The sequence below is a fragment of the Camelus dromedarius genome, chromosome 8 (assembly GCF_036321535.1).
Source record: "Camelus dromedarius isolate mCamDro1 chromosome 8, mCamDro1.pat, whole genome shotgun sequence".
NCBI lineage: Eukaryota > Metazoa > Chordata > Mammalia > Artiodactyla > Camelidae > Camelus > Camelus dromedarius.
In genome coordinates, this window is record NC_087443.1 from 9454086 (window position 1) to 9598264 (window position 144179).

Sequence of the window (144179 nt, forward strand, 5' to 3'; positions counted from 1 at the left end):
TGTTTCTTCCTTTTTGCTTCTCTTTTCTCTTTCGCTTCTTAAGTCTCCCATGCATTGGAAAGCCAACAGGATAGATGGTCTCCAGGGTCTCTCAGATGCGCAGTCTTAGGGCAGGCTCTGGGCTCTGAACCCATCCGTGGCTGGTAGGAACTGGGGCTGGGGTGTAGGGGTGAGGTCTGTGGGACTTCACCATGACCAGCTGACTGACATTAGTTGCAAGCTTGCCTTCGGTGCTGTGGTTTCAGAGTCCTTTTCATCCTCACCTTGGAGGTATTAGTTTTTTCACTGTACAGATGAGGAAAGCATGTCTCAGGTAACTTGTCCAGGGTTCATAGACAATAAATGTGTAGCAGAACTGGGATTTGTCTAGACCTCAAAACTTGTCATTATTCTTTTTTTCCCTAAACTACTGTATACTTTCCTCTGTTGTGGCAAGTTACCTGGAAACGTGCTTCTTCCAGCCTGGGTTCCTGAAGGTACTGGCACCAAAGTATAAAGTGATGATTGTCATGGCAAATGTGGGCCTGTTGTGGAGATGGAAGAAGGAGGAAGTAGAAACTTGGAAGGGGTGAGTAAGGTAGGGTCAAAGCAGCTTTATTTTTATCAGAAACGTGTTTATCAGTGTTGATCCTTCTGACTCCTGCTATGTACCTCCACCTGTTTCTTGATTTTCATTCATTTAGGAATGATACTGAGCATGTTTTTGACCTGTGTGCTAAGCAGTAGGATCGAAGTGGTTTTTCCTTTTTGGTGTTTACAGTCTCACAGAAAAGTAATCACATTTACTGAAAATGATGAGGTGCAGAGCGCTACCCTTTATACCCATAAAAAGTGGAGCAAAGCTTTGAGGAGTAGTCCAGGAGGGTTTCCTAGAGGAAGTGCTGTCTAAGCTGGGACCTGGAGAATGACTTAGAGCTAGCTGAGTGAAAGAGAGGGAAGGGTGTTAAAGTGTTTCAGGCACTACTTGTGGCAAATAGGTTGTAGAAATTGGGGAGTTTGTGCTTAACATCCAGGAATATTTCTCTTGGTGTTGCACAGACAGAAGGAGCAGTTAAAGCTTCAGTTATGGCTCTAAAACTAGATCGTAGGAACTAAAAGATGGTAGAAAGGTAGGAACTAAAAACTAGATCAAGGCAGCTACTCCCCACCCTCTGTACATTTACAAAATCTTGTACCCTGCATCTCTGCATAGCTGGTTTATTTTATTTGTTTCTTCTCTTTTCATTTTTACCACATCCCCATGCACTTGGCAGAAGAGAGCTGACCTTAGCTTCCCAGAAATATGTGCCTTCAGAGCACTCCGACTCCTGGGGGAGAGAATGTGATCCAGCTTAGACTAATGTCCACACTGGTCCGGGCAGCTGAGGCCCAGGTGGAGTCATCTGATAAGGCTGAACCTCTCTAAGGTGGTGCAGTGAGGTGGGGGTGGTCATGAGATGTGTCCCGCTGACCTCTGACACTTACCAGGGTAGCTCTTGGTGCTGCTTCCCCTGCTCTTGTGCTGGGCTGAGGCCTGCTGATGGGGGCCGGGGGGTGGGGAGAAGAGGGGAGGGGAAAGTAATTTAGGCAGGAGAGGGGCTTTGGGCTGCCTTTAGGGTGCTTCTGATTTCCTATCTCTGGTAGTATGGGGGTGGCAGCCAAACTGGGTGGCGTTCTTTACAGTGTATTTAATATTTGATACATATCTAATGTGTGAGTTATGCAGCCTAACCGTAAACACCCAGGAACCCACCACCCACTGACTGACTTCACACCAGATTGTCGGAAGCCCATGTTCTGATCTCTGGCTGCGAGTCTGTACAGTAGAGCGGGGAAGAGTGTGCGCTCTGGACACCTGTATGTGACCTGAGCTTGTTTTTCTCTCCTGTAGTGAGGGGGTAGCGATACCCATCTCAGGGTTGGGAGGATTGAATGAAACACATAGGTGAGCGCTGAGCCCTTGGCCTCGGGTTAGTGCTCTAGTTGTTACTCCCTGGAAGTGAACGGGCCTGGTGAGACCAGTGTCCTCCCTCCCCTCAGTCTCTTGGACATCGTCCTGGAGTGTGAAGCAGAGTCTGTGGAAGTGAGACTGTCAGACTTGGGTCACAAGGTTGTGTGGTCTAGGGCAACATCCTTTCCTGGTGGGATTTATCACTTAGAGAATCTTCTCTGCCTGGCCCTGGTCCATGTTCCCACCCACCCTAAGGAGTGCTGCAGGTGGTGTAGGAGACAGACTGATAAGGAAATAGATTACTGTGTCAGTTGGTGAAAACACTGATAGGAGATAATTCTGGACAGAACCGCTAACTCCACCTGGACTTCCCAGTTTCTAATTAATTCAGCAAGTGGTGTCAGAATACACTAGGACACGTACTAGTTGTTCATCTACTTCAGTGAATAAAACACCTAGTCCCCAGGCAGCTCATGGACGGTGGATGCCTGGCTTAGAGTGAGCCCATTCCATAGGTGGTTGTTTGGTTTTGCTTATGTTTTCCTCTGCTGTGCAAAAGCTTGTAAGTTTAATTAGGTCCCATTTGTTTGTTTTTGCTTTTATTTCTATTTCTTGATGAGACTGCACTAGGAGAACTTTGCTGAGATATATGTGAGATAATGTTTTGCCTATGTTACTTCTAGGAAGTTTATTGTGTCTTGTCTTACGTTCAAGTCTTTAATTGATTTTGAGTTTATTTTTGTATATGGTGTGAGGGAGTATTCTCACTTCATTGATTTACATGCTGCTGTTCAGTTTCCCCAACACCATTTGCTGAAGCAACTGGCTTTATTCCATTGTATGTTCTTACCTCCTTTGTCAAAGATAATTGACCAAAAGTTTGTGGGTTCATTTCTGGGCTCTCCATTCTGTTCCATTGGTCAGTAGGTCTGTTTTTGTACCCATGCCATGCTGTTTTGATGACTGTAGCTCTGTAGTATTGTCTGAAGTCTGGGAGGGTTATTCTCCAGCCTCATTCTTTTTCTTCAGTACTGCTATGGCAATTCTGGGTCTTTGTGATTCCATACAAATTTTACTATGATTTGTTCTTGTTCTGTGAAATATGCCCTGGGTAATTTGATTGAGGTTGCATTAAATCTGTATGTTACCTCAGGCAGTATGACCACTTTAACAATATTGATTCTTCCAATCCAGGAGCATAGGATATCTTTCCATTTTTTAAAGTATTCTTTAATTTCCTTAATCAATGTTTTCTAGTTCTCCATGTATAAGTCTCTCACCTCCTTGGCTAGATTGATTCCTAGGTATTTTATTACTTTGGGTGCTGTTTAAAAAGGGACTGTTTCTTTACTTTCTTTTCCTGTTGATTCATTGTTAGTGTATATAAGTGCAACTGATTTTTGTACATTAATCTTGCATCCTGCTACCTTGCTGAGTTATTTGATTAGTTCTGGTAGTTTTGTGTGGATCTTTTAGGTTTTTCTATATATAGTACCATGTCATCTGCATATAGTGACACTTTTACCTCTTGTTTTCCAATTTGGATCCCTTTTATTTCTTTTTCCTTGCTTGATTGCTGTGGCTAGGACTTCCAAGACTATGTTGAATAGGAGTGGTGAGAGTGGGCAACCTTGATAGTCCCAGATTTTAGTGGGAAAGTTTTTAGTTTTTTACCATTGAGTACTAAGCTGACTGTAGGTTTGTCATAAATAGTTTTTATTATTTTCATATCTGTTCCCTCTATACCACCTTGGTGAGAGTTTTTATCATAAATTGGTGTTGAATTTTATCACATGCTTTTCCTGCATCTATTGAGTTGATCATGTGGTTTTTGTCCTTTCTGTTGTTGATGTGGTGTATTATATTGATGGATTTGCTTATGTTGAACCATCCTTGTGTTCCTGGGAAGAGTCCAACTTGATCATAGTGTATGATCTTTTTTAAGGGCTGTTGGATTCTGTTCGCTAATATTTTCTTGAGGATTTTTGCATCTATGTTCATTGATACTGGTCTGTGATTTTCTTTGTCTTTGCCTGGTTTTGGTATCAGGCTGATGGTGACTTCATAGAATGAGTTTGGGAATACTCCCTCTTTTTCAGTCTTCTGGAAGAGTTTGAGAAGGACTGATATGAGTTCTTCTTTGTATGTTTGGTAGAATTCCCCAGTGAAGCCATCAGGTCTGGACTTTGTTTGTAGGGAGGTTTTTCTTATTGCTTATTTGATTTTATTACTAGTGATCGGTTTGTTCACGTAGTCAATTTCTCTCTATTTTTTTTAACTTTTTTTTATTGATTTATAATCATTTTACAATGTTGTATCAAATTCCAGTGTAGAGAACAGATTTTCAGTTATACATGAACATATATATATATTGATTGTCACATTTTTTTCTCTGTGAGCTACCATAAGATCTTGTATATATTTCCCTGTGCTATACAGTATAATCTTTTTCTTGATTCAGTCTTGGTGGACTGTATATTTCCATAAACTTGTCCATTTCTTCTAGGTTATACATTTGTTTCTATATAGTTGTTCAGAGTATCGTCGTATGATATTTTATATTTGTATGGTATTGGTGATCCTGGATTTTTGTTTGTAGGAAGTTTCAAAATTTACTGATTCAGCAAATCCCCTTACTAGTTATCAGTCTGCTTTGGAGCTCTCTGGGCTTCCTATAACTGAGTGTTTCCTTTCCCAGGTTAGGAAAAGTTTTCAAACCTCATTTCTTCAAATATGTTTTCTGCCCCTTTTCTCTTCTCCTTCTGGAGCTCCTATAATGAGAGTGTTATTCTGCTTGAAGTTGTACCATTAATCTTGTAAGCTGCCTTCACTTTTTTTCCTTCCTTTCCCTTTTTGCTTCTATGTTTTAGGGAGTTCCCTTCACCTATCCTTGAGTTCACTGATTCTTTCTTGTCCTTCATCTAGTGTATTTTTAAGTTCAATTATTGTATTCTTTAGTTCTGTGACTTCTGTTTGGAACTTTCTTATATTTTTTAACTGTTGAAGTTCTCACTGTGTTCATCCATTTTTCTTCTGAGTTCAGTGGGCTTTTTTGTGAGTGTACTTTGAATTCTTCATCAGGCAAAGTACTTATCTTCATTTCATTAAGGTTTTCTCATGGGGTTTTATCTTGTTCTCTGATTTGGAACATTGTCCATAGTCTGCTGTTTCTTCATTACACTTGACTCTCTGTGTTGGCTTCTATGCATTAAGTGAAACAGCCACCTCTCCCAGTCTTGAAGAGTTGTGTGGGAGATGAACTTTGTCAGTTAACCCTGCCTACGCTTGGTTGTCAATGAAACTGTGATTATCCAAGCAGCTTTTTTTATTTTACCAGCTCCCAGCAGTTGAGGGTGTGCCAAGTCCAGTCAGTATCCCAAAGGGGAGGCTCTCAGTCAGCACCAAGATTCAGGCTGATTGGAATCCAAACCCCCCAGTAAGAACTTTTAAAGAATACAAATATACTGAGTCTCGGGACTGTAATTGTAGGCCCTGCTGGCCCCCAGAGCCAGGAAGTCTGGTGTCCCCTGGAGAACAGTCACAAATTACAGGGCTTCAAATAGGTGTACAAGCTCCTTTCTGGGAAATGTCAGTGAGCTGTAGCAAGGCAGACTGAGAGTGTAATGATGGCATCCCCAGCCTACCTTCCCTGAGAGCACCTCGGTAGCCTCCTGATGTGTGCCAAACCTGAAGCCTGCCTCCAAGTCCAAAACTCTAAAGCTAGGAAGAAGGCCTTTTTTCACATAAAGGCTGGGGGTGTGTCTCAGTCTAATGTGCAGGGCCCTGAAAGTGGTAGGCTGCGAAGAAGTGTGTCTCCAGTCCCTTGGGACCCAGACATGCAATCAGTCCTGCTCCAAGACCAGGTGATCAAGGAGCAACCCCTGAGTGGAAGCCATGAAAACTGGGTCATCAGTGTGTAGACATTCCCCACTTGCAGATACTGGCACTCTGGAGCCCGTCAGAGGGAGAGAGCGAAGATGGCTGGAGTGAGCCAGTGGGAGAGTGCAAAGACGGCACCTTCTGAATAAAGGGGAGCAGAAGAACAAAAAAAGAAGAATAAATACAGCAAGACAGAGGGAGAGCGGGGAAGATGGCACCTGCTGGCTGGAGCATGCAGTTGGCACCCAAAGGGAAGGGAAGAAAAAATAGATGGGACCTGCCGGTTTTATTAAGGCAGAGGGAGAGCAAGAAGATGGCACCACCACCAGCCTCAGTCCCTGTGGAGTAGCCCAGCAGCCCCTGCCCCTCAGACCAATGCTTCAAAGTTAGGAAATGAGTCTCTTTCAGACAAAGTCTGGGTGCTTTGCAAAGGGCTGCTTCTGCACTTGGCCCTGGGACCACGAGCACAGGCCCTTTAAGAGGGGTTCCTGAATTCATCACAGCCCAGCGGGTCTCACAGGCATGTGCCCTGAGCATCTTCCAAGTTGGATGCTTTGAGGGTTTCTCTCAGTTGTCAGTCTTAAAAGTTTGAGTCCCCAGTGCGGGGGTACAAACCGTTCACACCTCAGGGAGAAGTTCCATGTTTTGAGCTCCCTCCTGAGTGTGTGCACACCAGGGGTGGGGTTTCTGGTGAAACTGTGTCTCAGCCTTTCCCAGCTGCTTTGTTGTGGTTTCCCTCTTGTTTGCCTGATGTGAAGGGGTTGCTCCACCATTTGTTAGGCTTTTCCAGAGGAAATTGTTCCACATGTAGCTGTAGATTTGGTGTGTTTGTGGGAGGAGGTGAGTTCAGGATGTTTCCATGGCGCCACCTTGAACTGAAACCTATTGTATGTGTTTTAAACTTTGGTTTCCAATTGCTCAGGTCACTGCTAGTATATGGAAATATGATTAATGCTGTGTATTCATGTTTATGTATGGATCTCATATTGTGGGATCTTGCTAAAGCCATTTATTATAATTTATTATAATTTATTATGAGTTTTCTTATCGATTCCTTGGAGTTTTCTCCACAGACAATGATGTCATCTGTAAATAATGACGATTAGATTTCTTCTTTTCTAGTTGGTATGACTTTATTTCCTCTCTTGCTGCACTGCACTGACTAGAACCTGTAGTGCTAAGTTGCAAACTGACAGAAGAGAGCAGACATCCTAACATTGTTTTCGAACTCAGGAAAAGCACTTATTCTTTCACCATTATGATGTGGGATGTGGGTGTTTTGCGGATGTTCTTTGTTAGGTTGAGGTAGTGCCCTTCTGCTCCTGTTTCTGAGCATTTTTTATGTAAGTGGGTGTTAAATTTTGTTTAATGCTTTTTCTGTATTAATTGATGTGACTGCATGGGTTCTCTTCTTTAGACTCTTCATAGGGTAGGTTACAGTGTTGATTTTTGACTATTGAACCAGGCTTGCATTCCTGGAATAAATTCCACTTGGTGATCATCTATTCATGTGGATTCTTATGGTAGGTGTTCTTGTGGATTTCTTGCTGTAGGCTAAATTATGGTTCCCCAAAGGGGTCCATGTCTAATCACTTCTATGACAATGTGTGAATGTTAACTTGTATGGCAGAAGGGAGTTTGCAGAAGGAACTAAGTTAAAAATCTTGAGATGAGGTTATCAAATTTTCTGGGCTTACTTGATATAAAAGGAGGTACACAGGAACTGAGTCAGAGAGACCATGAGGTGATAAAAGTAGAGACTAATGTGATGCACTTTGACGATGAAAGAAGGGACCAACTGCAAGGCAGGCAGGCATCCTCTGGAAGCCAGAAAGGGAAAGGGAACAGATTCTCCTGTAAGGCCTCAAAAGGAATTAGCCCTGCTGACACCTTGACTGATGTCAGACTACTGACCTGCAAAACATTACTGTAATAAATTTGAGATATTTTAAGCTACTAAATAGTAATTTGTAATTTAATGATACTTTGTAATTTGCAATATTTTATAATAATTTGTCATAACAGCCAGAGAAAATGAACACACTTATATTTTGTTGAGAATTTGTCTGGGTGTGTATCCATATTCCTGGGTGTATTTGTCAGAAATTTCCTTTTTTGAGCTGTCATTGTCAGCTTTTGGTGTTATGTTATGCTGGCCTCATAAAATAAGTTGGGACATAATCACTTTGCTTTTACCTACTGAAACAGATTTTGTGGAATTCATATTATTCTCTATAAACGTTTGTGGTTTTCAAGGAATTTACCCATTTCATGTTTCTTTTCCCTGTGTGTGTGATTTTTTTTTAAAGTGTAGTCAGTTTACAATGTTGTGTCAATTTCTGGTGTGCAGTGTAATGCTTTAGTCATAAATGAACATACATATATTTGCTTTCATATTCTATTTCATTAAAGGTTACTGCAAGATGTTGAATATAGTTCCCTGTGCTTTACAGTATAAACCTGTTGTTTATCTATTTTATATATTGTAGTTAGTATCTGCAAATCTCAAACTCCCAATTTATCCATTCTCACTCCCTTCCCCTCTGGTAACCATAAGTTTGTTTTCTCTGTCTGTGAGTCTGTTTCTGTTTTGTAAATAAGTCCATTTGTGTCTTCTCCTTTAGATTCCACATTTAAGTGATATCATGTGGCATTTATATTTCACTTTCTGGCTAACGTCACTTAGAATGACCATCTTCAAGTCTATCCATGTTGTTGCAAATGGCATTATTTTATTCTTGTTTATGGCTTGAGTCGTATTCCATTGTGTAAATATACCACAACTTATTTATCCAGTCATCTGTCGTTAGACATGTAGGTTGTTTCTATGTCTTGGCTATTGTAAATAGTGCTGCTGTGAACATTGGGGTGCATGTATCTTTTCCATTTAGAGTTTTCTCTGGATATATGCACAAGAAGGGAATTGCTGGATCATTGGGTAAGTCTTTTTAGTTGTTTGAGGAATCTCCGTACTGTTGTCCATAATGGCTGCACCAAACTGCATTCCCACCAACAGTGTAGGGGGGGTCCCTTATAGGAGGAACTGTTTCATACGCAAATACAAATCTGTGTTGACACCAGTCCACACACAGGTCCAGCCGTGGGTGGGAAGGGAACAAATAGTAATTGTGGGGTGCCTTTGCAGACTCGTTAGCCCCTAAGGCCACTGCAAGATGGGTCATTCTCCCTCAAGTGAACAAGATACTCCCGCACAGAAATCCCACAAATCCCACAGCAGCGCTGAATGTTGTTCCCCTTTTACACACCTTTAACAGACACCCCATGAACTTCCTCTCAGCCCTTTCCCCTTGTGTCCTTGGGATTAAGAGGGAACTGTCTCCACCACTCCCCACATTGCAATAATCCCAGGAGGCTAGAAGAGGCTCCCTCTACAATGGTGCAGAGAGGCAGAAAGCCCTATCTTTCAGGCCAGGTCTTCCCCTCTGGTCAGGACACCCAGACAGGAAACCCTGGCCTGTCATCTGGCCCCCTCAGGAAAGCTGACTGAAGCTCCCCAAAGACAAGGGCTGCCTCCAGGCTCCATTGTAGAGAACTGGTTCGTTTCCAGAGGGCTGAAAGGCATGAAAACAGCTCTCCATCCCTAGTCTGCTCAGGGATGCAGATGATGGGATGCCCCACAGGCCCGTGGCCAATCAGGCTGGAGGGAAAAGGACAATGCAGGGGTCCCTGGGGAAAGTGAGAGCCTCAGGCTCCCAGGAGCAGCCTGAGGACCCCGTGTCAATGCGGAGGAAGGTCTAGTCAGCCCCCTGTGGATCCGTAGCTCCTGGGACCTCCTCAGCCTCCTTCTCAGGACCCCTCTCTGTAGAGCAGTGCAGACACAAATAAGACTACAGTGGTCTGAGATCATTTCCAAACAAAAGTGTCATTATTCACATTTTACATACATCACCCCAAGGTGCTGCTCCCACCCAGACCCACCTCACCCCGCCTCTAACTCCCCACCACCCCACCCTGGCCCTGATGGTCCCCCCTCCTTCCCTGCCCTTCCTCCCTGCCTCCCACATCAGCTGGGGTCAGCACTGAATTCGGAGTGCTAAGTTCCCCGGGGGACCCCCTGGGGCCTGGCAGTGGATGGCTGGCCTGTTGTTCCCTACTGGCTGCAGTGCCTCTTTGTCCTCCTCCTCCTCCTCCTCCCTGCGACAAACAGGTCACACCTTGTCTGTTTTGCCTGTGAGGGGCGAACCAGCCCCAGAGTTAAGGCTGGCCTCCCAGAGACCCTGAGGTCAGGCTTGGGCAGGGAGAGCTTCCCAGCAGGTACTGGGCCTCCACTAGAGGTCGCTTCCTTGACTTGGCAGCTGGTGGAGGTGCTGGGCTGAGACCATTTCTCTGAGGGGAGGGGGCCTGGGGGGCCCCCCGACCTCCAGGGCAGACAAATCTCAAGGGCCCTGGGGCAGAGCTCTGGGACATCGCCCAGGGCCACAGGCTGGACTGAGAGGTTGGGGAGCCTCCCCTTCTCACTGGGCCCATCCCCTGGCCCTGGGGCCTCCCTAAGAGGAGACGTCTCTCTGAGAACTGAGGCATCCCTGGGTCCCAGGCTCCGTGCAGTGCGCTTTTGACCCCGGGGAGGAGAGGGGCTGTCCAGCCTGGAATGGAGGGAACCCTGATGTCCTGGAGAGAATAAAGCATTTGGTGCTGAACAGGCCACTGTCTGCTCGGTAGTGCCTTAGAAGTTCCTCAACATCAACATCTGGTGGGCTGTCTTTATCACTGACCCCTAGCTGGGTGCCTTGGTCACACGTCTGGGCATCTTGGCCAACATCAGACTCACGAGGACTTAAGTCCAAATGGGATGCACTGTGACTGGTGGGTGCCCACACACCCAACTTCTCCTTCAGGTCCAGGAGTCCTTTCTGCACCAGCTGGTAGGAGGGAGGTGGACAGTGACTGGCCCCACATACATGGTGAGGGGGCAAGGAGGGCTGGGCAGGGGGGTGATAGCATTGGGGAGCAAGAGGGGGGATGTCGCCAGGACTCCAGTCAAAGTACAGACACTAGAGCACTCCTGCTGTCCTCCTGGGCCTTATTCCCAGCTGTGTGTCCTTCCTGTCCCTCTTGGCCCCCATCCTCTCCTTCCTGTGGTCCTGCATTGCACCCAGTCCCTAGCAGGCCCTCCACAAGGCCAGGCCTTCCAGGCAGGGGAGGGATGAACAGAGCCATGTGGGCCTCCTGTTCTGCGGTCCCATCCCTCCCCCGGCTGACCTGGGTACTTGCCTCCCTTGGTTACCTGGGTGTCTCTTGCCTTCCCTCTTCTACCTGGGGTCCATCCCTCCCTTGTCTCTCTGAGTGTCCCTGCCTCCTCTGGCTCACCTCTTCAAGGGTGAGTCCTTCCTCCTGTTCCAACTCCTCAGCTAGGACCAGGAGGTCCAGCTATGGCCCTGGGGAAAGCAAGTCTGCCAGGAATCGAGGGTGAATGACTGCCTCTCCCTAAGAAGGAAGGAAGAGGCTGTGAGTATCCTTGGCCTGGGGTAATTTGTGAGCCATGAATACCAGCAAGGAAAGTGAAAAAGAGACCCACCCCATTGTCCTCCATTAGGTAGCATGTTTTAAACCACCAAGGCAGTCAGCTGCATGTGCGCGTGCATGCGCACGCATACACACAACCCCCTCAGGGACAAGGTTCAGAACTTAAGTCCCAAAGACCCAGCAGAACCCCAGTCCTGGGTGCTGAGAGTGCCAGTCCTTGGAATCTTGCAGCCCCCAGGCTCCAGGCCCAGCCCACCTTGGTGATGCAGGCTTCCTGGGAACACAGCTTGTCAGAGTAGCTCAGGAGATCTGGGTCCATACAGGTCCCGTTCTCTTCCTGCTTCAGTTCATTTCTGTCCTCTTGGAATTCTGCATCTAACCCCCCAGTGGCTCAGTGGACAGGCCCCGCCAGCTCCTCCATGGTGTCCACATGCTCTTTCACAGCCTCAGGGGGCATCTCCTTAGGTGCCCTGGTCTCCCAGGGACACTGGGATGTGTGTAGCTTCCTGGGCACACACACTGGGGCAGAGCAGGAGGAGGAAATAAAGGTGAGGGGCCCCTGCGTCCAGCTCCTGACCACACAGCACACATGTTGGTTTGGACAGTGTTTGTATGACACGGACGTGAGTGTGGTTGGAGTCAAGACTGCCTGCATCTTCACCCACAGTGATGGGGAATGAGGAGGGAGAGGCAAGGGGGAGCTTCTAAGAGAGTCACATGTGAGGAAGTGTGGAACTTCCAATTTTCCAAGTATCTCCCCATCCAGCTCACTTCTCAGGCACACTTTACAGGGTGTCCTTAGTCAGGGAGGTGAGAATTTCGTAACTGACTGTCCTTAGGGAGGTGGGAATTTTGTAACTGACCAAATCAATACCCCAGGGTGACAAAGGGCAGCTGAGTCCCCCTTGATGGATGTTGAGGTGACCCCCTTGAAGGAAAAGGACTGATGTGGGGACAATGGCCATCCCTTAGCCCTTGTTACCTTTGTGTTCAGCTCCAGTGGGCATATGGGTACCTGGCTGAGGGCCCAATTTTCGGGTTGGGGGCCCCCAAGTTTCCGGCTTTAGTGGGGCTGGAAGAGGCAGGCCCTGTACCCCCTTCATCCACTGCACCTGCTGAATCTGCATCTCCTTCCTTGCCTCAAACTCCATGAACCTGAGGGATGAGGGAGGCACAGGCCATGCTGAGAAAAAGGCCTGGGCTCTGCAGCCCACCAAGGGAGCAGAGATGGAGGCATCAGAAGAGGTTGTGCTGGGGACAGTCGAGGCCTGTGAGGTACTGTCCCCAGCAAGGGGCTGCTCCTGGGGCAGATACCAGATCTGGGGACACCCCTGCCTCCCAGTGCTGGGTGGTGTTCAATAGCATAGACCCAGGTTGCTGAATTGAAACAGGCCTGCATGGAGGGCCTAGAGAGGAGACCAGGAAGGATTCATGTGGACTGTACTGAGAGCACTACCTGCATGTGACGTCATGTGACTGTGACTTCTGGGAGAACGGAAGCCCTGGAGGGCAGGGTTGTTGTCTGCTGGATGGCATTAAATGATGGTTGTTCCTAGGAAAGCACCTGTCCCTAGTGGACCTTCCTATTTGAGGAATGAATGAGCCCAACCAGCCCCAGCACACAGATCTGAGTGGACCTGGGACCCCACTTCTCCCTCCCAGGGGTCCCTGCTCCCACTCTCCTAGGACAGGGACAGCTATTGGACCACAAGTCCCTTTTGAGATGGGAAAACAGTTCCACCCAAGGCCAAAGTCCCAGTGATCCAGGAGGCAGAGGCCTCCTCATGGGCAGGAGGACAATGACCAATTAGCCCAAACACATCCCTTCCAGCTGACCTTTCCAGGGGCCAGGGCCCCCCAGAAAGCACTTTGCATGAAGGGCCCACTCTGTTCATACCCTCCTAGGGCCTGATCCTCTCTTGACCCCAATGTGCAGAGGGGCAAACTGAGGCTCTGAGAGGTAGAGTGACAATCCCACATGTGACTGCTAGTAAGTAGCTGAGTCACCAATGTCCCATGAGGACAGAGTGCTCACCTTTGGAACAGAAGGTCCAGCACCTGCTGGGCAGTGGTGAAAGCTCTATAGTTGCCCAGGAATGTGTGCAGGTAGGAGGGGTTGCTGCCAAGGACAGGAGGCACCAGGATCATCACCAGCTTCTCCAGCCTGTGTCGCTGGAGGCTCCACACCCTGTAGGTCTCATCCCTGCTCCCTGATGGTCCATCTCCCCCCCTGGGGTGGAAAGAGGAGAGACATGAGTCAGAGGCAGCACCAGGGACCCCCAGGGGGTTTGGGCTGGAGCTCAGACCAAATGCTCAAGCCACAAGGTCTTGTGCCAGAGGTGGAAGAAGGGAGCCCTGAGCAGATTCACAGTTCTCGGCATCACCAGTATGAGGGGTGGAGGGCAATGATTAAATGCATTAGTGTCTCAGATCATTGTGTCAGCACAGCAGTGACAGCACCTCCCTGCACCTCATCCCTGTGACTGCTGCCACAACATCCCATTCTAGAGATGAGAACACAGAGGCTGATCCCTGGGTGGGAGGGATCAGGGTCCTCAGGCCAACGTGGACACGTGGGGATGGAGGAGAAACAGGACAGTCTGTAGAAAAATGCATAAACTTCCTTGACTTAACATGAACTGAGATTCTGTCAAAGTCTCTTGAGATTCTGACTCGTATGAGGGCACTGACTTTGCATCTGGCCAAGGCAGGGCCTGGGTTGTGAGGTTGGGTGGGAGAGATGGGGAATCAGATTCCTTTGCCAGCAGGTCTTTTAGAGGGAGCCCGGGGAGGAGCGGGGCAGTTCTGGGACCCGGGGCTTCCTCGGTGTGGAGTATCCTCACTCGCACTCACCCTGAGCCTGTCCTGGGCTCTGCTGGTGTCGTGGGGCACCTGCCCTTCCTGCAGGAAGATGGAGTGGGGGACTCCATGGACCAGGTCCTGTCCCATCTCCTGTGTGGAGTCCTGCAAACACAGTGCCGAGCAGCCAGGCAGAAACCTCAGAGCCCTGTCTGCTTGTCCTGACTGGTTCTCAGACCCATGAGGCATCTCCAGTCCCGACACAGACATCACTCTCTGCACAAACCTCAATCAGGGACAGAAAAGCTGACAACCTGAGGGCCTTGGATTCTCATTGGCACAGATTAGAGGCCTCTCAGGAGTCTTCTTTAACCCTGATGGCCCTGTCCTCGGGTGTGGCCATGACAGGACCATGAGGTTACCATGTGTTCAATGACTCATTCCTGCCCAGAGGTGCCACCTCCCCTCAAGTCCCCCTTCCCCCACATGGAGACGAGGGGAAGTGGGCCTGCCCAGGGAGGGCTCCCAGAGGAGGCTGGGCCAGGACTGGCCTGTGCCAGGGCACCCTGTGTTACCTTAGGTGATCTCCTCATAATAGACCAGAAATGTAGGGGTTGAGGATTCAGCCAATGCCTACGGCCTCTCAGAAACCTCTCACTCCAGGGTTTCCTGGAGGAGAAGCCCCGGGAGTTTGTGAAACAGAAGAGAACATGTTTCTCTGTGAATTGTCTCCAGCCACGTGAGCTGGCTCTGGCACTGTCACTAGAATGTGGGTACTTGATAACCAGGTTCCATTTCTGTTGGGGTCTGTGGTCAAGGAAGTGATGTCACTTCCTGGGGTCCACTTCCTTGAACCCCCTCCTTAGACAACACCCCCCCACACAGCCCTCTGCTCACCCCCTTCTCCATGCAAACCCACCTTTTCCACAGTTACAGCAGCCCTGCCCTCTCCATGGCTCCCGGGGAGGCTCTGTGTGCAGCTGTGAGGAGACGACCTGGCTTCCAGACTCAGCAACTCATTCTTACCTGTCCTCCATCTTGGATTTATACTGGTGTTTCTCCAGGACGGTCCCCCATCTGCACAGTGGGGCTGATTCTAGCTCATACTTCTAGGGATGTTCTCAGGCGCATGTGGGGTAAGACCTGAAAAGTGTGGGAGTGTGTGATTTGTAGGTGATGCTTCCAAACCCATGACTTTTTGTCTTATTACCACCCTCACATCTGTTCCTCTCCTGATCCCGCCCCACAGCCCTATGTAATGTCACTGTGCACGTGTGTCTGTGTGTGTGTGTTTTTGTGTGTGTGCTTGTGCACATGTGCAAGCCAGTGCTCACTCTCTGTGTGGCCAGCAGAAAACTCCCCCCACGTGGGAGGGTTGGGCAAGAGCTTCCTGAGGTCTGAGGGTTTCTAATTTCCACAGCAAACCTGATGAAAGGGGCTCAAGCCTTGGCCAGCAGGTCAGAGCCCCGTGACCCCAGGCCATGCAGGCAGCAGGGGCTGGAGCTGGGGTCACAGACTCACACAGTCTGGTTCCACTGTCCACACTCAGAACCACAGTGCTGGGGGCAGGGGGACTGTCCCCTTCATGGGCACACAGCCTGGCAGGGTCATCTTCTCTGGACACACAGTGGTCCAGGGACAGACGGGCAGTTGAGTGGTTGCTGTCACCAGAGAGATCTGACAGTCTCATTGGGTGCTGCCTCTATGTTCCTGTCCTCACATGCCTCTCCCCAGGTTCCAGCCCCAGTATAAACCGACACCTTCCCCAGGAACAACAGGATTTTTATCCGCTGGAGTAAGAAGACCCTCAGTCTCAGTGGAAATTCCCTGGTAATCAGCTTCTCCCAGTGATTTCATGAGGAAAGTGTATCAGATTTGATCTAATCTCAGAAGTGTCTAAGGTTCAGTTAGCCCCAAACTGCCTTCTGGAAATCTCCTCCCACCCATTCCCCTGTCCGTGCTGCAGCTTCATCTCCCCACATGCTTAAACCAGAACCTGGGGCTCTGTCTGCTCCCTCTTTCTTCCTCACCCCCACATGAAGCCAGCTCCTCCCCTGTCCCTGGGTCCCAACTCCAAGTGCATTCATCACCTCTCTGTATCTCTGTCCCCTCCCTGTCCAGGCCACCAGTGACACTATCCTGGATTCATGCTCTTTGCTTCCCTTTCTCACTCCCTCTGACCCAAGGGAGGGATGGTTAAAAGACAGATCTGTTCCTGTCACTCTGCTAACACACAGGGAACCTCTCAGAGGCACTTTGGGGAAAAGCCCCAATCCTCAGCCAGACCTGAAGGCCCTCCTCCTGCCAGCAGCCCACCTGGCCTTGCTCCCCTCAGTCCAGCCACTCTGGCCTCTGTTCTTCCGAGAACCATCACCTGCCCCACCTTCAAAAGCCCTAAGCTGGGAGCACATCGAGCACTTTACCTGGATGACTCCTCCTTCAGGTTTAGCTCAAATGCCGGATGTTGGTCTGCCCTGGGCCCTCAGTTCCTCCCTCAGGGCTCTTTTCATCAACCAGGGAGTCGTTATTGTAGTCTGCTGAGCCCCAGGGTTGGTTTGGGGAAATTTCAGGAACCATGGATCCTGGGCAATCTCCCGTCCAGAGCCCTGTGACTCCTCCTGCCACTAGCTTGCAGTTGAGTCCAGAGGGCTCTGTGGCCCCCTGTCAACCTTGGAGAAAAGGCCCTGCAGCCCTCCAGAGCCCCTGCTCCCTGCTCATTTTCCAAGGGGAATTAAAGGGAGGAGCAAGCCAGAGCGGTGGGCGGGGCTTTCAGATCCTGACCTGCTCATCACAAGCCCAGCTCTTTAGTTTCCTAGGTTGGTCTTCCAGGGCTCAGGGTTCCTAGTCACCTGGGTGCAGTCCTCCCTTCTTTTGTTTTACGATGTGGCTGGTACAACTTGCCTGGCACTCTCCCAGGCACTGGGAATACTGCAGTGAATGAAACCTACAGAGCCTGCCTGCTTGGAGCTTACAGTCTAGTGTGGGGAGAGTGATCATTAATATGTTTACATCTCTGTTGGATCTGACCCCTGCCCCCTCCCTCCAGCTGCTCCCCCATCTCTCCTTCCCTTTAAAGCAGACACTGTCAGAGGCTTGTCTAGACTCTGCTCTGACTGCTCTGATGGAATTATCTGTCTGTGAGAAGAGCATTCTGAGTGGAGTAAACCGCAAGCCACAGGGGTGTTCAAGGGATTCAGATAGTCCAGGGTGCTGGGGTGGGTGGCAGGGCAGCAGGGATGAGGCCTGGGAGGGAACCCTAGAGAGAGGTGTGCTTCTGCTCTGCATGAGGTGGAGGCAGGAGGGCTCTTGGCCCAGGAGTGACAGGATAGACACCCAGTAACTGAGTCCCTGTGGCTGCTGTGGCTGAGAACAGACTGCAGGGGACAAGAGAGGAGTCCCGGGTCCAGGCAGGGGTGATTGTGTTGTCAGGAGACCAGGGTGGTGCTGGTGGATGGGTGAGAAGAGGTTGGATTCCAGGTCTCAGCTGTAGCTAGAGAGGTTAGTGTTTGCTGTTGGATTGGATGTGGGGTTTGAGGGAAACTCACAAGTTTCACCACATCAGAAAAGCTGGAACTGTCTGGGATGGGGGAAGGCTATTGGAGAAGCAGGCTTGGGGATGGAGAAAGGAGCTCACCTGTGGACAAGTCCAGTTAGAGCTGAACACAGGAACTCTAGTGCTGATGCCGGTTAGATGCTGATGATAAAGGAGAGGAATTCAAAGGAAGCCTGGGCTGGAAACCAAGGTTTGTGGGTCAGGGAGAGACAGCACTTAGAGCCTTGGAACTAGGTGAGATCATTCCAAGACCAAATGTGAAAAGGAAAGAGCAAAACGTGTGTGTGTTGCGGTGGTGGGGAGTGGAGTAGACTGAGCAGGAGAAGCCACAGAGTTAAGAATCAGGAGGCTGTGGAGCAGGGAGAGTAGGGCCAGGTGAAGGGACTGTTTCATGGAGAAGGGGATGTCAGCTGTACCAAATGCTGATGGGGAAAAATGAGAACTGAGGGGTGACCACTGGATTTAGCAACATGGAGGCCACAAATGACCTTGACAGGGTGATTGGGTGAATGGTGGGTGTGAGGCTTGGAGTAGATTCTAGAAAGAAGAGGCAGAGCATTTGGAGGGGAGTCTGGACAAGCCTCTGACAGTGTCTGCTTTAAAGGGAAGCAGGGATAGGGCAGCAGCTGATGGAGATACGAGGGTCCAGGTCCCATAGAGAGGTGAACACACTCATGCAGGAGAGGAGGGAGTTACTGGAGTGATGTCCTCGGGTGGAGAGCTTGATTTTCCAGGAGCAGGTGCATCTCCTGCACAGAAACAGAGAACAGACTGTGCATACGTGCATCTGGGTGGGGAGCTGCAAGGCTTCTTCTGATCTAATCGTGTATGTTCCAGACATGTCTATTCATCAAGCAAGTCTGTGAGGCCAACCCAGATTTAAGGGAAGGGAAATTAGAGTCCACCCTCCAGTGAGAGGACCAGCAAGCAATTTGTAGTCGTTTTTCATCTCCTGCTTGTCCAGTTTTTCCTTACTGATTTACAGAATTTCCTTATAGAATCTTTGTGAATCTAATGTCAGTTGCATGGTTTGGAATGACCTCTCCCAGCGTGGCTTCCTCTCACTTCCTTTATGTCTTTTCCCCCTTAGTGACTAGTGCTTTTTGAGTCTTGTTGAAGAAGGTTTTCTCTCCCTCAAGGTCATGAAACTATTCTCTTAAAAGCTTTCTAGTTTTTTAAGCCTCTGGGTCTGTGGCAGCCACGTTAGCCCCGCCAGGGGAGCGGAGAGCGAGGGGAGGGGGAGACGGAGGAGGGTCCGAGGAGCAGCTGCGGTCACCGCCGAGCCGCCACCGCAGGCCAAGGGCAGTCGGACTCCCGGGGCGGGAGGAGCCCGATCCCCCGAAGTGGTGGGGCGCTCCTTTCCTTACCCTTTCGGAGCTGCTTCTGCTCCCTCTTCGGAGCCAAACTTCATCGCGGGCGCGCGGTCCTGGCGGCGGGTAGCTGGCCTGGTGCAGCTCGGAGGCCTGGGGTGGGGACCGGGGGTGCGGGCTGGGGGAGCCGAGGAGGCGGCGGGGGCTGGCCGTGCCCGGGGCATGGAGGGCGGCGACCGGGCACGGGTTCGGGTCACGGTGTTCTTCGGGGGCCCTGGGGGCTCGGCTTGCGGGAAGGGGGCGCTGCGATGGCGCATCGGGGAGCTGGGCTGGCGGGCAGGGTGTTGGGGTTGGGGGTCCTGTGGTTTCGGTCCGGGGCTCAGTCAGCGGTGGAGTCTGAGGGAGGGACCCTGCACCTCGGGATGTGCCCGGGCCGGGGTGGGGGCGGGGTGGGGAAGGGAACTCCACCTTCCCAGCCTCCACGGGCTGTTGGGATAAGGGCCCTGGGCCTGGGACGCCACCCTAGGTCCTGTCTGCCATGAGGATGGGGCCAGTGGACTTTCCTTCCAGGTTCCCTCCTTCCTTCTTAAGGACGAATTGTTAGTGTCTTTTTTAATGCCTGGCCTATGTGAGTTTGGCACTGGCGCTTGTGTAACTCCCAGCAACTTTAAATCTTAGAGGATCCAAACTATTAGTACTGATGGTGCGATGCGCCAGGAAGGTTTGCACATTTAAAATCCGTATCTTGCACCTGTATTTTCTTGAACAGTGCAAGTGACTGAAAGCGGCTTGCAAGGTCCTGAGAGTTTTGGATTCCTGGCGGTGAGTATTAGACCCTAGTAAAAATAAGGGCTAGGACGACTGGCTTACTGGCCCTTATCAAGTGACCCAGGGGCTCTGACTACTTGGAGAATGCTGTTCATAGGGATTATTTATTCAGATAATTTTGTGGCGGCTAAACTTGATTTTTAGAGCATTTTTCAGCGGAGTGATTTTTATCCCTCGCTATGAAATTGCCCAAGTGAGATTCCAGTGTTGCAGCTTCGGTCCGTGTTTTGTCTGGGGAGACTGGGAACGGAGATTTTCAAAGTTAAGTTCCCACAGCCCCCTTCTGAATCCGGTCACCTTGGAAGCTTTGGCTGTCGGGTGTAGCTGTTTCCTTTGTTTCCTGTTCCCTCTGGGAGGGAGCACAGCATTGCCTCCTACTTTGTATCTTCCAGACTTCTGTGGCCCCCCCCCCCCCCCCCCCCCAGTTTGTGAGCAATGAATGAAGAGAGGCTGGCCTGCTGGTATGCAGAGGTTGGCAAAAGGAAATCCAGGAGTGGTTTTAGTGAAATGAGAGCTTTGTGCCATGAATAGCGGTGGCTCAGACCAGACAGCAACTTGAAGAGACTGCTGTCCTTTGTTGAAGCCTGGGCTGATGTTTTTCAGATTGCTGGGTTATAAACTATTTTGTCTGGAATTTAGGAAGCCATTTCATTATTGCTATTTGGTGTACGTTCAGTACCTTTCAGTATCACTGATGTTAACTTGTCTTTGTCCTAAGAAATATTACTCACAGCTTGAAATGTTATTTACCTAATGCTGCTGCTTGGTTATCTGCTGAATTCATGATGCAAACTTATTCAAACTTCTACTTTGGAGGCTTTTCTTCCTGGTCTGAACTAAGGCAGCTGCTGCATTTATTTTACTTTTACATTTAAACCCACAAAAATCTCTGGATTAAAAAAAAAAAAGTGCCTTTAAGGTTTGAGAATCTCCTTTCACAAAATTTGATTACTTTGCACCCAATATTCATTACTTTGACCTCATCTTTGTTGTGAAGGCCACATACAAAGCACTAAAGTAATTGCAACACTAACTTGAAAAACTTGGGAAAGACAATTCTATAGGATTAAAGGAATGCTGAGGTTATTCAAGTCTGAAGTCCTTGAAGAGGAAATAAAAAACTGCACTAGGAAGTTTAGTGCAGCCTGTAACTAGAGTCCTTGTGGGGCTCTGGGCTTGAGATTCCCTAGAGGCTAGAAGAGTCACTTAAAATAGCCTTCTGGAAAAACCAATTTTTAAAAATAAGGTGGCAAAAACCAACCAAACAAAAAAACCCCAACATTTAGCAGTGTTCAGGTGTCAGTAAGCAAGGTTTTCTTTCTTTTGAAGTGTTATTTGACCACTTCCTTTACTAAGATAATTGTGTAGAAAAATGTAGACTCCAATATTAAAATTTAAACTGAATTGAGCTTCCTACTGTTACTAGTGATGACTGGAATAAAAATTAGCCATATAAAAAAACTTCCTAGTTTTTTAAAATTCTAAAAGCTTTCTAGCTTCTTTCCTGTTTAGGTCTTTAATCTGCCTGGAATTTACTTTGGTGTGTGGTGTGAAGAGTAGTCTCTTTCCCATGTGAATATTGAAGTACCATTTATTAAGAAGAATGCTGTTTCCCTACTGTCCTGCTGAGGCATTTCTGCCAGATATCAAATGTTGGTGTATGTAAGAGTCCTTTCTGAGCTCTCTGTTCTGTTCCATTCTGTCTTTCTATCCTTAGATCAACAGCATGCTGTCTGAATGTCTATTGCATTATAATAGGTGTTACTGTCTAGTAGACTAGATTTTCCCATCTCGTTCTTTAAGAGTGTCTTGGCCATCTTGGCACTACACTCCCTACAAGTTTTAGAATGTTTTGACATCTTCTACCAAAATCTCTGTTGGGATTTTGACTGGGATTGACATCTATGCTATACTTGCTTTTGCAGTGTTTATTCATCACATATCTTTCCATCTACTTAGGTGTTCTTTGATTCTTGCCAGAAAAGGCTAATGTAAGGTTTTTTTCCTGCACACTTTCAATCCATATAGTCCATACATTGTTCATAGTTTTTGACACCAGTGTAAATGCTATTTCTTTTTCTCTTTCAATCCATTACAATGCAATGAATATCACTGATTGATTTTCCAGTGTTAAACTGCTTTTGTTCCTAGAATAGACTGGTTTGCTCATAATGTATTATCCTCCTTATATATATTGTTGTATTTGGTTGGCCGCTGTTATGTTTACAGTTTTGGCATTTACTTCCTTTAAGGCCATTGGCCTGTAATTTTTATTTCTCTGTCTTTGCAAAGTTTTAGTATTAAGGCTATGCTGGCTTTGTGACAAGCTGGGGTTTGCTTCCTCTTTTTCTGCTCTCCTAGGAGTTCCTGTACTAGTGACAGTATTTCTTCCGTAAATGTTTGGTAGACTTCACCAGTGAAGCCACTGGAACTGGAAGATGTATATTCTTCAGTAAATTATAGGACTCTTTAGATTTTACATTTCTTTTGGTATAAATTTTGGTAATCGTAATTTTGAAAGAAATATATCCATTTCATCTGAATTTTTAAATACTATCCATAGTATTTTGTCATTATTTTCCATATATATAGGATCCTTAATTAATTTCTCTTTTTAAAATCTTGGTTGTTTTTTCTTTACTTCCTCTCTTTCTCTGTTTTTGATCACTCTTGCCAGCCAGGGATTTTCAACGTTACTAGTCATTTCAAAGAACCTTGATTTTTCTTTTGTTTCGTTTTGATCTCTCCATTGTATATATTGCATTATTTTATATGTTATTAATTTCCGCTCATATTATTTTCTTTATTCTATGTTTTTGGGTAATTTTACTTTTCTTTTTCTAATGTCTAAAATGGATGCTTTCTCATTAGTTTGCTGCATTTCTTACTTCAAAACTAGAAATCTACTTAGAAGCACAAACTTTGACAGGTAACATTGAAATTTTCTTTATTGACAGATAGTTGATTTATAATGTTTCAGATATGTAGCAAAGTGACTCAGTTATACATATATAAACATATATTTTAGATTATCTTTCATTATAGGTTATTACAAATTATTGAATATAGTTCCCCATGCTGTACAGTAGGTTCCTATTATTTATCTATTTTATATATAGTAATGTGTATCTGTTAATCCCAAATTCCAGATTCATCCCTCCTCACTCCCTTTTCCACTTTCGTGACTTTAATTTTGTCTTCTATGTCTGTGAGTCCATTTCTGTTTTGTAAATACATTCACTTGTGTCACTTTTTTAGATTCCACATGTAAGTGATATCATATAATATTACCTTTCCTCTGTCTGGCTTACTTCACATAGGATAATCATCTCTAGGTCCATCCATGTAGCTTCAAATGGCATTAATTCATACAGTATTCCACACCTATATACCACATCTTCTTTATACATTCATCTGTCGATGGACATTTAGGTTGCTTACATGTCTTGACTGTTGTAAACAATACTGCTGTGTGTGTCTTTTTGAGTGAGAGTTTTCTATAGATATGTGCCGAGCAGTGGGATTCCTCGATCATATTGTAACTCTATTTTTAGTTTTTAAAAGAAGCTCCATACTGTTCTCCATAGTGGCTGCACCAATTTTATTTGCGGAATTTTTGTTATCCTTATGTTCTAAAGAGTCACTGATTTCCATTTGGTATTTCCTTTTTGTCCACTTCATTGTTTAAGAATGTATTTCTCCATTTTCAAATACACAGGGATTTTCTCATTATCTTTTCATCATGTCTTGCCATTATTGATTACATTGTTGTAAATCATGTTTACTACTATTTCAATTAAGCATGGTGTTTTTTTTAAATGTTTCTAATAGGCCTGAAAAGAATGTGTATTCTGTTCTCATTGGGTGCAAGTTAAAGGTGTGTCATTAGGTCAAATGTGTTAATAGGTATGTTGATCAAATGTCTGTTTCTTCACTGAATTTAACTGCTTTTGATTGCTTTTTCTATTTATTCCTGAGAGACTTGTGTTAAATCCTTCCAATGATATTTTGGTTTTTGCATATCTGTAGTTTTGAGTTTTATATATTTTGAGATTCCTTTCTTAAGTACATATCAACCTTAAATTGTTACATCTCCTTGGTAAGTTGAACTTTGTATTACCATGTAATAACCCTCTTAATCTCTAGTAATTCTTTTTTACTTTAAAATCTATTTTGTCTGATACTAACATAGCCACACTAGCTCTTTTTGGGTTAGTGTTCACACAGCATATTTCTTTTATTCCTTTTACTTACAGTCTTTCTGTATCTTTATGTTCTAGATGTGACCTTTGTAAAGATACAGTTGAAATATTTAAAAGTCCAATTTACAACTATTTGCCATTTAACTAAAGCATTTAATTATCTTACATTTGATATAGTTATTAATGTATTCATGTTAAAAATAACATCTTATTTTGTTCTTTCTATTCATCATCCTCTTTTATCTTTCTTTTTCTTTCCTTTCCTTTCTTGCTTCCTTAGATTTGTTTATATCTATCACTCCATTTTCCCCACTGAATTTTCCTCCCTGCCCCTCTTTGTGTGTGTCTGTTGTTTTCCCCTAAATTACAACCTGCATTCTTGATTTACCAATTCTACAGTTAACCAACATTTTTACTATTTTCCTGGACAACACATCTGCTGCCTTGTATTTTCATTCTTTTACTTTTACTTTACTCCACAGACATCACTGTTGTAGACAGTGCTCATTTATATCTACCAACCTATTAAATGCCCTTTCCTTTCCATTCCTTCTTGTGTCTCAGTCCTTCCTCGTGGGATCACTTTCCTTTTGCATGAAATACTTCCTTTAGCATTTCCTTTAGTGCAAACCTGCTTCTCAGTAAACTCTTTGAGTTTTGTTTGCCTGAAAATCATTATTTCACCCTCTTCCTCAAAAGCTATTTTTCCCCTAGTCTGGAATTCTAGGTCAGAAATGTTCTTTAGTACATCAGAGTTTCATACGACTATTTTCTGCCCTGTGTGTATGTGCACACAGTTGAGAAGTCCACTGTCAGTCTAAGGAGTCTGTTATTTTCTCAACCTGCTTTAAAGAATTTTCTCTGTCTTAGTTTTCTGTTGTTGCTCTACATTATATCAACATGTGGGCTTTTTACTGACTATGTGACTGACCAGGTGTTCCAAGTGCATAGTGATGGGTTTTTGCAGTTGAGAGGCCTGGGGGATAGGATGAGACACAGAGATGCATAGAGTTTGTAGGAATTTAGACTGGGATTTCCACATCTTTGAGCCTCAGTTGTTGGTTCTATGAAAGAGGTTTGGTGATATTTACTTGGAATTTATGTATTTATTTTGTATACCTGGAGCGTCCACTAGGTGCCAGATCCTGACCTGGGGAGTGTGAACACAAAAGATGAGCCTCTGCTTCTGAGACTCTTCCAGCAAGTTGGGTTCCAGTAGGCTTGTTAACAGACATGTGCAGAGGGGAGCGTTACAGCCAAAGGCAGTACCGGATGGTGGGTTCTATGTGCCATCCGGGGTGTGGGTCACAAAGACTTCCTGGTTGGTGGGGCTTGAATTTATCTTAGAGGTTGAGTAAATTTTCACTGGACAAATCAGGAGAGAAGCCATTTGTAGGAGAGAGAAGAGCATGAGCCAGGGCTGAAAGGTGGGAAAGAGCATGGCTCTTTAGTGGTACTGAATTGTTCGGATGGGAGAGGGGAAGCCTTTGGGAAGGGTGCTGATTGGCTTAGTTTGGATGAGTGGCCATCCCAAGACCAATCGTGTGTAGCCTACGCCAGGCTCTTGCAAGACCTCCGTTACTGCTGCAGCCCTGAGTGCTGGTGTAGTTCCCAGGGGAGGAGGTGTTACTGGGTGCCAGTCCTGGAGGTGTTCATTGCAGCTTGAGCGGTCTGACCTTTGTTTAGCAGAGGAGCCAGTATAGGATTCATTTAATTAATTTTAATTAAATTTTTAATTGTGATAAAATACACATAACATAAAATTTGTCATTTTAACCATTTTTAAGCTAATGATTCAACGACACTTAAGTATACTCACGCTGATGTTCACCATCCATCTCCAGAGCTGTAAAGGCAAGTTTCTATTTGACTTATTTGTGGTAAATGGTATAAGTTACTCAGCATGATTTTTTTTTTTACTGTTTATCAATTCTTCCACCTTATTTAGTTACACACCCTCTGCACCAGTTTGTGAGTGGATTTGGATATTTTCTATTACAAGTTATATGGTAGAATTCTGTCTTTCAGTCTTCTTATGAAATTATATAAAAGAAAAAGAACAGATCTTGAATCAACAGCTAATTTATTATTTTTGTCAATCTCTGAGGGGATTCCCAGGGAATATAGTGATGTCCTAGACTAAGAACTTACTGTGTTGCTTATGAATACAGAGGGGATCTAACTACTCATGGAAGAAATACGGAAGGCCACCTATGCCCTTAAAGGTACAAAACTTGGTATTTATCTGGCATGTATAATTTTCGTAGCTTGATTAGTTAGTAATAAAATACACACTGGTTCAGTGAGTAATGTTGCTGTCACTTTCAACCTTAGTTGTCAAATTACTTAATCTAATAATACATAGTGTGTTCACATGAAGAGATATAGCAAGGTAACTGGAGTCCTTTTATCTATATTCTAACTGGTCTTCCAGGAGGCCATCAGCATAAGTTTTAATCCAAAATATCTGTGTTACCTAAACATATTAGATACTGAAGTACTATTTAGATGATTCTGTTAGATGTTGCATATTTATATACATTAAATAGCATTTTATAAGATTAAATGTAACAAAGTTAAACAAAATTAATTTTTGAATAAATTTTGAGTAAAATAGACATTACAGAATTATACATTGACCCAGAACTTTTATAAACTTCCTTAACTGAAACTCTGTACCTATTAAACCACCACCCCTCATTTTCCCTCCCCTCCCAACCCTAGCTCTTTACAGCCTGCATTCTACCTTCCATCTCTATGAACCTGACTACTCTAGGGACCTCATACACATGGAATCATAGAGTGTTTATCTTTTTTGACCTAATTGTCCTCAAAGACTTAGGTCCTCAAGATTCATCCATGTTGTGGCACGTCAGAATTTCCTTCCATTATGAGGTCAGATTGTACATATATACCACATTTTGTTTGTCAGTTCATCTTTTTGACGGATGGTTGGGTAGCTTCTGCCTTTTAGCTATTGTGAATGTTGTGAACATGGGTGTACTAATATTTCTTCAACATCCTGCTTTCAGTTATATTGGGAATATACTCAGAAGTGGAATTGCTAGATCATATGTAATTTTTAGTCTGTATATTGCTAGTTTTTTTTATTGTGATAGAATTGACAAATAGCATTATATTAGTTTCAGGTGTACATCATCATGATTCAATATCTGTATACATTGTGAGATGATCACAATAATAAGTCTAGTTAACATTCACCACCATAGGTAGTTACACAATTTATTTTTTCATGTGTGGTGATACTATTTTTAGTTCCTTGAGGAATTGATATGCTGTTTTCTATAGCGGCTGCACCATTGTATATTCCTACCAACAGTACACAAAGTTTCCAGTTTTTTCACATATTTGCCAACACTTGTTTAAAAAAATTTTTTCTGTTTATATGCTTTTTGGCTATTTGTGTATCTTTTTTGGAGAAATATCTTTTAAAATCCTTCACTCATTTGTTTTAATTGAATGTTAGTTGATTTACAGTGTTTGTTCTGGTGTACAGCATAGTGATTCAATTATACATACATATAAATATATATTCTTTTTCATTATAGGTTGTTTCAAGATATTGAATACAGTTCCCTGTCCTCTACAGTGGAAATTTTTTGTTTATTTTATATATAGTTGTTTGTATCTACTAATCCCAAATTCCTAAATTATCCCTCCGCTCCATCCCCTTGGGTAACTCTACATTGGTTTTCCATGTCTATGAGTCTCTTTCTGTTTTGTAAATAAGTTCGTTTGTTTTAATTTTAAAGATCCCACATATAAGTGGAACCTTATGATATGTATCTTTCTCTGCTTGACTTACTAAGTATGATTACCTCTAGATCCATCCATGTTGCTGCAAATTTCAACACTTCATTCTTGTTTCATGGCTGAGTAGTATTCCATTGTATATACGTACCACACCTTTATCCATTCATCTTTTGATGGAAATTTGAGTTGCTTTCATATATTGGTTATTGTAAATAGTGCTAGTGTGAACATTGGGGTGCATGTGTCATTTTGAATTAGAGTTTTCTCTGGGGGTGCGTGTGTCTTTTTGAATTAGAGTTTTCTCTGGATATATGCCCAGGAGTGGTATTGCTGGAACATATTCTTCATCCATTTCTAATTCACTGATTTTTTTGTGTTGTTTAGTTGCAGTAAAGACTTTAAGCAGAATATTCTCATTTGACCTATGGTTTGGAGAGGACTGAGCTTGAAACTTTTGCAGTAACCAGGGCAAGAGTAGAGGAGGACCAGAGCTGTCTGCAGCTAAGAGGATGCACACTGCACATACAGGTGTTCTACACAAAGGCCCACTTGGCTGTCCTTCTCTGGATCTTGGGTTGCCTTGGACAAGGAAGATCTAGGTCATTCCCTTAAAGTCTGGGCTCTGCCAAGATCCTCACCTTGTTAACTTCCATGGAAGGCTCAAAGTAGTCCCAGGCCCATGTGAAATCCAGAGTTTTGGTCCTTCCAAGTGACCCAGGCAGAGAATGGTTCATAATCAGGGCTATAGGATGTCTGCTCTTCTGCAGCAGTGGCTGGGGGGTGAGGTGGGCTCTACAAATCACAGAAAGTGACACCATGTTGGGACACATAAAAGAAGACTCTCCTATTCCTATTTTTGACAAGCAGATAGTTCAAAGGGTTGTAGAGTCAGACTGCCTGGGTTCAAATCCTACTTGGTCACTTCCTGGGTGGGCAACTTACATAAACTTCTAGTACCTCAGTTTCCTCCTCTGTCAAATGAGAATAATTAGCATGTTTCCCCTATTAAGAATTAAGAATAAATGAGTTAATAATGTATGTAAGGTGTTAAAGCCATGCCTAGTTCATAGAAAATTATGACCAGTATTGTCATTTTCACTGAGATCAGGGCCTACCCAGCTTCTGATCTAACTACTGCCCAGCTTCCCGCAGCAATCCCCACCCAGGTCAAGATGCCTGTATCACCCAACCAGGTCCTGTCTCCTGGGTTCTCATGCCCGTCATAACAGGGCCTGATCCCAGGCTGCCAGCATAGGGCAGCATTGCACCATGCTGTCCCTGCTCAGAGCAGTAGGTCCAGCCTGGGAAGTCTGGGTCTGTGCCCCTGGCAGGATCCCCTCTGGCCATGCTGGGCATGGGTGGCTGGAGACTGTTGTCTCTGCCAGCACAGCTCCTGGCATCCTCCTTCAGGAGGCTCCCAACCCTGTGGGGCTCCTGTAGCTCTTTCACTGCCCTTTGTGCAGCCTGGAGGCACTAGAAAATGGCCTTGACTTGGTGCACAATCTCCTCATCTGTAAAATGGGAACAACTGTGCTGTGTTGCAGGGCTTGGCTTAGGGTTGTAGGGTGGGGGCAGGAGATGTTTTAACAACTTCCACCATGGCCTTCTTTAGGGAGTCGGCTGGGCTGGGAGGTGATGTCATCTGGTGGGGTTTGGGGGGAGTGTTAGGGGAGTGGGGAAATGGGGTGTGGGGGGTTGTGTTTCTGGACATGTAACCTGCTGAAGTAGAGTGTGGCCGTGAGGATGTGCACAGGGGTCTCTGCTCCAGGCTGTGGCTGGCTGTGTGGTCCTGAAGACAGGGCTGATCTGGGCATGAGCGCACCTCATTCTTGAAGAGGCTCAGTGCCTTTTCCTCTGTTTCCTGGAATGGCCCTCCCTTTCTCCTTCATCATCTTCTAACCCTGCTTGGGCTTCTCAGAAGTTCTTAAAACAGCCTTCTAGGTAGCTCAGGGCCTTACATCAACTTCCCCTGGCCCATGCCAGCCCCCAGCAGCAGTCATAGCCCCATCTGGGGCTACCCAAATTCCTGCCATTAGGGCCTGAACCTCACACCATAAGTATCTGTCCAACCATGGCCCTTAGCAGGGGACCAGGGAAGTGGTCCAGCTTCCAGTAAAGAAGAGTCCCAGCTCAGTGGTTCTAGTCCTGGAATCTCAGGGGCTTCAGGGGTCTAGCCCTTGGCTTCCTCCCCTACAATTCTTCGAGGGCCCTGAACACTGGCCAACCCCACTTTAACCATCTGTGGTCACACACCTCCAATAGACCGTGGCAGATGCAGGTCCCCCCTTTAGAAGCTTAGGACCTGAAAAGCCCTGCCAAAGAGCCACAGACTGGCAAAAGAACACTCTGTGACTCCAGTGATCAGGAAACACACATTAAAACAACTTTGAGACATAATTGTTCACTTACCAAAATGAAAAACTTTAGAAATTAATAATGCCTAATGTTGGTGGAGACACAGAGAAAGTAACAGTCATGGTTTTCTCTTGGAAATATTAATTGGTTCTAAAAAACTGCTTTCAAAGACAATTTTGGAAATATGTATTAAAATATTTAAATTATGCATAACTTTCTAATCATTTATCATAAAAATAATTGCATAAGACCCAAAATGAACATATGAGTACTTTTATAGTAGCTTAAAAAATCTACCAGCAAGTGATTGGTTAAATATATAATTACGTGTGCATAGGAGAGAACTGTCATCAGGGGGGGAAAAAAAGATTTCAGAAAATAAATTCACAGCCAGGAAAGGGCTTACATTACAATGTTCATTTATTTACTAATTAATTCATTAATTTAACTAACATTTATTGAACACTGAGATGTGTCAGGCGTTGTTCTGGATACAGGAAGTAAAATCATAAATGAGATATACCCTATCTTTCTTTTCATGAGTCTTATCCCTCTATGGGGAGACAGATAATAAAAAAATAAAAAATATTAATTTCATGTATGATCCTGTTGTCTGCTTGTATGTCAAAATTATAACTGAATAGAGAAAATGACAGGAAGAGAAACATCATAAGGTAAACAGTCATTTCATATTGATGGTTAACAGTTAGCATTTGTGTTACTAATAACTGAAAACTTTAGTGCAGGAGCTGAACCAGTAGAGGGTTGAACTGTGTCATGTGTCATGTGTCCAGGGCTGAAAATGCTGACTGCTGTCATCTGGCAGCACTGCCATCTGGGGTGAGGCTGTCAGTCTCATGCTTGTCTTCTCAAGGTCACATCACAGCTTCTTCTGGATCTGCTGTCCACATTCCAGGTCTGAAGGAAGAATGGGGGAGGCGGAAGAGAAAAGTCTTTCTCCTGGGGTCTTTATCTTTTTATCATCCGGGATCAGAGCTTCAGCCAATGTAGTTGTTCAGAGAGGGCCACGTGGCAGCTTTTAGCTGCAGGAGGGTGGGGGACAACGTGGAGGTGGTGTCAGAAGCGATCATCATTGTCTTCTCCACATTTTGTGGTATTTTCTAAATCAATCAAGGCATTAAAAAGAGGTTTTATGTAGAGGAAACCAAGAGCTTTCTACATTTTAAGAAATAGGGCTGGGGTGGTGTACTGCATTCTCTCAAGGCCTGGCAGGTTGACAGAATCTGGCAGACAGAAGAAAAGTCACAGAGCCCTGGGTGACACTGATGTGCCTCTTTTGTGGAGAGCAGTACATAGGCTTCAATGGTGGCAGTGGTGGTGGAAAGTCTCAGCCGAGCAGTAGCCCCGCCTCTTAGGTTATGACCCCGAATCCTCTTCAGGTGGAGCTAAACCTCCTGAGATTTGCCCCGTTTTCTTCTGAGAATGTGTCCTCTGATCAGGGGAGAGAATCCCTTCTGCCCTTTTGAGAATAATAGCATTTCTTTACATTCTGTATGGCTGGCCCTCTCAGGCGAGCAGTAGCCCAGTCTGTGACAGGTGATCCCCAATAATCCTAATCATGTGGAGCCAGATCTTGAGAGAGGCCCCAGTTTTCTCATGAGACTAAGTCTCCAGATCATGGGAGATAACTCCCTTTGGCACTCTTAGAATGAAAGCTTTTCTTTACTGTCTGTATTCCTTACCTACCCAGGCGAGGAGTAGCCCAGCCTCTCTCAGGTGATCACCAAGAATCCTCTTCAGGTGGGGCCAAGTCTCATGAGAGTTGCCACTTTTTACACGGATTCTTGCTGCTCCTATATGGGAAAGTGACGTCCCTTATTGGAAATGAGGCCTGTCCTTTATTTGGAGGGAAGAACAGACTCCATCTTCAGATGGTGCCCTTTTTCACTCCCAAGACCTAATCCTATCCTCTATAAGGATGAGTTTTGCACTTAGAGGAGCATGAATCCAGCTTCCCTTGGCTCAGTAAGTACATATCTTCTCACAGAAGCCTCAGCAACTTCATGAGGTTTGCCCCTTTGCTTACTAGGCCCAGTCCCCTGTTCAGGGGGGAGTAATCCCTTGGCCCTCCAGAGAATAAAAGCTTTTCTTTACTGTCTGTATATCTTCCCTTCTTGTGCGAGCTGAAGCCCAGCCTCTCTCAGGTGGTCATCCTGAAACCTCTTAAGGTTAAGCCATGTCTTGTGAGATTTTCCCCTTGCTGAATTCAGGCCTCTCCTTTGGCGTAAAATCATTCCCCTTATTGGAAATCAGGTCAGTTCTTTTTCTGAAGGGATGAAAGGGCTCCGTCACCAGATGGTGTTACTCATAGCTCCGGAGACAACACCTATCTTTGTAAGGATGCATTTTCTTCTCACATGATCATGAATCCAGTCCGACTCATCTCAGTGAGCACATATCCTCTCACAGAAGCCCCAGCTGTCTCAGGAGAGCTGCCCCTTTTCTCGAGAGCCTGAGTCCCCTATTCAAGCAAGAGGAATCCCTTTGGCTCTCCTGAGTGTTAAAGCTTTCCTTTCCTGTCTGTATGCCTTCACTTCTCAGGCCAGCTGTAGCCCAGTTTCTCTCAGGTGATCACCCTGAATCCTCTTTAGTTGGAGTCAAATCTTGCAAGATTTGCACCTTTTCTCACAAGACTAAGTCCCTGGTTCAGGGGAGAAAAATTCCTATGGCATCCCTGAGAATAAAAGCTGTTCTTTACTGTCTGTGTGGCATCCCTTCTCAGGCCAGCAGTAGTGCAGGCTCCCACAGGTGATCACCCCTCATCCTAATCAGGTGGTGTGAAATCTCACATGATTTGCCCCTTTTCTCACAAGTCTAATTCCTGTTCAGGGGAGAAGAGTCCCTTTGGCACTCCTGAGAAACAAACATATGGATCAATGGAACAGAATAGAGAGCCCAGAAATGAACCCACAAACTTTTGGTCAAATAATGTTTGACAAAGGAGGCAAGAACATTTAGTGGAATTAAGACAGTCTCTTCAGCAAATGGTTTTGGGAAAACTGGACAGCAGCATGTAAATCAATGAAGTGAGAATACTCCCTCACACCATTCACAAAAATAAACTCAAAATAGATTAAAGACTTAAAGATAAGACAAGACACAATAAACCTCCTAGAAGAAAACTTAGGCAAAGCATTATCTCACATTTATCTCAGCAATGTTCTCCTAGGGCACTCTACCCAAGCAAAAGAAATAAAAGCAAAAATAAACAAATGGGACCTAATTAAACTTACAAACTTTTGCACAGCAAAGGAAACCGTAAGCAAAACAAAATGATAACCAGAATGGGAGAAAATATTTGCAAAAGATGAAAATGAAAAGGGCTTGATCTCCAGAATATATAAAAAGCTCATATGATTTAATAAGAAAAAAAACAAACAACCCAATTCAAAAATGGACAGGAGACCCAAACAAGCAATTCTCCATTGAAGACATATGAATGATCAATAGGCACATGAAAAAATGCTCAATATCAATACTTACCAGAGAAATGCAAATGAAAACTTCCATGAGGTATTATCTCACACTAGTCAGAATGGCCTTCTTTAAATAGTCCACAAAAGATAAATGCTGGAGAAAGTCTGGAGAAAAGAGTACGCTCCTACACTGTTGGTGGGAATGCAGTTTGGTGCAGCCACTGTGGGAAAAAAGTATGGGGATTCCTGAAAAGATTAAAAATAGACTTACCATATGACCCAGCAATCCCACTCCTGGGCATATATTTCGAAGGAATCCTAGTTCAAAGAGACATCTGCAACCCAATGTCCATAGATGCACTATTTACAATAGCCAAGACATGGAAACAACCTAAATGTCCATCTACAGATGACTGGATAAAGAAACCATGGTATATTTAAATAATGGAATACTATTCAGTTATAAAAAATGATGACATAATGCCATTTGTGGCAACATGGATGTCTCTGGAGAATGTCATTCTAAGTGAAGTAAGCCAGACAGAGAAAGAAAAATACCATATGATATCACTCATATATGGAATCTAAAAAAAAAAAATAAAAGACAAATATAAAACAGAAAAAGACTCACAGACATAGATACAAACTTGTGGTTGCCATGGGGGAGGGGTGTGGGAGAGATAGACTGGGAGTTTGAGATGTGCAGATACTGAGAGGTATATATAAAATAGATAAACAAGCTTATACTGTGTAGCACAGGGAAATATATTCAAGATCTTCTAGTAGCTCTTGGTGAAAAAGAATATGAAAATGGATATATGTATATTAATGTATAACTGAAATATTATGCTGTACACCAGAAATTGACACAACGTTGTAAACTGACTATAACTCAATAAAAAGAAAAAAATTAAAATCCTCTTTCTTTTGTTTTTTGTTTTTGTTTTTGTTTTTGCTTTCCCCTTCCAAGTTCTGCTAATTAAGCCAAGTCCGTTATCTCAGGTGATGGGGGCTGTGTATAAATTTCAAGGACATGATAAGAGCTATAACTTCAATTTTTCTCCTTAGGAATACTTTTATTCTCTCAGGGTCAGCATTTTGAAAAGATGTCTTACCATGTCAGCTTTCTCAACAGTTTTGGGATGTCAAAAGAACTCATCCTGGCATTTCAGAGTTGAGTTTTTGCCAGCATTGGCTTCATTCCAATCAAACAAGAAGTCAGCCCGAGATCCAGCAAGTGGCTGCCTCTCCAGGAGCTGTTCAGCTTTTGAGCTATAGTTTCCTGTCATTAACTTGTTGTCCTAAATCAGCTATGATCTGAACAACCTTCTGAGGGTCAAGTGATGGATCGAAAGTATGCTGCTTCTGAATCTCGCTCCCCAAGGTTTCACTCGGGCCTGTTGGACTCTCTCATCTGTCTCCCTCTGGCAGGAACTGGTGGGGGTATTTGGAGGACGAGGTGATCTACCTTATGTCTGGCAGAATTGACATAATTGCTATAGCAGAATCCTCTGCAGAACCACTAACCGTTAAGTGGATGAACCCTCAGACATTCCAGTAGGTTCTCAGTTGGCTGAGAACGCCTTGTGGCTGGAAAAAGCAAATGTCCCGTTTCTTCAGAGATGAGCAGTCTCAGTCTCTCATGTCACTAGCAAACAGTTTGTTCAGACCAAATGTACATAATCTTTCCAGTTTAAGCCTAATACTGAAAAAGGACAGCCAACCCACTTCCAAATTTCCCCCTAGGTCCCTGCATAGGAAGTATACCAGTACCCTCTTAGGTCTCCAAGTCCCAACAAAAACAACTCCAGTATAACTCAGGACATTATTTAAAGCAATGACATCTTGATATCAGGAGAACTCACCAAAGCACCTAGAAAGACAAAGAAGCAGGTGAGGTTAGAAAGACCTGTGCTGTTACCATGCTCCAGTTTGGGGTAGGCTCCAGCTGTCCTCTGGTGGTGTTTCTACACTATCTGAAGAATAATACTTTTCTCTCTGAATAAGGACACAGAATTCTTGAAAACACACCATCTGCAGTCAAAGAAAGGAATCATTTCTCCTGCAGGCATCTCCCCTGTACCCAGGACTGGGGAGACAATGCTAGCCTTCCCAAGGCCAGATTGAGCTGGCTAACACACTCTCTCTCTCCACCTTCCTCTCACTGTCAACCCTGGCAGTTTCCTTGCTGGTCTTTTTGTCTTGATCTCTGAGTCTCTCTTTGTCTCTTTTGCTCCCTGTCAGTCTCTGTCTTTGTCACAGTGTCTCTCTGTTTTTCTCTCTCTCCTCTTTCTCTCACTTGCTCTCTTTTGTTCTTCTTGCCTCACCTTTGCTGTTGTCAATGCCTGATGAACATGTCCCTGCCTCTCTTAGGTCCCCACAGGCAGGGCTCTTTCTAAAACACAATCACTGGCAAGTGCCTCTGTTGAAAATTCACTAAACCCAGATGACAGTAATTAAAATCCCATGCTGCCTGGGAAAGACTCATTGACTGGGAGTGACCTCTTGGTGAATGCAGGCCACAGCCACTTCTAGGTCAGGAGACTCTTCTGTTCTCCATCCCCATCTTTCAATCGCAGGCCGTTGTCTTCAACAGTGAGATGATGTGCTGGCTTCCTCACTACTAGAGACAAAGGGCAGTGCATTTTTTTTTCTTTTTTAAAGTCATTTCTGAGTGTTTTGTGTGGAAAGTTTGGTACCTCAAGAAAAAATTTTAATAGAGAAAGACAACCAATCTCTGTCTTACAAAGCATTGTAAATTAGAGATCCCTAGTTTTAACAACCTGCTATTATAATTTGAAGTCTGCTAACTGGGCATATTTATACCAACAAAATAGTACATATAAATCAAGAGGACAAATGGCAAAGTATTCTCAAAAGAAAATATGCATTTTCTGGAGCCAATCTGAGATTCACCTGTAATTAGTTATTCAAAATTGCAACAGTGCACAGCAGAATGTCATGAAATAAGCATTTCTCCTGCTTCCGTAAGCTTCCCTTCCTCATGCATAATTTACCACAGGACCCCTCAAAGCAAAAAGCTACAAAGCATTTTAATAATTAGAATTTTCAAATATTTGAATGTCTATGATAACTGCTCAAAATGAATTTTTAAACATTGATTGAACTTACAGCAACCCTGCTTCACCAAAAAACGGCCTGTTGCTGGAAAAGAGTACCACCAACAGGAAACACACACACACACACACACACACACACACACACACACACACACACACACAGTTCAAGAGGCCCTCCAGATGCAAAAATATCAAAAGCTGCCAATGTCTTTCTAATTTTGGTTAGATGTTAGTATGTCACCACCAATTTCCCTCCAGGGGGCGCTCTGAGAGTCAGTTAATTGTCATTTCAGTCAATAAAGAGGGAAAATGCTCAAAGGTAACCTGGAGCCTTTGGAGCTGATCCTACTCCTTAAGTCTTTTGAGAAGTTCTCTCTGAATACAGGCCCCAGGCAGCCGCAGACCAGGGCCAGGTCCCGCCGCACGTCCACCGCAGGTGCGCTCAAGGACAGTCCCGCTGCCCAGGATGCCCCCGGGGCACCCTGGAGGGAGAGCTGTGAGCGCGTGGGGCGCCCTCCACTCAATGTCTGACTTTGTGGCCCCAGCCCGGGGTCCTTACCCTGCCGATGATGGAAGGGCTGTGACTGGTAGCGGCCCCGGAACCAAGAATCCGGGTAGGATCACGGCCTGGTAGCTGGAGAGTCGGGCCCCTTGCTGGTGCGCAGGCAGGTGGGGAGAAGCGACAGGCAGAGCTGCCCTTACAAGTCTCAGAGCTTCTCCCTCGCAGGAAGGCTCACATAGTTGGTGACCCACTCAGTCTTCATCTTCCCTTGTCAGGACCCAGGGCCTCACAGGAACCCACACAGTTCAGCGGCTGATCCCCTTCTCTGCAGCCCTCACACCTGCCTCTGCTCCCGCCTGCGCACTGGCAACTGGGAGCCTGAGGCGGCTCCCAGCCTCAGAACTGCTGCAGGGATAGCCATGTTTTTCATTTACTGAAAGTATTTCACTTGGGATCAAATATAAAGGAAATACGTGGTAAGATTTCTTGTCCAAAACATAGTTTAATGACTATAGAGTCTGTCTTAGTAAGATTTCCTTAGTGATCATTATTTGGACCCTGTCAACTGACCTGAGTCAAACAGCACATATCAAAATTGTTCAGTAGTATATTTTCCTTGCATAAATTATCAGTGAATAATACATTTGACCATGTGGAGTTTTATTGGGTGTGAAGTACTTTTACTAATAATCACCCTGATGGCCCACATATCCCTAGGCTGAAAGTGTCGGTGTCAAATAGGTCCACTTTTGATGATACAGATTTTTTTGGACAGGTCTCAATTTTGATCCAGCGATTTGGACATACTGCTTCCCCCAAAGTTTCCATCCTTCACCTCTGCCCACCTCATCAGGGAACAAAAGAGAATCTTCTCTGAGCTGCTTCCAAGGAACAGGCACATGAAAGCCCCACTGTGGTTCCAGCCGCCTGCCTGGGAAATGAAAGCATCTTTGCCTCTAGAAAATCCTGGTTAGAAACTGCATCTCTAATTCCCCTGGGAATGAAGAAACACCAAGCAGAGGGCCTCTATGGTGGGTAACTGAAACCCAACTCATTTGAAAATCACTCCATCTCCTCCCCTTCTTCTTGGTGTTTAGTGTAGGCAAACAGCCCTGGTCATCACCACATGGCTTTCATTTTTTACTTAAGAGAAAAATGGTCTAAATGAGGACAGAATTTTCCCAAGTCAGTGATTGACTTCCTAAGGCCTCTTGTCACTGAAAGTGGCCAGATGAACGTCAGGCAGATTAGAAGTGAGCAAAAGGATCGTGTGAACTGTGTGGACTTGGGGGAGGCTGTTTAGATAGAGTAGATACATCTGAGTTGGTCGTTTGGCCCTTCATCTTTCCTCCTTCCTGCCTCAGAGATGAAGGCATGGTGGCGGATCAAGTCCCGTGCTCCAGCAGCCATTTCAGACCAAGAGACAGCCTTGAGGATGGACACCAGCTAAAAATGCTGAAAGGGGCAGAAAGAGATAATGTCTGGCTACAGTGATGTGCTATTGACAGTATGAAATCTACACTCGTAGTTCTTTTCCATGAGAAAGGAAAAAAACTCCCAATTGCCCCTGGTATTCTCAGTTTTCCGCTCTATTAGGGAAATATTGGCATCCAGTTAGAGTGGTCTCCTCCTGTGAAGTCAGACAACCTGAGCTGCCCTGACCTGACTCTGTGGATATCCCCTCCCCTATCCTTCTCCCTATTTCTGAGCTACACAACATCTCAAACGTCCACAGCCTCCAAGTGGAAAAGGGATGTTTGGGGATCTGTACTGAAGGAGTTTTCTGGAGGCAGATTTGGTTTTGCAAAGAGACTCTGATGTGATGATTCATTGTCACTTCCTACAAACCAACACAGAGCCTGTGCTCCTAAGACTCAGGGTAGAGCCTCAGCCTAAGAAGCCCTTCCCCTAGGCCCTGGGATCTCTGCTTCATCTGCTCCCAGTTTAATCAGGGGCTTCTGTGTTTCCTCCTCCAGGAAGAGCTTGGAATTTCCTTTTTGTGAGGACCTATGTTCTCTGCATGGGGGGCTCCATCTCTGGGCGAGAGGAGGGACGTTGCTGACCATTGTCTTACTCAGACCACGGGATCCCCTGAAGTTACTTTGATGGACATGTTGGCCCACCTTCCATCCCATTTGTGGTTTGGAGCAAAAGGCAGAGTTCCTTCCCCTGCAGAAGCTGAATGGCAGGGATGCCCTCCTTGAAGGGGCTGGACCAGGGATGGGGCAGAGTCACTGCTAGGGAAGCCTGAGGGGTGGGAGGGCCTGTGCTCAGCTCCCAACCACCTGGCCTGAAGCTCTGACCTTCCTGCAGTTTCCTTGAGCACCTGATATGTTTTGTTACAACTCTTTCTGCTCATATGAGCTCAAGTGGGAGCCGCTGCTGCAGCTAGGAAATTCCGCTGGGAGGAACACATCCAAGGCCTTGTCTTTAATTTGGTGACCAGCCTTATTTTTAATATTTAAAATTTGTATTTAAAGCAAAAAACCATGATAATCAGGTTCCTCATATATTGCTCAGTCAGACACAACAGGCCACAACAATATGTTATCACCAATAAGAATAATCAGGGATTGTAAATTCGTAAACACATCAGGAACATTGGTTGTCCCAGCACTGAAGGTGAGGGAAATCAGGAGAGACTGATACTTACAGCTCTTTCTTTGATAAGAATGTTCTGGAATAGATATTAAATGGGGTTATATAACATTGTGAATATGCTTAATGCCATGTACAAGTAGAATTTAAAATATTAAAAGATACAAAGTTTAAGGTAAATTTGTATCACAGGATAATTTAGTGTATATAAGGTAAAAACAAATTTATTTTTTAAAAAAGAAGGAATTACAGGGAAGGGGAAGGACGTCTCCAGTGCTGCTGCTGGCACCCGGGGCAGCTCAGCCCCCGGCCCTGAAGGCACTGCGCGTGCTGGAGCTCCTTGCTGATCGGGTAGCAGCTCTAGGTGTATCCGGGGAGGACCTGGCTCTAGCACCTGAGTAACCAGGAGAACTGGGTGTGTCGTGGTCTCTGATCTAGAACTGGATAACCCTGTGGGGTCACAGCTGGGCCAAAGCACAGTGGCGCCCCAGGGCCGGTGGGGGAGCTCTTGCTGAGGTTGGCTGAGGCTCTGGATGTGAGGCCGGGCAGGCGGCTGGCTGAGGTGGTAGAGGAAGTGCTCCAGCAGCTTTTCCTGATGTGTCGGGCTCTGAGATGGAGGACAGCTGTTGCCTGAACCTCCTCTAGAATTGGCACCTGTGCAGGTGCTTTTCCTGGCTTTGAACTTAAATGAGAGCTGGGGCGGGAGGAGGCTCTGGCTCTGGATTTGGAGTTGGTATATCCCTTCATCTGGCCCTTAAACTTGAGCAAGGGCTGTGGCTTGAGCTTGTTCTGGCTCTGGAGCTGTCCTGGGCAGGAGAGGTGCAGCAGGCTTTACGTCTCCAGGTGTTTCCAGAGCTTGCTCTGAGCTGGTGCTGTGGCTCCGAGAAGGGAAACTCTCATCAATAATTGGACTGCTTTCTCACTTGTATCCCAAAAGTCAGGAAAGTTCTCACTACCAATCAGTGAAGTCTCAGACCAGGGTCCCACTCCCAGGAAGACTTCCCAGACTGAAATCCAGGGGAAAAGTAATCTGAGCCTCCACATCGCTCCTGGGCCAGTTCCAGCCTGGGGAGGCTCTGCCCTGTGTGGTCCAAAGCCTTCCCCTCTCCACTCACCACATCACTCACCCTGCATCCTCCTCACCATCACCCTCTGTCTCTGGGAGCTTCAGCTGTGCCAGGAGAAGGTGGGCCTGGTGCTCCAGATCTGAGCCAGGCATGCTGAGCTCTAGGTAAGCTAGTACCATCTTCAGGCAGGGAAATTCTGGAGGCTGGTGGAAATCCTCTGGGTGCTGGAGCAGCCAGGTGCCCAGGATGGAGGACATGGCCCTGGGGGTAGTAGTGGGGAAGCAGAGTGACAGACCTGGCCTTGCCTTCCATGCTGTGCTTTCATGGCAGCCCTGCAGGGACATGGCCACTCTGCCCTTGGCTCCTGCCCATCCAGAGGCCAGTTCTGCTCCATGTCCCATCTCACTTGGCAGTCTGGGCAGAGGTGGGCTTAGACACAGAAGAGGGGCTTCTACAATCCTTCTGAAGGGACAGCCTTTGGTCAATGGTATGACTATCTCTCTACCTTTTCGAGGATGCCTGTCACACTGCTCTGTCCATCTCCCAGCCCCTCCCCACTGGACGGCACCTCTGTGAGGACAGGCAGGCTGTCTGCTCTGGGCACTGCCGTCTCGGGAACACAGGAGCTGCTCTATGAGTGTCCGATCCAGGAGGGAACAGACAGGTTGTGTCTGCCACCCAGGCTTCCTGTGGGCCTCCTCACACCCCAGAATTTAGCTCCTGCACCTGCCTGCTGCCTAATCTTCCAGGGACCCTGCCTGGGTCCCCTCATGCCCCTGCCACTCACCTCCCACAGGGTGGGCTCAGCTGTCCCCTGAGGCTCACTGGGTCCCCTGAACACCAGCTGAGTCCTCACCATTGGGGCTCCACCAGATGGTTGGCAGGATGCTCTCCACCCCTTGTGTTCTGGGTCCCAGGAAGGGGGTGGGGGCAGGGCTGGGATGGAGGGGGGATGGCTGTGGGTTCACTTAGGGGCTGACTCTGACCTCTGACGTCTCAGATGCCCCTCACAGCACTACAGCCCCATCCACAGCTCTCTGGGTCTTTCTTCTTTGCTAGGAGAAGCCCTAAGACTTCTGCTCTCAAGCCAGAATCAGAGAATGTGTGGGATCCATGGTTCTGCCTGCCCTGCCCATCCTCACAGTCCAAAGCTCCACATTGTTTTGGGGAAGGGAGACCCTCCCTCTTCATTCAGATAAACTCACTGTTTCAGCTGGTGCAGGGGTCCACCATCCTCATCACTATAAGGTAGGACACATCCATATCTAGATGAGGCCAGAAAGACATCACAAGGACTGTACTGAGAACAATACCCAGATGTGATGTCTAGTGTGACATGTGACTCCTGGGAGAACGGAAGCCCTGGAGGCAGGGCTCTTGTGTACTTGATCCATTAAATGATGGTTGTTCCTAGAAAAATTCCTGTTCCTAGTGGACCTTGCTATTTTTTTGAGGAATTAATGACCCCAAACTAGCCACATCACACACGCCTGAGTGGGTCTGGGACCCCACTTCTTCCTCCCAGGGATCCCTGCTCTCACTCTCCTAGCTAATGGACTCACAAGTCATCTTTGAAATGGGAAAGCATTTCAACCCTAAGCCAAAGTCCCAGTGACACAGGAGGCAGAGGCTTCCTCATGGGGAGCAGAAAATGACCAATGAGCACAAACACAGCCCCTCCAGCTGACCTGTCCAGGGGCCCGGTCCCCCAAAAGCACGTTCCATTAAGGACCCCCTCTATTCCTACTCTCCTAGGGCCTGATCCTCTCTTGACCCCAATGTACATAGGGGCAAACAGGCTCAGATTGGTAGAGTGACATTACCCCATTTCACTGCTTGTAGGTGCTTGAATCACCAATGTCCCATGGTCATTGCTCACCCAATTTTCCCAATGCTCACCTTTGGAACAGTAGGTCCAGAACCTCCTGGGTTGTGGCCAAAGCTCTATAGGTGCCCAGGAACATGTGCAGGTAGAAGAGGTCACCGCCCAGGACAGCAGGCACCAGGTTTGCCACAAGCTTTTCCAGCCTGTCTCTGTGGCTGCTCCATGCCGTACAGGGCAAATTCCTGCTCCTGGATGACGGATCTTCCTTCTCGTGTGGAGAAGATGAGAGACATGAGTCAGGGCAGCTCCATGGACCTTCAGAGGGGGTGGGGTTGCAGCTCAGACTGAATTCCCAAGCTACAGGAACTTATAGCAAGAGGTGGGAGAGGAGAGCCCTCAGCAGAATAAAGGTTCTCAGCATCAACAGGCCACGTGCCATTGGGTGATGATTAAATTCATCAGTTTCTCAGATTATGTCAGCACAGTAGTGACAGCACCTCCCTGCATGAACTACATCATCCCTGTGACCACTATGAAAGCATCCCATTCTAGAGACGAGAACACAGAGGCAGATCCTGGGGTGGGAGGGATCAGGATTCTCAGCCCAACATGGGCATGAGAGGATGAAGTAAAAACAGGAAATTCTGTAGAGAAATGTAGCAACAACGTTGACTTAATATGAACTGAAATTCTATTAGAGTGTCTTCCTGAGATTGCTACTAATATTTGGACATTGACATCGCATCTTGCTAAGGCAGGGCCTGGGCTGTGAGGGCGGGTGAGAGAGACGGGGAATCAGATTTCTTTGCCAAAAGGTATCTAAGAGGGAGCCCAGGGGAGGAGCGGGGCAGCTCTGCTCCCTCACACTCACCCTGACCCCGTCCTGGGCTTTGTTGGTGTCGTTGGGCACCTGCCCCTCCTGCATGGAGATGGAGCAGGGGACTCCATGGACCAGGTCCTGTCCCATCTCCTCTGTGGAGTCCTGCAAACACAGTGCCCAGCAGCCAGGCAGAAACCTGAGAGCCCTGTCTGGCTCTCTCGGCTGGTTTTCAGACCCACAGGGCATCTCCACTCCAGACACACACACACACCACTCTCTGCACAGACCTCTATCGGGGACAAAAAAGCTGAGAACTGAGGCCCTTGGATTCCCATTGGCACAGATAAGAGGCCACTCAGGAGTCCTCTGTCACCCCCCCCAGCCCTGTTCTTGGGTGTGGCCATGACAGGACCACCAGGTTTCCAAGTGGTTTTAACAACCAGTTCCAGCCCAGAGGGGTCACCTCCCCTCAAGTCCCCCTTCCCTGACATGGAGACGAGGGCAAGTGGGCCTGCCAAGGGAGGGCTCCCAGAGGTGGCCGGGCCAGGACTGCCCTGCTCCAGGCCACCTTGTGTTACCTTAGGTGACCTCCTGGTTAAAAAACAAAGGCATCTGGGTTGAGGATTGAACCAATGTCTACAGCATCTGAAAAGCCTCTCACTCCAGGTTTTCCTAAAACAGAAGCCCCAGGAAATCAGGACACAGAGAACACCTTTCTCGGTCAACTGTCTCCAGCCAAGTGAGGTGGCTCTGAGGCCATCACTAGAATGTGGGTGCCTGGTAACCAGGTTCCATTTCTGTTGGGGGTCTCTTGTCACAGAGGTGACTTCACTTCCTGGGGCCCACTTCCTTGACACCCCTCCTCAGACAACACGTCCACACACAGCCCTCTGGGCTGCTGCCTGCTCACCCCCTTCACACAAACCCACCTCTTCCACAGTTACAGCAGCCCTGCCCTCCCCACGGCTCCCGGGGAGGCTCTGTGCACAGCGGTGAGGAGACAACCTGTCTTCCAGACTCAGCTCTTCATTCTTACCTGTTCTCCATCCTGGATAAGTCCTGGTGTCTGTCCAGGCCTGTCTGTCTCCCCCCCTGCACAGTGGGGGTGATTCTAGCAGGTACTTATAGGGCTGTCCTCAGGCATATGTGGAATAAGGCCTGAAAAATGGGGGAGAGGTGTCCCATGTGGGTGATGCCTCCAACACCCCTTTTCTTCCTTTTACTAACTCCCCTGTGCACGTTTTTCTCTTGTTCCACCTTATAGCCCGTATTTAATGTCAATGTTCATGTGTTTGTGTGTGTGTGCGTGTGCGCAGCCTTTTAAGCCAGTGCTCACTCTCTATGTGTCCATGATAAAACTGCCTGCATGTGGGAGGGGTGGACAAGATCATCCTGAGGTCTGAGTTTCTAATTTCTAAAGCAAACCCCATAAGAAGTGTTGAGTCCCTTGGCTCGGAGGTCAAGGCCATCCAAGTAGCGGGGGCTGGAGATGGATTCACAGACTCAAAGGCAGTCAGGCTCCACTGCCCACACTCAGTACCGCAGTGCTGGGGGCAGGGAGACTATCCCCTTCATGGGGCACACAGCCTGGCAGCCTGGGCTTCTCTGGCTGGATGCACAGTGGCTCAGAGACAGACAGGCAGATAATGGCTGCCATCGCCAGACAGGCTTGTCAGTGTCATTTGCTGCTTCCTTTATGTTCCTGTCCTTAAATGACTCTCCCCAAGACTTAGGCTGGCTGTCAGCTTTTATCCAGGTCCAAACCCAATATAAACAGAGTCCAGGTCATCAGGTGCAGAGTATTTTCCATCAGCTGGAGTACCTCTGCTTGCTTGAAACCCCCTGGGAAGCAGTTTCTCCCAGTGACTTTATCATAAAATGGTATCATTTTTGTCATTTGTTTAGATTCCTCATACTAATTATACCATATAATATTTGTCTTTGTCTGACTTAATTCACATAGTATGATAATCTCTAGGTTTCCCAGACATAGACCTGAATTTTTATAGCAACTCTATTTACAACAGCCAAGGCTTGGAAACAAAGTAAATGTCTACCGACAGATGCATGGATGAGGAAGATGTGGTATACATACACCATGGAACGCTACTCAGCCATAATAGGGAATGGAAGAATGTTATTTCCAACTCAATGGAATAGAGGTAGATGTTATCGTACTAAGGGAAGTAAGTCAGACAGTGAAAGGCAAATATATAACTTACATATGGAATATACAAAAAAGTGATACAAATGCCCTTATTTATGAAACAGAAACAGACTCACAGACATAGAAAACAATCTGTGGTTACCGAGGTTGGGGGGAATGGTGGTGGGGAGGGAGAAATCCGGAGTGTGGGATTACAGATACACAGCAGTACATACAAAACTGATCAACAACAAGGACCTACTGCAGAGCACAGGGAACTGTATCCAGTAACTTGTAATAACCTATAGTGGAAAAGAATGTGAGAAAGCACGTATATGTGTGTAACAGAAGCAGTATGCTATTCTACAGCATTGTAAATCAAATACACTTCCATGAAATAAATGAAGTGCATCAGAACTGATTGAATCTCATGTGTCCAAGGTTTAAGTGGCCCCAAGCTGCCTTCTGGAACTCTCTTCCCACTCTTCCCCCATCCATGCAGGAGCTCCATCTCCCCACCTGCTCAAACCAGAACCCAGGGCTGTGTCTGCCCCCTCGGCCTTCCTAACCCCACATGCAGTCAGCTCCTCCCCTGTCCCTGGGTCCCAACACCAAGTGCATTCATCACCCCTCTGTATGTCCCTCCCTCTCCCTGTCCAGGCCACCACTGACACTGTCCCAGATTCATGTTCTTTGCTTCCCTTTATCACACCCTCTGATCCAAGGGAGGGGTATTTAAAAAGCATCTCTTCCTCTCACTCTGCTAACACAGAGGAAGTCTCTCAGGGACACTTTGGAGAAAAGCCCTGATCCTCAGCCAGACCTGAAGCCCCTCCTCCTGCCAGCAGCCCACCTGGCCCCTCAGTCAACCACACTGGCCTCTGTTTGTTCTTCCAAGGACCACCCCCTGCCCAGCCTTCAAAAGCTATAGGCTCCGAACCAATTGAGCTCTTTACCTGGATGTCCCCTCCTTCAGGTTTCCCTCAAATGCTGGAGGTTGCTCAGCCCTGGGCCCTCAGTTCCTCCCCCAAGTTCCTTTTCATAGCCCCAGGAGACCAGGCCTCATGGGCCCCAGTACTTGCCTGGGAAGTGGCAAGAAGCTGGGGGCTCTAGGCCCCCAGGCCCCGAGTCCCATGACTCATCCTGCAGCTGCCTTGTAGGTGAGCCCAGAGGGCTCTAGAGCCTGCTGTTGACTCCATGGGAAGAGGCCCCTGAAGTGCTCAGGAGCCCTGCCCCACTGCTGGCTTTCCAGGTGGAATTTAGAGAAGGAGAAAGTGAACCAAAAGTGTAGTGACTCAACCGTATGGTTTTGGCATAGAAACGGTTGCACAGATCAGTGGAACAGAATACAGAGCCCGGAAATAAACCGACACATGTATGTTCAAGAGATTTACAATAAAGAAGCCTGAAACGCACAGTAGTTGAAAGGACAGTCTCTACAATAAATAGCGTGGGGAAAGCTGGACGGCTACAGGCACAAGACTCCCACTGGACTGCTCTCTTACATCATCCAGAGAACAGAAGTCAGAATGGGTTAAAGCCTTGAATAGAAGGCCTGAAACCATATAACAAGAAAGACTAGGTAGTGAGCTCCTTAACATCAGATTTGGTTTTTAATTGTTGGCTCTGAGTCCAAAAAGCAGGAGAAATTAAAGTAAAAATTAACAACTGAGACTACATCAAACTGGAATGCTTCTACAAAGCAAAGGAAACCATGCACAAATAGAAAAGTTAGGGTATCAAATGGGAGAACATAACTGCAATTCACATCTGATTGGGGGTAATATCCAAAATGTGTAAAGAACTCACAGAACTCAATTCCAAACAAACAAACATATCAGTCTCATTAAAAAATGGGCACAAGGTCTGAATAGACATTTTTTTCAAAGATGCCATACAGATGGCCCACAGGCACATGGAAAGATGCTCAACATTGTTAATCATCTGAGAAATGCACATCAAAACCCCAATGAGGTATCACCTCACACTGGCTAGAATGGCCATCATTTAAAAGATCACAAGAAACACATGTTCATGAGGATGTGGAGTAAAGGGAGCCCTGGTACAGCGTTGATGGGAATTTAAATTGTTGTAGCCTGTATGCAAAACAACATGGAGTTTCCTCAAAACAAAATATGTAACAATCATTTGATCCAGAAATTCCACACCTGGATATATATTTGAAGACTAGAAAAGCACCAATTCAGAAAGATAGTTGCAACCCAATATTTATAACAGCATTATTTACAATAGCCCCAAAATGGAAGCAACCTAAGTGTCCAGCAATAGATGAATAAACAAACCATATATATAATGTATTTTATTTGTGTGTGTGTGTGTGTGTGTGTGTGTGTGTGTGTGTGTATATGAATGATTGAGTACTACTCAGTCATAAAAAAGCATGACATTTTTCCACTTGAAATGATGTGGAATGACCTAGATGATACTGTGCTTAGAGAAATAGATCAGAGAAGATAAATACTGGATGTTATCACTTATATGTGGAATCAGAAATATAAAACAAGTGAACATATATAGTAAAACCAAAACAGCCTCACAGATATAGTGAACAAACTAGTTACTAGTGGTGAGAGGAAAGGGGGTGGGACAAGAAGGGGTAAAATATTAAGGGACACAAACTACTAAAAATAAATTAAATAAGCTCTGTGTCTATAGGAATTTCTGCTTGTATGTTTTAAACTTAAACAAGCCCCAGTTTGATCCTGGGGAAGCTAGTGGATGCTGGGGTGGGGAGAATCTACCTTTGTAAAATGGTTGCCAAGCTTTCAAATAACTCAAAGGCATCAGCTCCTCAGGCCACCCTGAGGTGAATGTGTGACAACTTTTACAATTCTTTCAAGAAAGAGAACTGTTAACACAGTTTTTATATTTTCTAGATTTAAGTTTGGTAACTTTTGTTTTCCAGAAAATTATTCACATAGCCTAACATGGCCAATTATAGCTATGAAATTGTACATTGTCTTTTTTAGATTTTTTTTTTTTGCTGCAGTATTTCTTGTCTTAGTCATAATAAACTAACTTTTAAAGATTGCCTTTACAGGGTTCATCTATTTTCAGTTAGAAAAACAATACATTCCTTTTGCAGAAACCAACATTTATTTGTACCCATCAAGAAAATTGGTTTGTTTCCAATTAGTAATTTTAAGTTTTGTGTATTAAATTTCTCCTCCATTTCCAAAGTTCATAAATTTGACTTCAGTTCCTATGTTGAATGCATGCTTTGTGTAATTTCAGTCTTGTTAAGTAAAGAAAACTGTTTATATTTTTTCTTAGAAAATGGAAGCACAGCTGCCATAAAGGAAAACAGACATAAGCAACAAAGTTATACTGAGTGATACAGAGAAGAATACATTTTCAGCATCAATAAAACAAAGAGTTAAACTCAATCTCATATAAAGAATACCACAAATTAATTTAAAATGTAAAGAAAAACTGACATAGGGCATACATAACACATCTGAGGAACTGCAATACTCAAAAGAATATCAAAAGAAATACCTGAATTTACCTAGTTTTAAGAAAAAAAAATTTAATGACTTCCAATCACACCACTACATTTATATAAATATTAAAAAATTCTAGTTTGCCTTACCTGGCATTAAAGTCACCTTTTTTCACAACAGAAGCCAGCAAATACCCTTCAAGATGAAAAGTTAAGCACAGCTCTTTATGTTCTTCTATAGGAGGCGGGATCCTGATTGGATCATTGCAATAACCTGGTTCTCAGGGGGAGCCACTTCCCCCATTGGCTTAGCTTTCTCCCAGGTTCTCCAATGATATAAGATGCTGGGGCGCTTTGAAATTTCCTTCAAGGAGAGACTGGTGACAAATCTTGGTTACATGGTAGTTAATGATCATGTGCTTGTGGGAAACACTAGGAAATCAAAGATCTGTTTCCCCCTGGCTGTTGCTGGTAAAGCTTCATTTGGCTTCACCTGATGATAGTTTGGTCAAGATCAAGGAAGGCTCCTTCTCTGCTACCACTTAGTTTCCACCGGTGTTTCCTGACTTCTCTGAGCATGAGAGTTCCTGGGACTCTTGTGGAAAGCACAGTTCACCTGGTGCTTTCCAGAGGGCTCAGTAGTAGGACCAGGAATATGGATTTTCCACGGCACCTGGGGCTGCTTAACACCAGCAAAGGTGGGGGAAATACTGCTTCAAATCATTCAGTCTGTGATTCTTTATTCACAGCTTCATGGGTAGACAGATGAGATACAAAACACAGCACTAATTTAAACTGTACATTTCCATGAGTTTTGACATATGTATATACCTATAAAAGCATCAGCCTGATTAAGAGAAAAATACAGACCCATCTTCTTCCAAAGTTTCTCCATGCCCATTTGTAATCCATACCTCCCTCCTCCTGTCCTCAGTCAATCTGCTTTCTTCCACTGTATATAACATGGCATTTTATTCATTTATGTATTTAATTCAAATATAGTTAGTTACAATGTATCCATTTTTGTTGTAAAGCATAATGTTTCAGTTATATATATATTTATTTGTTTCCATATTCATTTCAATAAAACGTAACTACAAGATATTGAGTATTGTTCCCTGTGCCATACAGAAGATTTTTTCTTAAATCTATTTCTATATGTAGTAGTTAACATTTGCAAATCTCCAACTCCCCATTTACCCCTTCCCACCCAGTTTCCACCTGGTAACCATTGGATTGTTTACTACACCTGTGAGTCTGTTTTTGTTTCACAGCTGTGTTCACTGGTGTCTTCCTTTTTCTTTTTTTAGATTCCACATATGCGTGATACCCTATGGTATTTTTCTTTCTCTTTCCAGCTTACTTACAGTGACAGTTTTCAGGTCCATCCGTGTTGCTGCAAATGGCATTGCATTCTTTCTATGGCTGAGTTATATTCCATTGCATAAATATACCACAATTTCTTTATCCAATCATCTGTGGATGGACATTTAGGTTGCTCCCATGTCTTGGCTATTGTAAGTAGTGCTGTTATGAACTTTGGGGTGCATGCATCTTTTTGAATTAGACTTCCCTCCATGTGGTAAGTCTATTTTTAGTTTTCTGAGGAATCTCCATACTGTTTTCCATAATGGCTGCCCCAAACTCTATTCCCACCAACACTGTAGGAGGGTTCCCTTTTCTCCCCACCCCCTCCACAATTTATGGTTTGTGGACTTTTGAATGATGGCCACTCTGGCTGGTGTGAGGTGATACCTCATTGTAGTCTTGATTTGTATTTCTCTGATAATTAGTGTTACTGAGCATTTTTATGTGCCTGTTGTTCATTTCTATGTCTTCACTGAAGAATTGCTTCTTTAGGTCTTCTGCCCATTTGTGGAGTGAGGTTTTTTTTTTTATTATTATTAAGTTGTATGAGTGGTTTATATATTCTTGAACTAAACCTTTGTCAGTTGTATTATTTGCAAATATTTTCTCCCATTCTGTAGGTTGTTGTTCTGTTTTATTTATGGTTTCCTTTGCTATGCAAAGGCTTCTAAGTTTAATTAGGTCCCATTTGTGTATTTTTTGTATGTGTGTCTCTCTGTATGTGTGTGTGTGTGTGTGTATAATTGAAATATAGTCAGTTTACAAAGTTGTGTCAATTTCTGGTGTACAGCATAATACTTCAGTCATGCATGGACATACATATATTCATTTTCATATTCTTTTCAACCATAAGTTACTCCAAGATATTGAATATAGTTTCCTGTACTATACAGTATGTACTTATTATTTATCTATTTTATATATATTAGTTAGTATCTGTAAATCTCAATCTCCTAATTTATCCCTCCCTATCCCATTCTCTCCTTGGTAACCATTTTGTTTTCTATGTCTGTCAGTCAGTTTCTATTTTGTAAATAAGTTCATTTGTCTTTTTTTTATATTCCACATATAAATGATATCCTATGGTATTGTTCTCTTTCTTTGTGGCTTACTTCACTTAGAATGACAATTTCCAGGTCTATCCATGTTGCTGCAAATGACATTACTTCATTATTTTTTATGGCTGAGTAGTATTCCATTGTATAAATACCACAACTTCTTTATGCAGTCATCTGTCCATGAACATTTACATTGCTTCCATATCTTGACTATTGTATATAGTGCTCTTATGAACACTGAGGTGCATATCTTTGCAAATTATAATTCCCTCCAGATATATACACAGGAGTGGGATTATTGGATCATACAGTAAGTCAATTTTTAGTTTTTGAGGAATCTCCATACTGTTTTCCACAATGGCTGCACCAAACTACATCTACACCAGCAGGGCTTGAAGGTTCCATTTTCTCCACACCCTTTCCAGTGTTTATAATTTGTGGACTTTTGGATGATGATCATTCTGCCTGCTGTGGTGATACCTCACTGTAGTTTTGGTTTGTATTTCTCTGATAATTAGCAACATTGTCATTTTTTCATGTGCTTATTGGCCATTTGTATGTCTTCATTGGAGAACTGCTTGTGAGGAATTCTGTCCACTTTGGGTTCGGGTTATTGGTTTTTGATTATTAAGTTGTATGAGCTGTTTATATATTCTGGAAATTAAGCCCTTGTCAGTCTCATCTCTTGCAAATATTTTCTCCCATTCTGTAGGTTGTCTTTTAGTTTTGTTTATGGTTTTCTTTGCTGTGCAAAAGCTTATAAGTTTAATTAGGTCCCATTTGTTTATTTTTGCATTTACTTCTATTGCTTGGGTTGACTGCCCTAGCAGAACATTACTGAGATGTACATCAGATAATATTTTGCCTATGTTTTCTTCTAAGATTTTTGCTGTGTCTTGTCTTTTATTGAAGTCTTTAAGCCATTTTAAATTCATTTTTGTGTATGGTGTGAGGAAGTGTTCTAACTTCATTGATTTCCCTTCTGCTACTCAGTTTTCCCAACACCACTTGCTGAAGAGACTGTCTTTTTTCCTCTGTTGTGTATTCTTGTCTCTTTTGTCAATGATTAATTGACCAAAGTTCTGTGGGTTTATTTCTGGCTCTCTATTTTGTTCTATTGATCCATTTGTATTTTCTCCCAATACTCAGCTCTTTTGATTACTGTGGCTCTGTAGTATTGTCTAAAGGCAGGGAGACTTATTTGTGGAGCTTTGTTCTTTTTCTTCAGTATTGCTTTGGTGATTCTGGGTCTTTTGTGATTCCATGTGATTTTCAGGGATGACTTGTTCTAGTTCTGTGAAAAGTGTCACGAGTAATTTGATAGGGATTGCATTAAATCTGTACATTGCTTTGGGTGCTATGGGCATTTTCACAATAATGCTTCTTACAATCCAAGAACATGAGATATTTTTCCCATTTTTAAGTCATCTTTAATTTCCTTAATCAATGTTTTTTAGTTCTCTGCATCTAAGTCTTTCACCTCCTTGGTCAAATTTATTTGTATTTTATGTTTTTGAATGTGATTTTAAAAGATATTGTTTGTTTACTTTCTTTTTGTAATAATTCATTATTAGTGTAAAGAAATGTTACTGATGTCTGTATGTTACTCCTGTATCTTGCAACCTAGCCATATTCTTTTATCAGCTCTAGTAATTTTTGTGTGTTGCTTTTGTTTTTTTCTATATATTGCATCAAAAAAAGTTTTCCTAAGCATTTACTGTCTACTCTTTGTCTGGCATTGATGTTAATTATCTCATCAAATTCCCATTTTTTTTGAAATAAACTGAGATAGATATCCTTCTCATTTTGATAAATAAGAAAATCAAGTTCCCCCAAATGATGCATTTCATGCCTAAAGGCATTCAGATAAGATGATAGACAATATGTGGTCAATGCCTAGATTCTAGCCCAGGAATTCGTATCATTTCTATTCTGCAACACATGGTCCAGTAGGAACCTGACAATGTTCATCTAAAGAAAACACGGCGTTTTATATGAAGGACATCTTTCTGTAACTGGATGCTTTCACTCAGCATAAATATTTTCAGATAGATAAATGAACAAGTATGCCAACTACAGAGATACACTGTATACTACAGGAAATATGCCCCAATTTTAAATAACTTTAAATGGAGTATAATCTATAAAAATTTGAAACTATTTTATACACATGAAACCAGTATAATATGTTAAATTAAGTATGCCACAAAAAAAGAACACTCTTTTAACCTCCATCCAGGCCAAGAAATTGTGCTTTTCTAGCCAACCCTGAATACCCTCCCTCTGCCCCTTCCCAATCTCAACCAGCTCCCTATTTCCAAAAGTACTGACTGTCCTGATTTTTACAGTCATTAATGTCCTTGAGTTTCTTTATTCTTACCACCCAAGTGTGCCTCTCTAGACCCTATAGATGAGGCTTGCTCATTGTGTTGATGTCTTTAAATCACTTTTAGTCTGTACGTGCCTCCTCCATTCCTTTCTCTGTCTTAAACTGTACCCATGGGAAATCCTAAGCCCTTCCCTCTATAGTTTTTTTCCAGGATGGACTTTGCGGACTGTGTACTCATGACACAGTTCAGCACATCCCTCTCTTCTCTCCATTTCCTGCAGATTTCCAGCTGTCTTCAAGGCTTGATCAGACTCAGAGTAAGGATGTTTGCTGAGACCCGAGGTAATATGTGCTCTTTCATCTTCATCAGGGGCCACATAACGTCTGGTTGTTTGCCTTTTTTGAGATGTGAGCAGGGATGATATTCTATGCTTACATTCATCAATCCATTTGGAGCTGAAAAATGATCACACCAGTTATTTTTCATTTGTCAGCATCTTTAATTTTATAAAGAGACATTTCCCTTCATCTACTGTTGGGTCACCCGTTGAAACAGTTCATAGAGGAAAGGCAGGTCAGATGGTTCTTTATTTTCATTCATTTATCCATCATCAAGATAATGATGATTCCTATGATTCTCCAAAGATGATGAAATAATTTTTAAAACATGATGAAATCAAGGATTAAAGTACATTTGATGGAGTTTAATACATTGAGTTATTATATCTGTTGATGTTCAAACTGACTCATCTTTAACCAGGTGGGGCCTCTTCAGGTTCACTCTTAAGTCCTTTTAATGTGACCCTAGTTGTCAGAATGCTTCCTTGATGTCTGGTTTGCTAAGATGTTTCCAGCTTATCTTGTATATTTCCTGCCCATGATTAGAATCAATCATTTCTCTAGAAATGTTGGTTTCTTTTAAAGTGGGAAGTGATATTGAATATTTACTACTGAACATTGGAATCCCCCCTGCTTTTGGCTGGAGCCAGATGTTAGATATGTGATAAAATACTCAATAGTTGATAGAGGTACAATCAATTCAGTTGGTCAACTCTAAGATTTTTACTGAATCTCTTTTGTTACATCTATATCTCCTTTCTTCCTCACTGGGAAAGCTGGTTCTCAAGGACACAGGGAACCATTGAATTAAAATATCCAAGCAGTCACTTGTTTCATCTCAACTGATGCACAATGCACTAAAGTTCAGATGAACAATATCCATAATACATGTAAGTCATCAATGAGAGAAATTGAAAATAATTGGAATAAATCAGAAGATATTCCATCCACATGGATTGGAAGAGTTAATATTTTAAAACTGCCCATATACCCAAAGCAATCTATAGACTTAATGCCATCTTTAATAAAATCCAATGACATTCTTCACAAAAATAGAACAAACCATCCTAAAAGTTGTATGGAACCACAAAAGACACCCAATAGCCAAAGCAATCTTGAGAAAGAAGAACAAAGCTGGAGGCATCACATTCCCTCATGTCAAAGTATATTACAAAGCTATAGTGATCAAAACAGTATGGCATTGGCATAAACACAAACCCACAGATGACTGGAACTGAATACAGAGCTCAGGAATAAACCTATGCATATATCATCAGTTACTTAAGTCTATTTACAAAATAATGGCTAAGAATATACAATAGGGAAAGGACAATCTCTTCAGTAAATGCTGATGGGAAAGCTAGACAGCCACAAGCAAAAAAATGGAAACAGGGCCACCATCTTACACTATCCACAAAAATTACTGAAAATGGATTAAAGCCTTTAATGTAAGATCTGAAAGTATAAAACTACTAGGGAAAAGTAAAGGCAGTCAGCTTCTTGACCTGAGCATTGGTAATAATTTTTTTGGTCTGCCTCCAGAGCAAAGGGAACAAAAGCAAAAATAAACAAATGGGACTATATGAAACGCAAAATCTTCTGCACAGCCAAAGAAACCATCAAAAATAAATAAATAAATAAATAAATAAATAAATAAATAAATAAATACATACATACATACATACATACATACATACATACATACATAAATACATAAATAAATAAATATAGCTTGATCCAAAAGGGAGAAAATGTTTGAAAATCATAACTGATATGCAGATAATATCCAAAATATATGAGAAAACATACAAGTCAGTAGAAAACAAAAAAATAAACAAGTGCTATGATGAAAAATGGGTAGAGTGGCTAAATAAATTTTTTATTGAGTTATAGTCAGTTTACAATGTTGTGTCAATTTCTGGTGTACAGCAGAATTTTTCGGTCATACATGAATATATATATTCATTTTCATATTCTTTTTCACCATGAGCTACTACAAGATCTTGAATATATTTCCCTGTGTTATAAAAAAAATATTAAGATATACCTGTGGCCAATAGGTACATGAAAAGAAGCTCAACATCACTAATCATCAGGGAAATGCTAATGAAAACTGCAATGAGACATAACCTCACACCAAATACAATGGCTATTAGATATATAAAAAATAAATATTGGAGAGGATGTTGAGGTTAGGAAAGCCTTGTGCACTATTGATGGGAATGTAAATTGATGCAGTCACTATGGAATACAGAATGAAGTTTTCTCAAAAAATTAAAAATAGTACTGCTATACAAAGCAGCCATCCACTTCTGGGCTTTATCCAAAGAAAAGGAAAACATTAACTTTTTTTTAAATTGAATGACAGTCAGTTACAATGTGTCAGTTGCTGGGGTACCATACAATATCCCAGTCATGCATATAAGGAAAACACTAAGTTGAAAAGATATATGCACCCCTATGCTCACTGCAGCATTATTTACAACAGCTAAGATATAGAAACTATCCAAGTGTTCAATGACAGATAAGTGGATAAAGAAATGGTGATATAGGTGTACAATGGAATATTATTCAGCCAAATAAAAGGATGAAATCTTGCCATGTGACAATAGGAAGGACCTCGAGAGCATTATGCTAAAAAAAAAAAAAACTTGGAAAAAGGCAAATACTAGGGGATCTCACTTATATGAGGAATTAAGAAAAAAGATCCAAGCTTATAGATACAGAGAACAGATTGGTGATTCCAGAGTCAGGAGGTGAGTGTGGTGAACTGTTTGAAGGTGAAGAGGAGCATTAACTTCCAGTTTTAATACAAATAACTCATGGAGATGTAAGAAGCAGCATGGTGACCATACTTAATAATAATAGATTGCATATTTGAAACTTGCTGAGAATTGACCTTCAGAATTCTCATCAGAGAAAAGCATTGTTTATGTCTGTATGGTGATAGTTGTCATCTAGATTTGAAATAGGAAAGAACAAACCTGAGTCAATATTGATCTGTTTCTTTGATTTTAACCTTTGTGTTCTATTGCTTTTGCTACAAAGTAATCACTGAAAGAATGTTGCCTCCAGCTTGAAATGTACAGGAGAGCCTATTCTGAAGGTTCTGACCTTTAAAGAAGAACAACTTCCCTTTCATATAAAGAGGGGAAAAAAACTGCAAAAGAGAGAATAACATTTGTCTTGTGGAGATTTATAGGAATATTGTGACCAGATCTACAGCAACGAGCAAAGGATTCAGGCACCAAGAGGTTTGCCCCAACCAACCATAACCCCTCCCCTTTCAGTATAAAAGAAACCTGAATTCAAACTTGGGTAAGAAGGTTTTTGGGGACACTAGTCTGCTATTATCTCCATCTGCTGGCTTTCTGGATAAAGTCACTATTCCTTGTCCCAACAACTCCTCTCTCGATTATTGGCCTGTTGAGTGGCAAACAGTACCAGCTTGGACTCTTCAACTGACTTGTTGTGATTATTTCACAATATGTACAAGTATGGAATAATTATGGTGCACATTTGAAACTAACCTAATGTTGTGTGCCAACTATACCTCAAAAAAAAAAAAGCTACAGTATCCTAAGATAAATATAAAATAGATGTAGCTGTGACTTCTGAAAAGTTAAACTTTAGTTGCATCACATGTCAGTTCTCTCCTTCCCCTTCCCTCTGTTTTGTTTGTACCATTTCTACATTCTCAGAACATAAAGCCATTAGGAGACAGGCTGGGACCTGGATCCCTTTAGCCGAGTGCTCATGTTGATTTTGTGGCAGAAAAGCCCAGTGACACCATGTCTGCTATGGGGCCAGGTACTGTCTGTCCTCTGTCTAGGACGTGTGTTTCTGTATTTCAACTATTCTTTATAATTTTTAATTTTTAAAATGAAGTAATTTTATCAGGAAGCAAAGTAAGGTGGAAGCAGTTGATCTTTTTCTCATTTGTCCAGTCTCCTACAAAAGCTCTGTATAGTGTTGGACATTGAAACCATCCAGACTTAGAAAAACTACCTGGGCCACCAGGAGTAAAACCTCAGAGTGTCACAGTAAGTGAGCTGTACTTTACAATTTCATGTTTGTGCAATGAATTGTAAATTAATTAATCAGTTGCTCTCTTCACTCATAATTTGAGAGTCTCTGGCTTTTCTAATAGTTTATTTTTGACTTCCTCTCTAAAATTTAGTGGCTTTAGTTTAATTCATTGGAAAAGTGAAGATTGTGGACAGAATAACAGAAATGCTGGTATTACTAGGTTATAAATGAAAGCCTTAAAAATGTTGAATGACTGTATTTACTCCTAACCCACACTTTATGGAAATGCAGTATTGTGTATTTCATGTTTACATTAAGAGCTATATTATAAATTACATTGAACTTAAAGTGGCTTTGAGTGATTAATTTGCTTTTCAGAGTAGAACTTTCCCCTGTATTCCAGTAATATCTTTCAATTCAAAACACATTTGAAAAAGATTCTTATCAAATTATTTTCTTCAGAATGAGTGATAGGACCATACATTAATACTTCTCACTAATGGTAACACCTCAGCCATCTGGAGCTGTCAAAGAATGAGTTCTGTTTAACAACAAAATAGGGGTAGAAATCATTCTAAAATATAATGTACAGTTCCTTGTCTTCTTAAGTTGACAAATTACACTCCTGTTGCTAGTATAGAACCATCACTGTGCATATGATGGCTATGTTTTCCTGCCCAAACTATGATGCCTCTAGTTAAAAATTCTTTTGTTCATTTGTTGTACTTTTCCTGTCCATCCTGAGCTGCTTATAAGTGCTATTTATGTGTGTAATTGTGGTTGTTTATTCCTCCTAGTGGTCCTGGGGACAAATAACAAGTTGTATGAAATGTAACTTTTAAAAGACCAGAAGGAATTCCTGAGTGGTTCTTTTGTGAATGAAACATACATGAGGCTTACCTTGTAGTGCATGGAATTTTTAAAGTATCCCTTACGACCTTTCAGAGGCCTCCTCCTACCTTTAGCAGAGAGAGGGGGTTATTATTATTAAGCTAAATTTGCCAAATAGATGACATGTTGCTATTTTTATATATTCATTTAGATCAGCTAACTTAATACCTTTATTAATAGGTGAGGCTGTCTTCAAAGGAACCAAATGAAAAAGATGATGGAGTTTTTAAGGCTCCTGCACCACCACCCCAAGTGATAAAAACTGTGATAATACCTACTCAGCCCTACCAAGATGTAGTTACTGCACTGAAATGTGGAAAAGGAGACAAAGAAGTAGGCAGCTATGTACAGTTTTACTGCACTTAGATAGAATTTTGTGTGTTATCCAGCCTTTTAATGTCCTGAACACACATTAGTACCCTGGTTCTCAATTTTGAACCACGAACTTATCCTTGTACTACCAATGTTTTACAGCATTTCTTTCGGTTGCCATCTGATAAATAGAGCCCAGGAAGCCCACAGATTTAAATACGCTACTTCAGAGTTACAAGGAAGTGGACTTCTGTTTCCTTGGTGGTTATATACTGTTGTTCAGGATGTGAAGCACTTCAGTGATGTGGTGGAATTTGGTGAAACTGAGTACTTGTTAAGTGGCTTGAAGAGCTCTCGGGCCTCTAAACACACTTTGCCTTAGGTAAGATCTTATTTTTATATTTGATAATCGTATGCATCCTCTTTCTCAGTAAAAAATTCTAACTGGCAAAGCCAAACATTTATGATTTTGTTATCATCGGTGTAGGTTATAGCCAGTGATAAGTTAAAATGTGATTGATTTATTTAAGGGACTTGATTATACATGGATGGAGGGAAGTTGGATGATGTAGTCTTTCAAAAGGATAGAATAGGATTCAGCTTCCAGATGCTTAAAAGAGTGTTATGCTAAAGAATCTTTTCAGCTCTTTCTTACCCCAAATTTTACATGTACAAATGATAAATTTGATTGTAGTATGATTTGATTGGAATCGTCTTTTACATAGTATAATGGATTTAATATCTTGATTTGACTGAATTATCTAGACATTTGGAATATGTCCAATTAGATATTATTTATAACCTTTATGAATGAGAAGCATTATGAAAGGTAGCTGAGATTACTTTTGCTTACTAGTAATAATGTAAGGAATACACTGAAAGTGATCATGTTTTACTTATATTTTTAATGTACTGTGCCTAATCCCATACTATGCATCAATAAGTTTTTAATAATTTGGTTTGCTCATTTTTTTTTATTGTGATCTGTATGGACGATGCTTTGACACCACCCACCCCCACCCCACCGCGTGTCCTTTTGCTTGTTTTGGTACTACGCAAACAAAAAACGAATGCACTAGGTATTTTAGTTCCCCTAACCTAGTCTCTTTTCTTCTAGTGTTACGAGCTTGGCTACTAAATGTGCCATGCCCAGTTTTTTAATGTACCCAAGAGCACATGAAATGCTAACTATGTTCTTTATTTTTTTTAACTTTTCAAAATTGAGTTATAGTCATTTTACAAATTTGTGTCAAATTCCAGTGTAGAGCACAATTTTTCAGCTATACATGAACATATATATATTCATTGTCACATTTTTTTCGCTGTGAGCATCCATAACATCTTGTATATATTTCCCTGTACTATACAGTATAATCTTGTTTATCTATTCTATATTTTGAAATCCCAGTCTGTCCCTTCCCACCCCTCACCCCCTTGGCAACCACAAGTTTGTATTCTATGTCTATGAGTCTGTTTCTCTTTTGTATTTATGATTTGGCTTTTTTTTTTTTTTTTTTTGGATTCCACATGTGAGTGATATCATATGGTATTTTTCTTTGTCTTTCTGGCTTCACTTAGAATGACATTCTCTAGGAACATCCATGTTGCTGCAAATGGCGTTATGTTGTTGGTATTTATGGCTGAATAGTAGTCCATTGTATAAATATACCACATCTTCTTTATCCAGTCATCTGTCAATGGACATTTAGGCTGTTGCTGCTATGAACATTGGGGTGCAGGTGTCTTTTTGAAGTAGGATTCCTTCTGGATATACGCCCAGGAGCAGGATTCCTGGGTCATACGGTAAGTCTATTCCTAGCCTTTTGAGGAATCGCCATACTGTTTTCCACAGTGGCTGCACCAAACTGCATTCCCACCAGCAGTGTAGGAGGGTTCCCTTTTCTCCACAGCCTCTCCAGTATTTGTCATTTGTGGACTTTTGAATGATGGCCATTCTGACTGGTGTAAGGTGATACCTCATTGTAGTTTTGATTTGCATTTCTCTGATAATTAGTAATATTGGACATTTTTTCATGTGCTAATTGACCATTCGTATGTCTTCCTTGGAGAATTGCTTGTTGAGGTCTTCTGCCCATTTTTGGATTGGGGTGTTTGTTTTTTTCTTATTAACTCGTATGAGCTGATTGTATATTCTGGAGATCAAGCCTTTGTCAGTTACATTTGCCAAAATTTTCTCCCATTCCGTAGGTTGTCTTTTTGTTTTACTTACGGTTTCCTTTGCTGTGCAGAAGCTTGTAAGTTCCATGAGGTCCCATTTGTTTATTCTTGCTTCTATTTCTGCTATGTTCTTTAAAACCTTGGTTGAGTCACAGCAGCATCAGGTATTGAAGTTCCTGGGATTGAGAAGCATTATTTAAAAATCCTACTTTATTTGGCTATTAAAAAATACTTTCTTTCATCTGTAAGTATTTCCTAATTATGGGTTGAGTTAGTCTTACTTGCTAAATATTTAGAGTTTAATGCCAGAAGTTTTTTCTTAATAAATTATGTAAGGTTATTTTCTCATGACCTTTCTTCTCTTAACTTGTCAGTTTATACTATTAAAACGCTATTTAGTTATCATAGCTCACATCCCATACCAGAGATTTAATTCTGTAAGTATTGATTTTCTGTAATGAAAAACTACTGAAAAAATGTTTTACTAATTTTTGATATTAATAGCATAGAAAAAAGTAAAAAGATACTAACAATTTTTTAACATTCTGTCTGGATGCTGAATATAGGACATAGCCCATGATGAAAAAGAATCAGTTCCTCATTTTCATTAGGACTTTGACACATTCTCTTAAAAGTAAAGCATACATATAAAAGTTGGGTTTAACATTTTTGAAGTTAGAAAAAAACATTACTAATCATGATCAGTAGTGGTATTTTCAGATGGCTTTATTATGTTTTTGTTCAAGGAAATCTGCCAAGGCCTATGGCATTTTAATTTCCCAAAATATTTTGCTCTGTAAACATTTAGTTACCTAGTCAGAATTTTGAGGGTTCAAAGCTTAAATCTTTAGATAGTTAATTCTGTTTCTGTGCATTGAAATAAGTGTTAAGTACAGAATGTCCCACATGTTAGAATATCCCAACCCAGACCTTTTTGTTATATTAATGCTTACCTACATCACCTTCAGTACGTGTAGATTTCATTATAAGCAGAGTGTCCTAACTCTACCTTCTCTGAATGATTTTGAGAGCATATTATATTAATGGTTTTGTAAAAATTACTTGCTTCAGCCAGACCTGATAGGTTTATTGTAAAGAAATGAGTCTGAATGTGCTGATTTGAGCATCCTAGCTTTATATATTGACACAAACTCAGCTGTGTTTATTTTACATAAAAAATAGCTGTTTCTGATATAGATTTTACATTTATACTATTGTACTTAGTTATTGACTTAAAACTGAAATTTGATGTTTACTGTATCATAAAGAACACAGGGTGAAGGGTATTTTAACATAGGATTATACATAGCTGAAAAAATATTTTGTAAACTCATTTAGCACAGAATGGCCCCCCAAATATGTAATTCCACTTAAATTCCCCAGAGCTAGAACATTTATATAGGGAAGTTCTGAAGGAAGGAAAATTTTAAGCAGTGGTGCTCTATTTATGTATTTATCTAATTCACATTTTCCTAGAATATTTAAAGAGGGAGAATTCATTAAGCAGTTTAACTGTGCTGAGAACAGAAAATACTTACCTGACAGTCAGCCTCTGCCTCACCAGAACATCACGAATCACATGGGCAAAGCAGTGGAAGACTGCATGAGGGCCATTACTGGGGTGCTGCTCAATTTAACTAATGATAAACATAAGTCATATTTTCTATATAGATTCTCACTGAAAGATTGCATTACATGTAAAAACAAGTTAATCCCCTTGTTTCTTCTTTTCTTAATATAGTCATTTTTAAATTGCCATGATATAATTCACTTATTCATGTATAGATTTAAGTGCTTTTAAGAGTTGATATTTTTAGAACGAGCCGGGTAGCTTGGCTTAGAAATTATAGCCAACAGTGTATCTCAATAAAGAAATACCTATACATTTTAATTTTATTGTTAGTATTGTTAGCGTCATAAAAAATAATGACAATCTCTACATTCTTCCCATTCCCTGTATCAGAATGGGGCAGCACCAAATCAGGAGAACAGGATGGCGTGATGGGCAGAGTGATGAACTATATGCTTCAGGTTCCAGAGTACCTACTTCAGGAGCAGAGATTTGATATTTGATTGTGGGTGAGTTGAAATGACTATTTCAGAAATGAGGAATCTGCCAGCCGGTGAGCTAGGCATGCCACCACCCACTTGTGCCAGCGGAACCTGGCCTGGGCAGTGGAGGAGTGAGTGGGGATCGTGAGACCAGGTCTGCGCGAGGACTGCGTGCAGCCACCACCGAGTCAGCACCTGAAGGACATGGAGGAAAGGCTGGCAGAAGCTGTTGCCAATGTGGATGACGGCACCCTGGTTGGTGGCCCAGCTGGGTGGGTGGCTTAGGAAGCAGGCAGCAGCAGCAAAGGAGACACCAGCCAGTAAACCAGCTAGAAGGAGTCTGCCCTGCTCCCTCTCTCTGTTCCTCCTCAAGGGAGAGCTGGGCCAGAATGGTGAGGAAAAGTCACTGCCCAATGCAAACCACATTCCTAAAATCCATGAAACTCAAAAGTTGTGATCCACTACCCTAGGCTGTTGATTGGCAGTTAAAATGTTACTGTTGTAAAACTCATTTGGAGTCTCAAACACAAAGCCTTGCACCTTTCTGCCAGGGTACCTTTAAAGACCCCCTCAACATCCTTTCTCATCACCATGTTTCCTGCCTGAGTTTCTGGGTGAATCCCTGTGTTTGCTTTTCTTTTTCTCTTTCCCACCTCTGCCTGGGCTGTCCCGTTGACTGAGCAAGTGGGAGAACCTTGATGGGTGATGCACATGTGTGTTTGGCAGAATCAGAAGGTCTATTTTCTGGTAAAGACCACAGAACATTCAGGTCTGAGCTCTCCACTCTCAGACCTGGCTTGTTAACCCAACCAACAGAGAAACAAAGTCTCAATAAAATTAGGAAGTGATCTATGAGTCAGAGTTGATCAAAGTGACTTGGAGAGGATATTAAATGTGGAAGGCACACCGGCATGTTACTTTGACAAACAAATTATTAAACTGACAATATCTAGATAAAAAAATGACGCTACTGGATTTAACCAGCATCTTTGCCTATTGCCTCTTCCTTGGTCAATCAGAGCAGTAATTGACCATTTGAACAGAGATGGGGTCAAAGTTAATGAGGAAATACTGAGGCTGCATTTAATGCAAGGCTTGGACATTTTAGCTCCAACAGACACAATAGGTTTTTTCCTTTTTTTAAAAAAATCTGGTCTAAAATATAATTATTATTCATTAAGGATTAATTTTAGATCATGTGATCCTTCAAAATTTGGACTTAAGTGACATTTATATATATTTGATTGGTAAACATTTACTTTTTAAGTCAATTAAATAAAGTTCTTTTACAAATTCACTTTGATGACACCCTCTGAAGGTAGGGACATATCATTTATAACACATGCACAGACAGACATCCATCCAGGTGGACACAAACAGAGATCTTACAGTTTTCCTGCTTGAGTTTAAAAACTTCTTTCCTTCTTTTTTTTTTTTTTTTCTCCCTTTCCCTTTCATTATATGCTAGTTAAGCCAAGGTTATAGTCTCAAGTGAAGGGCACTGTGTGTACGTTTCAAGGACATGTGAAGAGTTACAACTTCAGTCTTTCTTCTAGGAATACTTTTGTTCTCTCAAGGTCAGCATTTTGAAAAGATGCCTTATCAAGTCAGTTTTATCTACAGTTTTGGAATGTCAAAAAAACTCCATCTTAGCATTTCAGAGTTGAGCTCTTGCCAGTACTGGCTTCATTGCAGTCACACAGGAAGCCAGCCAGAGATCCAGGCTCTCCAGGAGCTGTTCCAACTTTGAGGTAGTTTCCAATTATTAACTTTGTCTCCTAAATCAGTTATGATGTGAACAATGTTCTCAGGGCCCAATGATGGATCCAAAGTGTGCTGCTTCTGAGTCTAGTTCCCCAAGAAGTCACTGTTGGTCTCTCCTACTTGTCTTGGTTTCTCTCTGTGGCTGAAACTGCATGGGGATTCGGAGCACTAGGCAATCCACCTTATGGTGCCCACTGTCCAGCAGAATTAGCATAATTGCTATAGTGGGATCCCCTGCAGAACCAATAACCATCAAGAGGACTGATCCTCAGACACTTCCACTAGGTTCTCCATTGCCTGAGAATGCCTGTGGCTGGAGAAAGCAAATGTCCCTCTTCTTCAGAGATGAGCAGGCTCAATCTCTCATGTCACTAGCAAAAAGTTCATTCTGATCACATGTACATAATATTTCCAATTTAAGCTTAGTGTTCAAAAAGACAGCCAACCTAGTTCCTCCCAATTTTCCCCCTGGGTCCCTGCCTAGGAAATATACAAGTACCCTCTTAGGACTTCAAATCCTAACAAAAACAACTCCAATAAAGTTTAGGACATCATTTAAAGCAGTGACATCTCAATATCAGGAGAACCCACCAAACCACCTAGAAAGACCAAGAAGCTGGTGGAATTAGAAAGACCTGTGCTGGTACCAAGCACCAGTTTGGGGTAGGCTCCAGCTGTCCTCTGGCGGTGTTTCTAGTCTATATGAAGAATAATGCTTTTCTTTCTGAATAAGAACACAGAATGCCAGAAAATACACCATCTGCAGTCAAAGAAAGGAGTCATTTCTCCTGCAGGCATCTCCCCTGTACTCGGGACTGGGGAGACAATGCTGGCCTTCCCAAGGCCAGGACGAGCTGGCTAATGCACCGTGTTTCTCCAGCTTCCTCTCACTGTCAACCCTGGCAGTTTCCTTGCTGGTCTTTTTGTCTTGAACTCTAAGTCTCTCCTTACACCTGTCTTTGTCTCTCCTTTTCTTGATCTCAATCTCTGTCTTTGTCACAGCCTCTCTCTCGCTCTCTGTCTCTGTCCCTCTCCTCTTTATCTCACTTGCTCTCTTTTGCTCTTCTTGTAGGTAAACATAACTTCTATAGCAATTAATGTTTCATTATTCTATTTCATTAAAAATGATCCAGACATTCAGTGAATTTCCATCATTTAACTTGATTTAGCAGAACTCTGAATTTTCATGTTACTCAAAATCTGGAGGAACTGTTTTTAGGTAGATATACTATAAAACATAATTATTTTTAAGATTTAACCCAAAAGAAATTAGGCAAGAAAAATAAATAAAAGACATTAGATTAGAGAGGAAGAAGTAAAATTATCTTTATTCAATGATTCCATATTTGAAAATCCAGAAAGAGGACTTTAGATTTATAGTCAAACAGCCTTCAATAAAGTACCATGATAATTCAATGAGCAAATATAGTTTTTTCAACATTGGTGCTGGGACAATGAAAATCCCCTTCCAAAAAAAAATAATTGTGTACCCTACCTCACAGCATATACAAAAATTATCTCAAAATGGATTAAAGACCGAAGTTTAAGAGATAAAATTAGAAAACTCCTAGGAGAAAATATTGGGTTCAATTTATGTGACCTTGCATTAGGCAAAGACTTCTTATACATGACACCATGAGCAAGCAAGATAGGAAAAACAAATACATTGAACATCAAATTGAAACATTTTGTGCTTCAAAGACATAATCAAGAAAGTGAAGAGATAATCCACAAAGTGGGAGAATATATTTGCAAATTGTAAATCTGATAACAAATTTATATCTGGAATGTTAAGTAACTTACAACTGAATAATAGAAAATAACCCAAATAGAAATGAGCAAAGGCCTCGAGTGGACATTTTTCTGAATATGATACACAAATAACCAATAAGCACATGAAAATGTGCACAGCGATTTTAGTCATTAGGGAAATACAAGTCGAAACCAAAGTGAGATGCCACTTCACGCCTTCTGTCATTACTATAATTTTAAAATGGAAAGCAGCAGATTCTGGCAAGAATGTGGAGAAATTGGCACCCTTCTACGCTGGTGGGAATGCATATTGGTGCGGCTTCTTTGGAAATAAGTTTGGCAATGCTGAAATATCATTAACACAGTTAACATCACTTTGAATTTTAGATAAACACCAAAGAGAAATGAGAACAGCGATCCATGCAAAAACTCATACACAGGTGCTCATAGCAAGAATGGATACAACTCAAATGTCTGTCACTGGATTAATGGATAAACAAACTGTGGTTAAGTGAGAGCTGAGAACTCACTGGTGTAGGTAAGGAAAGGGACAACTGTCCAGCACTTCACCTGGTGGGATCTCCTAGTGTCTAGCACCTGGGCAAGTTTCTCTTTGCTCTAAATCATCCAAAGAGACTTTCCCAAGCTCAGGAGAAGGCTCTTCTTAGTGCAGGACCCTTCCTTCACTGAGGAAAATGTAGGGTTTTGACTTCAACCTTGATTCAGCGTTGCTATTTACATTCCAACACAGGAGACCTTGTTCTGGGTATGATGAAGGGCTCTCGATGGTGGGGTGTGGTTTACAGATCCTGATAACTTAGAGCAGAACAGCTGAGGCTGATAAAATGGGCTCCAGTGGTCTCCATCAAAAAGATGTGTGTAATTGAATTACATGGATTGTTCTGGAATGTTCTCACCACCGACTTCTTGGGGAGATCTCTGTCATAGATAATGAGAGAAAGTGGCCATGAACTTGTGTCCTACATCAGACTCCATGAGCCTTTATCTGTAATGATGGTAATAGGAATAGCAGCCCTAGAAACTTCACAGGGTTATTGTTGGGATTGATTGGAATAATATATATGGAAAGACTGGACATTAAAGCATTAATCATATGCACTTACTTGTAAATAATGGTCTTCCAGGGTTTTGCTTTTGGTAAGTAGCCGTTCCATGTGGTTGGTACTAAGCTGGCAGGGAGGGGGCAGGCCATTCCTTCTCACACTATGCTGGGGAAGATGAGTTGCTGTTGGCCCAGGAGGGACATGTAGTGGGGAGATGGGATGAGAGGAGAGGCTCTCTTCCTCCTCTTTGGGGTGCTGTGCTGTCAGAATGAGGATGAGGAGATGTGATGGGAAGACAGGATTAGTGAAGAGATGGCACTGGGGATAGTGAAGAGGCTGGTTGTGTATATTATGGTCTTTCTCTCCTGAATACCACAGTGCCTAGATGATGAGTATGTAGAAGTTGAGACTCATCAACGATGTTTAAAAAGTGAGTGTGACTTTCATGTGTTGTTGGCTTGCAATGTAGGCTTGCTGAGCACAGGGCCTAGCCGGTAGCCTGTCTGTTCAGTGTAGTGAGGACCGGCGTTGGTTGGCTTAGTTGGAGAAGGTGGCCCTGATGGTATGGGTGATACTCCTGCTGTTGAACCTTACTGGGCCCGCCACTGAGCTGCCAGGCACTCAAAGTACCTGAGCTTACTGGACCCTCACTAGGCGGCCGTTATCCTCTTTTATACTTAAGGAAGCAGAAATCTTAAGCAGTTTATCCAAGGTCATGTAACTAGTGACTGTCAGGTATTTGAGTCAAGATTTTCAAAGCCACATTGCTTCCTAAGGCTAGTTTTAAAAATTTTATTCCTCAAATTTGGACTAGCCCAGAAAGACTATAAGATAGTCCTCAGAAAGCTTACATTTCCACTAAGGCATGTGAGACCGTGGAAAGAAATGGTGCCAGGTATTGCAGACATAATTGTGTGCCTGGCTTGGAGCAGTCCTGCTCGTGGTCTTTTCCAGGCCTTCCTGTGGGCTGTCAGAACAAAGGCCTCAGGACTCCTGGAACGTAACACAGGGCCTATTTTGAGTGCAAATGGGAAAGATTAGCTTTCATGAAAATGAACACTTCATCCATTTGGCCACCCAAGAGGACGTACATCAGGTTCCCTGACTCCTGCCTTTACTGTCCCTTTGTTGTGTGATGCACAGGTGATTTCCCCTCCTGGTCCCAAACCCCGAGCAACTCCTGTTGCGTTAAATAATCACAGTGCCGTGTACCGCGTGCTGTTATGCTTACCTGCAGACTTGAACCCCTCCCCCTCCCAGAAAAGAAGTTATGTTGCCATTTCTGCAGAGCCTGTCACTCACCAGAAGGAAGAAGACGCACATGTCACTCTTTTGTAGCCAGCAGTCTAAGTTGTGAGATAAACATACCTTGAAATGTGGCTTTTGTACCTTTTTTTTTTTTTAATGGTCTTGTGGTTAAAGTATGATCCATGGGCTGGCCTGGTGGCATCAGCATCGCTGGGGAGCTTGCTGTAATCTCAGGCCTGATCCCAGGCATATGGAGTCAGAACCTGCATTTTGATGAGATCCCTGGTGATTCCTGTGCATGTTTAACATGAGAAGCACTGGATTTTATGGTACTCACCCCCCTCCAAGTTAATGGTTAAGCTTACTGAATGGAGGTTTTTCCTTCTCTGCAAAGCCTGTTTCAAGGATATAATCTTATATTTTTAGAGCCAGTCCCTAAAGAACAGAAGTCTCAAGCACAGCTGTGTAGCATCAAAGGGGTCTTTTACCATTTCTAGCAGTGTCTTATTACTTATTCAACTTCGTAATCACTCCAGTTTCCTCCACTTGTGATGCAAAGCTAGTAGCGCGTTCCTTTATCTGGGGAGAAGCATTGATCTTGGCCTCTTAAGAGTATAAAAATCAGAGCCCAATACAAATACATCTGATGGAGCTATCATTGAAGATAGAAGCCCATTAACTAATCATATCCTCCTCCTCCCCCAGCATGCACCCCTTTTCTGCTGCCTCACTGAGTGTTCTTCCTTGGAGGGGAGTGTGAGGTGAACACGGAGAAAGGTGCTCCACACCATGCAGTTCGAACCTCTTCATTTATTGTCCTTGCATCTTGCCTTCTCAGCGGTGGGGCTTAGGCAACCTGGGCCTGATTCCTGTCACTTACTGGCTTTGTGACCACAGCCTCAGTTTCCTCACCCTCAAAATGAAGGCACTGGATTCCAACACTCCAGAGATGCTCCCAGCCCATTTCCATCCTCTCCAACCAGCTCTTCATGACCCAGGGCCACTTCTGCCCCTGCTTCTAGCACCAACCCCCCTTTCTTCTCTTCCTCCTCCACCCTATGCCTTACCTTCTGCTCAGCTCCTTCTGCCCTCATGGACCTCCTGAAACTCCAGAAGAGCATAGAGGTGGCCCTCGTGGGGTTTTTGTGCACTGTCATTAACTGTTGAAGGAGGAGTCAGATTCCACGTCCAAGGACTTGGAGGTGAACTTGTGACTGCACTTGAATGTATATTGCTGCTCGGTTGATAATGGTGCAGCTCCTTGGGGGCCCTTCAAACAGAAGATGCCCCTTTTTGAAATACTACCTTTCTTTATCCTCCCATTTTTAGGGAGGAGGTTTCCCTAAATCCTCTCCAAATTCAGAGAATTAGGAAATCTTGGATCATTTTAGTATTATCCAATTGTGGCTTGTTGTCCAGTGAGCCCTTGTCTGAGGGGACCTCATTATAGGCAGTGCTCTATAAAGGTGACAGGGCCACTCACATGTAAATGATCTAGCTACGCGTAAATGATCTCGGAACCAACTGTTGAGTTTCACTTGAAAGCCTATGAAGCGTCTAATTGAGGAGCAAATAAGGATGTCAGAGAAGGATCCAAAATCCTGGATTTTTGTTATACTGAGGTAAGTTTTATTGGAATGCTAGAAGATTGTTTATATAATAAATTGCTGTTTGGAAAAGTAGCAAACAACAAAAAGTTAAATTTTCAGTTTTCTTTACCTGTAGTTTAAGTTAGAACCATCCCATAGGTTGGAATGTCCAAGTAGTTTGTATTACTTATTTATTGCTAGGGTTCAGATTTGAACTAAAATATTTTTAAAGCACACTGTACAGTGGTAATAGCTTTTCTTTGCAGGATGTTTACTCATCTTGATAAGCCTTTTACTATTACCTAGGCAGAAAACAGTAACATCTTTGAATGTTTGTACACTGGTGTTTGAGACCCTGGAAGTAAACTGTTTTCTAACCCCTGTTATGTGTGTGGCCCAAGGTTCAGTACCTCTCCACCTTGAGTCTTGGATTTGAAATGATCTCATTCAAAATACTGCCTTCTCTTCTTGAGGTGTAGTTGGGATTTTATCAGTGTTAAGTGTTATAAACATAGCTGCTATGTAGGCTGTGACATGATTGCTTATTAGATTGGAAATATCATAAGCCATGTGCCTTTTATTATGTTTAATAATGTGAGACCCAGAATTGCCTCCTATATATTTATTTAATGTTTCATGGCAAGACAGTAGGGGTCTGCCATCCCTGTTAAGCAGTAAAGTAATATAAGGAATTGGAAAATAGGATTATTGAAATTGAGAAGAAGGAGGGAATAACTTAGATTCTTTTCAGTTATTAGAAGTCTGGTTTCTTGACCGTGCTAAGCACTGCAGAAAGCCAAACAAGAGTAACATAGTTTTAGTCCTTTAGGACTTACATCCAAGGCAGGGGTCACCTGATGCTACAGTTCTAGTTGCAGAATTGGAGCTATTCAGAAAATGTTCCTGAGGAATGTAGTAAGCAGGGCAGGCTTCTGGTTTAGTCTTGCTTCTTCCCTGCTTTGAATGCCATTCTAAAAGAGAGTGTTCTTTGTTATGGATCTTTGAAATACAGATTGATCTGCTTCTTTAGAAAAATTAAGATAACTCCCTGGAAGACAATGTAGGTCTAGTTCACAAAACAAATTGTGCAGTGGGCAGGAAGCAGCTCTGTGACCTGAGTTTTGATTGAGATATATATATATATATATATATATATATATATATATATATATATATATTTTTTTTTTTTTTTTTTTTTTTAATGGATGGCAGGTACACAGGTTCTCACATTAGTTTGTCCACAGTTTGGTCATCTGAGGGCTGTTGGAGGAGGAGATGGGAGCAGGGTGAAAATTACATGAGGTGGGGATGGCACACTGTGATGCCCCCTTCTGGGAAGGGTGAAACACATGTGAATGTGGTGGGTGGAGATTCCAGTTTGTGAGAATTCAGGCTAATGTTTTATTTCATTTAATCTGCTTGCAAAGCTTTATTTACTGAGCTTTTGTTTCGCAACCAAACATTTCAAATAACCTTTCCATAGTTTTAAGTTACGTGCTGTCCTCAGGAAAGAACATAGAACCAGCAACCCTTCTCCTTACTTGTTGGCAGAGGGTCTCTGTGCTTCTCTGTGGATTTGCGGAGCGGAAGTGGTGGGCTTCTGACGAACTCCCTGAGTAGTCCTGCTCTCTGCTTGAGACTGCTAGTCCTTTTGGCCTCTGTTCTTCCTCCTTTCACCAATCATGCTCCAGCCCTCCAGAGGTCTTCTAGAATCTATGTGTTCTGTTTTTAGCAATACCTAACACCATGAAAACCAGAGGGAATAAAAGGAAGAAGGGAGTGGACATTAAGTAAAAGGATTTTACTGGGCTACTTATAAAGAGGAATGTTAAATGAAAAATTGTCACATGCCAGGCAAAACATTTAGTTAAATTAAATCTATTCCAGTCCCCAAAGCACTTTGGTTTTCTTTAAAAAAAAAAAAAAAGAAGAAGCTGCACAGAAGGCCTTAGTACAGTTCTCAGCGTGGTGTTTAAACTGGATTGGCGTTTCAACATCTCTCCTCATCCTCATCACTTCATTCCCAGCAAATCTAAGCCAATGTAACAAATCTAGACTTTGAGACTGCTGGGATTAACCTCTGCTGAGGAGGTGGAAAACTTAACTTTGGCTTTTGAATGTTCTGGGTTTGTGCTGCTTTTGGTTCATCTTTAGATTTTACTACCTCTGGGTTTGAGTTCCTGTGTTCTAGCCCTTGCTAGGTTCCCACTGAGGAGTACAGGTGCACCTTGCTCTCCTGTGCTTTGCGTATACCGCATTTCTCACAAACTGAAGGTTGCTGGCAAATCCTGTGTGGAGCAAGTCTGTCGGCACTGTTTTTCCAACAGCATTATTTTAAAATTAAGGTATGTAGATTTTTTTTTGTTTTTTAGACATAATGCTTTACTTTTGCTCTGGAAGGGGTGGGCATTTGGATATGTTCATTTTGGAAGGAAAGCTCTTTTAGGGACAGTAACTGCCGGGTGTCATTTTGTAAGACGGGACCCAGGAGTCAGTAAGGAGAGGATTTCTCTGTTTGTGGCATTTAGGCCTTGGTGTAAATACCTCTCATAGTGTTTTGTTTGCATCTTTTAGCTTAAGATGTTATTAGATGGTACTAGTCTAATCCAATCCCTTGTTTTGTGAAAACAGGTTTTTTGTTTATCCGAGGAGGCTTCTTCTCTGTCACTGTGCTCGAGTATTCATTCTGGGACAGAAATGATGGTTTTCAAATCTGTTACATTTTCAGACTTGCTGGAGGGGTTGTTAAAGAACACCGCTGACACAAGGAGGAGTTGGGTAAGGGCCATAAGCAGTAGGGGGAGAGAGGCTGCCACGGGACAGGACTGCAGACTTTTGCTAAAATTTACTTCTCGCTTGCAGATTATGGCAAAAGAGTAAGACCTGTCACTTTCCAAATTGCTCATATTTGCATCCTCATCTTGTTGTTTCCAAGCACCCCTCAAACATCTTCTGCTTCTGGTCTGGTCCAGTCATGCTCTGGTGACCAGCCCCAGGGGTCTGGCAGCAACTCCAGCCAGCTCAGAACAGCCAGACCCCTCACCTGGGAACAGTGGCTCCCCTGCAAACCTCTGTTGCTGACACAGGGAAGCACGTTTCTTCTTTCTTAACTTCCAGTTAGAGCCACCTTGGTGGGTTTGAAATGTGTTCTGAGACAGAATAAACTCGAAGGATTCTGTTAATCTATTCCGATTTATTTAGGACGCAGCAGCGTTCGTTATGTGACTTATGTTACTGGTTAATTAACCAGCCTGGAACATGTTTCCTTTTTACAATTTGAATGCTGAGAGAGTAACGAAGACCAAATATTTTACAACAAGATCCTTGAGTTTGACTCTGAAATACATATTTTATTTTGCAGCAACTTCCAGTTTTAATGATACTGAAATACTTTCTATTATTAGCAAGTTTTGAATTTTAAGTAAATTAAAATGGAAATGAAGAGTTGTTTCTAAAAATAATACTAACTCTGCTTAGGTAATTTTTTTTTTTATTCCACGTCTTTGTTGGTGAGAAAGGCCTTGACTGGGGAGAAAATGTAAATTTCATGCCAGTCTCTTGTGTAGAGTTAATGAGACTTCTCTGGAACTGTTTCTGAGAATGGATGGGAGTGTCTGAGGCTCCTTTTATTGTCAGGTACTCTTGCAGTGGTTTCTTGATGATCTCTCCTGACTGACAGATGGGCTGTTTGCATCAGCAGGATTTCAAAGCCATTGTCTTCTTGACTATGAGGGGCCTGCCCTTTGTCTTACCGAGGAAGGCTCCTTTGCGCATTCTGAGTTCTCCAGAGAGGGTTTGGCTGAGGACTGCTCTGATTAGGCTGGTGCCTTCTACCAGTGGGGGTTGAGATTTGATGACTAATGGGAATAATCATACTGCCTCCCAGGTCTTTTTTAGTGGGGTCTTCTTGGGGTGACTTTCTGGCTTGGAGTAAATTTCCCCCCAAATCTTGTACATTCAGTCAAATATAAGGATGAAAATGTATTCCAAAGCTTAAAAGTTTGGGTTTTTTTTCCCTTGAACTTTGGGATTCTGTGACCATTGTTTGCTTCTGCTAGTGAGGATTGTGGAGGGTTTAACACGCTCATTTTTCACTGGGATTTTAGCTAACTCAGTGAAAAATGAAAAGGAAGGCAGAGAGCTTTGTTTTACTCTGACGTCACTTGGCTTACCCAGATTCAGCTGAGTCAAGGCGTGGTAATGAAGGTAGAGGCCCTTTCTCCAGGTGCACCTGACCTTCCTGAGAAGTATAGTTCAGGGAGTCATAAGGAGAGCCTGTCTTAGGAGCACACTGATGGTTTGGAGAGGAAGGGTGGGAGTGTTAGTGTTCCCTTAATCCTCCACTCTTGGTTTCTCTAGGATTAAATTAACATTTATTTGAATGTAGGCTTCTGTTTACCTGAACCCCTGGCCTTTTGTTAATTGAATTTAGTTTGTGAGATTCTGGACCTTCTGCGCCATGGGAGATGTGGGGATATGGAACTTGATACAGTATTCTGTACTCTGCATTATGTAGTTTGAAAAGCACTGTCCTAACCTGAAAAACTTTGTCCATTTATTCTCTTTGGTATGGAAGAGCCTATGGTTTGCTTGGAGGTCAGCCTACGTAGCAGAGGCAGAGACTGGGAGTTCAAAATCTGTAGATACTGACAGGCGTATGCAGCATAGATAAACAAGATTACACTGTACAGCACAGGGAAATATATACAAGATCTTGTGGTAGCTCACAGCAAAAAAAAATGTGGCAATGAATATGTGTATGTTCATGTATAACAGAAAAATTGTGCTTTACACTGGAATTTGACGCAACATTGTAAAATTGTTATAATTCAATAAAAAATTTTAAAAAAGAGAGAGAGAGACCCATTTCCACTGCCAAAGCCCTGGCCGTTTTCAAAGACAGGGAAGGGATGCCGTGAATGCCCGCTACAGCACTTTAATTGGATGGGTTTCATAATTAATGTGTCTTTAAGCAAAGACTTCTGTTTAATTTGCCTTTCCAGACTGTTTGGTAGAAATTGCAGAGGCACGGGGAAGACCAGCGCATCGTCATTGGCAGTCAGTGAGTACAGACTAGGAAGTGCTGGCACCTTTGTTTAAAGGTGGCTGTTTTCCTCAAGCACTTAAAGGAGATTTGGTTTTTGTCTAGTGAGTTGTGCTATAGGTGCAGAAGGACTGCCTTTGGGACCATCCTACTAATTATTAAGGTTACTACAAGTTCCTCCCTCCATTCTTGAGTCTCTTTTAATAAAAATGATGTTATTTTACGAAGGTACCCACCCAGCCTTGGAGAGGAGATGAAATTTGGATAAATATTTTTTAATTTGTATTTGCAGGGAAGAGTAAAACCATTCATATAAGTAACTGTTTGGCTCATCTGGAGTTTTCCATCTTTTTTGTGTTCTGCATCTTGTGGATAATGGACCATTCACTCCTGCTGATGCCTGGGGCCCTTGTCACCCTGGCCTGCTCTCACTCTCTTTTTCTTCTTCATTCTGAGCCTTCCCCAGGCAGAGGAGGTCAGGCAGGTACACGTGCATTTGGGAAGGAGGTGGTGGAAAAAATATGGAATAATGAGCTCTTCTGACTTTGGATTCGGCCCTTTAGCATTGGTGCAGTAGGTGAGGTTATTCTTGGAGCCCCAGTTTGAAGATTGCTGTGCAGAAACCCAGCTGTGCCGCTGGCTGCCAGCACTTCTGGTACAAATACTGTCATTTGCTCTTGAGGCAATCTGCTATTTCAGTCCTAGATGCAGTTTTGTAATCTGCTGGGCAAAATAGTAAAGAAAAATATCCTAAGTGGTGGCATAATCTTCAGTTTAAAAACACTTTAGCAATGTTTCCAGTAGAGGATTTGTTCAGCGTGTCTTCTTTTCTCCTTTCCTTGGCTTGTAAACATAATCTAAATTCATTTTTTCTCACTTGCCTGAGCCACGGTTTCCTTGTGCTGACTCTGCACCCACACAAAGGAAAGATGGAGACTTGAGTAATATTTCTTTAAAATCACACTCTGTGAAGGCTTGGCATATCATGTTTGTTCTCTTGATAAGAAACTAACTCACCCAGAAGTTACTTGGTTAAAAAACACGCTACTACACCACGCTTTCCCAGCCCATAGTCTTCCCTGTCCAGACGATGACTCATTCCACCTTGCAAGGAGCAGGGAAGAAGGCCCCTCTGTTGCCTGCAGAGTGGGGGCTCCCTGAGGGTTTGGGAGATTCCAGAGACCCTGGGATGGAGCTGTGCTCTGCTTTAACCGGATTCATCATTAGGACTTTCCTAGAGAGGGAAGCGTGTCCTCTGGGAAGTACTACATTTCTTTCTGTTTTCGTGGCTTTCTTATTTTTTCCCCCAGCCTGATACTTAGTAAGAAACCCATTTTCCAGTATGACTCCGTGTACATGTGCACACACAAGGTGTGACAGTTTTACAAAATAGACAAGTTTCCTATTTCATTGATAAAAAAAAGCTGGCCTCATTGATTAATTTCACAACTTTATAGATTGTAATTGAGTTTTTATCCTGAGAGCTTTCCCACTTTTATTCTTTAAAGACCTTCACATCACAGCAGCAGCCTTGGATTTAGGGGGGAAGCGGATGCAGCATATGTGGAAGACTGGCCCTTGGCCGTGGGATGCGGAGGAGAGTTCACAGATCACTTGGGCACACCCTGAAAGGAGCCCCTTTTTGGATTGGCCTCATCTCAAACATGGAACTTGTCAAAGGTGTGCACTAAACACCTCCAAAAGATGTTTGATGTGGTGTGAACCTTGATGTGATGGACCAGCCAGGATAGTTTCACACTTACCTAGGCACCTCTGTCATATAGATTTTGCCTTCAGCCCTTGGAAACTACTGGCTGCTGGGGTCTGTTTTGCCGGATGGGATTTCACGCTCCTTTCCTTCTGCGTTAACCTGAGTCAGTCTCACTTGACCGCCTCTCAGCTCCGCTGTGTGCAGAGCCTTTGAGCCCATGAAAGTACATTCCACTGTTAATTTCCTCAAGCAAGTGTGAAGTCCACCTCCACCCTGCGTCAGATGGCTTGTCAGAAATGAAAAGGAATTTGAGGTGACATCAGTGTTTGACAAGACATGATTACCCTTTCTCTGCCAAAGCAGGAGCCGTGGAAGTGGGTGCAGTCAGGCTGCAGCAGGGCTCCCCCCACTGAGTCCCTGGCTGGCTTTTTGGTATCTGGGGCAGTGATCTTGTAAAGCCTGCATTGTGAAGTTGGCTGCGTGTGTGTCCAAAGGAAATACTACGTATTAAATAGGAAAGCAGGGGTGGAAAGTTCCAGGAAATTGAAAGGTGAGGTTGACACATCCTTTTTCACTAACGATGCTTCTGTTTTTCTTTCTGAAAAACAATGATGATTTAAAATTTGATCTTAGAACAAACTGGCTCTTATCCATAACTTTATATTTTTAAACATCCTTTCTTAACTACTTATTAAATAAAATCATACTAATAAGTTGCCTTTTATTATTTGGTGTTAATGACCCCAAGGCACCCTAACACAGCGTTTCTCAAACTTGCCTGTCAGATGAGGTACTTGTTAAGAATATTCTGGGACTTTGCCCTTCTCGTATTGAATCAGAATCTGTATGGAATAACACAGGTGAGTGATTTTCTTAGAATATGAGAACTGAAAGAAATGTTGGGTGTGGAGCTAGTCCCGGTGTTCCCAAGCCTGGTGCCTCTCATTGTTATGACCTAATACAGGGAGTCTGGGCCCCACTCCTTACCTGCTGGATCCCAACCTCTGCACCAGGGGCTTTAGGGTTTTAGTTTTCAACAGGCTGGTCATTAGTCTGGAGCGGTAACGCACTCATGTTTTCAGATTCCTTCAGGAAAGGGAACTTGACCCAATGTGCTTGATTATTGGGCTAGGAAATAGCAGCACAAGAAATCCTCTTCTGACAGATATTGATTGACTCAAATAATATTCACATTTCAGGTCCTTAGCATGGGGAGATTCAAGATGAGGGAGCAGGGCCCCTGCCCTTGAGGCACATGTACAGTTACTCAGCCTTTCTCAATGGATGAGTTTGGCAGTGGCATGTGCCCTGCTACCCCAGCTCTCAGGTGGGCGTGTGCCTGGGTGGGGTCAGAAAGCATAGGGCGCCTACTCTCCTCACCTGTTGGCTGCTGTCACCCTCCATTTGTTTTTCTCTTAACAACTTTATGAAATAGTCCCAACATCTAAAAAAGCACAGAGGCGAATATAATGAGTAACCACGTGCCTCCACGTGGTTTTAACAAATATCCCCCATCTTGCTTGAAACCTTCCTGCCTCCCCAGAGTCACTGATCCAGAGGCGGGGTGTTGGGGGCTCCTTTCCTTAGAGAAGCCTGCCCCCTGCTTGGCTTACTGTGTGGGTCCACAAATCCTACATAGTCACATCCCCTTTACATTTATGTAAATGGTGTCAATGGGTATCATTCAGCAACTTTTTTTTTAAGTCAGCATTATGTTTTTGAAATTTGTGCATTGTTACCACGTGACCTGACATGGCCCCATACTTAAGAGGAAAATCAGGAAATTGAAGCCAGACAGATTGAAAACATTCTTACTGGAAAACATGCAAGAAGATGTGGGTGGGAGACCATTTCTGTTGAAATTTTAATAGAGAACATTGTCATTTATGGGAAAATAGTTGATGTGAATTAGGCACTATTTTGAATAGCCCAGTGTCAACTTAATGAGAATTAGTTGCATGTTGTCTGAAAAGTTCATTGTTTTATTTACTATGGGTGTACTTACTGCAGTTTGGTTCCAGACAAGTGAAAGTTAAGATCTGTGGCATAACATAGGAAGCAGAGGGAGGCTAATTAAAGTTCTGTTGATGATAAAAGGATGACTGGTCAAGGAGCAGCTGGCTTCCCAACTTAAACACAATTTGTCCTATTATACGAGGACAGCCCTCCGCAAGTTCTCATGATTGTCTTTCAAAGGTGAAGGACCTGTGTTTCAGCAACAAGTGTGAAGGCTGTTGCACTCTATTTTTGTTCACCTTTTTGCCTTCAAGCATTATGTCTTCAGGGTTTACCCAAGATAAAGAAGGGGGGTCACAAAACCCGGCTAAGGTTTTCAGTGGTGCTCAGTCCACTCCAGCCATTTACTACACCCTGGAAAAGCCCAGCTCCCTTTCTGCTTTCTCCAGGGAAGTGCCCAAGCATTTGATTGTATTTTCTATCTTTTTCTTATTTTTCCCAACACCCTCGCCTGATGGACTCTAAAATGTTGGTGCTCAGGCCATAACCCAGCAAGGCCCCTGTGTTGCCTAACTAGACCGCCCTGTGTGTGTGTGTGTGTGTGTGTGTGTGTGTGTGTGATGGCTGAGTCCTGCTCTGGTCCTTGAGCTTCTGGCTGAACTTACTTTGCTTGATTGTGCCCTGGATGACTTTCACCTTCAAGTGACAGCATCTCTTGTTGCTTCTGCTAATAATGGTTGGATAAACATTAAGACCCAGCGCCCTGGATGTGTTTTGCCTAAAAAAACATACCACAACTGTGTTCTCTTCAAATTTGTACTGGGTGGGAACATGAGGTCACATGACATTTGACTTACCTGGAGCCAGAGGCTAGACGTGGGCTTGACATTTTGTATTTGCAAGTGCTTTGTGTGTTTATCTCATTTTAATCCCTATAAAACCCCCTTGAAGTGATGATGATTATCCGCATTTTGCAGAGGAGGCGATTAAAGCATGGAGAGTTTGTGATGCAGCCAAGGTCACTTGTTCACTGGGTGCCAGCAGTGGGTTAGAATCCAGGTTTGTCTGACAACAGGTTCATGATCCTCAGCCACTATGTTCTACTGGTTTTGTGTAAAACTACCATCAAATGATTGTTTTTTTCCACTTCCTGCTTAAGAAAAAGAGCTGTTGTTTCCTGGAAAAACAAAAATCTTAGGATATCGTTTGTGACTTCGTCTTATTTGATTATGTAAGTATTTATATGTGTGTGTGTGTGTGTGTGTGTCTTACACACACTTGGGAGGAAATCAATGTTTTGAATGAACGCATGAAAAAGGAGTAAGTATAGGTCTCCCCCCACCAGGGAAGCAGCTTCATTCTGATTTTAAAAGTTACACACGCTCTTTGTTTTAACAACAGCAAACAAGACAACATGCAGCTAGAAAATAAAAAACCCCAGTGCCTTCACCATCAAGAGACATCATTATATTCATTGAGACTGTCTTGTTAAAGAAATAATTGACCATGTAGATTTCACGTAACTGGTAATAAAGGTCACTATTTACTTTAGCTACAAATAAAATGAACCAGAGGTTTCGGGGGCATCATAATTGAGACTCATTGTCACATGTTGTATATAAATAAGCTGTCCAGTCCTCGATGCTATTTTTGCCCAGTCTGGTTCTGCACTAGTTCTGCTGCACAATGTGCTGATGTGGAGAGCCCGTGTGCAGGTTCCTGTCCTCCAGGCTCTGTTTCCAGGACCCTGGAAACTGTCCCCCTACTCACAGTGCAGTTGACACAGTGTAGTGCTGTCACGGCCAGGGCTGGAGTGTTTTCCTGACCAGTGTCTCAGGAAACATAGTCATTTATTTCATTCTGCTGTTTTCTGAGCAAATCAGCCTACCACACTCTCCTATCTTCCCCTCCCCTTCTCTCCCTCCTGTCCATTGCTTGCCTGCTTTCCTCTCACAGAAGCACTTAGGAGGTGGAAGAGATCTGAGAATGAAATTTGAGTGGGCCCCTTCTCCCCTGGTAACTCTGCCGTGTGTATTTTTGAAGATACTGATGTGGGCTGTTGCTGTGAGATGTCGGAAGAGGGTCCTGTACAGGCCCTGCTTCGTCCTGAGTAACCCGGCCTGGCTTGGAGAGCCTGCGTCTCCTTCATCCTTCAGAGAAGAAGAGGGCACAGTTCACGGTTCACAGAGCACCTGGGCTTCCCAAGGTACCGGGGACAGCTGTGTTCTTCGCTAGGAAGCTTGGGCAGCCTGCAGCTCTCAGGCAGCGTGCCCTTCTACCCTGGACACCATCCTAAAATCTCACAAGTGTACTCTATGCTTTTTGAAGCAGTTCTATCCATTGCAATTCCTCTATGAGGCAGTTAGCACAAGCGTTATTTTCCCCACTTTATAGATGAGAAAGCTGAGATACACAGCATATAAAAGTTGCCCTAAGTCACACACTCAGACATAGGGCCAGACCTGGGTCTTCGACCTCTTGGCCACCGTCTTGCCGTCAGACCGGCATTTCCCACAGTGTGTGCCGCTAAACGTTGGTTTCACAGTCTGGTCTGTCAACAAGTGTCAGAGACGTGAGGGTTCATGTTATCACACCCACAAAGCAAAACACAACACTTGAATTAATGAAAGGCACTGTGTTTTGCTTTGCTTTACTTTGTATATTAACATGAAGTTAAGTGTAGTAAAGGCTCAGAAAATTACAAAGTTGGAAATCCTGTCAGTGTCGCCACTGAAGTGTACTTCCTCAGTGAGCTTTCAGCCCAGGAGGAGCCATTATTCTGGAGGATATGTTGGAGATGCTGTCCTAGGCCCAGATGTGCTGTCTTGTCCTGGGTTTACTTTGGAGGTGCTCCAGGAGACCTCAGTGGTTAGGGGAAAACTGAATCTTTGGAGACCTGCAGGGTGAGTGCACATAGACAGTGGCTGGAGATGCTTCAGGAATGGAGACTACCCTGGGAGTCAGGTGGGAGGCTGGCCCTTGGGAATCCTGTCGTCATGTTATTGTCGGCAGTTCAGCAGGAACTCTGTGGAGTAGGATTTTAACCAGAAGACAGGAAGGTTCTCCATCAACAGGATCAGCATTCGAGGACCGGTTGTCAGAGCTGTTAGGTCAAGCTTCATGAGCTGTAGCGTGAGTGACAGCTGCACTGTGTGGCAAGGATGGACGTAAGAAATTTGGACCAAGGAGAGCACGCTGCTGCATCTTGGCTGGTGTTGAACCAGGCACTTTCCCGAGTGAGGCTGTGTGTATCAACCACCCCTGCCCCTGCTCTTCTTTACTATTTAATATTCAACTTTGCTGCTTTTGTTACACTTACCATGGGGAGGGGGTGTTTGGTGAAGGTGCGAGTGGCAGCTTCTGCCTCCATTTCATTTGTCAGCCCTCCTACTTCCTTTAGGAGAAGCAGAACTTTGTAACAAAACTCTTACTTGGAAGTAAATTGTTCCAACCAGGCATATATGATTTATTATTTTGCACTGAAATCTCAAACAAAGGAAGCAGGTCCAACTTCTCAGAACTGACCTTGGCCATTACAGTTGATCTTTTGTCTTTTGTCTTGTCTTGTCTTAAATTGCCTTGCCTTGCTGGGTCATATGGTAAGTCTATTTTGAGTCTTTTGAGGAATCTCCATACTGTTTTCCACAATGGTTGCACCAAACTGCATTCCTATCAAAGTGTAGGAAGTTTTGAAAGTTTGTACCTTTTGACTCCCTTAAGCCATTTCACTCACACCCCTACCCTCTGCTTCTGGCAACCACCACTCTGTATTTATAAGCTTGTTTTTTCTTCTTTTTAAAATTTTAGATTATACATTTAAGTGAAATCATATTTTTTTCTCTATCTGAATAATTTTTCTTAGGATAATTTCCTTAAGGTCCATTCATGTTGTTGCAAATGGCAAGATTTCATTCTTTTTCATGGCTTAATTTTATATATATATATATATATATATATATATATATATATATATATATATGTATATAAATATATAAACACACACACATACACACACACATGCACACACACACACACATACACTTTATTACACATATATATATACACATACACTTTATATACACATACATACACAATTAGATACACTGTGTGTGTATATATATACATACACACATACACATATTTACATGTATATTTACACATACCTACATATCTCCCATTCTTTATTCATTCCTCTGTGGATGGGCATTTAGGAGGTTTCTACATCTGGGCTGTCATGAATACTGCTGCTGTGAGCATGGGCTGCAGATACCTCTTCTAGATCCTGATTTTAATTCTTTGGAAAATATACCCACAAGTAGGATTCCTGGATCATATGGGGATTTTATTTTTAATCTTTTAAGGAACCCCCATACTGTTTTTTATAGTAGTTGTATCAATGTACGTTCCCACCAACAGCACATAGTGTTCCTTTTTTCCACATCGTTGCCAATAGTAGTTCCTGTCTTTTTGACAAAAGCCACTGACGGGTGTGAGTGGCATCTCACTGTGGTTATGATTTGCAGTTCCCTGATAATTAGTGCTGTTGAGCATCTTTTCATGTACATGTTGTTTAATTGTACATATTCTTCGGCAAAATGTCTGTTCAGATCCTCTGCCCACTTTAAATTTGATTATTTGGGGGGTTTGTTGTTGTTGTTATTGAGTTGTAGGAGTTCTTCATATATTTTGGACATAACGCCTTATCAGATACATGATTTGCAATTATTTTCTCTCATTCCGTAGGTTGCCTTTCCATACTGTTTTGATTAGTAGAGCTTTATAGTATATTTGAAATCAAGGCTCATGATCCTCCAGCTTTGTTCTTCTTTGTCAAGACTGCTTTGGTTATTTGAGGTCTTTCATAGCTCCACACAAAGTTTAGAATTGCTTGTTCTATTTCTGTGAAAAATGCCATTGGGATTTTGATCAAGTTTGCATTGAATATGTAGATTGCTTTCAGTACTATGGACACTTTAATAATGTAATTTTCTAATCCATGGACACAAAATATACTTTCATTTACTTGTCTCTTCTTTAGTTTCTTTCATCAGTGTCTTATTGTTTTAAATATAAAGCGTCTTTTACCTCCTTGGCTAATTTTAGTCCAGGTATTTTATTCTTTTTGATAAAATTGTAAATGGGATTGTTTTCTTAATTTCCCTCAATCTGAGTTTGTCATTAGCCTATAGTAATGCAATGCAGCAGATTTCCATATATTGATTTTGTATCCTGCAACTTTAGTGAATCCATTTATTGATTTTATTTAACAGGAAGATATAAAATTCTAAATTTACCTAAAAATATACTGAGCAACAGCTCTCAAAGTTAAAATTAAATCTAAAATCATAAATGGAGATTTAAAAAACTCTCTCAGTAACTGACAGAACAAAAATATCAGTAATGCTATAGAATATTTATACCATATATTTAAAAATGTATGCATAGAACACTGCATCCAACAGTCATAGAGTAGTTTTATCCTCTAGTGCACATGGAACATCTAACAAAGTTGATCACATGCTGACCTTAAAAAAGTCTTATCATAGTCTTAATAACAGACTTGACAAGAATATTACCAGAAAAAGGAAAATTATGGAATAATCCACCTGATAAATATAGAAACATAAAGCCTCAAACAAAATATTGGCATATCAAATAAGGCATATTTTAAATAATACAAGTTAGCTTTGTCCAAGGAATAAAAGGTGGATTTAAGATTCAAAGTCAATCAATATAATTTACCATGTTAAGAAAGAAGAGCAGAAAACTACATAATTATAGCAAATGTGGGGGAAGAATCTCATAAAATTTAGCACCTTTTCATTAATAAAAAACTAACCCTAACCCTAACCTCCTACACTGCTGGTGGGAATGCAGTTTGGTGCAGCCACTGTGGAAAATAGTACAGAGATTCCTCAAAAGACTAGGCATAGACTTACCATATGACCCAGGAATCCCACTCCTGGGCATATATCCAGAAGGAACCCTACTTCAAAAAGACATCTGCACCCCAATGTTCACAGCAGCACTATTTACAATAGCCAAGACATGGAAACAGACTAAATATCTATCAGCAGATGACTGGATAAAGAAGATGTGGTATATTTCTACAATGAAAGACTATTCAGCCATAAAAATGACAACATAACACCATTTGCAGCAACATGGATGTCCCTAGAGAATGTCATTCTAAGTAAAGTAAGCCAGAAAAAGAAAGAAAAATACCATATGAGATCGCTTATATGTAAAATCTAAAAAAAAAAGATGAAGAATAAAGAAAGAAAAAAACAAATGAACATAAATACAAAACAGAAACAGACTCATAGACATAGAATACAAACTTGTGGTTACCGGGGGGGTGGGGGTAGGGGTGGGAAGGGACAGACTGGTAGTTTGAAATTTGTAGATACTGACAGGCATATGTAGAATAGATAAACAAGATTATACTGTATAGCACAGGGAAATATATACAAGATCTTGTGGTAGCTCACAGTGAAAAAGAATGTGACAGTGAATATATGTATGTTCATGTATAACTGAAAAATTGTGCTCTGCACTGGAAATCAACACAACAGTGTAAACTGACTATAACTCAATAAAAAAAAATTTTTTTAAGAAATACTTAGTAAAATAAGGACAAAAGTGAATTTCCTTAATCTGAACTATAGTAACAGCAACAACAAAAAAATCTCAAGGAATCATCATATATGATGATGAGATACTGAAGTCTTCCCCCTGAGATTAGGACTGAGACAACTACCACTTCTATTTAATTTATAATGAAGGTCTTATTCACTGTAATAAATCAAGGAAAGAAAAAATACATAAAACCAGAAATAAATAAAACCCTCAACCCCACAGATGATGTTATTGTTTATAAATAAAATCCAAGAGTGAATTTACTAAAGTTGCCAGATACGTAACATACAGAAACCAATTGTATTTCTATATGTAGCAACAAAAAATTGCAAAATAACAGTTTTAAATAATAGTAGTCATAGTCTCATCAGAATACAACAAATAGCTAGGGATAAATCTGTAAAAGACACGTGAAACCTCTACAGAGAACACTGCAGCACATTGTTGAAATAAAAGACTATCTCAGTTAGCGTGGCAGAGCATCCTATAATCACATATTAAAAAAATTCAGTATTGTAAAAATGTCAGTTCTTAAATTGATCTACAGATTCAGTGCAGTTGCAATAAAAATCCTAGCAGGTATTTTTTAATGGAAATTAATAAGCTGATTCTAAAATTTGTACAGAAGTTTAAGTACCAAGAATGGCCAAGACAATCTTGACAAATTACCATAAAGAGAATAGAGATAATAGAATTAGAGAATATACAGGAGTCAATACTTACAAAGTTAAACGATTGGGCAGTTTGTGCAAGAACAGATAAATAGCCCAATGGAAAAACATACCATTTTAGTTGGATCCAGCTTCAGGAAGCCGTTTGATTTGTGATAGAAAAGTAACACTGGGAGGAGTTCAATGACTAAGTCCATCCTCTTGGCCTTATACTCTCTGCTCAGCAACCTGGGGTAAACTGGTAAGACTGTGGCTTGTCTTCTGTAAGCTCATGGCTTGTATATGAAAACAAAGCTAAAAGATTGAGAATCTGAATGCATTGGATCACTTTTGGTAGAAGCAGTGGATGGAGAGAAATCTACGTGTCATTTTCCATTACCTTTTTATGTTGAAATAATTGAAACCTTTCAGTAAAGCTGAAAGTATTGTACAAAGAAGTACATACAGTTCATCTCAGTTCCCCAATTGTTAACGTATTATCACTTTTTATTTTAATATTCTCTCCAGTTTTTCCCTAAATTATATAGCAAACATGCTGTCTTCTTACTTATATTTTAGTGTGTATTTCCTAAAACCAAGGACACTTTGTAATGGGTTCAACTGTTTCCCCTAAGTCCATATGTTGAATCCCTAACCCTCAGCGTCACTGCATTTGATAACACAGCCATTAAGAAGGTGATTAAGATTAAAGGAGGGCATAAATGTGGGACCCGAATCCAAAAGGACTGACACCTTATAAGAGGAGGAAGAGAGAGCAGGAGCGTCCATGCTCACTGAGGAAAGGCCTTGTTGGGGGCACAATAAGATGGATGTCTGCAAAATAGGAAGAGAAGTCTAACAAGAAATCAGCCTTGCTGGCAACTTCATCTTGGACTTCTGGCCTCTAGAACAGTGAGAAATTAAATTTCTGTTGTTTATATCTGTCCCCAGTCCCCGGGGCTGCCTCTTCCCCATCCTCAGATGAAGGTCTCTCCTCCTGCTACCACGACACCGCCTCCGCCTGCACAGCCCCGGCCATGGCTCTGCAGCTGCGGCCCCTCTGCGCCCCAGGCCAGTCTCTACGCTTGCGTGCCTGTGCTCGCGGATCCTGCCTTCTTTCTTCACCTGAGGCCGCCGCTGCCTCTCCTTTCTGCAGCCATGGAGTCCTCCACTTTTGCCTTGGTGCCTGTTTTCGCCCAGCTGAGCAACTTCCAGAATCTCCTCCCAGCTGTTGGCGCAGCCTCCTTCATTGCCATCCGTGCCCAGCACCCGCACCACAGCCATGTCACTCCTGGCGACCCTGGGGCTGGACCTGGACAGGACCCTGGTCCCAGCTAGTGGGCTGGGCTGGCTCATAGACTATGGGAGCCCCCCCCCAGGCCCCTGCCCTCCTGGGCCCCTATGAGGTCCTTGGGGGAGCCCTGGAGGGCGGGCTTCCGGGTGGGGGAGCTCCCCTGGTAGATGATGGCTTCCCTGGCTGGATGACCGAGCTGGTCGACTTTACAGCCCTTCCCCCTTTGGAGCCCCCTTGCCCTCAGGTGCCCTCCCCTCATCTTCCCAGATCTAGAAGCTATGCTTCCCTCCTATAAAGGAACTTGAGCAGATGGAAGACTTCTTCCTTGATGCTCCCTCCTCCCACCATCATCCCGAAGTCCTAAACCGCTGCTGCCACCGCCCCTCCCCTTCTCACCATTGACCTCCCCCAGGCCCCAGCCCTGGATACCCTTGACTTGCTAGCCATCTACTGTTGCAGGGAGGCTGGGCCAGGGGACTCTGGGTTGGCAACCCCGCCCCCATCCCCACAACCCCTTTGTCCACCTCCACCCTCTCGCCCAGCCCCCTACCCCAATCCTGCCACCGCCCACGGGGACCACGAGCAAAAGGAGAGGGACCAGACCACATCAGCGGCTCTGAGGTACCTGCCAAGGAAGCGCCCAGAGGGCGAGGCCCTGGAGGGCGGGTGCCAGGGGCTGAAGACTCGGAACCGGGAGCTGAGGGAGACGGCTGAGTAGGCGGAGTGGGAAATCCAGTATGTCAATGGGCTGCTCATCTAAGTGTACAAGGCTTGAAGCAAGGGGACCCGGAACAGCTAGCCAGGCAGGGGCTTTGTGCGGTAGGGGGCGCTGGTCTTCCGCTCTGGCTCCCTAGTCTTTCTGGGGCTGAGGTGGGAGGGTCCATCCCGCTGTCATCCCCCTGCATCCAGCTTCCCATCAAACCCTTCCCTCCCTCCTCCCACCCCCCTTTCTCTCTCCTCTTTGATCCTTGTCTCCTCTCGTTTACATTCTGATTTGGCTCCCCTCTTCTCTCCCCAGAATCAAGGCATGTTTGGCCTCAGTCAACATGTACATCCTTATGTAACAGCTGAGGAACAGAGCCCCACAGGGAATTTGGGGAGCAGGGGAGAGCTTGGAAACTTAGTCTCCCAAACAGGGAAATGAGGCCAGGAAGCTCTGCAGAATGACGATGCATAGGAGGACAGGGGAACCATCTGGGGACTAAGCCAAGAAAAGTTCTAAGAATGGTGCCCATAGAATGTAAGCCAAACAAGCCAGGTGACCTTGGAGAACTACATTTGGGGGATGGAACCAAAAGGTGGCCAAGTTCGCAGAGCAGATGGATATACAGGCAGATGGGGAGGTGGGCTGGGTGGAGAACAGCCGTTATTGGTGATTGGGTGTTCATTTTAGCTCTGGGAGAAAATCAGTGTTGTGTGAAGTTGTTGGGGTGAGGGCCACATCAAGGTGAGGGAGGGGTAGGGACTGATCATTTTTGGGGTATTGTGAGTGGAAATAAAATGAAGCATTTCCTCTGGGAAAAAAAAATCTGTTGTTTAAGGAACTCAATCTGTAATATTTTGACAGTAAATTATGACTGTACTAGGAGACTAACACACTCCCCTATTACAGCACAGCCATTAACATCAGGACATTATTAGTATTCATACAGTACCACTATCTAATCCACAGAGCCATTCAGGTTTTCTGATTTCCCAACTATGTTCTTTATAGCAAAAACAAAACAAATAAACAAAACAAATAAATAAAAATGGACTTCTTTTTCACCCTTCTGTCTCCATTCCAGGATCCAATTCAGGATCATACATTGATCTATTTGTCATATGTTTTTAGTTACCTTTACTTTGGAACGATTTCCCTAATATTTAATTATCTTTTATGATCTTAACATTTTTAGAGTTCTGGCCATTCATCTCATATAATTTCCTTTGATTTAGATTTGTTTTATATTTTTGTATGATAAGATTAAGCATATGCATTTTGGGCCAGAATACTAGAGAAGTCAACCTGTGGTCTTTTCAGTGCAACATAATAAAGACCCATGATATTCATGTGTCTCTGACTGATGATGTTAACTTTTATCACTTGACTAAGATGATGTCAGTGAGGTTACTCCACTTTGAAGTTAGTTAATAAGTATTTTTATTTATTAACTGATATGTGTAAGTACTTTATCAATTAATGAGTAATTAATCATTGTTTTCTGGGGCAAAACTTTGACACTATGTATAAACCCTGTTTCCTCAAGCATTTATCCATTAATTTTAGCATCTCCTGATGATCTTTCCTGAATCAATTAATATAAATAGTGATTTTCTAATCTATCATAGAAAATCTAAGCAAAGAAATGGAGGATATAAAAAATCAAATAGAAATTATAGAACTGAAAAGTACATTAACCAAAATAAAAAAGCCACCAGAGAGGCCAATGATCAATATTCAGAATTACTATCACAGGGCAAATAATAACGGAACTTGAAGACAGAAGAGAACAGTGAAAATAACCCAAACTGCACAACAGAGAGAAAATAGACTGAAAGAAGTTAATAGAATCACAGGGAATCATCTGTAGAAAAATAACAAAAAATTTAACATTTGTATCAGCAGAGTCCCAAAAGGAAAAGAGAAAAATGTGGGACTGAAATAGTTTTCAAAGAAATAATAGACATAAATTTATAGGTACAAGGAGCTGTGTGAACCCCAAACAGAAATACATATCAAGACACATCAGAAATAAACTTCTGAGAACTACAGATAAAGGGAAACTCTCAAAAGTAGTAAAAGAGAAAAGATGAACTAATTACAAGGGAGAACAGTAGCTATCTCAATTGAAACCATGGAACCCAGAAGGAAGTGGCACACCTTTAAAGCAATGAAAGAAAAAAATATATATTACTCCAGATTTCTACATCAAGCAAAGCTGTCCTTCCAGAATAAAGGTGAAATCAAGACATTCTCAGATGAATGAAAACTAAGAAATTTTGTTGCCAGTAGAGCTGCTCGTAAAAATTCCCAAAAGAAGTTCTTCAGGCAGAAGGGAAGTGACACCAGAAGGAAACTTGAAATACCAGGAGTGAAGAAGGAATCATAAAAGGAGTAAATATGGAATGCAACACAACTAATATTACATTTCTTCTGATACTGGGACTTAAGAAGCATCACACCTTCTGCTTTCACTCTTTTAGAATCTTGAGGCCTCCAAGTTTTGCAGAAGTTCACACTAGCTTTCTAGAAGAGGAGAGGCCTCCTTGGGGCACACACAGTGATGGCATCAACTTCTAGGTATGTGAGTAGGTTGTTTTGGGTGTTTCATTTCCATTTAAGCCATAGAAGTGACCCTAGGCAAGACCAGGAGGAAAATCACCAAGATTTCAAAACCACAGAATAGAGAAGTAATAAATCTTTGTTGTTTTAAGCCTGTTGCAAATAATTCTTAAGAAAATAAAGATAAGCCAGAGATTTCGTGAGAATATTTCCAAAACACATATCTGATATAGAACTTATATCCAAAACATATAAAGAACACTGATAATTCAGTAAGAAACCACTCAGCCCAATACAGAGATGGGGGGTATTTTTCTATCAATACTTCAACATAGAAAATAAATGAATGTCAAAATATATATGAAAAGGTGGGTAAAATCATTAGTCGTGGAAATTAATTACTACTTAGTAATAAAATGAAATCAACTACTGACACATACAATAACATAGAGGAATCAATATATGATAATGAAAACCAGAACAGCGGTTTTTCTCTCTGGGTGCAAGGCAGTAACTGGAAAAAGAGAGAAGTGAACAGTTTTTGTTGTAGAAATGCTGTGTATCTTAATTAAGGTGGTGGTTACATAGGTGTATACATTTGTCAAACCCATCGAACTTTAAACTTACCAACTGTGTTTTTTCAGTAAAGGTAAATCACAGCCCCCAAAAAAGAGAAATGGAAAAAATAAATGATAAAACAAGCTGAAAACGTTAATATAAATTATGAGCAAATACATAATTTTTCTCAAAATATAAAGTACTTACAAAAACTGAAATCAAAATTTGTTATTTATAAAGACAATCTTCTAAAACAAAGCATTATTCAGTCAGTCCTTGAACACTGTGGATTTTAACTGCATGAGTCCACTTATTCAGGGATTTTTTTTCAGTGTTAAATACTACATTACCAAATGACCTGAGGTTGGTTGAGTCTACCAAAGTGGGACCACATATGTGGAGGAACCAAGTATATGGAGGGCCAACTCTGAGTTACACACAGACTTTTGGCTGCAAGGAGGATTAGTGCCCCTAACTCCTGCATTATTTGAGGGTCAATTATAATCAACTTTTGAGTTGTGAGCATATATTTGTGAAAAAAAATTAACCATTGTAAAACTCTTCCTGCTACTCTAATGGGAGGAACAGTGCACAGTGCATAGATACTTACAAGCTAACTACAGAAATTTCTCCCTGACTCTAATGTTCAAATAACTTTATCTTTTGTTTGATAACAGTGAGGAAACTTCCAGAAAATATTGAGTGTTTTCCAGGGGTTGGTGTTTCTATTGATAGTGAATTGTAGTGTATGTATTTATATATGTGTATGTGTGTATACACACACACACACACACACACACACTTTTATATCCTGTATTTTCATGATGTTTAGATGGAAACGCCAATGTAGGATCGCTGGGATCAATGTCAGTACTGTCATGAACATATATTCCACTTGCTCAATATTTCTCTGAAGAAAGATTTTTTCTTACAATAGAAGTTTTGTTTAGCCAATCACCATTTCCTTATTTCTCTTGATGATTTCAGTGATATCAAAGAATGCTTTGTTAAGAAGGACCAACTTTGTTCAATTATAAATTATGGCGCAACATATAATTCTGTGTCCGTCACAAGACATAATGATTCAGATTTATGATTATCTTATAATACTGAAATAACTGTATTATGTTAAGGAAACCTATTTGGCTGAATCAAAATTTATGTGATGTTAAGGACTGTAAAAAGCCAGCCAAGAAGTCTCAGTGGATTACTGAAATCATACATGGAGAGGAGGATAATACCGTATCTGTGAATTCTGGTCATTAAAAATGTGTTTGCCTAGTGCTTCCAGGGCCACTGAAGGAGAAAAAAACCCTGGAGGAACAATCAGTGGGTTTTTATTAGAAAAATGCCCCTTGGAATAATTGCCAAAGTGTTCACAGTAGCTGGGGAGAACACTCTGCAGGCCACCAGATGGAGAAGGCAGAGGTGAAAGACACTTGGGGCGCTGGCAGCTCTTCGCACCCACCATTTATACTTCGCTTTCCCTTCCTGCACTGCGCACAGCCACTCTGCGTGCTAGTGACAAGACTTATTTCAAGCATGGAATAACCAATTCAGTAAGTCCTCACAATCTGACAAGCAACCCACATGCGGACCACACCCTTCCCCTTCATTCTACCAGTACCAGGCAATTATTAACTCCCTATTTACAATGGTTCCCAAATTTTGCGTACATCAGTATCACCTAGGGGGCTTGTTAAAACACAGATTGTGGGGCTGCACCTGAAGAGTTTCTGATTCTATAGGTGGGACTCAAGAATCTGCCTTTATAACAAGTTACTAGGTGCTGTATTGCTACTGGTATAGGGACCACACTTTGAGAACCAATGTAATATTGCATTCCTTTGACATCATTCCAGTTCTCTTCTGGGAGGAGTATGTCAGTCTTTCAAGAAGATTAGCAGTGAGGGAAAAGAAGCTGAGGAAACAATAAGCTGCTTTACATCCAGAAATGAAGTGGAATATAATTAAATAAATCTAGCAGGAAGTAAGCTCAAGAGAGGGGCTTGTTGGAATTGAGATGTTTGTAGGAAGCACAGATAGAAAGCCTGAAGAGGCAGAAGAGAGAGGAAAGAGGAAGTTTATTTACATTTCCCTACTTTGTGTGTAGCTGGCTCTGAGGGCCACGAGCAGAGCTAGCTAGTGGAAACTGTGATGGAACATTTTCAGAGAATTTCCCAGGGCTGCTACACAGGGAACTTGTCATCCTTGAACACCACGTGTAAGGAGCTGCACACAGAAATTCTCTGTGTACTTCAGCTTAAGATAAAAAGTAATAAATTTATTTTCTAGCTTGCCAGTCACTCTAGTGATAAATTAACAGGTAATTAATTTGTTAGCGAGTACTTCTTTCCATTATTTACTTCAACTTGAAAATGTTTTCTGTGAAACATGCCAATGGGAAATCATAAAATATTGCTTTGTAATCTTGTTGATGTTCTAATTAACCAACGCAGGACAGTAGTTACCAGGCATTTCCCCCAAATCTCAGTGAGTCTGCCCTTTGCACTTGGAGTGAGGCTAGGCAAAGCAGTTACAAAATAAAAGGAATTAATGTCATTTAATAACACAGTGACTGAGTGTTAGGCATTGAATGGGGAAGAAGGAAAATGAGTCAAGACCAGAAGTATTCAGAAACTAGAAGGCCAAGATTGGGTGCAGGTAATATGCAGAAATAAAAAGTAAATAAATAATTGTGGGAGTCAGTTCCAGGTAAGCTGGAGAAAACACGTTCCACCGTGTCTGTACCACTGAGTGCAGCTCTGAGACAGAATGCACAGAGCAGCTGTTAGAGAACCCTGCAAACTGAATAACATCAGGAGAATTGGAAAGAAGACCAGAATTTAAAGTACCACCAAATCCCTGGTAAAGTTACCCTGTTTTTCATCCTCTGGTCCTGTCACCTCTTGGTCCCAAAAGTAAGCAGCACAGAATAACTAAGGCCCTGTGTTTCTGAATACAGAACCTGAGAGAAGTACTCCAGGGACATGAAGTGTACTGGGGAGGTTATGATGAGGGCAGACCTCATGAAAGAAATCTCAGTAAATTTTTAAATAATCTTAGGAAATTTAATCCCAAACTTTGTGTGCATGGCTGGATCTGATGCTAATCAGTGTAATAAAGACTTGTAAAACCTGATTATCAGAAAGACTTCTGGTCAGACCCGGACAGCCGCTGGACGTGCACTTGTGGGGCAGATCTGAATAGCTCTGCAAAGGTTTTGAAACTGAATTGACATTCAACCCGGAGCCAAGGAAGATGGGCTGAAACCTGTGGCCTGAATTTAACCAGGTAAATTTCTTGCCGAAACAAACATACCAACTTTATTCAAAGTATTAAAAAAAAAAACCCTCAGCGTATGAAAGCCTGATATAGCAATCCAAAATTCCTCAGCATTTGAAGAAACAGGAGACTCTCAATTCTTACGGGAAAAGACGATCAAGAAACATCAACATTGACATGACAAAGTTATTAGAATTACCTGACAAAGATTTTAAAATAGTAAGTTATTTAAAATATTCTAACGAGAAATTGCAAGCACTCCTAAAATTAATACATAGGTTGGAGGACTCAGAAATGAGGTATAAAGAAGGATCAGAAGGGGGTCTGCCGCGTCTCCGCCAGCGGTCGGCCCTGAACCGCGCGCCGCCGCGAGCTCTCGGACTCGAGCCAGCGCCGAGGAGCCCGGGGCCACCGCCCGCAGCGGCCGAGCTCAGGGCCTGCTGAGCGGGACGCCGCCGCCGCTGCCGCCGCCTCCTCCTCCTCCACAGCGGGCGTCGGCCCGGGCCCGGCAGCCACGGCCGAAGACCCCCTGGGACGGGCGCCTGCGGCGAACAGGAGGGGAAGCAGGAGAAGGAGGTCGCGCGGCCTCAGCCCGGGCCGCCGCCCCAGGCGCCGCCCTGCCGGCCCCGCGGCGCTGAGGTGGCTCGCGCGCCCCCGCCGGTCGCCACGGATCCGCTGAAGAAGATCAAAAGGCGGCTGTCAGTGACACTCCGAGGGCGCCGAGGTGTAGACAAGGCCAACGGTGCCCCTGAACAGACAGGCCTGGGTGAGAGCGGCGGCGGCGGCGGTGACCGTGGAGGGGCCCCCACACGAGCTGCCGCTGGGGAGCCTCGCTCTGGACGGGGCCCCTCAGCTCCGCACCAGAGATTATACACGAGGACTGGAAGGTGGGGTCGGCCGGGGAGAGGGACCAGGCTTCCGCCGCGCCCTCGCATGAGGTGCGGTCACCAGGGAGGGTGCGCATGCGCAACCCCCACCCCATCCCCCACCCCCCTACCCCCGCGCAAGATCTCCACGGAGAACGTCGACAAGCGCCCATCACTACCAGCCGACACCCGGCTGCCCGAGGGCTACCGTGAGAAGTTGACCCCCAATATCCCCATCTTTGACAAGCCCCTCGGCTGCCGCCTCCGCCGTGTCAGCCTGCCTGGGATCGACTTTGGGAAACTGGAGACCTACATCAAGTTGGACAAGATGGGAGAGGGTACATATGCCACCGTCTGCAAAGGCAAAAGCAAGCTCACAGACAACCTTGTGGCGCCAGGGAGATCAGACTAAACATGAAGAGGGGGCGCCCTGCACCGCCATCTGGGAAGCGTCCCTGCTCAAGGACCTCAAACACGCCAGCATCATCCCGCCACACGACATTATCCTCAGAGAAGTCGCTCACCCTTGTCTTTGAGTACCCGGACAGGGACCTGACGCAGTACCCAGATGGCTGTGGGAACGTCATCAGCAGGCACAATGCGAAACTCTTCCTGTTCCAGCTGATCCGCGGCCTGGCCTGCTGCCACCGGCAGAACGTGCTACACCGAGACGTCAAGCCCCAGAACCTGCTCATCAATGAGAGAGGAGAGCTCAAGCTGGCCGACTTCGGCCTGGCCCGGGCCGAGTCAATTCCAATGAGGACCTACTCCAATTAGGTTGTAACGCTGTGTACCGGCCCCCAACATCCTGCTCAGGTCCACGGACTGCTCCTCTCAGATTGGCATGTGGGGTGTGGGCTGCATCTTCTATGAGATGGCCACGGGCCGGCCCTTCTTCCCGGGCTACACGGTGGAGGAACACCTGCAGTTCATCTTGCGCGTCTTGGGAACCCCCAACTGAGGAGACGTGGCCAGGCATCCTGTCCAGTGAAGAGTTCAAGACATACTGCTATCCCCAGTCCCCTTGTCCTTGCTGCAGACTTGACAGAGGCGGGGCTGACCTCCACACCAAGCTGCTGCAGCTTGAAGTTCGCAATTGTATCTCCGCAGAGGATGCCATGAAACTTCTGTTCTTCCTCAGCCTGTGGAAGCGCATCCACAAACTTCCTGACACTTCTTCCATATTTGCACTAAAGGAGGTCCAGCTACAAAAGGAGGCCAGGCTTCGGTCTTCATCAATGCCTGACTAAGGCAGGCCAGCTTTCTGAGTGGTGGACACCGAGTTCTAAGCCACAGACTGAGGCCCCAGCAGGCAGCAGCTGGAGGAATGCCACACCCCTCACAGGGCAGCCCCCAGCTGCATCCTTCCTGCTTGCTGCCTGCCTACCTGCCTGACGAACGCTCACCTTCCCACGTGTCCCCTGCTGCCTGTGCGAACACCTGACCATTGGCCTGTCAGCCCACCCATTGGCCTGTCTGCTGGGTGCTAACAAAGCTCTCATCGCTCCTTAAATTTAAAAAAAAAAAATCAAAAGGAAATATTTGAACTGAAAAATAAAATAACGGAAGTATAAAACTCACTAAATGAGCTCAAAAGCATAAAGTGCATAACAGATGAAATTGTCAGTGAAACTGAAAAATAGATCAATAGAAACTATTTAACCTGGAAAAAGATATTGAAGACAAATTAACAGAGCGAGAGGAACCTGTAAGAAAATAACAAAAGGCATAACATTCTTGCCATCAGAGTCCCAGAAAGACAGCAGAACAAGTTCAGTACTGAAAAAATATAATTCAAGATATAACATCTCTAAACTTCCTTAGTGTGGCAAACCACATAAACCTATCCCTAAACAGGATAAACCCATCCCTAAACAGGATAAACCCAAAGAAATTCCATGCTTAGACCAATCATAATCAGACTGTTGAAACTAAAGTAAAAGAAAAACTGAAATCAGTCAGAAAAAATGGCATATTACCTGTAAGAGAAGAACAATTTGAATGACTAACCAGAAACTACAGAAGGAAGTGGCATATTTTTCAGTTGCTGAAAGAACAGAACTATCAGCTTGAAAATCTATATTTATTAAAAATGACCCTAGGCATGAAGGTGAAATGAAAGTGTTCTCAGATGAAGGAAAACCAAGAGAATTTGTTGCCAGCAGATTTGCTGTAAAGGAATTGCTAAAGGAAGTTCTTCAGATTGAAGGGAAATGATACCAGAAAATAATAGTACCTTAGGGATAGTAAGCAAGAGAAATGGTCATTGTCATGGTACATATAATAGGCTATTCTCTTAAGTTCTTTAAAATGCAGTTGATGGTTGAAAGCAGAAAAAATAATAACAACACTATCTGCAGGTTTTTTAATGTGTACAGATGTAATATATAATACAACTACAACATAAAGGGGTTAAATAGATTCACATGGTTTTAAGACAAAATTCCACTTAAGGATAAAAGTATTCATTTCAATGAGACTGTGAAAAGTTAAATATGTAAACAGTAATTTTCAAAGAAACCATCAAAAACTATTTATACAAGACATACTAAAAAAAACACAGTCAATAAAGTTGAATGATAAAAGTATTCAAATAACTCAAAATGAAGGCAAGATTTGGGGAAACAAAGGAAAAACAGAGGAAAAACACATAAATCACTTAATAAAATGGTAGATCTAAATCCAAACATATCAATAATTACATTAATTTTAAATGACCTAAACTCACCATTTAAAAGACAGACTCTCACAATAAATATGGTAAGATTCTACTTATAAGAGTTATCTAGAGCAGCCAAACTCTTAGAAAAAGAAAGTAGAATGGTGGTTGTCAGGAGAGGAAAGTTAGCTTCCTAATGAGTATAGAATTTGAGTTTTGTAGGATGAAAAAATTCTAGAGATGTGTTACATAACAATATGCATTTGGTTAACACTTTTATACTGTACACTTAAATGGTTAAGAGGATAAACTTTATATATCTATAACACAATAAAACATACTGAAGTTGTCAAAATAAAAGAAACATCCCTACAAATAAATAAAACATAGTCAAACTATATGTGGTTTTTAAGAAACCAATGTCAAATATAATATCAGTGTTTATAAATGAAAGAATGATAAATGATATAGCGTACAAACACTAATCAAAACAATACTGAAGTGAATATATTAATACAAAGAAGTATACTTCAAAGAATGAAAATTACCAAGAATAAGAACATTACATAATAAACTTATCAATTTACCAAGAAAATGTAGATCCCTAAATGTACATATACCTAACAAAAGAGTTTTAAAATGCACAGAATAAAGAGGGTGGAGTTAAGGAGAAATAAACAAACCTACAAATATAATTAGAGACTTCAACTCTCCTCTATTAGTACTGGATTCAACTAAGAAAAAGAAAGCCAGCAGGGATGTGGAAGAACTGAGCATCACCATTAACTGAAAAGGTAAAATTTACAATTACAGAATGCTTTACTGAACAATAGCAGAATATATATTATATATATTGTATTCAAAATTTACAAAAAAATTCAACAATAAGAACATAATCTGATTTAAAGTGAACAAGAGATCTGAACAGACAACTACTGAAGATTTTCAGACAGTAAATAAGCATGTAAAAAGATGTTCAACACCATTTGTTATTAGGAGAATGAAAATTAACAAACCGATGGGTTACCTCTACACAGCTTTCAAAGAGACTAAACCAAAAACTGACAATACCTGTTGTTGGTGAGGATGCAGAGTAACAGGAACTCTCATGCAATGCTGCTGGGAATGGAAAATGGTAGAGCCACTTTGGAAGACAATTTAGCAGTGTTTTACAAAGTTCATTGTATTACCATAAAATCCAGCAACTGCACTCCTAGGTATTTAAATATTTCAAAGCTATATAGATATAAAATTCAACACCTAAATGTTTACAACTGCTTTACTCAATACTATTAAAAACTAAAAGCAACCAGGATGTCCTTGAGTACATGAATGGGTAAGCAAACAGTGGTACATCCATACAATGGAATATTACTGAATAAGAGAATGAGCCATCAAGACATGAAAATACACAAATGTATCTTAAATGAATATCACTAAGTTAAAGAAACCCATCAGAAAAAGCTACATACTGTACAATTCTAGTTATATAGCATTCTGAATAAAGCGAAACTATATATATAATAAACAGATCAGTGGTTGCCAGGAGTTCAGGGAACAAGAGGAAGGGATCGGTTTCCTAGGTGAAGCTTTGAAGATTTTTTAGCTTGGTGAAACCATCTGTATATTTTAAAAACAGGTACATGTTATATGTATGTCAAAACCCACAGAACTTTACAGCATAAAAACCAAATATCGATGTATACAAGTTACAAATAGCTAGAAGATCAGTGTATCCCAAAATAGAATGTAGAATGTGACTAAAGAATCTAACTATATACAAAGGTATGTAAAACCTCACTGAAGGGAAAAAGACCTAAGAAACTTTAATGTGAGTGGAATCTGTGAGATTAACCCAACACAATTAACAAAATGGTAATAAGAATATACGTATTGATAATTACATTAAATATAAAGGGATTAACTGCTCTGACCAAAAAATATAGACTGACGGACTGGATACAAAAAGAAGACGCATGTGTATGCTGTGTACAAGAGACCCGCTTCAGACCTAGAGACACATGCAAGCTGAAAGTGAGGGGATGGGAAAACAAAAATTCCTTACAAACGGAAACCAAAAGAAAGCTGGAGTAGCAATACTTATATCTAACAATAGTGATCTTAAAATAAAGACTGTTATGAGAGTCACAAAAGGATTCTACATAATACTCAAGGTACCAATCCAAGAAGGTATAACAGCTGTAAATATATACGCACCCAACAAAGGAACACCTCAATATATAAGGCAATTTTTAACGAACATAAAAGGAGAAATCAACAATAACACAATAATTGTGAGGAACCTTAACACCTACTTTTATCAATGGACATCCAGACAGAAAGCCAGTAAAGAAATACAGACCCCAAATGACACGTTAGACCAGATGGGCTTAATTAATATCTAAGAGCATTCTAATTGAAAACAACATAGTACACATTCTTCTCAAATGCACATGGAATAAACTCCAGAATCAATCACATATTGGATCACAAAGCAAGCCTCAGTAATTTAAGAAAATTAAAATCATACCAAGAACCTTTTCTGATCACAAGGCTATAAGGTCAGAAATCAACTACAAGGAAAAAAAAATGCAAAAACTGCAAATACGTGGAGGCTAAACAATATGCCACTACACAATCAATGAATCACTGTAGAAATCAAAGAGAAAATTGGAAAATACTTTGAGAGCAATGAAAATGAAAACACAACAATCCACAGGTTTTGAGATGCGGCAAAAACAGTTCTAAGAGGCAAGATTATAGCAATACAAGTCTACCTCAGGAAACAAGAAAAATCTCAAATAAACAACCTAAACTTAAATGTAAAGCAGCTAGAGAAAGAGGAGCAAAGAAAACCCAAAGTTAGTAGAAGAAAAGAAATCATAAAATTCAGAGCAGAAATGAATGAAATAAAGACAAAAAAAAAATCAATGAAACTAAAATGGGTTCTTTGAAAAGATGAATAAAACTGACAAACCTTTAGTTAGACTCATCAAGAAAAAAGGGAGAGGGCCCAAATTAATAAAATAAAAAAGGAGAAGTCACAATCAATATCACAGAAATACAAGGGCTCGTAAGAGGCTACTATGAGCAACTATATGCCAACAAAAAGGACAACCTAGGAGAAATGGGCAATTTCTTAGAAAGGTACAATTTGCCAAGGCTGAATCAGAAAGAAATGGAAAATATGAGTAGACCAATTACCGGTACCAAATTAAGTCAGTAATTTTAAAATATCCACAAGCAAAGGTCCAGGACTAGTTGGCTTCACAGGTGAATTCTAACATAAATTTACAGAAGAGTTAACATCTAACCTTCTGAAACTATTCCAAAAAATTAAAGAGGAAGGAACAATTCCAAATTCATTCTATGAGGCCACACTCACCCTGATACCAAAACAAGACAGATACCAAAAAACAAGAAAATCACAGGCCAATATAACTTACGAGTATAGATGCAAAAATCCTCAACAAAAAACTAGCAAATGGACTCCAACAATGCACTAAAAGGATCATATGCCATGATCAAGGGAGATTTATCCCTGGGATACAAAGATTTTTCAGTATCAACAAATCAATCAATGTGATACCTCACATTAACAAACTGAAGAATAACAACTGTGTGATTATCTCAATAGATGCAGAAAAGCTTTTGATAAAAGTCAATATCCATTTATGATAAAAACTATCCAGAAATGTTGTGCAGATGAAACATACCTCAACATAATCAAGGCCATGTATGACAAACACACAGCTAATATCATACTTAATGATGAAAAGCTGAAAGCATTTCCTGTAACATCAGAAACAGGACAACAATGCCCACTCTCACCACTTATATTCAACATAGTTTTGGAAGCCCGAGCCATAGCAATCAGAGAAGAAAAAGAAATAAAGGGAATCCAAATCGATAAAGAAGAAGTAAAACTGTCATTGTTTGTGGATGACATGGTACTATACATGGACAACCCTAAAGAAGCAACCAGAAAACTACTAGAGCTCATCACTGAATCTGGTAATGTTGCAGGGTATAAAATTAATATACAGAAATCAGTGGCATTTCTATCCACTAACAACAAAATAGCAGAAAAAGAAATTATTTAAGAGAACTCTGGAACAACATGACGCTTACTAATACTCGCATTATAGGGGTACCAGAAAGAGAAGAGAGAGAGAAAGAACCTGAGATATTTTTTGAAGAGATACTAAACCCAAAGAGGAATACACCAAGGCACATAGTCATCAAGCTGACAAAAATTAAGGATAAAGAGAAAATATTAAAATTAGCAAGAGAAAAGCAACACATAATATACAAGGGAACTCCCATAAGGCCATCAGCTGATTTTTCAGCAGAAACTCTACAGGCCAGGAGAGAGTGGCAAGATATAAGTAAAGTGGTGAAAGAGAAAAACCTACAACCAAGAATACTCTGCCCAGCAAGGCTCTCATTCAGATTTGAAGGCAAATTCAAAAGCTTCACAGATAAACAAAAGCTAAAAGAATTCAGCAGCACCAAACCAGCTTTACAACAAATGTTAAAGAAACTTCTCTTGTCATCAAACTATAAGAAAAGGACAAAAAGAAGAAAGGGGGAAAAAAAGACCTTCAAAAGATTGCTTTGTCAGTTTAGAGTCTTTTATGGTTTCATATACATTTTGGAATTTTTGCTTTAGTTCTGTGAAAAATATTGTGAGTACTTTGACAGGGGTTGCATTGAATCTGTAGATTGTTTAGGGTAGTACAGCCATCTTGATGATGTTGATTCTTCCAATCCAGAAGCATAAGATATATTTCCATTTCTTTGTATCATCTTCAACTCCCTTCATCAATGTTTTATAGTTTTCAAAGTATAGGCAACCTCCTTGGTTAAGCTTATTTCTAGGTACTTTTGATGCAATGGAAATGTTTATGCCAGTTATAAAATTCTGGTTTTTGAAGTGGAAAAAATGTCAATGAAGGGCTGCAAAAGGCAAAATACCTTTCATTCTTATGGGTGATCTGTATTCCATTACATATATATGCCGCATCTTCTTTTCCCTTCGTCTATTGATGTGCATTTATAACGCTTCCATACCTTGGTAATTATAATTGGCAATTATAAAAATAATGTTGCTGTCAATAGCAGGTGTATTTATCCTTTTCAATTAATTTTTATTTTGTGGATGGCTTTATTCCTTTGATAACTATGTAAGTTTAAATAGCTAAAGCTCTAAACCTTCTTACAAACAATGAAAAATACATATATGTAAATTTAAAAACAAGGTGCAGTATTTTGGGTATATGTATTTACATGCAATACATTGTATATGTGCAGTCAAATTGTAACAATTCTACCTAATAATACTGAAAAATGGGAAAAAACAAATTAAGGAAATAATACCATTTACCATTGTACTAAAACATATAAAATACTTAGGACTAAACCTAACCAAGTAGACAAAGGACCTGTATTCTGAAAACTATAAGACACTGAGGAAAGAAATTGAATTCACTTAAGTGATGGAAAGATATAGCATGTTCTTGGATTGGAAAAATCAATATTGTTAAAATGGCCATAATACCCAAGGCAATATACAGATTCAGTGCAATCCCTATCAAATTACGAATGACATTTTTCACAGAGTTGGAGCAAAATAAATTGTTAAAAATAAATTGTGTTAAGAAACACAAAAAATGCCAAATAGCCAAAACAGTCTTAAAAGAGGAGAATGGAGCTGGGAGAATCACCCTCCCTGGCATCAGGCTATCATACAAAGCTACAGAAATCAAAACAGTATGGTTCTGGCACAAAAACAGACACCTGGATCAATGGAACAGAATACAAAGTCCAGAAATAAACCCTTGCACCTACAGTCAATCAATCTATGACAAAGGAAGCAACAACACACAATGGAGAAAAGACAGTCTCTTCAACAAGTGGTGCTGGGAAAACTGGGCAGCTACCTGTAAAAGACTGAAATTAGAACATTCTCTTCACCATGTACAAAAGTAAACTGAAAATGAATGAAAGACTTGAATGTAACACTGCATACTATACAATTTCTAGAGGAAAACATAGGCAGAACACTCTTTGACACAAATCACAGCAATATTTTTTATGACCAGCTCCTAGAGTAATGGAAATAAAAGCAAAAAATAAATAAATGGGATCTAATTAGACTTAAAATCTTTTGTACAGTTAAGGATACCATAAATAACATGAAAAGACAACCTACAGAATGGAAGAAAATATTTGCAAATGTTGTGACTGACAAGGGACTAATTTCCAAAACATACAACCAACACATACGGCTTAATATAAAAGAATAAGCAACCCCATCAAAAAATGGACAGAGGACCTAAGTAATCATTTCTCCGAAGAAGACATCCAGATGGCCAACAATCCCATGAAAAGATGTTCAATATCACTAATTGTAAGAGAAATGCAAATCAAAACTACGATGAGATATCACCTCACGTCAGTCAGAATGACCACCTTTAAAAATTCCACCAATGATAAATGCTGGAGAGGAAGTGGAGAAAAAGGAACCCTCTTATACTGTTGGTGGGAATGTAAATTGGTGCAGCCATTATGGAGGACAGTATTGGGAGCAGTCAAAAAAATTAAAAAAGACTTGCCATATGATCAAGCAATCCCACTCACGGGCGTATGTCTGGAGAAAAGTATATGTTGAAAAGATGCATGCACCCCCAATGTTCACAGCAGCACTATTTACAGTAGCCAAGACATGGAAACAACCCAAATACCCATTGACAGATGACTGGATAAAGAAGATGTGGTATTTATATACATATACATACATACACACAATGGAATACTACTCAGCCATAATAAAGAATAAAATAATGCCATGTGTAGCAGCATGGCTGGACCTGGAGAGCATCACTCTAAGTGAAGTATGCCAGAAACAGAAAGAAAAATGCCATATGATAGCACTTATATGTGGAATATTAAAGGACCCAAATGAACTCATCTACAAAACAGAAACAGACCCACAGACATAGAGAACAAATTTATGGTTATCAGAGGATAAAGCTTTTGGGAAGGGATATATTGGGAATTCAAAATTTGCACCTCTTGGGGAGTGATGGAAATGTTAGCTATCTTGATTGTGGTAGTGGTTTCATTGATGTTTGCCTCTGTCAAAATTCATCAAATTGTACATCTGAAATATGTGTAGTTTCCTGTACAGGAATCATGCCACAATAAAGGTGTTAAAACAACTACAGATGTATATCTTTCATGAATATAAATACAAAAACTTCAATAAAATATTAGCAAATTAAATCCAAAACTATATTAAGACAATATTAAACCAGGGTTTATCTAAGAAATTCACACAGTTCAATATTGAAAACCAATAAACATAATGCACAATATTAGCAGACAAAAGAAAAGCCACATCATAACACCAATTGACGCAGAACAAGGATATGATAGAACTCGACATCTATTCATGATGAACATTTCTTAATAATCTTCCACAACATAAAAAAGGGTATTTTAAAATACTTTCACTTGACATATTTAATGGTGAAAGGCTGAGTATATTTTCATTGAGTTCAACAAATCAAGGATGTCTTCTCTCACCAACCCTATTCAATATCATACTATAAGCAGCCACCAGTATTAATAATGTTACAAAGATAAATGAAAGGCACACAGATTGTAAAGGGAAAAATAAAACTATGCCTATGAGCAGATGACATGAATGTATTCATACAAAACCCAAGGAACCTACCCTACTGAAAGCTTCCTAGAACTGATACATTCAACAAGCCACAGGGTACAAGTTCAACACACAAAAATCAATCATATTTCTACATACTAGCAATATGTATTTGGAAGCAGATATTTTTTAAAATGCCATTTACAGTACTTCAAAAGTATCAAATACCCAGGAATAAATACAACATAATATGGGCAGGGTTTGTTTGTTGAAAATCACAAATTGATGATGAAAGAAAAGAAGACCTAAATAAATACTGTGTCCATGGATTGAAAGAATCAATACTGTGAAGGTGTCAATTCTTAAAATTTAATTCAATTTCAATAAAAATCTCAGCAAGATTTATACTAGATATAGACTGATTCTATAATGCAAAACATTATAATGCAAAGGATTAGAACAGTTTAAACAATTTTGAAAAAGGAAAATAAAATTGGACATACTACTTGATTATAAGAATTACTAAAAAACCAGAGCAATAAAGACATCATGGTATTGGTAAAGATATAGACATACATCAATGGAACAGAATAGTGAGTCCAGAGATGGACTCATTCAAATATGGTCTATCGATTTTGTGAAAAGTTGCAAAAGCAGTTTAATGGAGAAAGGATAAACTTTCAACAAATGGAACTGAGGCAACTGCGTATCCATATGAAAAAGAAAAAAAAACCTTAAACCTAATTCAAATCAGTCAAAATGGATTATCGATCGAAATGTAAATGCAAAGCTATAAATCTTTTAGAGGAAAACCAAGGAGAAATTCTTAAACTCTTAGGGTTAGGCAGAGAGATCTTAGATATACAATATTTATCGATTGACTCCAATTCCTCCTTGATTGAGGGTTGCTCCCTGGACATGGGGCGTGGCGGGGTGGCGATGTGTTAAATCATTCACAGACTTCTCCTGACATTGGGATGAGCAAGTTCCTAGAACACCAGGGAAAGACTTTGGGTAGAGAAGGAAAGAGATGCACGTGCTTGAGGTGGGAAACAAGTATGGGAAAGATCTGCCACAGCTGAGAGCAAACCCAGAACTGGGATGAGAATCTCCTACAGGAAAGAGGTAAAGGCAAAGTGGTAAGGGATGCAGCCGAACAGGTGGGCCTATCGTTGCCCACCAGTGTTTCCTTCTGTGACTCTAGCGGCTCTCAAGGCCAGAGCCATGGAGTCTATGATCTGCTGAGGATGACTCTGTATAAAAATACTGTCAGGACCTTTGGAATTCTCTTGCGTCTGGGAGGTTAGGAGGGGTGTTGCTGAGATTGCTCACTGGAGGGAAGACATCACACGCGTGTTGTCCTCTCTCTGTTTTATTGTTGTCTACACTAAGTAAGAGTAGAGTAGACCTTGGCACAGTACCCAGTGACATTTAAAGCAGGCATAGCCTTAGATGGAGCAATCGCACCTGGGAGATGCTTCCTATAGAACGTAAGGCCCAGTACATAGGAATCTATGTGCAAAGATTTGTGTCCCAGGCACAGCGTCCACACTAGTAAATTGTTGATCATGATGTGTATTTCCTGAGGCCATTGTGGGGATGAAAGCTAATATATAAGAAATTCACTTTGCCAATCAGTTATCAATATTAAAACACATGGCAATGGGGAAACACTAAGATTTCCAAAAGAGGACTTCATATCCACTACTCTGATTCCTCACACGTCATCCTCTGCACTTGGTGTCTGTCACAGCACAGCACTCAGCAGAAGGAGCAAGGGAAACAGCGGAGACGGATGTGACAGTCTAGCGGAGGGGCCTGTGCTTCCTCAGCCCAGAATGGAGTCACCCTGGAGGGCTACCTCCTGGAACTCTGGCTCAGTAATTTTCCGATCTTTCTCCTGTGTATTAGTTACTCCCAGAAAGTCTGTGGTAAAAGCAAAAAGAAGGTTCTGGAACTTGGAGATGGAGATTGAGCCCTGGAAACATCCTCAGGGACCCTGGGCTTTGGCCATTACCCGCCTGTCTCTACGGGCTTTTTATCTCATGGAAGCAGGTCTCTCAGTGAGTGCTCATCGGGAGCTTGAAGGATCAGGAACAAGTTTTCAGGAAACACTTCTGGCCATAGATTATTCTAGGAGCCTTTGTTAACTTCCCATAGTAGGTCAGAGACAGATGGGTTCCAAGGGAATTATGATAACTAAGAGGAAAATCTACAGGCTGGAGTGGGGGCGTGCCAGGGGAAGTGGAGGCCCCAGAGGACTGTCCGCTTGGGGAACAATATGCCTTTGTGCTAATGATGCCCCGGGTTAGTGAGCAGGCTTTGGCAAGAGGCTGGTCTGCAGACTTAGAGTACACGCTGTTGATTAATTGGGGATCTTTTGAGTTTATAGGGCCTTCTTCCTCAACTCTCATATAACATTTATTTGTCTTACTTTATCTCCCATCTCTCTCCACCACTTCTCTGGCTATTAGGATGACATGGCCCCTTGAAAAACTGAAAGACAGAGAAAATGCTATGAAGTTAGTGAGATGAGATGAGATAAACTGAACTGAGCTGGAGTTAATTTTATGAGACCCTGTGTCCGTACAGAGAGGCAGAGAGATGCAGTGGGTATGGAGTAGGACAACTGAGGACAACTCTATCACTTTTTGCATTTGTGTCACTGTGCTCACTGGCTTTGCCTCTGACGTCTGTCTCATGTGAAGTGGCTTGAAACCGCAGAGGAGCCTAGCACATGTTTGTCCCCTTTACCTTTGAAATAAAGGCTATGATTTTAAAAGCTGATATACTGGGCTTTATCATCTGGCTAACATTTTCAAATAAAAGTATTATAATTGAACAGAACAGAAAAAACAGGTTTGAAATAAACTCTAAATATTTAATAAATTAACATGTAGTAAATATAGCTTTACAAACAAGTGTTGTTATTTAAAGTGTTTACAAAAATACCTACTTAGCTCACAATAGATTATAAAATAAATTCTACTTGAATTAAAGAGTTAAATATGGACAATAAAATCCCAGAAAAGTATGATGACTAACTCATCTTTTAACGGCAAATAACTTGAATACAAAAAAGAAGAAGAAGGAAGTAAAGGAGAAGAAGAAATAGTGAGATAATAGATTTAACTGTGTAAAATGTTCAACTTCTGTATATCAAAAACTATTGGGAGTATATGAGAGAAAAAATAATATTATTAATATGTAAAATAGATCATCCACGTCAACAAGTAAAATACAAACACTGAAAGAAATATGGTCAAAAGATAGGACTAGATAAGGATGAATGAAGAATTTCAATCAAAAATACACATGATAAATCCAATTCATTCTAATACATTTAAAAGAGCAAGACTCAGATGTTGCCTATACAATGGCAGAGTCCCAAATGTGCACTAGTATCCAGTACTGATGAGGGTGCAGAAAAATGGGCCCCATAATGCACTGCTTTGAAGTTGGGGGCACAAATGACCCCATGGTAGGGACCTGCCACTGGAGAAATAGAGAAGAACCGTGGGGCAGATCGCTTCTAAGAGGAAGTGGAAAGAAAGGAACTGGGACATACCTGTCAGCTTTTCCTTCAAAACTCACCAATAACATAGGTCATCCCCAACCCACACCTCTGTGGGAGAGCAGTGAATGAGGTTGAAAGAAAGAAATGTGTTACAACTACAGGAGACTGCATAGAAAGAAGCATCAGGAATTGGGAAGAAATCCCTCATTTCAACAACAAGCATATTTGTTTCAATTGGATAACTACTTGTATTAAATTTCTATTGCTGAGTGACTTCTCTTTTGCAATAGACAAGGTCAAGAAAATGAGGATACAAGCCACAGATTGGGAGAAAATATTTGTAAAAGACACATCTGATAAAGGACTGTTATCCAAAATATACAAAGAACTCTTAAAATCCTAAAATACAAAAGCAAACAACCCAATTTTTAAAATGGGCCAAAGACCTGAACAGATAACTCACTAAAGAAAATGAACAGATGACAAATAAACACATGAAAAGATGCTCCACATCATAAGTCATCATGAAAATGCAAATTAAAACATCAGTTAGAGACACTACATAGCTATTAAAATGGCCAAAATCTGTAATACTGACAATATTAAATACTAACAAAGATGATGTAGAGTAACAGGAAATCTCATCCATTGCTGGTGGGAGTGTAAAATGCTGTAGCCACTTTGGAAGATAGTCTGACAATTTCTTATAAAACTAAACGCTCTTATCCAATCCAGAAATTGTATTTAGCCAAAGAATTTGAAAACTTATATCTACACAAAAACTTACATGCAGACATTTAAAGCAGCTTTATTCATAACTGCCAAAACTTGGAAGCAACCAAGATGTCTACTAATAGGTGAATAAATAATAAATCATGGTATATCCAGACAGTGGAATATAATTCAACACTAAACAAATGAGATGCCAAGCCATGGAAGGACCTTAAATGCATATTACTAAGTGAAAGAAGCCAATCTAAAAAGGCTACTTACCCCACAATTCCAACTATATGACATTTTGGAAAAGGCAAAACTATGGAGAGAGTAAAAATAGCAGTGGGCTCCAGGGCTCGGCAGAGGGGAGGGATGACTAGGTGGAGAACAGAGGATTTTTAGGGCATTGAAAATACTCTGTATGACTTATTTCACTATACATTTGTGCAAAGCCATAGAATATACAACACCAAGAGTAAATGGTAATGTGAACTGTGAACTTTGAGTGATTTTAATGTTTCAGTGCAGGTTCATCAACAGTAACAATTGTACCACCCTGGTGGGGAATACTGATAACAGAATATGTTATGCATCTGTGGGGGTATATGGGCGGTATCTGTACATTCTCCTCATTTTCCCTGTGTGGACCTTAAAGTGTCCTAAAGACAGGAATTCATAATTTTAAAAATAAAATTAGAAAAATATAACAAAGCCAAGGTTAAATATTTTATAGATCAATAAAACTGTATGTTTCTAGAAACATTGATAGATTGCTAGAAACAAAGATAAATGCAAAAATAGATTGCAAAGAGAGACTGATATCAGAGACCGCAGCCCACTGTCAAGCACAGAAGCACCGTCACAATCTGGAAGTGGTAGTGGGGAGATTTACTTCCCTGAAAAGCAGTCCTATCAGAGCCAATGGGTAAGCATCTCTCCTGGTGGCTCTCACACAAGCAACTGGAAGAGACACTCTATAAGTTCCTCTGAAGGTTCCCATGGGATCAAGTTTTAGTTGCCCTCAGTCTTTACTCCTTCCATCATTCTTGTCGCAAGTCTGATTCGGCTGCTATAACAAACAGCCATAGGCTGGGTGGCTTAAATGACAAACATTTATTTCTCACAGCTCTGGAGGCTGGGAAGGCCAAAAATCAAGGCACTGGAAGATTTTGTGTTTGGTGAGGACCCACTTCCTGCTCCATAGATAATCATCTTCTCTTGTGCCCTCACATGGTGGAAAGGACCAGAGAGATAACATGGGTCTCTTTAAAGAGGGCACTGGTCCCACTCATGAGAGTTCTGCCCTATGACATAATCATCTCCCAGGGGACCTAACTGCAAATAGTATCACATTGGATATTAGGCTTTAGAATATGAATTTTGGGGGCACACAAAGATTCATTCCATAGCAGATCTCCCAGAGGCCTCCTTTCCACTATCTGGGATTTTTTCCAGCAAATTACCTATATACGTGTTCTTACTCAATCTCTGCTTTTGACAATACCCCAAGTGAAATTAAGTTTAATCTTCCTTTCTAATTCCAGGAGAGAATTTCCTTTCCACTACTCTGCAGTATTTGCTAACAATCTGAATGACTTGAAAGCAGATTCTTTCCCAGACCCTCCAGATAATAGCCTGGACTGGATGACAACTTGAATTTGGTCTGTGAGACCCTAAGCAATAAACCCTGTTGAGCCCATGCTGACTTCTGATCAATAGAATTGTATTGTTTTAAGCCACTAAATTTGTGGTACCTGCTTTTCTCAATGATTCTGAGTCAAGGAACAGGTTGAGAGATACAACTTGTTCTTAATATCCTGCCAAAGTTCATGTCCTCAGAACCTCAGAATGTGACCTTATTTGGAAGTAGGATCATTGCAGGTTTAGTTAAGATGAAGTCATGCTGAAGCAAAGCAGACTTTTAATCCATTATGGCTGGTGTTCTTATGAAAAGAAAAGAGACACAAACACACAGGGAGAAGTCCATGTCAAGATGGGTGCAAAGTTTGGAGTGATATGTCTACAAGCCTAAAAGACCAAGGACTGTCAGCTACAACAGAACCTAAGAGAAAGGATGCAAAAAACTCTCCCCCGGAGCCCTCAGAGCAAGAACATGGCCATGTGCACATCCTAATTTCAGATTTCTAGCCTCCAGAAATGTGAAAAAATAAATTTCTGTTGTTGAAAGTCACCTGGTTGATGGTACTTTACTACAGCAACACTAGGAAACTAATAGAGAACCTGTGTTTTCCTGCCTTTTTAAGGTGAACTTTGTTTTATTTTTTAATTGAAATATAGTTGATTTGCAATATTATATTAAAGTGTACAGCATAGTGATTCAATATTTTACATAATATATCCATTAAGAATTATTACAAAATAATGGATATATTTCCATGTGGTGATCAATATAACCTTGTTATTTATGTATTTTATACATAGTAATTGGTATCTCTTCATCTCATATTCCAACCTTGCCTCACCCGCCTTCCTTCACCCCACTGGTGACCACTAGTGTATTCTCCATGTATCTGAGTCCATTTCTGTTTTGTTATATGTATTCATTTGGTTTTTAGATGCCACACGTAAGTGATAACATAGGGCATTCGTGTTTCTCTGTCTGACTTACCTCACTAAGCGTAACACTCCCTAGGTCCGTCCATGTTGCTGCAAACGGCAGAACTGCACTGCTGTTACGGCTTCTCCGCACAGTCACGAGTAGAGGGGTGCTGGGAGAGCTTCTGTGTCTTGGCTCCCTTAAGTAATGCTGCTGTAAACATGGAGGTGCCAGTGTCTTCTGGAATTAGCTGTTTTGTTTTCTTTGGACGTACACCGAGGAGTGGAATTGCTGGACCGTGCATTAGTTCTATTTTCAGTCTTCTGAGGAACCTCCATGCTGTTTTCCACAGTTGCTGCACCAATTTACATTCCTTCTAAGAGTGTACACGTTCCCTTTTCTTCACATCTTCACCAGCATTAATTTTTTGTTTTTGATGATAGCCATTCTGACAGATGATTGATGCTCTGTGATGCTGAGAATCTTTTCATGTGCCTGTTGGCCATCTGCATTTCTTCTTTGGAAAAAGTATATTCAGATATTTTGCTCATTTTTTAAGTGGGTTTTTTTTATATTGGTTTTTATGAGCTGTTTAAATATGTTAGATATTAACCCCTTATCAGTCAAATTGTTTGCAAAGATTTTCTCTCATTCAATAGGTTGTCTTTTATGTTTTGTTAACATTTTTCTTTACTGTGCAAAAACTTTTAAGTTTGATTAGATCCCATTTGTTTATTTTGCTTTTATTTATTTTGCCTTAGGAGACAGATCCAAAAAATTATTGCTCTAAATTTATTTCAGAGTATGTGCTGCATATGTTCTCTTTTAGGAATTTTATTATTTCAGTTCTTACATTTAGGTCTTTAATCCATTTTGAGTTTATGTTTTGTACATGGTGTGGGGGCAGTGGTCTAATCTCATTCCTTTATATGCCCCTTTCCAGTTTCCCCAGCACTGCTTATTGAAGAAACTATCTTTTCTCCATTGTACATTCTTGCTTCCTTTGTTGTAGATTAATTGATCATCACTGCCTGGATTTATTTCTGTTTCATTGATTTGTGTCTGTTTTTGTGCCAGTACCATGTTCTTTTGATTACTGTAGCTTTGTATTATAGTCTGAAGTCGGGGAGAATGATAGCCCCAGCTTTGCACTTTCTGTTTTTCAAAACTGCTTTGGCAATTTGTGACCTTTTATGGTTCTCTATACATTTTAGAATTATTTGTTCTAGTTATGGGAAACATATCATGGGTGTTTTAATAGAGATTACATTCAATCTGTAGATTGCTTTGGGTAGAATGGATATTTTAACAATTCTAATTCTTCCATTCCAAGAGCATAGGATATCTTTCCATTTCTCTGTTATCATTTTCAAATTCCTTCATCAATATTTTATAGTTTTTAGAGCATACGTCTTTCACTTTTCTAGTTTATTCTTATGTATTTTATTATTTTTGATGCAACTGTAATTGGACATTTTCCTTAATTTCTCTTCCTGAGAGCTCATTATTAGTGTATAGAAAAGCAGCAGATTTCTGTATATTAATCTTGTATCCTAAAAACTTTACTGAATTTGTTTATTAGTTCTAATATTTTGATAGATACTTTAGGGTTTTCTCTATATATTGTGATGTCATTTGAAAATAAGGACAGTTTTACTTCTTCCCTTTCAATTTCTATGTCTTTTCCTTTTCTTGTCTGATTGCTGTGGCTAGGACTTCCGGTACTATGTATGACGCAGGAGGTGAAGTTCACAGGAAAGAGCAGCTGCAACATGGCTATGTCACTCCCAGAGGGATGACACTTATCAGGGTCTGGGTATATGATAATACGGCTCACAGATATCTTCTGGGTGCGCCTGGTGTGCTGGTACAGCTGGGGGTTTCCTAACAAAACCTGGTAGTTCTCCAAGATGTGAGATTTTCTGGAGGAAAGGCACATTGTCACCATCATGTCTGAGTGTGAGCTAGTTCTCTTCCCTTGAATCCTCATCTAACTGCCCACATCCCTCTGGACCCCTCTAACCCACATGATGCCAGGCAGCTTTTGCCTCCCCATTTTTAATGGTCAGGAGCCCTTCTTTCCTGAGGCTAATTGATACTCTACTTACAACCTCAGCTTACGGCTTCTCCATCACACCCTAGAATTGGAGGAGCATTTAATCTTAGCGCTGGATGGCGGGGAAGGGGGGGTCATCAAATGAAGGCCTTGTGCTTGTACACAGGAGGAGTTCTGGTTCAGTCTCAGCTCTGACTTCACCCTTCCCAGGGCTCCCCACGTTCCACCTTCTGGCCCCGCACTTTTCCCGACCCCTCCTTTCTTTAACATCTTCCTGCCCAAGGGCTGCTTGTCCACTAGTTATAAGCACTCACAAAAGATTTGTTAAATGAGCAAATGAGGACAGGAAATGGAACCTTGCCTTGTACCCTGAACACAGGTGGTGAAACTTCCCACCTCCCTGAGCTTGCATGCGTGGCTCATCCACCCGGACACCCTCCCCCGTTCCCCCCTCCAGCAAGCCCCTCCCTCTCCACTGGCACGCAGGGCTTCTCCTGACCCCCCCCCCACCGTTCAGTCTGCCCTTCTCACCCATGTTGGGCTTTCTCTTCTGACAGGGTGGGGACAGGGTGAGGTGGGGCCTTGCTGCCCCCGATGCCACAGAGAGGTGTGCATGGGGCGTGGCACAGACTAGGCATGACAGGACTCTGGGTTGTCAAAGCTCCAGCACCTGGACCTGGGCTATGATGCCCCTGCTCCCTGGAGACCACTCCTCATCCATTCAGAAGCTGAGCACGGAGCCAGGCCCAGGAGGGGCAGTGAGTTAGACTCCTGTCACTCTCCAGGGAGCCCCATCTCCCGCCTATGCAGCCTGGCAGCAGGGGCCCCCCCACTCACACCAGTGACCACAGCTCCTCCTGGGAAGTCACTTTGCACAGGTAAGAAGAGTGACCCAGCTGCTGGCCATACACGCAGTTCCAGTTCCCCACCTAGAGGCTGACAGCCAGGAATGTGGGGACACTGAGAAGCAGCCGTGGTCTGAGGCTGGTCCACACCACACGGCAGCCAGGACCGACACTGCCACTCTCCTCAGGCACATCTGTGTGGGGGGACGGGCACGAGGGCTGAGGGCACAGCATGAGGAGGATCAGACAAGCGAGCGAGGAGGACAGTCCAGGTGGAGGGCGCACAGGTCAAAGGCAGGGATGACGTGCCTTTGAAGGCCACAGACTGCCCCAGAGGACTGCTGTGGGATGCTCATCACCCCCTTTCTCCCCTTCCCCTGCACACCCCTCCCCTGCCAGCACCTCTGCTGGCACCGTAGGAGAACGCACTTGAGAAGGCAGTGGGCGGCAGCAAACAGCCAGCGGAAACTGATGAGGGTGGCCCCACAGACACGCGAGCCCTGGCCCAGTGGGCGGGCTTGCCACGGCCTCGGGCCCGCCACCGTGTCCCGGCCGCCGTACATCCTCCCTGTCACCTTGGGCTTCCCGCACACTGTGGAGATGCCCCTGTCTCCTATGACAGAGACACCGGTAGTGCCCCAGGTGCCACTACCAGAGAGGTCCCGTCCACTTCATAGATGGGAACCCAAGGCCAAGTGTCCAGAGGCCTGGCCACAATGCCAGGGCGCCACTGAGAACTGGACAGCAGAGCACAACTGAGCAAGCCCTGTGGGGATGAGGGCTCAGTGGCCCGGTGGGCAGGGCAGGGGGAACAAGGGCAGCCACAGCAGGTGACAGCAGCATCTCCAGGGTGACAGACATCCCTGAGTGAGCCTGCCAAGGGCTGGACCATCACAGCCATCGCATCCCTCACTTAGCACACCTCAGGGCCTGCTCTGCAGGTCAAAGAACTACAGGCCTCGTAGCTTGCCAATATTACTTGCTCAAGGTCATGGCTGCTAAGGGCTCGTGCCCCCTCCATGTCATCCCAGTATCTCAGGGAAATAGGTTCACAGGCAGAAGTCTGTGTTTCTGTGTGACCTGAGGAAAGTCACTGCCCCCCTCTGACTCAGGACCCTCCATTTCTAAAAGTGGGAGAGGGCTAATGAAGACAGCCCTGGCTCTAGGACCCACACTTGGGAGGGCAGGGCTGCGCCCCGGCCCCGTGAGAGTGGGCCTCCCGGCCTAGGGCCTGTGCTCCCAGGGCTCCCAGGGAAGTGAGACCCCCAGGCCCACACTAAGGGCCACTTATTCAGCAGTCCTGGTGCTTTCCTCCAGCCAGCCTCCCAGCCTCAGGGCCGGACCCTGCTACCTGCCCCATTCCACAGCCCCACGAAGGTTCTGGGGCGGTTCCCACCCAGAGGCCCCACGGTGGGGGCCTCTGACTCGCCTGTGTTGAGGGGGTCTCTGGGCTGCCTGGTTGGAGGGAAGAGCAGAGAGAAGATGAGATTCAGTGACTCAGGGCACCCAGGCCCCGGTCACAGCCACCCCCCCTGAGACCCTCTTGTGTAGCCCGTCTGGGCCCCACCCTGAAGGCCCAATGCACCTGCGGCTCCAGGAGCGCAGCGCTGCCCATCGGGAGTCAGCGCACCACCCTCCACCGGCCTCCCCACATCTGGAGCGCGGCCGGGGCAGCCGAGGCCCTGGGGGAGGGCCCTCACAGCTCCAGGGTGGCCGTGGGTGGCAGCAGCAGCAGCAGCCAGAGGAGGGCCCCAGGCTGGCCTCAGCCTTTGGGGACCCACGCCTCCAAGCCCATTTCCAAGGCTGCTGACCCCCACCTGACCCTGGCCTGACCCTGGTCTGACCCAGCCCTGAGTCTGGCCCCTGAGCCTGGGCCCTGACCCTTCCCTGACCCTGGCTTTGACCCTGCCTGAGCCCAGCCCTGATCCCATTGTGACTTCATTAACTTTTTAAACAGCTTATTGAGGTATGATTTATATACCATGAAGTTCACTTATTACAAGGGAGAATTCAATGATTTTCAGTACATTTTAATTCTTTATTTTTATTTAAATAAACTTTTTATTTTAGAATCATTTTACATTTATGAAAAAGTTGCAAAGACAATGCAAAGAGGTCCCATATCCCCCTCAACCAGTTTCCCCTAATATTAAGATCTTATATTACTATGGCCCATTTGTCGCAACTGGTGAGCCAACAGTGATACATTATTAACTGAAGTCCATTCTTTCTCTCTCTTTTTTTAAGTTTTTAAAGTTCAAGGTGCACATTGATGGAGAAATCACAAGCTGCACAGATAAAAGCTAAAACATTTCAGCACCATTAAACCAACTTTACAAAAAAATGGTAAAGAACCTTCTCTAGTCATCAAACCATAAGAAAAGAGAACAAAAAGAAAGAGGAAAAAAAAAAAAGACCTACAAAAGATTGCTTTGTCTGTTCAGGGATTTTGCGGTTACATGAAAATTTTGGAATTATTTGTTCTAGTTCTGTGAGGAATATCACGAGTATTTTGATGGGGGTTGCGTTGAATCTGTGGGTTGCTTTGGGCAGTGTGGCCATTTAGATAGTGTTGATTCTTCCAATCCAAGAGCACAAGAAATCTTTACATTTCCTTGTGTCATTTCAGTTTTTGGAGTATAGGTAACCCCCTTGGTTAAGTTTATTTCTAGGTATTTTATTGTTTGTGATGTAATGGAAATGTTTATGCCAGTCATAAAATTCTGGTTTTTGAACCAAAAAAAAATAAATAAATAAAAAGGGAATGAAGGGCCACAAATGGCAAAATATCCTTCTTCCTTATGGGTGAGCTGTATTCCATTACGCATATATATGCTGCGTCTTCATTATCTGTTCAAATATTGGTGTGTACTTAAGATGGTTCCTCATCTTGGCAACTATAAATAATGCTGCTGTTAATAGTAGGGTGTATGTATCTTTCTGAATTAATTCTTATGTTCTGGTTGGCTTTATTCCTCTGATAACTTTGTAAGTTAAAAAAGCTAAAGCTCTACACATTCTTAGAAACAATGAACAGTACATACATGTAAATTAAAAAAATATATGTGCAGGGAAAAAAAAAAAGAAATGAGCTATCAAGCCATGGAAGACATGGAAGAAACTTAAAAGACATAGTACTAAATGACAGAAGCCAGTCTAAAAAGGCTACCAACTGTACGACTCCAACCAAATGACATTCTGGAAAAGTCACAGATACAGAAACAATGAAAAGATGGTGGTTTCCAGGGCTTTGGGGAGAGGGAGGGAGGGATGAACAGGTGGAGCACAAGGGATTTCTAGGGCAATGGAATTATTCTGTGTGATCTACAGTGGTGGCTACGTGTCATTATGCATCTGTCAAAACCCATAGAACGTCCACCATCAGGAGTGAGCCCTACTGTAAACTGTGGGCTTTGGTTGATAATAATGTGCCCATGTTGGCTCATCGATTGCACTGAATATGCCACACTGATGGGGGACCTTGAGGGGAGGGGAGTATACACGTGTGAGTGGGGAGGGCTATGTGGGGACTCTCTGTATTTTCTGCTCACTGCTGGTGTGAAACTGAAACTGCTCTAAAAAAGTAAATCCTATTAGTAATATACATATAAACAAAACAAAACAAAAAGAGAAAGCTTGCTGAGATTTCCATAAGTATTGCCTTGAATCTATGATTAGTTTAAGGAAAACAGGCATCTTTACTGTGTTGAGGCTTCCAAATCATAAAAACAGTGACTTTCATTTCTTTAGCACCTCTTGGTCTCTTTCATCGGCACTTTACAGTTTCTAGCGTACAGATTCGGTAAGTATTTTATTAGATTTACACCTAAGTACTTCCTTTTGTTCAGTAATTACAACTGGTGTTTCATTTTTAAACTATGTGTTACGAATATTTGTTTTTATTATTTACAAGTGCAGTTGATTTTTGAATGCTATTATTGCAATGTTACTGAACTCATTTATCAGTTCTAGAAGTTTTTGCAGATTTTTTTGGATTATCTCCATCTACATAGATACTCACGTCACCTGTAATAGCAATAGTTTTATTTTATTTCTTCCTTTAGAACTGGTATGACTTTTCCTTGCCTTTTGCAGCGTCGATAATTTCCAGTACTATAAAGAATAAGCATTATAAGAGTAAACATCCTTGCCTTGCTCCCAGTCTTAGGGAGAAAGCTTTCAGTCTTTGATCATAAGAAATGGTTTTAATTGTAGGTTTTTTGTAAATGTTCTTTATCCATTAAAGTTGGGTTCAACCTAGGAACACAAGGATGGTTCAACATACACAAATCAATGAATGTTTACACCACATCAACAAGAGAAAGGACAAAAACCACGTGATCATCTCAATAGATGCAGAAAAAGCATTTGATAAAATTCAACACCGATTCATGATAAAAACTCTTACCAACGTGGGTATAGAGGGAACGTATCTCAACATAATAAAAGCTATTTATGACAAAGTACAGCCAGCACAGTACTCAATGGTGAAAAACTGAAAACCATCCCACTAAAATCTGGGATAAGACAGGTTGTCCACTCTCACCACTTCTATTCAACTTACTCTTGGAAGTCCAAGCCACAGCATTCAGGGAAGGAAAAGAAATAAAGGGGATCCAAATTGGAAAAGAAGAGTTAAAATTGTGTCTATATGCAGATTGCATGATACTATATATAGAAAACCCTAAAAGTTCCACACAAAAACTACTAGAATTAATAAAAGAATTCAGCAAGGTAGCAGGATTCAAGACTAATGTACAAAAATCAGTTGCATTTCTTTATGTTAATGACAAATCAATGGGAAAAGAAAGTAAAGAAACAATCCCTTTTAAAATAGCACCCAAAGTAATAAAATACCTAAGAATAAATCTAACCAAGAAGGCAAAAGACTTATACACGGAGAACTACAAAACATTGATTAAGGAAATTAAGGAAGACTTTAAAAATGGAAAGATATCCTCTGCTCCTGGATTGGAAGAATCAATATTGATAAAATGGTCATACTTCCCAAGGCAATCTACAGATTTAATGCAATCTCTGTCAAATTACCCAGGGCATATTTCACAGAACTAGAACAAATCATAATGAAATTTATATGGAATCACAAAAGACCCAGAATCATTACTGAAGAAAAAGAATGAGGCTGGAGGAATAACCCTTCCAGACTTCAGACTATACTACAGAGCTACAGTCATCAAAACAGCATGGGACTGGTACAAAAACAGACATATGGATCAATGGAACAGAACAGAGAGCCCAGAAATGAACCCACAAACTTTTGGTCAATTAGTATTTGACAAAGGAGGCAAAAACATACACAATGGAATAAAGACAGTCTCTTCAAAAAATGGTGTTGGGAAAACTGGACAGCAGAATATAAATCAGTAAAGCTAGATCACTTCTTCATACCATACACTAAAATAAACTCAAAATGGATTAAAGACATAAACATAAGATACAATAAACCTCCTAGAAGAAAACATAGGCAAAACATTATCTCACATACATCTCAGCAATGATCTCCCAGGGCAGTCTATTCAAGAAATAGAAATAAAACCAAAAATAAAAAATGAGACCTAAATAAACTTAAAAGATTTTACACAGCAAAGGAAACCACAAGCAAAACAAAAACACTCTACAGAAAGGGAGAAAAGTTTTGCAAAAGATGAAAGTTGACAAAGGCTTGATCTCCAGAATATATAAAAAGCTCATATAAGTTAATAAGAAAAAAAAAATCCAAAAATGGGCAGAAGACCTAAACAAGCAATTTTCCAATGAAGACATACAAATGACCAGTAGGCATATGAAAAAATGCTCAATGCTATTTATCAGAGAATGCAAATCAAAACTACAATGAGTTATCACCTCATACCAGTCAGTATGGCCATCATTCAAAAGTTCACAAATGACATGCTGGAGAGGCTGTGGAGAAAGGGGAACCCTCCTACACTGCTGGTGGGAATGCAGTTTGGTGCAGCCACTGTGGAAAACAGTATGGCGATTCCTCAAAAGACTAGGAATAGACTTACCATGTAACCCAGGAATCCCGCTCCTGGGCACATATCCAGAGGGAACCCTAATTCAAAATGACACCTGCACCCCCATGTTCACAGCAGCAGCATTTACAATGGCCAAGACATGGAAACAGCCTAAATGTCCACTGACAGATGACTGGATAAAGAAGTGGTGGTATACTTATACAATGAAATACTACTCAGCCATAAAAATGACAACACAATGCCATTTGCAGCAACATGGGTGTCCCTGGAGAATGTCATTCTAAGTGAAGTAAGCCAGAAAGAGAAAGAAAAATGCCATATGATAATCACTCATTTGTGGAATCTAAAAAAACACAAAAAACAAAAGAAGATAAATGAACTTAAATGTAAAACAGAAACAGACTCACAGACAGAGAATACAAACTTGCGGTTGCCAGGAGGGAGGAGGGTGGGAAGGGACAGTCTATGAGTTCAAGATTTGTAGATACTGACAGGTATATACAGAATAGATAAGTGAATACTGTACAGCACAGGGAAATTAATTCAAGACCTTGTAGTAGTTCACAGGGAAATAGAATATGAAAATAATATATATATGTATATATTCATGTATGACTGAAAAATTGTGCTGTATGCCAGAAATTGACAGAGCATTGTAAACTGTCTCTAACTCAATAAAAATAAATTTAAAAAAACATAAGAGGGTCTTTGATATTTATTTATTCAAGGCATATTCATGGAGCACCATCCATTGAGTTATGTCAGAAGCCGTTCTTGATTGGGAAGCAACTGGAACTACCGCTGCCATGTTGGCGGACACAGCACCAGCATGTGTCACACCACGGCGAAGAAAGGCGTTGTCAGTTTAATATGCTTCACATGTTTGCAAGAAGCAGCTCTTCTAACATATAACCAATTCAGAAATGCCTTATTGTAGGACATAGCAATGTTGTGAGGGAAGGCAGTGACAGAAGTTTCTGGTGCACTCTAAAAGTGACTTAAAAGGGAGAGAGGAAGGGTAATGTTTTATCAGGGCTTACCCAAGGATGATACTAGTTCGTGGTATTATAGTCATTAGAAAGTTATACTCTGTAGTGAGTTGGCAAAGTTGTATGTACTGTGTAATGGGTTGGCAGTAATATCCCAAATGTAGGAAATATTCTGCAAAACCACTCAGTTCCCTTTGGGATTACCCACTCACGTGTCTCAGTGGTCTAGGTTCTTTTTTTGGTATCAAATTAGAACACATTATCTTGACCCACTATAAAACTGCCTTCGTTGAATTATGCCTAAGGCTTATGCCCTCGGCGTTTACTGAGGGGCAGCCTTATGAATTTCATTGCTGCATCTGTCACAGAAATAAGGACACTGTCTAACATCACTCATCCCTCCCTCATGTGACACTCCCTCCAGAAACGTCCCCCATTTCTTCCTCCCTTCCCTCCTCCTTTCTTTCTTTCTTTTTCCTTTTTTTTTTAAACAACTGAATGCGGTTGATGTAATTAAGTTCTGACATTAACTACATGGAACCCTGTCCATCCTCTCCCCTTGACTTTCCCACTTCTTTTTATAAGTCCTTCCTTCTAATTTATTTTCACTTGTGTTATTTTATTTCCTCCTTGTATTTTTTGGTAACGGGTCATTTGCTCTGACTTCAAATAATATTCTGATAAATTACTGCTTCCTAGGTATTTTGTTATTAGGAAGAACAGCAGTGGCGGGAGGGTTTGATCTTGCATGCCAGCACCGGGCGATGGCGACGGCTGCCTGGAGCCTGGTGTGGAGAAGGAAAGGCGTGCCATGCTCGATTAGCAACATCTGCGATGAGCATGTTAGGAGAACTTGTTGGCGCTTCTACCAGGTGTTTGACATCTATGTCTTAAGTAGAATACATGACTATTCTAATAACAAGAAAGCATAAACAAGTGAATTAATGACTTTCTGACATAAACCAGTGACTTGTAAGTTTCACTAGCCCACATCCATTCTCCAAAGCACGATTATATTTACGTGAAATGGAGAAAAAAGGGGGGGGGGGTCCTAAACTGCGATAAAAAAAGAATAAAATAGTACAAGCCCCCTGCCCAGGCTCTGCTACGATCTGGATGCCCCGATTGTAAACATGCAGAAACTGAACCTGGAGAGGATGGAGGGCTGCCTTCGTCTGCCAGCCGGCCCGCGGGAGGAGAGCTGGGTGCCAAACCAGGCCCGTCTGCGGAAGGAAGTGGGCCAGGAAGCCCAGCCCTGCGCGGCTCCTTTGGCAAGGGGTCCGCCGCCGCCGGAGGAACTTTTCGGGACTGCAGGCTGGGGCAGGGGCCGGGGGGGCGGGAAGCATCCAGACTGGGAATTAGAGGGGAGTGGACCCGGAGGAAGGGGGATAGCGGCGATGGCCGGTTTAACGCCAAGAGTGCCCAACGTGCAAGGCGCGATCCAACGGCCCTTCCGAAGGGAGGCGGTGAGGGGGGCGCGGGGAGGTCTGGGGCCTCGGGCGGGCTGGGGGGGGGGGGCGGGGCGGGGAGCGCAGACCCGGGCCGGGGCGCGGGAGTCGGCGCCGGGGCAGAGGCCCCGGTGTGCCCGGGGGTGGGCGACTCACCCCGGCCGCCGAGCGGCTCCACGGCGAAGACGCCCCGCCGGCCCCGCGTGGCCCCAGGCCGGCCCCTGCACGCCGCCTCGGCCGCGCCGCTCCCGGGCAGGCGGGCGGGCGGCTGGGCGCGGCCCCGGGACACCCCGAGCCGGAGTCGGGGAGGGGCGGGGGGGACCGGGGGCGCGGTGCGCAGGTGAGCGGGGGGCTGGGGGCTGGGGGGCCCCCAGTGCCGACCAGGAACAGGCCCCGCCCTGCTGCCCTTCGCGCCCCCAGCCTAGGAGCGGGGACCCCCGCCTGCGGAGGCCCCGCCCCCGGTCCAGCAGCCGGTCTGCCCTCCCGCCGCCATAACGAAACCGGGCGGAGGGTGAGGGTGGGGGGCGGCAGCGACCAGACAGGAGCGCGGAAGGAAGCGGAGCCGCACGTGCTGGCGGTGGGAACAGCGGTGACCGGGACGTTGGCGTCCCTGCGCTCCCAGCTGTGTCCCTTGAGGCAAGTCACTCAGCCTCTCAGAAACCTGGTGAGATCGGAGCGGGAAGTGATTCTCAGCACAGGGAAAACCTTTCCAACAACTGCGGAGAGCCTTGTGTCCTGGGCCAGATCTCAATCCCGCCTTGGTCCAAATCTCTTCCTCACTCGGGTACCCTAAAGCTGGGGGGGACTTCAGGATCTGAGGAAATGAGCCGGGGGTAGGGTGGGGAGGGGCAGGGGAGCAGCCCAGAGGCGGTGAACTTATCAAGGCTTCCCTGTCCCCACCCCCGCCATCTTTTGGTCCCTGGGATAACACCACCCCTGACCCTGAAGGGGGCCCTGACAGCTGCTAAAAGGGAGGCAGCCTGGTGACCAGATGGGCTGGTGGCCTGTAAGGTGACCTGGCTGGAAAAATCCCAGCAGGACCCAAATTCCCTAGAGGAGACAAGGGAGCTGGTGGACATGCAAACTTGCACCTGAGCCTCTGGGGGAGGGGCTGGAGCTGGAGGCCTGAGGAGCCAAGTGGCTATTAACTGGGAGGCAGGAGGCAGTCTGCCCATCTCCTGCTCCCTCCCACCCTTCCTCCAACAGCCAACTCAGGAGCCCTCATCAGTCAGAGTCATGAACTGCAAGATTCTAACTTTCTAAGTTGGGGAAACTGAGGCCTGCAGCCAAGCCTTGGGAAGAATGAGCCAAGTGCCTGAATTACCAGCCATTTTTAACACCTTTATTTTCAGGCCAAACCCTTCCCTGCCAGCCTCCAGTCCTCTGGGTTGCCCCTTCCCAACCCTATCCTCCTGGGCAGCAGCTGCCCCCCATTTCCCTCTTCCAGGTACAGAGGGCAAACTGCTTTAATTCAAATCTGACAGGTCATGCAGATCCCAGCCTGGGTCTCCCTAGAGAGAAGGAGGAGGGCTGGCTGGTCAGGTGGCTTCCTCCCTGAGAAGTGAGAGGGTGGGAGGTAAAGGGAGGGAACCTTTGCCAGATCTTGTCCTGAATTTGGAAAGTGTGGGACCAAATTCCAAGCAGTCTCCATGGTGAATCTGGGGCAGGAAGTCATCTGGAGCAGGAAACTCTGCCAGCAGGAATGCAGTGTCTCAGCGTGAGGCTCCATGTAGGCTCAAACCACACACACACACACACTCCCCTCTGGGCCACTACACTCTCCCTGTGCAGATATGGCAGAGACCTCCGGTGAGGGGATTGGGATCCCCCTTGCCAGGGGCCACATGCTGCCCTCTGTTTTGCCTTCTGCCACCCTGACTGTGGCAGCCCCCTGCCCAGAGCTAGGCCAGGACTTCCGCGCCCAGAGGGTACTGAAGCGTGCATGACCCCCTCTGCAGTCCCTTCTTTATCCTGCCTTCCACTGGAGGGGAATCATCTTCCTCTGAGTGATGCTTGAAGGAGTGGAAGGGGCCACACAGCTGCCCCCTCACTGCCCACCTGGGGAGGGAGCAGCTGCCATGAGTTCCTGAGACACATGGCCGCCCCCGCAGAGTCACCCCTCAGGCTGAGGCTGCGGATGCCTGTTGCTGTCAAGCTCCACGGGGAAGCCCCAGGTTCAGGAAGCACATTTTTCCGCAAACTCAGCACCCAGCTAAGCCCTGTGGGAGGAAGGGTAAAGCCAAGAGCCTGGGGCAGCTCCTGCCAGACTAGAGATGGCTGGAAGCTGTGGGCGCCTCTCTTGTGGCCTGGAAGGCTGCCTCTGGGGATGGAGGGTCAAAAACACCCCAGGGCAAGCCAGAAATCCAGGAGTCAGCCTCCTGGTTCCATTCTCAGCCTAATAACTCCAGCTTCTGAAGAAGTTCACCCCCAAGCTGGGCTGGCTGTGTGGCTGCAGAGCTCTGATGTTGAAACCTCCAGGCCCCAGGGAGGAGAGCTGGCTGCCACAATCAGAGAGGTGGGTTTTAGCCTGAACTCACCCAGCCTTGGAAAGGCGCTCAACAGCTCCCTGGCCTGCCTGTTTCACATGTGTCTCCGCTCCTGGTTTGTTCTGCATTCCTTCGAGCAGTGCTGGCCCTGCATGGTTGTCACAGGTGGGAATCTGACCATGTCAATATTCCAACCCGCCCTTTTCAACCTGTCACTTCCCTGCTGAAAGTTTTCAAGTATCCCCAGAGCTTTAAGGTGAACTTCAAACTATATCTTCCAGCATTCAAGGGGCCCATCTTCCTTTCCAGTCTTATCTTGGTTTCCCCTTCAGCCACTGCTGTAAACTGAGCACCCCACTTGCACTCACCCCCTCACTCTGCATTTCCTCCTCCATCTGTCCATGTCTTGTTCATCCTCTCACACCCATGGCCCCAGCTCTAAACTCTCAGGATGATCCAGTGTGTTCCACACGAGCTCTTCGTGCTCACTACCATGTAGCATTATTTCACTCATGCCAGCTCAGTCACTGCCACTTGACTATTATCTTTAGGAAGAAAGAAAAGTGCTCTCTCTACTCCCATCGTGCCAGGACCCAAGAATTTAAGTAGGAGGTGGGCGAATCCCCGTTTGTGAGCATTCTCCTCACCGACGGCTGTGCCTGACACTAGGTGGCGCCAAGGAGCCCATCCCACTTGGGCCCGATGTTCTGACCTGACAACACCTGAGCCACAGACACCCTTGATCTTTCCTATGAAAATAAAGGCAACCATCCAGACAAACGGTGAGACAATTATATCAAGGTGTGAATCATATCCTGGTGCCTGGAGGCAACACACAATCTCTGCCAAGATTCCTTCCAAAAGGAGACAGCACAAAAGCACCCGCTGAAGCCCAGCTTTGATCTTTCCCTCAGGCTGACTGGGGCACAGGGTGGGTCTAGGGCGCCCAGCAGCGCCCATGCCCCTTTCTGACATGGCCTCTGGGATTAGGACTGTGGGTGACGCGTGAATCAAGCCAAAAATCTGGCAGGCGGCCACTGCCTCCTGCCTGATTCAAACATACCCCAGGGCAGGCAAGCCTAGCATCCATTTCCAAATCAACCACCAATGAAGCCAGCTGGAGCTTCCAGGGAAGGGGCAGGCAGGCCATCGCTGGCTTGGAGGCGAGGCCCATGGTGGGCGGTGGTCCTCAGGGACAGTGCACTGCTGGGTTGTCCCTCCCAGGCAAGGCTAACTTGCAGCCCTGTCCAAGGTTATTCCTGGGGGTGACCTTTCTCACATGGGTACAGACAGCCTCAGGTGAATGCAGGAAGTCTTCTAGCTGTGGCCCCCTCTCCTGCCCACCCTGCTCCTCTGGGTAAGTCAGCAGGGGGTCCTGGCAGCATCCACACCTAGTAGAGCAAAGGGCACACAGTGCTGGCCCAGCAGGTGCCAGCAGAGCACGACTGTCTCACGAACACAGGCCTGGGCAGCAGGGGGCTCGGAGCCTGCCTCCTGTTTACTGCCCACCCTCTAGCATCCCTTCCCCCATCCAGGTTGCTCTACCGGGGATCATCCCAGTAAAACAGGTATCTTTACAGAAGGGTCCAGGAAGAGCAGGACCCGCCCCTAAAAGAAGCAAGCCTCAGGGGAGGGTAAAGCTCAGTGATAGAGTGTGTGCTTCACATGCACGAGGTCCTGTGTTCAATCCCCAGTGCCTCCATTAGAAAGTAAGTAAGTAAAATAGAACAAAATAATGCCAATTGCAGCAACATGCATGGACCTGGAGATCGTCATTTTAAGTGAAGTAAGCCAGAAAGAGAAAGAAAAATGCCATATGTTATCACTCATGTGGAATCTGAAAAAAAAAGAAAGAAAAGAAGACACTAATGAACTCATCTACAAAACAGAGTCGCAGACATAGTGAACAATCTTATGGGTTACTGGGGTAAAGAGGGTGGGAGGAGATAAATTTGGGAGTTTGAGAATTGCAGATATCAACCACTATATGTAAAAATAAAGAACAAACTTCTGCATAGCACAGGGAACTATATTCAGTATTATGTAATAAACTTTAATGAAAAATAAAATAGAAAACATATGTATGTATATGCATGACTGGGACACTGTGCTGTACACCAAAAATTGACACATTGTAACTGATTATACTTCAATTTAAAAAAAAGAAAAGAAAAGGAAATCTTACAATGGAGAACCAAAAAAAAAAAAAGAAAAGAAAAAGAAATGGGCACTGCTTCATGCATAGGTAAAATGGGGTTCTTCCTAGAAGGGGAGATTTAAGGAACCTGATCCCTGAATCTCTCTCCCACTGGCTTTTCAATATATGAAAGTGTACAGTTAGAGATAACTTTTTTAGGTTCTAAAAGCTAATGCTTAATGACTTTTTTGCTAAAAGACAAATAGTCCTATAGAGGGGTAATACTTTAGCTCTTTCCAGCTATTTAATTGGTTGACTACTAGTTAGGAAGAAGATGGAGAGTGGGGATAAGAGATACTTTAGGAGGGTGTGCACAGCCAGAGGGAGGAGGGGCAGCAGAGCTAGATTTTGCTTATTTCACAGTCTAGCCTGGCTTAGTCCAACAGCCCACTTAAGATAAGCAGTGAGTAAGCTTACAGATGCATCATCACTGGTCCTAAGAATGAGGCACGCTGTAATTGTCTAACTAGGAGTTGAAAGGAATATACAGGCAACCATTAATTATGCAAATTACAACTTATATACAGATGGAGAATTTTTACATTTTTTAGTAAATAATTTACTCAAATTCTCTCAAATCCGACAGACATATTTCTGGGGGAGCTGTTTTTTATTATTTAATTAGCATAATAGGAGAAATGTGCACTGCCATTAATTTATTCATTCATTCTTTCTGTGGATAAACTGACCAATATTCCTTCTGTGCTTACAGGAGTCTGGTACAGGGCAATGCTATTCAGGATAAAAAAGTAATGGAAGACACAGTTCCTGCCTTGAAGAGGTTACATCTGGGTTGGGAGATGAATGATACATACACGAAACAACTGGGGAAAACACCAGGCTGGATAAAATCAAGTGTTCGGGTGCTTGGTTCAGACTGCAAGCACTGTAGAATTTCAGAAGCATGAAAGATCACACAAGAAGAGAAATCAAAGAGAAGTTACTCTGAGAGGTATTTCACGAAGCTGCTCTTCCTGTCTTCAGATGTCAGAAGTAAACTGTGTGTCTCTTATCACCTGGGGGAAAGTTGAGATCAAGACCGTGTGATATTCCACACCTGCCCTGGACAGATCCAGCACAGCCCACTCTGAGAACAGCCTGCCAGCCACCCAGAGAAGGAACTCAACCATGGACTCTTGAAAGTTCTAAAATAATTTTTAAAAATGAAGAAGAAACAATTTCTATTCTTGGTGTGTAAGTTCTTTGTGATGAATTATGAACTTCACTATACTGGTCTGTGGATTGTGATTTGGACCTGCTACATCCATACACAAATTCAGATTGATTTTTGTTCAAATTTAGGAAACTGTTGTCACAATTCCATAATCTAATGTGCAGTACACATTTGAATGTACAAGCCAGCTGTTTGGTAGAATGTCCCTCAGTTTGAGTTTTATCAATTGTTTCTTCATAATTAGTCATTTTATGCCTCAGAATCCAACTTAATTTCTGTTTTATGCCTCCACCAGGCCAGTCCCTTGGGTCAGGCAACTTAGGCGGTCATTTCAGGCCCAAGTTTGAGGGCTTGTCACAGGCGCTGCCCCTTACCCATGTTGATGAAGCATCATTGAAACTAAATTTCAAATTTTCTGTCTTTAACAGTCTCTCAAAGAGCCTATGAAAGACACTAACAGCATGGACCCTTTCAAATGCCATGTCTTTGTTGTAGCCCCCTGGATACCTCACCCTTTCAGGGGGGCCCTGGCCCTCTTCCTACATGGTGGTGAGAACAATCTAAGTCCATTTGGACATGTCAGCACTTCCCCTCAATTCTGGTTCAGTTCTGGAGGCTTCTGAGGTGCTAACTTGTCAGGGTCCGAGGAGGGGAATCTGCCTGATGAACTCATCTCTCCCCGCAGGCGTCTACTGATGTGTGACCACTATGGTTGGTGCTTGGGCCTTGGTTCATGCAGGCCCCTTGGAGGAATGTCTCCCTGGGGCTTTCTGGACTGCTGGCTCTTTCTGCTACTTTCCTGCCACTCTCAAGCATGTGCAGCAGGAAACTTGGGGAGCGAAATACAATCCCTGACTTCCTAGGCTTTGCTGCCTCCCCAGAGCACAAAGCAGACAGAGCCATTCTCAGTGTAAATCATTGACACGTGAATGTAGTCGTACCTCTTCTCCCATCCCCCACCCACCCTCAGATCTTCACTCCAGAAAATCCTTTTCTAACCTGAAGTCTTGCCTTTACTCAAATCTTTTATGTAGACCAGTGGTTCTCAAAGTGTGGTTCCTGGTCCACCAGCATCAGCATCACCTAGGAACATGTTAGCATGCAAAGTATCTTCCACCCCAACTGGCCCTACTGAATCAGGAAATCTAGTTAGAGTAGGGCCTGGTAATCTTTGTTTTAATAAGCTCCCCAGATGATTTGGATGCTAGATAAAGAAATTTGAAAACTACATATCTACACCTTGAGTTCGTTTTCTTCCCCTGGTGCGTTGATTCTCAAATTTTAACATACAACAGAATCCCCTGGATAACTTGTTAAAACAGATTCTTGGGTCCAAACTGCAAAATTTCTGATTCACCAGGTCTGAAGTGAGGACTGACAATTGGCATTTCTAACAAGTTTCCAGGTGATGCTGATGCTGCTGGCCAGGGGACCACATTTCAGAGAACCATTATCCCTAGAAGAGGCTTTAGCTCCATAATTCTCTTCCTTCCATCTCTCCCCGTAAGATCCATCTAACAATTATTGCTAATGTAATCAAATATGTTCTCTAGAAATCTGCTCACATGTAGCTTTTTCCAGTCCAGAACCATCTTACACAACTTTGCCAAGTTTACTTATATTTTTGAAAGCCAATATCTGATGTTAGACCAGCAGAGCTTAAGGCTTTTCATCCCAGGTTCCTCTCCAATTCAAGGGCCCCCATGGCTAATCCATCTGTAGGACACCCCACAAGATTCAGAAAGAGGAAAAATGCCTACTGTTCACCTTGTAAGATCTGTTTTACAAATAGCAGGTCAGCGTTTCATTGGCTTCTCCCCAGAACCCAGAGACTGAGCAAAATATGCTTCCTGGGGAAACACAGAGGAGTCAAAGAAAAGGGGATGGACAGGCAGTTGGAGGGGACAATGAATGAGCAAATGCTTTGAGAGTCATTTACTTACTCTTTGAGGTGAAGGGGTTTTATCATGGTTTGGGGAAGAAGAGAGAAGCAATTTAACCTCATGACATCTTGCAGTTTAATTTTTGGTTTCAGTATCCCCAGATTTAAGGAGAATAAAAGTGGCCAACCCCACTTCCTGCTTAGTTGTGTTTAAATCCACTTCTCCCCTGCAGCAGCATCAGGGTCCCCAAAGCCCCTGATCCCACTTATTTTTCACCTGGTATCCTGAAGAGACATCAAGTCTTTTTTGGCGTAATTACCACAGAACAATTACTTTAAGTCTGCAGGGCACAGTCACATTATTAGCTAGGCAAGGAGCCACTTCAGAGAACTGTTTCTTCTAATTTGATCTTTTTTTGTCATAAAATTCTATTTTGTTAAGTGACCCACATGGTTCTGAATGAAAGCACTGACCAAAGAACACATTGAATATTAGTTACTACAATTATTTGGATGGTTCAGCATCATTTATTAATAATTCCAAGCATTGTAATATTAGGGCAGTCTTGAGGGTGCCCTGCACATGAATAGGACTATTGCACGTAGAGCAAAGTTGCAGAGACTTTTCTGCTGAAGCAACGCTCCTATTCCCACTACAGGGACAGATGCGGATTTGTTTCCTTATGCTTGTGTCCAAAAGAATGGGACTGCTTGTGTTTTTCAGACATTTGCTATGGTTTTCTACCTCCATCTTCTTACCCTCCCTGGCATTAAACACACCATCTTATTCCTTGTGGTGTTCAGTAAATATTTATTGAGTTGAAATCTGGAGACCACCAATTAAAGATTGGGATCAAGGCTTTTCTGTTTCACTCTTCTCTTCACAGTGATGAAGCCACTGTGGAAAACAGTATGGAGATTCCTCAAAAGACTAGGAATAGACTTAACATATGACCCAGTCATCCCGCTTGTGGGCATATATCCAGAAGGAACCCTACTTCAAAAAGACACCTACACCCCAATGTTCAGAGCAGCACTATTTACAATAGCCAAGACATGGAAACAGCCTAAATGTTCATCGACAGATGACTGGATAAAGATGTATATTTATACAATGGAATACTATTCAGCCATAAAAATGACAACATAATGCCATTTGCAGCAACATGGATGTCCCTGGAGAATGTCACTCTAAGTGAAGTAAGCCAGAAAGAGAAAGAAAAATACCATATGAGATTGCTTATATGTGGAATCTAAAAAAAAAAAAAAAAAAAAAAAACCATAAATACAAAACAGAAACAGACTCATAGACATGGAATACAAACTTGTGCTTGCCAAGGGTTGGGGGGGGAGGGACAGACTGGGAATTCAAAATTTGTAGATACTGACCAGCATATGCAGAATAGATAAACAAGATTACACTGCACAGCACAGGGAAATATATACAAGATCTTGTGGTAGCTCACAGTGAAAAACATGTGACAATGAACATATGTATGTTCATGTATAACTGAAAAATTGTGCTCTACACTGGAATTTGACACAACATTGTAAAATGACTATAACTCAATTAAAAAATATCAAAATAAAAAGAAACCAGCAAGTCCGAAACAACAATAGCACCTCACAGAGAAGAGCATCAGATAAGGGAGGAGCAATGCCAGGGAGCAACAGTCTATGAGGGACACCTGTCAACTGTGGCGATATGTGGACCAATCACAGGGACTTGGCCAGAACGGGCACATGCCTTGGCAGGTCTTGAGGAGCACACGGACTTCTAAGAAGCTGGCCACGTTGAGGGCCAGACCATATTTACTTTCTTGTATCAGTAGGTCTGGCAGGGTGGAGGTGGGCTTTTGGGAGTATCCCAAACCCGGTCTAGCACCATAGAGAGGCAGGAGATGCAAGGCTAAATGAAAGTCTGTGTGGACCTACCATTGCTACAAGAGGCTATCAGTTTAATGGGGTAAATGAGTGAATGAGCATAAGTGACAATGAGCTCAGCTGCTGCTGATACTAGATAAAGAAAATAATCAGGAACAATAAACACTAAATTACCATACCAAAACAACATTGCATATAGGAGACAAGCAAACTTTCTGCTTATCCCAAAAGTGGTTCTAGAACGTTAGACTTTGAGAACATGCACTATGTACATGTATATGGTATGAAAGAGTGAGGAAGTCCTAAGCCCAAGCTGTCTTTTGTTCACTACTCAGTTCACGAACCCTCCCTGCACAGCCTTTCCTAATGAATTGATCCAGAAGGAACTGGTCCCATTCAAAATTGAGTAATAATCAGAAAGCAGCCACAAAGAAAATAAAAAGTACATGACAAGCAAAACTCAGGTGATGGATATTCACCAGATGCAGACATGCCATGGAATATGTTTCCCCTTAATTATGAACTAAGTTAAAGAAAATGTGGTCTCTAGAAATAAGAAATTAAAGGAGAGGAAAGTATTCAAATATATGAAGGAAGGAGCTGATGAGTGAGTAGTCAAAGCTTTGGAAAGGATGAAAGAATAAAATAAAACCATTATAGAACCAGAAGCCACAAGAAATCAATAATAAGGGAAAGAAGGCAAGAGAGAGACAAACGTGAAAGACAATAATTAAGCAGACTCTGAGACAAAAAGTAGCATACAGGAGACAGAGGATAACTACCCTTACTGTATTAGGGAAAAGAACAAATTAAGTAGAAAACAGTGCTAAAGGTATAACAGAAAAAGATTTGGAGGATGCTGAAGACTTGACTCTCTTGACCTCACCTCCTTCAGGACATTGCTTGAATCTCACCATAATAATAAGATTTTCCCTGATGACCATAGTTAAAATATCCACCTGGATTCTATCCCCCTTCCCTACTTTATTTTTCTCAGTGCAATACCTGAATTATAAATTACACTGAATGGGATTAACAGTAGCTGAGACACCACAGGGAAAAGACATAACATCAAATAAAATGCAGAAGGGGAAAAACCTGAGGAAAAACTGAATGGAACATCAATGTTGTGAGATCATATCAAGCAGTTAAAATATGTGTAACTGGAATCCTGGAATGGGAGAGGAGAGAGAAAAAATATTTGAAGAAATAATGGCTGAAAAAAAGTCTAAATTTGATGAATACTCTCAACTTGCAAATGTAAGAAGCCCAATGAACCACAAAGAAAGAACAAAGAAATCACACCAAGACACATCATGATCAAATTGTTGAAAAGAACTAGCTATAAGAAGAAAATCATAAATGCAGGTAGAGGTGAGGGAGGACACAATAACAGAGAGGAAAATAAAAATACGGCAGACAGCAGACTTCTGGTCAGAGCCAGAGGACAATGAAGTGGTATCTCTAAAGCACTGAAAGAAAACAGTGCCAATCTCGAATTCAATAAACTACAAACACCTCCTTCAAAAATGAAAGTTAAGTACAGACTTTTTAAAGGTGAATAAAAACAGAAAATTTATTGCCAGCAGGCCTATGCTACAAATAATGTTCAAATGTACAAAGAAATTCTTCAGACAGAATGTGAAACCAGAAGAAACTTGGATCTACACCAAAGAATAAAGAGCACTGAAAATGCTAATCTGTGATTAAACATAAGACACATTTTCCGCACTTTTAAAATCTCTTTAAAAGATATTTGTTTAGAGAAAGCAAGCATATGTTGTGAGGTTTACAACATACGTAGAACTAAAATATGAGACGATAATGCATTTTTTTCAGGGGAGAAGTATCCTGTTATAAGGTTCTCAAAATATATAGGAAGTGTTATAAAATTATTTGAAGGTAGACAATGATAAATATGTATCTTATAAATTGTAGAACAACTGCTACAAAAGAAAAAGGGGCTGTATCTACTGAGCTAATAGTGGGTAAAATGGAATACTAACAAATTTTTAAGTAGAAAGGGAGAAAAATGGAGCAAAGGATAGATGGGGCAGAGAGAAAACAAATAGCAAAAGAGTGTGTTTAAATCTAATATTACTCATAGCATTACATGTAAATGACATAAGAGGTTTCTACAAGCAATCCACTTTGCATATAAAGTTACAAATAGGATAGAAGATAAAAAACACCGATGTAAAGAATTCTACATTAATATCAGACTAAAGAGATTTCACAACATGGAATGTTGTGAACAGGAGTAAATCATACTCTTTAATTTGTTGTGTGTTTTGGTTAATTTGTATAGTTTGAAATAATAGTTTTTCTTGACAATTTTGTCAAGTTTTATCACCGTTTTCTGGGGATAGTATTTTCTGAACTGCTCACTCAGGCATTCTGGAAGTTACACCCCTTACCTGGATCATTATAGGAATGATTACTGAATTCATTGTGTCTTTTTAAGCATCTTTTGTATGATCCGATTTTTCCCTTGTTGCTCTAACAGATTACTTTGATAGATTTCCTAATACACAGCAGCCTTTGCACTCTTTGAACAAATCCTAATTATCCATGTTGTTTTATTCTTTAGTTACACTGCTAGATTCTATTTGCTTTTTGGAAAAGAGATTACAGTTATCTATTTCTTCTTTACAAAGTTCTGGTGTAAAACTTTGTGCAGTAAAGTTGAGTGGGCTTTGTCAAATGAATCAGGAGCTTCTGGATTTTTCTCTCTGGCTTAGAATCATTTAAATGACATAGTAACTATCTGCTCTTTAAAGGTTATTTAGATTTCAGCTATAAAACCAGTAGGTAACATTTTTAGTGAAAGGTCTTTTTGAATTTTCCAATGTCTTCTGTGGTAATTGGTTTATTCAAAATTTTTCATATCTCCTTCCTAGGTTAATTTTGGTCATTTATATTTTACTGAGAAATGACCCATTTCCTCTAGATTTGCAAATTTGTTGCCATGGAGCTTCATATAATTCTGTCTTACAATTAAAAAAAAAAACTCTCTTATATTGTAATTTGTCTCTTTACTCATTCCTAAGTATTCATATTTTTCATTTTTCTTCTATTTTCTTAATCAAGTTTGCACTAGGTTATGTATTTTATTGTTGTTTTTAAATACAAGCATTTGGATTCACTAATTATTGTACTAAATTTTTTTTCTCATCAGGTTCAATTTTTATCTCCATAAATTCTCTCGTCCTAAATTGCAAAAAAAAAAAAAAAGTTTACTAATCTTTCTAAAATTTCCTAGATAGATAGCAAATTTCTTCATCTTTCATCTCTTTTTTTAGGGGTGGGAGTAGAGGTAATTAGGTTTATTTACTTAATTACTTTTTGATGGAGTTCCTGGGGATTGAACCAGGTATGCACTCTACCACTTGAGCTATACCCTCCCTCTGTCTTTTACCTTTCTTACTTAAATTAAAGCATTATGACCATTACGATTATTTTTTAGCTCGGAGTACATCTTTGGCCCATAAGTTCACGTGGGAAGTGTCCTCCTTTTTCATTGCTTTCTATAGAGTTTATCATTTTAGTTTGAAATCTTCTTGACCTAATGTCTATTTAGAAATATATTTCTTACTTTCCAAGTACTTAATGTTTTCTACTTTTGGTCAAAATTTTATTATTTATTCTTAATTTTATTGGGTTATTAATAACCTTAATTTATACTGTTTACTTTTTGGATATGTCTGTTACTGATTTCTGTAAATACTTTTTGGTATATGAAGACTGTCTTTTCCACTGGAGGTTTCCAAAATTATTCTAAAGATTTATTAATTTGAATTTGTTGATACATTATTCAATCTCTCCTTGTCTTTATTTTTGAGTACCAGGTTCTCTGAGTCTAAAAGAAGTGTACTGATGTCTCCCACTCTAATTACATTTTAAATAGGTTCTAAAAGGTTTGCTGTATGTATTTAACTCCTACTTTATTAGGTGTAAGAAAGCTAATGGTATTATAACTTCATAAATATTGTGCTTTTTATTCATCACATTATATTCATCTGTATCCCGTTCAGCATTTTTACACACAGAAACGTGCATAAATCATAAGTGCACATAGTTCGCGGAATTTTACAAAGTGAACACACGTCTGTAAATACTACCCAGATCAAGATATAGATCAGTAGTTCTCAGGCAGAGGTTGCGGTCCCTCGTCACTGGCAGAGGGTGAAGGAGGCGGCAGGTCTTGTTCCTCCCGGCTTGGATGGGGCTTGGATGGGGCCGGGAGGAGGCCACCGGACGAGGCCAGGCCAGATCAGGGGCCTGGATTCCGGGGTCGGGGTCGGGGCTGCCGCCGCAGCTGGGAGGCAGAGGGGCGGCTGCCGGGGCCGGAACGTGGGGCCCGAGTGCGCCCCGCGGTGCCGGAGGCGGTGGGCGAGGCAGGCCCCCCTCGGCCCTGCCTGGCGGCCATTGTTGGGTGATGTACGCGTGGGGGGTTCCGGCGGGGGCGGGGGAGGGGGCGGAGGACCCGCCACCGCCTCTGCGGCCGCCCCCACCGCCGCTGCTTTCGCTGGAGGGCGGGCGGATGCACGGGGCGGCGGGGCCCCCAGCGCGAAGCGCCTCGGCGCCTGTGGTCTCCTCGTTGCGGCGGCCGCCACCGCCGCCGACGGGATCAGTGGAGAAGGGGCTGCGAGCGAGGAGCAGCCCCTAGGGCTCCTGGCCGAGGCTAAGGGGGTCCTGGGCGGGGGCAGGTTATCAGTCCCTCGGGCGGGAGGCCGGGCAGGGGGCGGGGCTGCTAGGGAGATACGTGCCTGGGGAGGAGGCGTGGATGGCAGGGCACAGGGCCAAGGCGGCCAGGCCCGCTCTCCGCTCATTCTGCAGGCTGGAGTGGCTGCGAGCGGCTGCTGTGGTCATGGGCACGACTTGCGTGTAGGGTGGTGCGGCGCATGACCACGTCCCGCAGCTGAGGGCATTTGCCTTTTGACAGTGTCTTTAAATTGACATGCATGCTTTGGGTACTCCTGACTGCCGTAGTCCTCTCTCTTAGTCCTCTGTGGTGCTTAGAATAATGGAAGATGTAGGTGGGGAAAAAAAGAAAAAAAAAAAAAAGATACAGAACACTATCAGCACCCCAGAGTCCTACCTGAAGCCCTTCCGAGTCCCTGACCCCCCAAAGTTAACCAGTATTCTGACTCCCATAACCATACTTTAGTTTTGTCTATTTTAAATGTTACATAACTGAAGTCATATAATATGTACCCCTTTGTGTTTGGTTTATTTGGTCGAACCTTATGTTTGTGTATTTTTCCATGTTTGTGTGAGTAGGAGGAGTTTACATTTTTATTGCTGCATAGTATTCCATGGTATAAGCACACTAAGGTGTCTTTATCTAGCCTATCATTGATTAATATTTAGGTTATTTTCACTTTTGGTGGTTACAAATTATGTTGCTGTAATAATTTTTGTACAAGTGTTTTTTGTACATATGTATGCTTGATCCACCATTTCTATTCCTAGGTATGTACCCCACAAAAATTCATAGAGCTACACACTTTTGATATATAATTTTCTGTGCATATGTTTTACTTCAGTAAAATGTTTACTTAATACAAGATAAAAGAGAGAATATAAATAAGAATAAAAACTAAAAAGCAAAAATGTCAGCCTCAACAAAGATTTTAAAAAATAAAGAGTAATATCTAATAGCATTAGAAAACCTATATATAATAGACAGATGCCAAGAAATCACAGGATGTCAAAGTTGGCAGAGAAGAAATGGAGAACTTAACTATTCCAGTTAAATTCCAATAATACTTAATACTTAAATATCAGTAATTACTAGCTGAAATGGTTTCTAAAAGACAAACCATCCCCTCAAATTTCAAGTACAGACTGTTTTACACATTAGTGTTACTAACATCTCAAGGAGTAGTCAATTTCTGTCTTGTAAAAGTACTTATAGAACACAGGAAATGAGTTGCCCAGATTATTCTGTGAGGCCACTGCAATGACTTCACAGGCAGATAAGGATGACACAAAAAGTACTCAAAAGACAAATCAAAACTACGATGAGGTATCACCTCACACCAGCGAGAATGGCCATCATTCAAAAGTCGACAAATGACAAATGCTGGAGAGGCTGCGGAGAAAAGGGAACCCTCCTACACTGCTGGTGGGACTGCAGTTTGGTGCAGCCACTGTGGAAAACAGTATGGAGATGCCTCAAAAGACTAGGAATGACTCAGGAATCTCGCTCCTGGGCATATATCGAGAAGGAACCCTACTTCAAAAAGATACCTGCACCTCGATGTTCATAGCAGCACTATTTACAATAGCAAAGACATGGAAACAGCCTAAATGTCCATCAACAGATGACTGGATGAAGAAGAAGTGGTATATTTATACAATGGAATACTATTCAGCCATAAAAAAGGACACCATAACGCCATCTGCAGCAACATGGACGCTCCTGGAGAATGTCACTCTAAGTGAAGTAAGCCAGAAAGAGAAAGTAAAATACCATATGAGATCGCTCATATGTGGAACCAAAAAAAAAAAAAAAAGAAAAGAAACATGAATACAAAACAGAAATAGCTTCATAGACATAAAATACAAACTTGTGGTTGCCAAGGGGGCAGGGGATGGGAAGGGACAGACTGGGATTTCAAAATTTGTAGATACTGACAGGCATATGTAGAATAGATAAACAAGATTATACTGTATAGCACAGGGAAATACATACAAAATCTTGTGGTAGCTCACAGTGAAAAAAATGTGACAATGAATATATGTATGTTCATATATAACTGAAAAATTGTACTCTACACTGGAATTTGACACAACATTGTAAAATGACTATAACTCAATAAAAAAATGTTAAAAAAATACTCAAAAGTAAATGATAGGTCTATTTCACTTGTGATGATAGATGCCAAACTCTATTTGAAAGATTAATTATCCATTTTATCTTGGAGTGAAAGGATGGTTTAACATGAGAAAAGTTTATCAACCTAATTCATCACATCAGAATACTATAAAAATGTTAAAATATTTATAAATATTTATTCAAATATTACTAATCTCAATTGATGAAGAAAAATCACTTGATAAAACATAAAGAAGTCAATACACATTTATGGTAAGCCTATCAGGAAACAAGGACTGAAGGGACTCACTTTAACTGAAAACCCACAACAAACACTGTACTTCTGGGAAAACTGAAGATATAGTGTCTTTATAATTGGGAACACGAGAAGGATACTCACTATCATTGCTACTGTGTAACATAAACTGGAGGTCTTTTCCAAGGAATAAGAGAGGAAAAAAGAGCTGCAAGGGTTGGAAGGGAAAAACAAAAAGCCCTGATTACTTGCATCTTGGCTGTAAGAAAGGAGTTCCTAAAAACTTCAGAAGCACAAACCATAAAGAAAAACAGAAAAGATAACTTCAGTTTTATCAAAGTAAAGAACTAATTCAACAGGAAATGACACTGATAAAGTTAACAGACAGATGATAGTTTGGGAGAAAATATTTTCATTGTCTAACATTGATCAAGAGACTATACGCAGAATTTACAGGGAGCTCTTGCAAAATTAGCAAGAAAAACATAATCCTAGTGGAAAAAAAATTGGTGAAGGCTATGTACAGGCAAATTACAGAAGAGGAAACCTAAAGTTCTATGACACAGAAAAGATGCTCAAAGTCATTAGCTATCATAAACTTTCCTCTATTTGAGGGATGAAATTCAGAAAGCAAGATTATACCTAGGCTGGCAGGGACACAGGGCAGGGAATTTATGGCCCTGTTATGCATTACTGGGGGGAACATAGAGTGAGAGCCTTCTGGATAGCAACTTGGCAGTGCAGTTTACCAGCAACTCCACTCTGATATCTATTGCAAAGCAATTCTCAGGTAAGTTCCCAGTAATGGGATGTTTACTGTTTGTGGTGCTGGGGAGCAGGAGCCAGGCTAGCCTGGGGGTCCACTCCTCAGGGGATGATGTTTCAAAAGGTGACAGATGCACCAGAGACTACTACACAGCAGTTAGAAGACACAGACTAGAGGCAACATGCAACATAAATGGATCTTCCAAACATGACACTGAGTGAAAAACGTATGAAGCAGAATGTGACTTATTACACAGTATCATTTACATAAATTAACAATATATGTATACAAAACAGCAATATACAATTTATAATAACACAGAAAAAAACATATTAGAATAGTTGCTTCCCTTAAGGAGAGGAATTGCAAAGGGGGATTTGGGCAAAAGGAAGTAAGCCAACCAACTAACAAACAAGTGTGGATCATGTGTAACAAAGATGATTTGGCACCATGTATTAAGGAGTGTGAGTGACACAGCTCTCTGTTGTTGGGTTCCCCTTCCCTAACAACAGCAGCAACAATAACAACAAAGACAACAACAATGAGGGTAGAACACTGGCAGGGATGCCAGATCAAGTATAATTTTGAAGGCTGTGGTGGACTTTGGCTCTCAGTGTAACAGGAAGAAGTCCTGGGGTGGGTTTAAGGAGTGAGTGGTGACTTTTCCTAGAGATGGTGACAGACACCATGGGATGGACAGGTGTGTAGATACAGGGAGTCCAATGGGGAAGCTCTTATCTCAGGTGGGAGTTGAAGATGGCTCAGATTAGGCTAGTAGCAATGGAGATGAGAGAAGTGGGCAGACTGAGGTTATGTTTTGGACTGAAGCCAGGCAGGAGGTGCTGAGAAACTGAATGTTGGTTTTGAGGAAAGGAGAGAAATGAAAGATGACACCCAAGCTTTTGTTTTTGGCAACTGGGTGGTGCCATTGACTGATGTTGGGAAGATGGGGATAAAAAGGGAAACAAAAAATTCTTTTTTCTTTTTTTTCTTTTTTGGTCCATGTCTTTTTGTAAAATATTGAAGTATGATTGATTTACAATATTGCATTAGTTTCAGATGCACAGCTAAGTGGTTTAGTTGATTTTTGAAGATTATAGTCCATTATAGGTTACTATAAAATATGGGGTATCATTCTTTGTGCTACACAGCAGAACTTTGTATTTGTCTATTTTATGTATAGCTGTTTGTATCCATTAATTCCATACTCTTAATTTGTCCCTCTTCTGCCCCTTTGCTAATCATATGTCTTTTCCCCCTATGTCTGTGAGTCTGTTTTAGTTTTATATATATATTCATTTGCATTAATTTTTATATTCTATATATAAATGGTATCATATCATATTTGTCTTTCTCTGACTTATTTCAATATTTAAGAATAATATTCTCTAGGTCCATCCACATTGCTACAAATGGTAAAATTTCATTCCTTTTTATGGCTGAGTAATATTCCGTTATATATATGTACCATTTCTTCTTTATCCATTTGTCTGTTGATGGGCATTTGAGTAGCTTCCATATCTTGGCTATTGTCAATAGTGCTACTGTGAAATTGGGGTGCATGTATCTTTTCAAATTAGTGCTTTTGTTTCTTCTGGAATTGCTGGATCATGATAGTTCTATTTTTAATTTTTTTGAGGAACCTCTATACCTTTTTCTACAGTGGCTGCACCAATTTACATTCCTACCAAGAGTACATAAGGAGTTCCTTTTCTCCACATCCTTACCAACACAAAATTTCTGATTTGGATTATTGAGTGTGTTAAATTTAAGATACCTATTTGACATTCAAGTGGAGAGATCAATAAGGCAGTTGAACATATAGTTGAATTCAGGGAAGATGTGTATCTTGGGGTTGAATCAGTACATAGAGAGTTAAACAGGTGGCGCCAACACTCAATGTTTATGTCACCTCAATCAAGGTTCATGATTTCTGAATATGAATTTATTTATCTATAAAATGAC

General features: G+C 42.4%; 2 pseudogenes; both read left to right on the plus strand.

Moving 5' to 3' along the window:
- The first annotated feature begins 58206 nt into the window (after positions 1-58206).
- LOC135321788 (cyclic AMP-dependent transcription factor ATF-5-like) lies at positions 58207-95829 on the plus strand (annotated as a pseudogene).
- LOC135321789 (cyclin-dependent kinase 16-like) lies at positions 95783-99498 on the plus strand (annotated as a pseudogene).
- The last annotated feature ends 44681 nt before the right edge of the window (positions 99499-144179 follow it).